This window comes from Salmo trutta, chromosome 13 (genome assembly GCF_901001165.1).
Source record: "Salmo trutta chromosome 13, fSalTru1.1, whole genome shotgun sequence".
Taxonomy (NCBI): domain Eukaryota; kingdom Metazoa; phylum Chordata; class Actinopteri; order Salmoniformes; family Salmonidae; genus Salmo; species Salmo trutta.
The window spans coordinates 13,869,453-14,011,431 of record NC_042969.1 but is presented as its reverse complement, the minus strand read 5'-3'; the positions used below and the strand labels follow the sequence as shown (position 1 = coordinate 14,011,431).

The window sequence follows — 141,979 nt, the reverse complement described above, 5'->3', positions numbered from 1 at the left end:
TATTGACCGTTGCGTCAATGAGGTCTGAGTCTCTTTCTCCCAAGATGAGGTGTCAGAGAAAGGCTAGTAGTAATAACCTTGTCGTTTTACTATTGGAATTTCATCTCAGCTTGTTCCAGGGTAAGGCTTCAGACCTTCTCCTATCCGCTCTTTTTTCCTCTTCGGTTCCGCCACAGCGTCCAGTAAGGTTGCTGGCTAGCCGCTGGATGGCTTTCCACCGGTTCAGAGTGTGAGTGATTCGGCGGCTGTAGTAGCCGTCTCTCGCCCAGATATCCGGATCCCGTAAATCTGGTGGAGGGACTCTGCTCTCGAGTAAGTTATATAGGCTGGGATTCCGGTGACGAAGGGGGGCTCCCAACGCGCCAACACCGACGTTGTAGGAAGAGGGGGGCTAGAGAGAAGGGGGGCCGAGGGGCATTCAATGTTAGCAATGGTGAAATTCTCTCCCTCTGCCCGTCCCCCCTACTGCTCCTACCCTCTCCTTTTGGTGACTCTTTTCTGACGTCAGCTCTTCTCTCTACTCAATGATGACGTTGGCTTGATATCGGGAGCTCCGGCGACGCAAAAAGCCCGATTTGGACAAAACCGAGGAATGGGCGGAGACAAACGTAAAACGTAGACGGAGTCACCGAACCCCGGTGTAAGGGAGGGGAGAGAGGGAGAGAGAGAGGGGGGTGGGCAGTGAAACTGAGAGAATTTGTTTTTATGTCTGGCACCCGAGGAACGATTGATCCTCTCTGAAAATGTATCATTCCTAATATAGTGTAGGCTAGGTTATCAGTAGCCTACATGATGCAAATGCATCTATGTCTCGCCAGACTAGCTCATAATGTTTAATGTTATGATTATGAACGATGCGATGCCTTCTTTAAAACCGTCCACCGTCGACCTCTAGGGTAACGCATGCAGATGCATGCCAAGGTTATACATTAACAATATTCCAGCATCGGTGGAAGTCTGCTTCAGGGAGAAACGCGGGACAGTGGGGCAGTGTTACATCACCAAATTCAGTCTCTTTTTATGAATGGAATCCACCATTCTGACTGAAATTCAGTTGTCAGGCAGCGCAGTGCCTCCGGGGCTAACGCGCAAAGGAAGAGGAGAGACAGCCTAATCGCGCTGTATAGCCTATATGTTACATAAACTGCAACATCCTTCCTTATAAGGTAATTTGAGCGGAATGTAGCTAAGGGTGATGCTGAGCTATGTCTAGTCTATGCATCGAAACCTGGTTGATTCTTCTGGTTGAAAACCTTAGGCGTGGATTGCATCCAAACGGGGAATTATTTGGGAAAGCCTTGTAACCATTTTCACAGGTTACAGTTGCATCTTATAAGCACCCGTGTTTATATTTTGCAAATTGTTTTTTTTTTTCGCTTTGTCGAAAAACATAGATCCAAACAACATGATCATACCCCAACCCTTTCTCTATGGGCTGAACAGATAAGACCAGAGTTTTGTTCTTGCCCAAAATACATCCTCTTCAATCGAACTATCATATAAAACGTTGCCTAAATTCTTTGAAGGCTTGGGGATGGAGGCTTTGCAGCAGTCATTCGTATCTACATCCACTGATGTGTAAAAACCTGTGAGAAGACAGTCGGATCCAGTGAATTGTGGAAGCTCAATTTGAGATGAAATGTGATGTTTTGTGAAATGATTTGAAAGGAACTGTATGTTCCTTCAAACTGAGAAGCCTTGTATGTTGCAACCATTTTGTCATGGTGTTCTTACTGCGTGTTAAAGTTTAGCAAATAGTCAATGTGATATTTGAAGCATACAAACTGTTTTGTAGTATTTTATATATTTTATAGCATACTCAAAGTATATTGGCCTAAACACACACACACACACACAGACACACACAAACATCACACCTGTTGCAAACAGAGCACGAGCGCAGAGATGAATCTCGTCGTTTCTATAAATAGCTCTTACCCGTAACTGACACATGCACTCAGTGGCGCATCCCCGCTTCTATCTCCAATTGTCCCTATTTTTAGACAGATGGGTTTTTTTAAGGCTCAAAATATATGTTGCATGTTCACAAACTTCGATTTCACGGACCTTCCCTTTCCCAGCAAATGCTTTGCTTTAGAGCGGCCGCAATATATTTCAGCACCATGGACAGCTACATAGACGTTTCAGCTCTCGGTAGCGCTGCATCGCTCTCTAGGAGCGTTTATTACGCCTAAACATTAAACAAAACACCTGCATGTTCCTCTATATGTATACCTGGACAATAATTGTCACATAGAGTGATGGCGTTCATCAAATGTTGCTTTCCGCAAATGCAGAAAGGTAAAGTAACAATGGATAACGGTTGAGACAGAGCAGTATAAACAGCTTCCCACAATTGGATTGACATATTTCGCAAATGCATATGAACAGCTTCCCACATGGCATACTGTACATGAACGATCAAATGGATCTGCATTAGCCTACATCATTGGTCTGTCTTCTCTAGTCATACTTTACTGACTGTTGACCTGTGTTATTGTTTTGTGGATACAATTACAGACAGTTTCTGAATGAAGAGAGCTACAACCACTATGTTCAGCACTGGGTAGAGTGAAAAGGGCCTTTTCTCCCATGTAAGTTGTCAGGGAGGTACACTGTAAAAACTGTAGAAATGACAGGAAATGAATGGCAAAAAAAGTTGCCAGTAAAAGTACTGTAAAACAAGTGATTTACTGTAAATTATAATTACAACATGTTGCTGTACTACAATAACTTACTATTTATAAATAACAACAATTTTCTTTATTATTACAGTACCTGTACACCTTTCTAATTACATTTACATTTTAGTCATTTAGCAGACGCTCTTATCCAGAGAGACTTACAGTAGTGAATGCATACATTTCATACATTTTTTTTTCCTTCGTTCTGGTCCCCGTGGGAATCGAACCCACAACCGTGGCGTTGCAAACACCATGCCCTACCAACTGAGCCACACGGGACCGTGCAATGCCATTTGCCGCATTGCAAATCAAAAAAAGAAAAAATATATCTTGTTTCCTACTAAGAGGGGTAGTAGTCCTACTCTGAACAGAGTTTTGTGCAACATGTCTGCCTGGCCTTATCTTAGGAGGCAAATCATTACCTTCACTGTCACGACTGTCGAAAGGAGCAGACCAAAGTGCAGCGTGGTTGTAGTTCCACATTTTATTTAATCCGTGAAACTTAGCAATACATAAATAACTGAGTATGACAAAACAACAAACCGTGACGCAGAGAGAAACAAACACTACTCAAAATATAATAACCCACAAAAACCCAGGAAGAAAAACCCCTACTTAAATATGATCTCCAATTAGAGACAACGAGGTCAACCCAAAAAAACAACATAGAAATAGAAAAACTAGGACTTAAACATAGAAATACAAAACATAGAAAAACACAAAACACCCCCTGACCTACTCTACCATAGAAAATAACCTCTTACTATGGTCAGGACGTGACAGTACCCCCCCCCCCCCCCCCCCCAAAGGTGCAGACTCCGAATGCTCCTAAACAAAAACAAAAGGGAGGGTAGGGTGGGCAACTCCTGTTTATGGCGGCTCAAATGCAGTCCACATAACCTTAACCTCCAGCAGAGGAGGCGGCTCCGGTTCGGGGCGTAACCCCCAATCCACCCGCTGATCCCTCTGCTTTAGTACCACCAGACCGTGGATCATCGTCGGAGGAACCCGGACTGTAGATCATCGCTGAAGACTCTGGGCTGCAGGCCGTCGCAGGAGGTTCCGGACTGGGGAGCGTCGCTGGAGGCTCCGGACTGGGGATGCGCACTGGAGGTCTGATGCGTGGGACTGGCATAGGTGGCGCCAGACTGGTAACACGCACCTCAGGTCGAGTGCGGGGAGGAGGCACAGGACGTACTGGGCTGTGGAAGCGCACTGGAGGGAGAGTGCGAGGAGCAGCCACAGGACGTACTGGGCTGTGGAGGCGCACCGGAGGTCTGATGCGTGGGACCGGTACAGGTGGCCCCGGGCTGATGACACGCACCTCAGGGCGAGTGCGGAGAGGGGGCACAGGGTATACTGGACCGTGGAGGCGCACTGGAGATCTGGAGCTTATGGCTGGCACAACCCGTCCTGGCTGGATAACCACCATAGCCCGACAAGCGCGAGGCATTGTGACAGGTCGCACAGGTTTGTGTTGGCAAACTGGGGGTACCGTGCGTAGACCTGGCGCAGGATAACCTGGGCCAAGAAGACGCACCGGAGACCAGGAACGCTGAGCCGGCATACTCCTTCCTGGCTGAATGCCAACTCTAGCACGGCACCTGTGAGGAGCTTGCACCGAGCGCACCAGGCTGTAGCTGCACACTGGCGACACAGTGCGTATCTCAGCATAACATGGTGCTTGCTCGATCACTCGCCCCCCACAGTAAGCACGGGGAGTTGGCTCAGGTCTCCAACCTGACTCTGCCAATCTCCCCGTGTGCCCCCCCCCCCCACATTTTTTTGGGGGGGAGCTGTCTCTCGCACTTGCCTAGTGGTTTGTACAGCGCCTCATAATAATGCCGCTCCGCTTTAGCTGCCTCAATCGCCTCCCTCGGACGGCGATACTCCCCAGCCTGCCTCCAGGGTCCTTTCCCGTCCAGAATTTCCTCCCAGGTCCATTTCTGTTGCTCCTGGGCACGCTGCTTGGTCCTTTGATGGTGGGTTATTCTGTCACGGCTGTCGAAAGGAGCAGACCAAAGTGCAGCGTGGTTGTAGTTCCACATTTTATTTAATCCGTGAAATTTAGCAATACATAAATAACTGAATATGACAAAACAACAAACTGTGACGCAGAGAGAAACAAACACTACTCAAAATATAATAACCCACAAAAACCCAGGAAGAAAAACCCCTACTTAAATATGATCTCCAATTAGAGACAACGAGGACCAGCTGGCTCCAATTGGAGATCATCCCAAAAAACAACAACATAGAAATAGAAAAACTAGAACTTAAACATAGAAATAGGTTTAAGTTCAGGTTTCAAGACTGGTCATCCAACTGAGACTGCTCTTCTCTGTGTCACAGAGGCTCTCCGCACTGCTAAAGCTAACTCTCTCTCCTCTGCTCTCATCCTTCTAGACCTATCTGCTGCCTTTGATACTGTGAACCATCAGATCCTCCTCTCCACCCTCTCCGAGGTGGGCATCTCCGGCGCGGCTCACTCTTGGATTGCGTCCTACCTGACAGGTCGCTCTTACCAGGTGGCGTGGCGAGAATCCGTCTCCGCACCACGTGCTCTCCCCACTGGTGTCCCCAGGGCTCAGTTCTAGGCCCTCTCCTATTCTCGCTATACACCAAGTCACTTGGCTCTGTCATATCCTCACATGGTCTCTCCTATCATTGCTATGCTGACGACACACAATTAATCTTCTCCTTTCCCCCTTCTGATAACCAGGTGGCGAATCGCATCTCTGCATGTCTGGCAGACATATCAGTGTGAATGACGGATCACAACCTCAAGCTGAACCTCGGGAAGACGGAGCTGCTCTTCCTCCCGGGGAAGGACTGCCCGTTCCATGATCTCGCCATCACGGTTGACAACTCCATTGTGTCCTCCTCCCAGAGTGCTAAGAGCCTTGGCGTGACCCTGGACAACACCCGGTCGTTCTCCGCTAATATCAAGGCGGTGACCCGATCCTGTAGGTTCATGCTCTACAACATTCGCAGAGTACGACCCTGCCTCACACAGGAAGCGGCGCAGGTCCTAATCCAGGCACTTGTCATCTCCCGTCTGGATTACTGCAACTCGCTGTTGGCGGGGCTCCCTGCCTGTGCCATTAAACCCCTACAACTCATCCAGAACGCCGCAGCCCGTCTGGTGTTCAACCTTCCCAAGTTCTCTCACGTCACCCCGCTCCTCCGCACACTCCACTGGCTTCCAGTTGAAGCTCACATCTGCTACAAGACCATGGTGCTTGCCTACGGAGCTGTAAGGGGAACGGCACCTCCGTACCTTCAGGCTCTGATCAGTCCCTACACCCAAAGAAGGGCACTGCGTTCATCCACCTCTGGCCTGCTCGCCTCCCTACCTCTGCGGAAGCACAGTTCCCGCTCAGACCAGTCAAAACTGTTCGCTGCTCTGGCACCCCAATGGTGGAACAAGCTCCCTCACGACGCCAGGACAGCGGAGTCAATCACCACCTTCCGGAGACACCTGAAACCCCACATCTTTAAGGAATACCTGGGATAGGATTAAATAATCCTTCCCTCTTCATTTGTTGGTTTGTAGCGGAAGTATTGAATGATAATCTTTCTTTTTTCTGCCATCGTGGCATCCATTTTTATCCAGGACTGAGACATCTGTCAGTAACTTGAAGTGGTTGTAGAGTTCCTTCTGCGTGAAAAGGTACGACCACTTACCTCTCAGCTCAACTATCTTACTTGCTGGGCTAGCGTTGATGGCACAGCGCTGTAAGTAAAACGTCTCTTACATGAGCTGACGAGAGTTGTCCTCTGTCACCTCCTGCCGGCCCTTCTCTGGAATAAAGCTGCTCCATTTCCTTACGCTTTGCCTCCGATGAGCCTGAGGGTGTTTTTCTCTTTCTTAGCCGTACCAGAGGATTATCACGATTCTTATGCTCAACGCGTGTTTTCATCTGATTTAAGAGGGATCCATAGCCACTCCCAATTGTAGTGCCATCTTTCATTGTATCAGCGAAGCTTTTCGGTTACTGTTGTACCATCCTTTTCGCTATTGTATGGCAAGGTGATCTGGTCGGATTAGGCTCAATAACTCTCATTGCATCTACTGTAATTCTCACCATCTCTCTTGGTTCTCCTGGGGTTGGCCGTGTGCCTCTGGCGATGGCTGATCTCAGGTTCATGGACATTTTGCTCCAAGGGACAGTGAAGTTCTCCGGCCAGATGTGCAGGTCTACAGTACTGGTCGTACTGGCTGTTGACCGGGTTGTGCTGGATGTGGAGGACGACTGTGAAGGGGAAGTACTTGATGGCTCAAATGTTGATGTATCCTTGATGGCACCAGTTGTGTCACTCCTTGATGGCACCAGCTGTGTCACTCCTTGATGGCACTAACTGTGTCACTCCTTGATGGCACTAGCTGTGTCACTCCTTGCCTGTCCTGGAAGTAAAATAAACTCAGCAAAAAAAGAAACGTCCCTTTTTCAGGACCCTGTCTTTCAACGATAATTTGCAAAAATCCCAATAACTTCACAGATCTTCATTGTAAAGGGTTTAAACACTTTCCCATGCTTGGTCAATGAACCAAAAACAATTAATGAACATGCACCTGTGGAACGTTCGTTAAGACACAATCAGCCTACAGACGGTAGGCAATTAAGGTCACAGTTATGAAAACGTAGGACACAAAAGAGGTCTATCCTACTGATTCTGAAAAACACCAAAAGAAAGATGCCCAGGGTCCCTGCTCATCTACGTTAATGTGCCTTAGGTATGCTGCAAGGAGGCATGAGGACTGCAGATGTGGCCAGGGCAATAAATTGCAATGTCCGTACTGTGAGACGTGTAAGACAGCGATACAGGGAGACAGGACGGACAGCTGATCGTCCTCGCATTGGCAGACTACATGTACAAACACCTGTACAGGATTGGTACATCCGAACATCACACCTGCAGGACACGTACAGGATCAATCAATCAATCAAATTTATTATCAAGCCCTTCTTACATCAGCTGTCACAAAGTGCTGTACAGAAACCCAGCTTAAAACCCCAAACAGCAAGCAAGGCAGGTGTAGAAACACGGTGGCTCGGAAAAACTCCCCAGAAAGGCCGAAACCTAGGAAGAAACCTAGAGAGGAACCAGGCTATGAGGGGTGGCCAGTCCTCTTCTGGCTGTGCCGGGTGGAGATTATAACAGAACATGGCCAAGATGTTCAAATGTTCATAGATGACCAGCAGGGTCAGATAATAATAATCACAGTGGTTGTAGAGGGTTTAACAGGTCAGTACCTCAGGAGTAAATGTAAGTTGGCTTTTCATAGCCGATCATTCAGAGTATCTCTACCGTCCCTGCTCTAGAGAGTCTCTAGAGAGTTGAAAACAGCAGGTCTGGGACAAGGTAGCATGTCCGGTGAACAGGTCAGGGTTCCATAGCCGCAGGCAGAACAGTTGAAACTGGAGCGGCAACACGACCAGGTGGACTGGGGACAGCAAGGAGTCATCAGACCAGGTAGTCCTGAGGCATGGTCCTATGACTTAGGTCCTCCGAGAGAAAGAGGGAGAAAGAAAGAGAGAGAATTAGAGAGAGCATACTTAAATTCACACAGGACACCGGATAAGACAGGAGAAATACTCCAGATATAACAGACTGACCCTAGCCCCCAGACACAAACTATTGCAGCATAAATACTGGAGGCTGAGACAGCAGGGGTCAGGCAGGATATAACCCCACCCACTTTGCCAAAGCACAGGCCCCAAACCACTAGAGGGATATCTTCAACCATCAACTTACTATCCTGAGACAAGGCCGAGTATAGCCCACAAAGATCTCCCCCACGGCACGAATCCAGGGGGGGGGGGGGGGGCAACGCGGACAGGAAGACCACGTCAGTGACTCAACCCACTCAAGTGATGCACCCCTCCTAGGGACGGCATGGAAGAGCACCAGTAAGCCAGTGACTCAGCCCCCGTAATAGGGTTTGAGACAGAGAATCCCAGTGGAGAGAGGGGAACTGGCCAGGCAGAGACAGCAAGGGTGGTTTGTTGCTCCAGTGCCTTTCCGTTCCCCTTCACACTCCTGGGCCAGACTACACTCAATCATAGGACCTACTGAAGAGATGAGTCTTCAATAAAGACTTAAAGGTCGAGACCGAGTCGGCGTCTCTCACATTGATAGGCAGACCATTCCATAAAAAAAGGAGCTCTATAGGAGAAAGCCCTGCCTCCAGCTGTTTGCATAGAAATTCTAGGGAAAGTAAGGTGGCCGTTTTTTTTTTAAAATGTATTTTATTTCCCCTTTAGTTAACCAGGTAGGTAAGTTGAGATCAAGTTCTCATTTATAACTGCGACCTGGCCAAGATAAAGCAAAGCAGTGCGACAAAAACAACAACACAGAGTTACACATGGGATAAACAAACATACTGTCAATAACACAATAGAAAAAAATCTATGTACAGTGTGTGCAAATGTAGTAAGATTAGGGAGGTAAGGCAATAAATAGGCCATAGAGGCGAAATAATTACAATTTAGTATTAACACTGGAGTGATAGATGTGCAGATTGTCACGTACTGGCCAGTATAAGGGTTAATTGGTATTGTAGTTTGGTCAGGACGTGGCAGAGGGTATTTGTTTTATGTGGTTCAGGGTGGTGTTTTGGTAAAAGGGTGTTTGATTTAGTATTTCCGGGTTTTTGGTTTATGGTCTATGTTTATGTATTTCTATGTGTAGTCTAGTAAGTGTGTTTCTATGGTTGGTTAATTGGGATTGGGATTCTCAATTGAAGGCAGGTGTTTTCCCTTTTGCCTTTGATTGAGAGTCCCATATATGAGGGTGTGTTTGTGTTTGTCACTTGTGGGAGATTGTTCTGAGTTTAGCCTTGTGCTTTGCCAGACTGTCTGTAGTTTGTTTCGTTTTGTTGTTTTGGAGTGTTCCTTTTGATTTAATAAATGTTCAAAATGAACAACCGCATGCCTGCTGCGTTTTGGTCCTCCTTCACCGACGACAACCGTGACACAGATGATGATCTGCAAGTAGAGATACTGGGGTGGAAAAGAGCAACAACAAAACACAACAATATGGGGATGAAGTAGCTTGGTGTGCTATTTACAGATGGGCTGTGTACAGGTACAGTGATCGGTAAGCTGCTCTGACAGCTAATGCTTAAAGTTAGAGAGGGAGATATAAGTCTCCAGCTTCAGTGATTTTTGCAATTTGTTCCAGTCATTGGCAGCAGAGAACTGGAAGGAAAGGCGGTCAAAGGAGGTGTTGGCTTTGGGGATGACCAGTGAAATATACCTGCTTGAGCGCATGCTACGGGTGGGTGTTGCTATGGTGACTAGTGAGCTGAGATAAGGCGGGGCTTTACCTAGCAAAGACTTATAGATGACTTGGAGCCAGTGGGTTTGGTGACGAATATGTAGCGAGGGCCAGCCAACGAGAACATACAGGTCGCAGTGGTGGGTAGTATATGGGGCTTTGGTGACAAAACGGATGGCACTGTGATAGACTACATCCAATTTTCTGAGTAGAGTATTGGAGGCTATTTTGTAAATGACATCGTCGAAGTCAAGGATCTGTAGGATAGTCAGTTTTATGAGGGTATGTTTGGCAGCATGAGTGAAGGATGCTTTGTTTTGCGAAATAGGAAGCCGATTCTAGATACAATTTTGGATTGGAGATGCTTAATGTGAGTCTGGAAGGAGAGTTTACATTCTAACCAGACACCTAGGTATTTGTAGTTGTCCACATATTCTAAGTCAGAACCGTCCAGAGTAGTGATGCTTGTCGGGGGGGAGGGTGCGGGCAGCAATCGGTTGAAGAGTATGCATTTAGTTTTACTAGCATTTAAAAGCAGTTGGAGGCCACGAAAGGAGTGTTGTATGGCATTGAAGCTTGTTCAGTGTCCAAAGAAGTGTCCAAAGCAGGGCCAGATGTATACAGAATGGTGTCATCTGCGTAGAGGTGGATCAGAGAATCACCAACAGCAAGAGAGACATCTTGTGACCGTAGCGTACGTGTAGGTATGTACGGCAGGACCAAATCGGAAAGATAGGTAGGAGCAAGCCCATGTTATCCTTTGTAGGTTAGCAGTAAAACCTTGAAATCAGCCCTAGCCTTAACAGGAAGCCAGTGTAGAGAGGCTAGCACTGGAGTAATGTGATCAAATTTGTTGGTTCTAGTCAAGATTCTAGCAGCCGTGTTTAGCACTAACTGAAGTTTATTTAGTGCTTTATCCGGGTAGCTGGAAAGTAGAGCATTGCAGTAGTCTAATCTAAAAGGATGGCAACAACAACTGCCCGAGTTACACCAGGAACGCACAATCCCTCCATCAGTGCTCAGACTGTCCGCAATAGGCTGAGAGAGGCTGGACTGAGGGCTTGTAGGACTGTTGTAAGGCAGGTCCTCATCAGACGTCACCGGCAACAACATCGCCTATGGGCATAAACCCACCGTCGCTGGACCAGACAGGACAGGCAAAAAGTGCTCTTCACTGACGAGTCGCGTTTATCGTCGAAGGAATGAGCGTTACGCCGAGGCCTGTACTCTGGAGTGGGATCGATTTGGAGGTGGAGGGTCCGTCATGGTCTGGGGCGGTGTGTCACAGCATGATCGGACTGAGCTTGTTGTCATTGCAGGCAATCTCAATGCTGTGCGTTTCAGGGAAAACATCCTCCTCCCTCATGTGGTACACTTCCTGCAGGCTCATCCTGACATGACCCTCCAGCATGACAATGCCACCAGCCATACTGCTCGTTTTGTGCGTGATTTCCTGCAAGACAGGAATGTGAGTGTTCTGCCATGGCCAGCAAAGAGCCCGGATCTCAATCCCATTGAGCATGTCTGGAACCTGTTGGATCGGAGGGTGAGGGCTATGGCCATTCCCCCTAGAAATGTCCGGGAACTTGCAGGTGGGGTAACATCTCACAGCAAGAACTGGCAAATCTGGTGCAGTCCATGAGGAGGTGATGCACTGCAGTACTAATGCAGCTGGTGGCCACACCAGATACTGACTGTTACTTTTGACCCCCCCTTTGTTCAGGGACACATTATTCCATTTCTGTTACTCACATGTCTGTGGAACTTGTTCAGTTTATGTTCCAGTTGTTGAATCTTGTTATGTTCATACAAATATTTGCACATGTTAAGTTTGCTGAAAATCAAATCAAATCAAATTTATTTATATAGCCCTTCGTATATCAGCTGAAATCTCAAAGTGCTGTACAGAAACCCAGCCTAAAACCCCAAACAGCAAGCAATGCATGTGAAAGAGGCACGGTAGCTAGGAAAAACTCCCTAGAAAGGCCAAAAACCTAGGAAGAAACCTAGAGAGGAACCAGGCTATGAGGGGTGGCCAGTCCTCTTCTGGCTGTGCCGGGTGGATATTATAACAGAACATGGTCAAGATGTTAAAATGTTCATAAATGACCAGCATGGTCAAATAATAATAATCATTGTAGTTGTCGAGGGTGCAACAAGCACGTCCGGTGAACAGGTCAGGGTTCCGTAGCCGCAGGCAGAACAGTTGAAAATAAACGCAGTTGTCAGTGAAAGGATGTTTCTTTTTTTCTGAGTTTAGTTGCTCAACTAATAAAATTCCAAACATTTCCTCTCAACTGTAAATTACTTGTCAATCTTTTATCAAAATGTAATACCTTCAAATCTCCATGCATTTAGCAGCTTCCGCAATTGTATTGGTTGCCAAGGGTCGGAAACTTTCCAGTAAATTTCTGGAAATTTTCCATTGTAAATTAGGCCCTGGAATTTGGAGAATTTTGCATAAATTCATCAAAAAGTTAGCTTATAACAGTGAACCTTTTTTGTGGGATAAAAATAAGGCAATTCTAGGTCTTGTGGTATATTTTGGTTAAACTATCCCCAATTCAATGGAATTGCAACCCTCTGCATGCACAGTGCAGAGGGTTGCATGCACATGTACAGATGATTCTCAAGATCTTGCACACTAATAAAATGCTATTGAGCCCACACTACTACACTGGCTGAGCCAAGGACTACATGCTTTCTGGTAAGTTTTGATTACAATATTGGGTGGGGTGAGGATATTTTATATGACATACAAGATTTTGAGTTAACTAGTAAATAGTAGCCTACAGCAAAGTGTGTTTAAATAATTTCTAACTTGTTAACTGTCACGCCCTGGCCATAGAGAGGGTTTTGTCTTCTTTTTTGTTTAGGCCAGGGTGTGACTAGGGTGTGCCTTCTATGTCCTTTATGTCCTTTTTTTCTTTTTTTTTTCTATGTTTTGTATTTCTTTGTTTTGTCGGGTATGGTTCTCAATCAGGGACAGCTGTATATCGTTGTCTCTGATTGGGAGCCATACTTAGGCAGCCTGTTTTCCTTTGGGTTTTGTGGGTGGTTACTTTCTGTTTAGTTCATGTTCCTGACAGAACTGTTTAGCTGTCATTCGTTTTCTTGTTTTGATTAAAGTGTTCTATTAAAAGTTAATGATGAGCACTCACCACTACTCCTTTCGACGGCCGTTACATTAACAATTTCTGCTAATTAGTTTATGCTACCATTTGGGCTTTAGCTTGCTTGAGCCTACACATACATGTTTCATTTTAAAACATGTATCTTACAAAGGAGTTGTTTAATCTAAATGCTTAACTATTTATCTGTACATGGAATTGTATTTGGGCGTTTTTTACTCATTTTTTTCTAATCTTTACAGGAAAATGCCACGGGAACTATCTGATGTGTGGAGACATTTCACTGCAGCTAATGTAGAAGGAAAAGCTGTGTACATTTGCAAATATTGTTCTAAATCATATGTGAAGAATGCAACAAAGATGTAGAATCATCTGGCCAAGTGCATAAAGTTCCCTCAGCGCTCACAACAAGCAACCTCTGACAAAAGTCCCTCTACTTCTATTCGAGGTAAAAATGATGAATCAAACACCTTATCGATAGCACCAGCTCATGGTCCTCCTGGAATCAGAAGTTTTTTTGACTCAATGGAGGAACGTAGTCAGAGAAATGCTGATGAATGTCTTGAACGAGCTGTGTATGCAACTGGTTCACCTCTGATGCTCACAGGGAATGTGTATTGGAAGAGATTTCTGAATGTTCTTCGCCCAGCATACACCCCACCAACCAGACATGCTTTATCTACTCATTTCCTGGATACAGAGTTCAACAGAGTTCAAGTGAAGGTCAAGCAAATTATAGAGAAAGCAGACTGTATTGCAATCATCTCTGATGGGTGGTCGAATGTTCATGGGCAAGGAATAATTAACTACATTCTCCCCTTCAACCAGTATTCTACCAGAGCACAGACACAAGGGACAACAGACACACCGGTCTCTATATTGCAGATGAGCTGAAGGCAGTCATCAATGACCTTGGACCACAGAAGGTATTTGCACTGGTGACAGACAATGCTGCGAACATGAAGGCTGCTTGGTCTAAAGTGGAGGAGTCCTACCCTCACTTCACACCCATTGGCTGTGCTGCTCATGCATTGAATCTGCTCCTCAAGGACATCATGGCACTGAAAACAATGGATACACTCTACAAGAGAGCCAAGGAAATGGTTAGGTATGTGAAGCAATGTAACAGCAATCTACCTCACTAAGCAAAGTGAGAAGAATAAGAGCACCACATGGAAGCTGGCCAGCAACAGTCTCCTGGAGGGGAAGAAGTCTCTCCAAGAAATGGCCATATCACAGTATGCCGATATGGACAGCCCCATCAAGAGGATCCTCCTGGATTATATATTTTGGGAGAGAGTGGTAAGCAGCCTGAAACTCCTGAAACATATAGCAGTAGCCATTGCACAGATTTAGGGAGACAATGCCATCCTGCCTGATGTTCAGACTCTGCTTGCAAATATAAAAGAAGAAATCCGTACTGCCCTGCCCACTTCACTGTCGCTCCAAGCAGAGGAAACTGCAGTTCTGAAATAGATCAAAAAGCGTGAAGACTTGTATGCTTGAAGCCCATACACGCCGTAGCTTACATGTTGGACCCCAAGTATGCTGGCAAGAGCATCCTGTCTGGTGCAGAGATCAACAAGGCCTATGGTGTCATCACTACAGTGTCTCGCCACCTTGGCCTGGATGAGGACAAGGTTCTTGGCAGTCTGGCGAAGTACACTTCCAAGCAAGGGCTTTGGGATGGAGATGTAATATGGCAGTCGTGCCAACATATCTCATCAGCCACCTGGTGGAAGGGACTTTGTGGATCTGAGGCTCTTTCCCCTGTTGCCTCCATCATCCTCCAAATCCCACCAATATCAGCCGCCTCAGAACGCAACTGGTCCTTGTTTGGGAACACACACACCAAAGCACGCAACAGGCTGACCAATTCAAGGGTTGAAAAATGTGTGGCCATCCAGGCATATTTTTGGCTTTTTGAGCCTGACAATGAGCCATCCTCAACAAGGTTGGAAAGTAACAGTGAAAATGAGTCCTCAGAATCTGATGTTCAAGAGGTGGACATTGAGGAGGTCCAGGAAGAAGACATGGAAGCCTGAGAGGAAGACAACCAAAGCTTTAGTTTCTAGACTATCATTTTACAGATGTATGTTGAAAATGTTTTTGGGAGATGCGAGGTATCATTGTGGATCATTCAATATTCCTTTTATTTTGTTGTTCAGTGAAATCATCCCATGTGAAGAGTCAACTCATTTAATTAAAGTTTAATTCGTAACTAAATTGTTTTTTTTATTTCTATTGGAAGTATTTCATCATTTCAATTATGTCTACTTATGATAAGGTAAAAGGTTTATGTTTCTGTCTCCATATGATATGGTAAATATATCCAATGCAAAAAACATCTACATTTAAATGGTATTAATATCAATGTGCATATATTTCCGTTAATTCCCATATATTCCCGTTAATTCCCATATACTCCTGTTAATTCCCACAGAAATGTTCCACCTCTGAGTATTCCCCAAAATGTGCAATCCTAGTCTGATGTGCTCCTGTAGGTCTTCTTCTTTAAGAAATTGAAGGTCTGACTTTGCCTCTACTTGCTAGCTTGTCCAGGAGGGATGAAAGTGTCTCGCAAATCTGGTAGCACTGACAATACTGCCTCTCTTATCTCCTCTCCCAGCGCTGTCATGGCTCTACAACAAAGGGAAAGAATGATGAAGAATCATCATTGATTTGCCCAATACCTTGTACTCTACTATGGGGTAATAATCAAGAAGGTCTTCATGCTTAATGCAGATCAAGTTTGAGTCCTGGGCTAGTCCTGTTAGGCAGTGAATACCTAAATCAACTAGCTGCACAGCCTGCTGCCTCTCTAAAACAAAATAAACAGAGTAGCAATGAACCAGGATCACCTTCATCTCACTCATTTGCAATCCATCCTCATCTTTCCCACTTACAACATACATTTCCTTTCTGTATTTTGTGCCTTTGACAGTGATATAATTTAAAATAACTGTGTTGTCAGATTTGAAGTGAAATGCAGCGACTGAATGCTCAAATCTTCTTCTTGTAATCACTGGCATAAAAGTCAGTTCCCTTTTCTACCTGAATGAGAGGCAGAAATAAACTGCCAGCACTTAAATAGGCTTGGAACAGTTGGTATCTCTCTGCTAGAGTCCCACATAGATTCTTAAAGTTGTGTCATTTCCGTGCACACTGCTTGAAGTAAGTATGCTTACTTTCGAACCTCAACGTCCAGAGACTAATAAGTGGCCCGAACCTAACGACAAGCTCGGGGTCATGGTGCTTTGGCTTGAGGGGTTTGTCAGGAAAATTCTCAGTTCTGAAATGGATATATTCATCAATAAGGACTTCAAGATATGCCACCTGGTCAGCAGTAATGGCTGATGCACATATATATGTCTTAGTGGTGTACGGCAGTTGATTTTGCTCCTATCTGGTTGATTTTTGATCCGGTCTCCTACTAAGAGGGGGAGCACTCTCAACAGACACCACTTAGCTTCTCCCTGCCAGGTCTTATCTCAGGAGGTATTTCAATTGGCTGATGCATCTGCTCAATTCTAAATATGTAAAATGTATCTCTTGATTGACCAAATGATTAATGAACAGTGCAAGGTCAAAAGAGACAATGCCCTTGAAGAGGTCATGGCCAAGGCAAGGACGCAGTCCAGGCTGGCAAACATGGAAGTACCTAAGCTCATCAATAGAGAATCACATGTGACACCCCATTCACTGTCTTTGTCATTAGCGTCTATGGACAGTACATGTATGTACAGTAGCTTCTATGTACAGTACAGTACATTGTTTATAGGACTGGGCAGTTCTTGTTGAACCAGTTGACAGTGGATTAGAAACAAATCTTGCTCTGTCAATGTCACAATATCGCCAAAAATATGTACTCCGGCTTAGAGCTGGAGTAAGCCCCCAAATCCCCCAATACTGTAAGATCCCAGATTATCTCCAGGTATGGCACCTAAAGCACCTCTCAAAACACATCCATCTGCTAAAACAATACCAACATCCTCTAGCTCCTTAAGATCTCTTCGCAATGGGTTATTAAGAGCTAATTCCTGTCCAGAATGCTTAAAGTCTTGCTTTCTGCACAGAAGGACTAGTTGCATGTGATCAATATTTGACCTGTTCTAAGGCAACATGTCACCTAGAGTAAGATAGAAAGCAAGCACCTTGTCTTTCTTTTTCCCTGATCCCAAATGCATCTTGATATAGTATTAAGGCTAAAAATGATGCTTCTGTTTTAAATAAAGCATTGTCTGCAATATTCTGTCCATCCCAAATATTTTGAAAGATTTCCTTATCAGTGCTTTCTCATACTGTGTCTTCAATGTCTGACTCAAAAAGGGCACTAAGTGTTTTATATATAAGGACATACTGGGCAAAGCACTCTTTCCCAGATTCATTAGTGCCTAAATACAAGGGCTCAACATAATTGAAAGTGTTTTTAAAGATAGTCTTCTGACGCTAATCTGTTTGTAAAGAACTATTACAGGGCTGGAGAAGATCCTCCTTTTGCAGCTCTTCAATTACATTGTTTTATATCATTCTCAGGAATGCCAAGTACACCCAACTTCTCCTTGAACTTTGAAAGAAGATGTGATTGACCAAGGAAATGAATATCTTGAAATTATTCAATAATAGACTGAATGACAGAGACAGGGAACAATAACTTTGCCTGAAGCTTTAAATAAAACAGTGTAAGATTTTTTTTAAAAGAGAGCTTCATCAACACTGCCCAAGGGGCCGCCTGCCTCTAGGTCGTCTTTAAAGTCATTCTCTGTAGACACACCAGGGGTCTCAGTAACATTTTCAGTTTGTCTTTCCAACACTGACTCATACAGTGGCTTGCGAAAGTAGTCTTGGCATTTTTCCTATTTTGTTGCCTTACAACCTGGAATTAAAATAGATTTTGGGGGGGTTGTATCATTTGATTTACACAACATGCCTACCACCTTGAAGATGCAAAATATATTTTTTTGTGAAACAAACAAGAAATAAGACAAAAAAAATGAAAACTTGAGCATGCATAACTATTCACCCCCCCAAAGTCAATACTTTGTAGAGCCACCTTTTGCAGCAATTACAGCTACAAGTCTCTTGGGGTATGTCTCTATAAGCTTGGGACATCTAGCCACTGAGATTTTTGCCCATTCTTCAAGGCAAAACTGCTACAGCTCCTTCAAGTTGGATGGGTTCCGCTGGTGTACTGCAATCTTTAAGTCATACCACAGATTCTCAATTGGATTGAGGTCTGGGCTTTGACTAGGCCATTCCAAGACATTTAAATGTTTCCCCTTAAACCACTCGAGTGTTGCTTTAGCAGTATGCTTAGGGTCATTGTCCTGATGGAAGGTGAACCTCAATCCCAGTCTCAAATCTCTGGAAGACTGAAACAGGTTTCCCTCAAGAATTTCCGTATTTAGCGCCATCCATCATTCCTTCAATTCTGACTGAAACAGGTTTCCCAGTCCCTGCCAATGAAAAACATACCCACAGCATGATGCTGCCACCACCATGCTTCACTGTGGGGATGGTGTTCTCGGGTTGATGAGAGGTGTTGGGTTTGTGCCAGACATAGCGTTTTCCTTGATGGCCAAAAAGCTACATTTTAGTCTCATCTGACCAGAGTACCTTCTTCCATATGTTTTGGGAGTCTCCCACATGCCTTTTGGTGAACACCAAACGTGTTTGCTTATTTTTTTCTTTAAGCAACGTTTTTTTTCTAGACACTCTTCCGTAAGCCCAGCTCTATGGAGAGAACGGCTTAAAGTGGTCCTATGGACAGATAATCCAATCGCCGCTGTGGAGCTTTGCAGCTCCTTCAGGGTTATCTTTGGTCTCTTTGTTGCCTCTCTGATTATTGCCCTCCTTGCCTGGTCCATGAGTTTTGGTGGGTGCCCCTCTCTTGGCAGGTTTGTTGTAGTGCCATACTACTTCTATTTTTTTAATAATGGCTTTAATGGTGCTCTGTGGGATGTTCAAAGTTTCTGATATTTTTTTATAACCCAACCCTGATCTGTACTTCTCCACAACTTTGTCCCTGACCTATTTGGAGAGCTCCATGGTCTTCATGGTGCTGCTTGCTTGGTGGCAACCCTTGCTTAGTGGTGTTGCAGACTCTGGGGCCTTTCAGAACAGGTGTATATATACTGAGATCATGTGACACTTAAATAAAGTCCACCTGTGTGAAATCTAACTAATTATGTGACTTATGAAGGTAATTGGTTGCACCAGGTCTTATTTAGGGGCATCATAGCAAAGGAGATGAATATATATGCACGCACCACTTTTCCATTTATTTATTTTTTTACATTTTTTGAAACAAGTTATTTTTTTAATTTCACTTCACCAATTTGCACCTCAGATTGCAGCCCAAATACATGCTTCACAGAGTTCAAGTAACAGACACATTTCAACATCAAGTTCACAAGAGACTGTTCAGAGGAGACTGTGTGAATCAGGCCTTCATGGTCAAATTGCTGCAAAGAAACCACTACTAAAGGACACCAATAAGAAGAAGAGACTTGCTTGGGCCAAGAAATACGAACAATGGACATTAGACCAGTGGTAATCTGTCCTTTGGTCTGATGAGTCCAAATTTTAGATTTTTGGTTCCAACCGCCTTGTGAGACGCAGAGTAGGTTAACGGATGATCTCTGCATGTGTAGTTCCCACTGTGAAGCATGGAGGAGGAGGAGGTCTGATGATGTGGGGGTGCTTTGCTGGTGAAACTGTCAGTGATTTATTTAGAATTCAATGCACACTTAACCAGCATGGCTACCACAGCATTCAGCAGCGATATGCCATCCCATCTGGTTTGCGCTTAGTAGGACTATCATTTGTTTTTCACACCTCCAGGCTGTGTAATGAGATGGTTTGGGGTGAGTTGGACTGCAGAGTGAAGGAAAAGCAGCCAACAAGTGCTCAGCATATGTTGGAACTCCTTCAAAACTGTTGGAAAAGCATTCCAGGTGAAGCTGGTTTAGAGAATGCCAAGTGTGTGCAAAGCTGTCATCAAGGCAAAGGGTGGCTACTTTGAAGAATAAAAAATATTAAATAAATGTTGATTTGTTTTACACTTTTTTGGTTATTACATGATTCCATGTGTTATTTCACAGTGTTGATGTCATCACTATTATTCTACAATGTAGAAAATAGAAAAAATTAAGAAAAACCCTTGAATGAGTATGTGTCCAACTTTTGATTTGGTACTGTATGAGACACAAATGTAGATTTAACAGCATGTTTTTTCACATCCCATAAAAGGGCAACTCATTTCTCTGCCCTCTTGCAAATTATCCTTTAAATGAGAAATAAATTCAGTCAAATGTAAACATATGAACTGACAAATGTCTATTGGGCAAATCCCCATTTTATCTGCTGGTTGAAATTGAGCACTTTTCACAGACCTTTGATATCCTTTGTGGTCTCTTGTAAGTGAGACTTAAAGGCAGTAAATTGCCTGAATGCACGGGAACATTCGGACAGCCACAATTAAAAGAGCAATTGAGTCCATTTCTATGAAGTTTCATGTGCTGCACTTATGATACCACTGTATTAGATTCACGCATACACGATTTGCGCTGAAACATTTTAACTGTGTAAGGTTGATTCTGGAAAAATAATTTTAAAAACTAAACAAATCAGCTGTCTCAGTTCAAGCTGCAGTAGCCTGTATTTATTTCTATAATCCAAATCCAAATCCAAAAAATAGAATTTATATAAACAATTCAATTCAGAATAGCAAACTAACGTTTGTGTCTGAGAATTGTTCTCCTAAATTCACCTCAAATGACAGCTATAATGAAGCTAACAAACAGACAGATTGATTACACATTCGAACCATCAAGCCATAACGGACATAACGAAAATACATCTAGAATATATTCCATCTTGATTCAAACAATGTTCCAATATTTAGCTAAGGGAGGGAACAGCTAGCTATTATCCCACGTACAAAAATATTTGGGGAAAACAGAACTTGGAATATGCTATTAATAATAACAGTTTTCGACTGAAGGCTCGCAGAGACACTTGACGTTTTCAAACCGATTCATGGCCTCCCAATGCAAAATGTTCTTTCAAAATTCAACAAATTGAATGTAGCCTACTGACCGCAATTGCAGATATTCGCTTCCATCACGAGACTGCCCGGGCATGTGGAAAGAGCGTTGTGCCCAAATTGCCAATTATTTACCATAGACTATGTGATTCTGTAGGCTATTTTACGTCGGGAGCCGTAACCTAGTGAGAAATTGTCTTGTCATTGTATGGCTGATTAATGTAAATATGATTTAACCCACTTGATGGCTGCTTCAGTCTACAGGCCTGTACAATAATTCACACGAAAAGACCGCGCAACACTATAATCCGATGGGCCTAGGACTAACCGTTACTGCTGTTCATCTTCATGCCTGTATTTTGTTTCCATAACATTTACTGTAACATTCACTGTTACAAACAGTAATCGTTCGGCAACCCAAGATGCATTGCCATTAACAACATTATATTGTTAATGGATAAACCATGGAATTATTGTGCGTTTTTACTGTAAAAACTACAGCAATTTGTTACAGTATGCCTATTGCCAGATGTCTGGCATCCAGAGATCTTTGAGGAATCTATGCTCTGGTCTGATGCTTGTTGGTAGGCTACTGTGTGTTTTTACTCCAATATCAGATTTTTGGATCACGATTATTCAAAACACTTCATAGCTATTTCTATCCCATATTTCACAAAAAATAGTATGCATCTTTATTTTTTCGCCTGGCAGTTTCAGAAGAACATCGTGTCCTACACACTGTGTTGACTCAGCAGTGGCCTGGACAAATTGCCATCACTTCCTTTGTTGTGCTTGTCATGATAATGGCAGCCATTATGGGCAGGCATGTGAAATGGTAAGAGGGTCGCAGGGATGAGTAGCCTGTCTAATTGAGAGGACTTCAATGAATCCAATAAGGCTGTCTCATGGCTCAATGACATTATACAACGGGTGGGTCTAATCCTGACTGCTGATTGGTTAAAACCCCATTCCAGCTGGTGTCTATTCCACAAGTTACCACCGGCTAAATCTATGACGTTAAAATGCCTATTTACTCTGTTCCATCAGTCCGCGCAATCCACTGTCTCATTAACCCAGCCAGGCAATTTATAAACTTGATCTCCACTATAAAAAGCATTAGTCAGTACCCACCTGTTTTGAGCTCCACATTTTTAGCAAAAAATTTAAAATACATTTTAAAAATGTTATATATATATATATATATCATTTTTTACATTTATTTTTTATTTTTTGCTAAAAATGCTATATATTTTTGCTATATATATATATACACTGCTCAAAAAAATAAAGGGAACACTTAAACAACACAATGTAACTCCAAGTCAATCACACTTCTGTGAAATCAAACTGTCCACTTAGGAAGCAACACTGATTGACAATAAATTTCACATGCTGTTGTGCAAATGGAATAGACAACAGGTGGAAATTATAGGCAATTAGCAAGACACCCCCAATAAAGGAGTGGTTCTGCAGGTGGGGACCACAGACCACTTCTCAGTTCCTATGCTTCCTGGCTGATGTTTTGGTCACTTTTGAATGCTGGCGGTGCTTTCACTCTACTGGTAGCATGAGTCTACAACCCACACAAGTGGCTCAGGTAGTGCAGCTCATCCAGGATGGCACATCAATGCGAGCTGTGGCAAGAACGGTTTGCTGTGTCTGTCAGCGTAGTGTCCAGAGCATGGAGGTGCTACCAGGAGACAGGCCAGTACATCAGGAGACGTGGAGGAGGCCGTAGGAGGGAAACAACCCAGCAGCAGGACCGCTACCTCTGCCTTTGTGCAAGGAGGAGCAGGAGAAGCACTGCCAGAGCCCTGCAAAATGACCTCCAGCAGGCCACAAATGTGCATGTGTCTGCTCAAACGGTCAGAAACAGACTCCATGAGGGTGGTATGAGGGCCCGACGTCCACAGGTGGGGGTTGTGCTTACAGCCCAACACCGTGCAGGACGTTTGGCATTTGCCAGAGAACACCAAGATTGGCAAATTCGCCACTGGCGCCCTGTGCTCTTCACAGGTGAAAGCAGGTTCACACTGAGCACGTGACAGACGTGACAGAGTCTGGAGACGCCGTGGAGGACGTTCTGCTGCCTGCAACATCCTCCAGCATGACTGGTTTGGCGGTGGGTCAGTCATGGTGTGGGGTGGCATTTCTTTGGGGGGCCGCACAGCCCTCCATGTGCTCGCCAGAGGTAGCCTGACTGCCATTAGGTACCGAGATGAGATCCTCAGACCCCTTGTGAGACCATATGCTGGTGCGGTTGGCCCTGGGTTCCTCCTAATGCAAGACAATGCTAGACCTCATGTGGCTGGAGTGTGTCAGCAGTTCCTGCAAGAGGAAGGCATTGATGCTCTGGATTGGCCCGCCCGTTCACCAGACCTGAATCCAATTGAGCACATCTGGGACATCATCCACCAACGCCACGTTGCACCACAGACTGTCCAAGAGTTGGCGGATGCTTTAGTCCAGGTCTGGGAGGAGATCCCTCAGGAGACCATCCGCCACCTCATCAGGAGCATGCCCAGGCGTTGTAGGGAGGTCATACAGGCATGTGGAGGCCACACACACTACTGAGCCTCATTTTGACTTGTTTTAAGGACATTACATCAAAGTTGGATCAGCCTGTAGTGTGGTTTTCCACTTTAATTTTGAGTGTGACTCCAAATCCAGACCTCCATGGGTTGATAATTGGATTTCCATTGATTATTTTTGTGTGATTTTGTTGTCAGCACATTCAACTATGTAAAGAAAAAAGTATTTAATAAGATTATTTCTTTCATTCAGATCTAGGATGTGTTGTTTAAGTGTTCCCTTTATTTTTTTGAGCAGTATATATATATATATATATATATATATATATATATATATATATATACACTACCGTTCAAAAGTTTGGAGCCCCTTAGAAATGTCCTTGTTTTTGAAAGAAATGCACATTTTTTGGTCCATTAAAATAACATCAAATTGATCGGAAATACAGTGTCGACGTTGTTAATGTTGGAAATGTCTATTGTAGCGGGAAACGGAAGATTTTTTATGGAATATCTCTACATAGGCGTACATAGGCCCATTATCAGCAACCATCACTCCTGTGTTCCAATGGCACGTTGTGTTACCTAATCCAAGTTTATCATTTTTAAAGGCTAATTGATCATTAGAAAACCCTTTTACAATTATGTTAGCACAGCTGAAAATGGTTGTCCTGATTAAAGAAGCAATAAACTGGCCTTCTTTAGACTAGTTGAGTATCTGGAGCATCACCATTTGTGGGTTCAATTACAGGCTCAAAATGGCCAGAAACAAAGACCTTTCTTCTGAAACTCATCAGTCTATTCTTGTTCTGAGAAATGAAGGCTATTCCATGTGAGTAATTGCCAAAAAACTGAAGATCTCGTACAACGCTGGGTATCACTCCCTTCACAGAACAGTGCAAACTGTCTCTAACCAGAATAGAAAGAGGAGTGGGAGGCCCCAGTGCACAACTGAGCAAGAGGACAAGTACATTAGAGTGTCTAGTTTGAGAACCAGATGCCTTCCCAAGTCCTCAACTGGCAGCTTCATTAAATAGTACCCGCAAAACACCAGTCTCAACGTTAACAGTGAAGAGGCGACTCCGGGATGCTGGCCTTCTGGGCGGAGTTGCAAAGAAAAAGCCATATCTCAGACTGGCCAATAAAAAGAAAAGATTAAGATGGGCAAAACAACACAGACACTGGACAGAGATATGGCTTTTTCTTTGCAACTCTGCCTAGAAGGCCATCATCCCAGAGTTGCCTCTTCACTGTTGACGTTGAGACTGGTGTTTTGCTGGTACTATTTAATGAAGCTGCCAGTTGAGGACTTGTGAGGCGTCTGTCAACTTAGCTAGCAGTCATCATCATGAAACAAGTCGACAATCTACTGGCAAATCATTTTTAATCCTTGTCATATGAAGAAAAAAGAATGAAAAGAAATTAGAGATAAAATGTATCAGTGCTCATTGGCCATTGGACATAAAGATTACACAACAAGTTGGAAATCGCAAATTCAATAATGAGTGGTTTGTAAGGAATCAGTGGCTAACTGAAAGCATTGCAAAGCAACCACTAACGTTAGCCTGCTATTCAATGGAGTGGCTGTGTGGTTTTTTTTTTCAGAGTTCCCACCATAAAGCCAGAGAATGCCAGACTTTGATGACAAAATTTGCCCGCAATGGTCAGCCGCGCCACCTTCACAAGGTGAGTCCAAAAATATCTTGTATGCTGCTGCATAAATTATATAATATGCCAGGGAGATATGTATACTGTAGCTAAGAAGTAATACTAAGTGTATGTTGTGTAGTAAGCAATTAGTAGCCCATGTGCCTCACCCTAATAATTTGGTCTATTTTCACCAACATGGTATTGTAAACACATTGTTTGTGGTCGGTGTGTGCTTGTTTGCAAACTTTTTTTGTACAGCTTTGACAGTGCTACTAATAGTAGCACGCTTGGCTAGCACGTGCAAATTCAGCACACACAACATTCAATAATATGATTGTGTTATTTGACATGTCAAATTAGAAGCTTATTTAAAGCGTCAAATAGTGTTATATACGACGTGTATCTTTTTTGACACGCAAAGACCCAATCGGCATTCAGTGTGCCTCACCCTAATCATTTGGTCTATTTTCACCTCTTCATTCCGCCTACGACTTGGTGGTGCACATGTAGGCTATAACCTGTTTTAGAGAATATTGTAAGAGCTTTCATTGTCTGTTTTTATGCCCCCTTTATTTATCCTACGGTTCTGACTTGTTGTACTGGGAGTACACTGTAAAAACGGCCCATGTTCTGAATTCTGTCACTGTACATTTCAGAAGTGCTGAACAAATAGTTATATTGACTACGTCCGTCCTCGCTCGCTTATTAATGTCTTAACCGAAATTACGGATTGCCTCTTATCTGCTTGCCTTCCTCGTATGCCATAGTTTGTACATCTCAATTGTTAGTAGAAACCACATTTGTTTAAGCAAGTCAGCCATATCAGCTTTGTTTTTTTAAATGGCAGTAAATGAGGCTGAATGAACTGTTTCGCTGCCAGACAAGGCGCCGCTGAAAGCCAGGTGTTGCAGTGGTAAGGTGTTGGGATTGCTGTTGGGACTGCTGTTGGGACTCTGCTGTTGGGACAGCTTTATGTAGGCCCTAACAATTTGTGGGCACCGTTTGTCACCGTTACAGTGCAATTCATGTATTGTTTAGTGTTGTGCCTTTGCTGGCATGCATCCCACTTTTTTTTGTTTTGTTGCCCCACCATGATTTACATTCTAAAATCGCCACTGAAACGCATCTAGACATAATCTCACATTTCTTTTAGACTAACTATCACGACTCAGGATAAGACCCAGATGCAGACAGTTCGAATAACAGACGTTTATTTATAAAACAGGGGCAGGCAAACGACTGGTCAAGGGCAGGCAGAGGTCGGTAGTCCAGGGCAGAGTCCGTAAGGTACAGAGTGGCAGGCAGGCTCAGGGTCAAGGCAGGCAGAGGTCAGTAATCCAGGGCAGAGTCCGTAAGGTACAGAGTGGCAGGCAGGCTCAGGGTCAAGGCAGGCAGAGGTCAGTAATCCAGGGCAGAGTCCGTAAAGTACAGAGTGGCAGGCAGGCTCAGGGTCAAGGCAGGCAGAGGTCAGTAATCCAGGGCAGAGTCCGTAAAGTACAGAGTGGCAGGCAGGCTCAGGGTCAAGGCAGGCAGAGGTCAGTAATCCAGGGCAGTGTCAAAAGGTACAGAACGGCAGGCAGACTCAGGGTCAGGGCAGGCAGAATTATCAAAATCGGGATAACTAGAAAACAGGGGCTGAAGAAAACAGGAGTACGAAAAACACGCTGGTAGGCTTGAGGAGACAAGACAAACTGGCAACAGACAAACAGAGAACACAGGTATAAATGCACAGGGGAAGATGGGTGACACGTGGAGGGGGGTGGAGACAAGCACAAAGCCAGATTTGTTGTCTTGCTGTCTGTCTCTCCGACATTTGCAACATTGTTTCAATATTCAAATTCGGATCTCCAGCTGTCCAATAGTAATGAACGTGTCGGGAGTCTGGACAAGACAGACAGGCAGGCAGAGTTTCTCAGCCAGTCGAAATCATGAATCAGCTGGCATCATTTTTATGGATATATACAAATAAATGCCAATTGAAAAAAGGTAAAACGAAACCAAGTGCAGCTAGTTTGCAGTCTTTCCAGCTTCAGTGTGTTAGCTGTGTTGTTGGCTAGCTCCTCTGAACAACAGTGTCCTGACGAGTGAGAACATTTTCTATGTCAGGTGAAATTGCACCTCATTAGCTCATTGTTATGGATGTATCCAAATAAATGTATCTAGAAAACAGTTTAAACAAATGCAAATGCAGCTACTTTGCAGTTATTCTGGCTGCACTTTTTGACGTGACTGTAAGTTAGCCGTAGTTGGCTAGCTAGCAAGCAAGGGATAAGAACGTTGGCAGCCAGTATGGCAATGGAGCATTTAGAATGAACAACTGGGTTGTGTACAGAACAAAAAGACTGAACGACTGGGTCGCATCTCTGGCAACCGAACGGATAGAACAAGCGACCAGCCGGCTTGGGTAGCAACCATAGATTTGTGTCGAGACTATATCTTGTGGAAGGATGAAATAGTATGAATAAATTCATAAAAATAATGTTTTTAATGAAAATATGTCAATCATTATTTGAATATGTTGGTAATCCGAGTGACGCAGCGGTCTAAAGGCACTGCATCTCAGTGCTTAAGGCGTCACTACAGACACCCTGGTTCGATTGCAGGCTGTATCACAACCAGCCATGATTGGGAGTCCCATAGGGCGGCGCACAATTGGCCCGGGTTTGGCCGGTGTAAGCCATCTTTGCAAATAAGAATTTGTTCTTACCTGACTTGCCTAGTTAAATAAAGGTATTAAATAATAAACCCGTTGTATAAAAGTGATAACGCCACTGAAGCCGGTGTTTGGAGGATATATTGGCCCTCGACTTCCTCTCGGGCCTAACAACACCCATGCCAATATATCCTCCAAACACCGGCTTCTCGGTCATTATCACTTAATTACCACACTAAGACATGCATAATGCACACCTACATAACAAACACATAACATGTAGATAAAGAACAAGTTGTAGCCTACGTGCTGGTTACATTAACTCCAGTCATACACTGAAATGTATCATGTCCATAAAGGGCCAAATGGTTCGGCATCACCCATGGCAACAGGTGTCTCAGCAGTTTCTACAGTGTAAGTATAACAGAGAAAATGGGTTGTGCATCAGATGGAAAGCAAACCATATGTAGGCTATTCTACTGTAATCTCTCTGGCCATCTGACTTCAGGGAACAGTTTGTAGCTCACCTGTCTTCTCAGAATTATTGTTTTACCAAGTATTTCTTATCTAACCATGAAACTTGGGAGAAATGTTCTTTCTTGGTAAGAGTTTCTGTTATATAACAATAGTTGTTAGGAAGTCAGTGATTGTTACTGGCACAGATTATTGTTACTGGAATAGATATATATATATATATCTATAGAGATAGATATTTATCATTTTTCCAAATTGAAATGATATGTGCGTTAGGTCTCACCTCCGGGAAAGGAGAGTATTCTGAGGAAAAAGACAAGAGGGATGTAGAAAAAAAATTCTGGGGAAATAAATGTTCGCCTCTCTTAGCAGAAGTGAAGGATACTTGTCCTTTCCTTAAGACTCTCTTTCTTTACACTGGTGTTTATTTTTACACCCAGAGAACCAAGGTCTTTCTTTACACTGGTGTTTATTTTTACACCCAGAGAACCAAGGTCTTTCTTTACACTGGTGTTAATTTTTACACCCAGAGAACCAAGGTCTTTCTTTACACTGGTGTTTATTTTTACACCCAGAGAACTAAGGTCTTTCTTTACACTGGTGTTTATTTTTACACCCAGAGAACCAAGGTCTTTCTTTACACTGGTGTTTATTTTTACACCCAGAGAACCAAGGTCTTTCTTTACACTGGTGTTAATTTTTACACCCAGAGAACCAAGGTCTTTCTTTACACTGGTGTTTATTTTTACACCCAGAGAACCAAGGTCTTTCTTTACACTGGTGTTTATTTTTACACCCAGAGAACCAAGGTCTTTCTTTACACTGGTGTTAATTTTTACACCCAGAGAACCAAGGTCTTTCTTTACACTGGTGTTTATTTTTACACCCAGAGAACCAAGGTCTTTCTTTACACTGGTGTTAATTTTTACACCCAGAGAACCAAGGTCTTTCTTTACACTGGTGTTTATTTTTACACCCAGAGAACCAAGGTCTTTCTTTACACTGGTGTTTATTTTTACACCCAGAGAACCAAGGTCTTTCTTTACACTGGTGTTTATTTTTACACCCAGAGAACCAAGGTCTTTCTTTACACTGGTGTTTATTTTTACACCCAGAGAACCAAGGTCTTTCTTTACACTGGTGTTAATTTTTACACCCAGAGAACCAAGGTCTTTCTTTACACTGGTGTTTATTTTTACACCCAGAGAACCAAGGTCTTTCTTTACACTGGTGTTTATTTTTACACCCAGAGAACCAAGGTCTTTCTTTACACTGGTGTTTATTTTTACACCCAGAGAACCAAGGTCTTTCTTTTCACTGGTGTTTATTTTTACACCCAGAGAACCAAGGTCTTTCTTTACACTGGTGTTTATTTTTACACCCAGAGAACCAAGGTCTTTCTTTACACTGGTGTTTATTTTTACACCCAGAGAACCAAGGTCTTTCTTTTCACTGGTGTTTATTTTTACACCCAGAGAACCAAGGTCTTTCTTTACACTGGTGTTTATTTTTACACCCAGAGAACCAAGGTCTTTGCTCTGCTTCTTGAAAGAAAGGAGCTAATCTGTCGCCTAGCAACACCTCCCACTCCTGCGTCGAAGCGCGAACGAGAGAAGATGGGGCAAGAGGGAAGGAAGGAGGGTTGATGAAAAAGACTGAGGGACGTACAGAGAGGTAGAGGGCTATGAGGGCTATGATGAGGTATGATGGTAGGACGAGGTATGATGAGTTTGAATAGTGACATAGGACAAGCTGAGTCCAGTAGGACAGAAGACAACGAGATGACTGGACAGTCTGAGACATGCATGGCAGCGTAGACTGTGCGTGGTGCAGTTATTGACAATCAGTGTGAACCATAAGCGCTTACAGGAAAGTGCTATAGCTTCCAGTTTGCTTTGTTTGCGCATGCTTTCACATGTATAGCATACAGGTTAGGGGGTTTCACACACCGTCTGGATGTTTGTCTGGTGTGAATGCAGCCAGATTCCACGACAGCCATAACTAGTGGAAGTGAAGCGAACAAACGCCCACTCACTGCTTCCAATCCCCCGTCCTCCCTCAGCCCCCCTCTCTCCCTCCCTCCATTCCTCTGATGATGCTTCCAGAGCCTGTAGTCTTGTACTTTTCTCTTTTTTCCAGTAGTCAGTTTATTTTTAGAACGTGGGTCTCAGAAGAGGGGGAGCAGTCGCCTAGTGCTGGGGGTGTCAAGCTCCCCCTCTCTAACCCCTCCCCTGGTGGTTTTTGGACTATCAGAACCCACAGGGCATCATGAGGACAATAGGTCTGATGGTATAGTGTGAATGAAAAGACAGAGAGATGTTTTCTAATCTTCCACCATCATAAAATTCCTTTTAACTAAGACTTTCTGGATGCATTATATGGTAAAAATGTGTTAAGAATGATTAGTGTCTTCTATGAAGGCCCACAATATAATGGTTAGCATTGACATAAAGGAGTGATCGAATTGAACATTTGCAATCCACGTTATTTTATATGTAATATTTAATGTATGCGTACATAATATGTAAAAGCATCCCACTGTTACATACCACCACAGACATTTCCACCCTCTCTTTTTCTCTTACTCCTTTCTCAGTAAGTTGGTGCTGATGCTGGGTTGCTATGGTGATGTGGTGTAGATGTCTGACATCATCAGAGACCACCTAGTAGCAGTTTTTTATATTCACCCTCTCTCAGTCAGTCTTTCCTGCTCTCTTTCTCTCTCTCTTTTGAATCATAGATTGGATATATAGGAATGGATAGACATGCAATGAGCAGAGATGATTGTGTATTTGCTTATTGACAAGAGGGGAGAAAAAATTGTGGAAGGACAAAGGCGAGACAAAGACATATAATCAACAATGAGAATCAGAGAAAATGGTGTTGGTGTTGGGTTTGATGATATGTTGAATAATTGTTTGAGGGAGAGCGAGAGTCTGTGGGCAGAGAGGCACAGTACAGACAGGGGAAAGCGAGACCAAGGGAGAAAGGGAGGTAATAAGTTACCCTTCATTTTGGCTTTAGAATGAAGCTACAGTACCATCTATACTTTCATTTCTTTGGGTTTTGTTGAGCCTCCCTCGAAGCTCATCTACTCTTCGGTTCATTGGCCTTTGCAATTTGTCATCATTTTGGATAACAATGGTGAATTTTCTTGAGGTGCAGTGATAACCACATGACCATTTGTCCAGTTCATTCACACACTACTAGATCATTCTGTCTTTTTATTTCAACCCCACTCTCTCTCTCTGCTCTCTCTCTCTGCTCTCTCTCTGCTCTCTCTCTCTTTCTTTGCTCTCCCCCTCTCTCTCTCTCCCTCCCCTCTTCCTCCCACTCTCCCTCCCACTCTGTCTCCCTCCCTCTCTCTCTCTCTCTCTCTCTTTCTTTGCTCTCCCCTCTCTCTCTCTCCCTCTCTCTTTTTCTTTGCTCCCCCTCTCTCTCTCTCTCTCTCTCTCTCACTCCCCCTCTCCCTCTTCCTCTCCCTCTCGCTCTCTCTCTCTCTCTCTCTCTCTCTCTCTCTCTCTCACCCTCTCTCTCCGTCTCTCTCTTTCTTTGCTCTCCCCCTCTCCCTCTCCCCCTCCCCCTCTCTCTCTCTCTTTCTTTGCTCTCCCCCTCTCTCTCTCTCTCACTCCCCCTCTCCCTCTTCCTCTCCCTCTCGCTCTCTCTCTCTCTCACCCTCTCTCTCCATCTCTCTCTTTCTTTGCTCTCCCCCTCTCCCTCTCCCTCTCCCCCTCCCCCTCTCTCTCTCTCTCTCTTTCTTTGCTCTCCCCCTCTCTCTCTCCCTCCCCTTCTCCCTCTGCTCTCTCTCTCCCTCTACCTCTCCCTCCCTCTCTCTCTCTATTTCTTTGCCCTCCCCCCTCTCTCTCTCTCTCTCCCTCTCTCTCTCTTTCTTTGCTCCCCCCTCTCTCTCTCACTCCCCCTCTTCCTCTCCCTCTCACCCTCTCTCTCCGTCTCTCTATCTTTCTTTGCTCTCCCCCTCTCCCTCTCCCCCCTCTCTCTCTTTCTTTGCTCTCCCCCTCTCTCTCTCCCTCCCCCTCTCCCTCTCTCCTTCTCTCTCGCTCTCCTGCTCTCTATCTCTCTCTACCAATTACCTCCTCTTCACTCATAGCTAATGATGACTGACCCTTTAACTCACTCTATCCATCAGCACTCTTCTCTCTAACCTGCTTATCATTGCCATTATGTTTCATAGCTGATCATATGTGTTGGAAGTGATGAAACCTGAGAAATAATCACTTTAGAGGTGAATACTAAATTGGCCATTGATCATGATAAGGATGTTGGTGTTGTGTTTTTACAACACTGTCAAAGGGTATCAGAATTGTTTGCAGAATTAAGGGCTTCCAGTTGGCGCGCAGGAAACTTGGATTTGTTTATTCTGGAGAGGTCCGCTTCTCATCCTTATCAATAACTACTGATTTGTGTAGGCAAACGGCAAATAACCAAAAAGTTGTATCCTCCTTTTAGTGGCATGGATTTGGGTCTCCAAATCCACCTACTCCACGGTGAAATGTCCAGAGGACTATTTGGACATCCAAGCTGCAGATTTGTTGAGGTATCAACTGTCCATTTGTACTTTGCCAAAATACACTTCAGCTTCCTTTCAGTTGCACACCTTTCATAACAGTTTTTCCATTTCTGTTATGTCTTCCTGCATAGCAGAATATTCTTTCAGCTCGAGCCCTTTTGCCTCAGTACGCCCACGCGTCCATAGCAACACGTTGCCATATCTTAGTAACCACATTTGCGCACTGAGCAAAGAAATGGAAGGTGGGGTAGATATGGAATGGGTTATTATTCAAAGTACCACGGTGAAGGTTGGAAGTATTTGTGACATTCAATGTCTGACTGTATGAGGGAAAGGGAGACATGTCCTAAAAAAACATTTCTCAAATGTGTGGGAATAAAACTACACATTCACTCACGAGTCCCTACTTACATAACTGTATGGATCTCAAATTCCCTGGTGTATAGAATTTACTTTTTAAAAATAGAGATTCAATATGTAATTCTATGGTATTTTTCTCTATCTAGCTGGTTCCAATCCCCTACAGTGGATAGCTGTGCCGGCTTCTTAATGCATTACCTTCGTTAAGATATTCAACATGTAGTTCAGGATATTACACTGACCTCGTGTAATTAACATATCCAGCAATTAGACCACTAATTTGATTAAGGTGATGAGGAGGTCAGTTAAAAATGAGGGAGATGACTTGTTGTTAGTGTCACTTGTAAGCCTTTTAATCTTTTAATCTGTCCTAGGCGGTATCTCGAGGTCAATTCAATTCTCTACAAACGAATAGTGCAATTACCTCTCACCAACTGGTCTATCTTCGAGCATGTTCCTCTATTTAACCTCACAGATCCATTCATGGCTTCCTAGCTTCATGAGGTTCGGCTACAGATGATGGTCTACTTAAGAAGTTGATGACCATTCATCCGGATAAAAATTCACTAAGCATCTTTTGAGTTGGTAACAGTGACTTACCTGGTTGCTATTTTCCGATAAGTATTCGTGATTGTTGTTATCTATTTGTGTATCATTATCATTTGGGTTTCTCTATATAGGAGCACTCTCTTTATGTACAGGGCCATAGAGACCCCAAAATAGAATCACCATTTCCTGTCCCACCCCCCTACTCCACTCATCCAGATCTGTTTATTTGTGTTGTCATATGTAACGACTATTACTGATGACACTCGCGGATTCCACAGCACTCTCCTGATTTTATTAAGGGACTCATTTCAAAGGTAGGGCGGGAGCGGAGGGCAATGAAACTACCCTACCTAGACTGAGTTCCCTTCCTCCCCTATTGATAAAAATATCCACAAGCATAATGGTTAAAGAGAATAAGAGAGCGAAAGAGCTTTTTTTATCCAATAAAGCTGAAATGCTTTGTTCAATTTGAGCTTTTGAGGGTTTGTTCACAGAAGATGGTATCTTATCAATTATGCATAGTTGCCATTTATGTCTTTACCCTGGTTACAGAGCAGGCTATGTGAGTTCTAGGAGAAGATGTCCTTAGTTTCTCTGTGTCCTATATCCTCCATTGGCTGTATTTCCTGGCCCAGTGATTGCATTACTGCCCCACTGACTCCCACCCCAACACCCGGCCCGGCCCACGGCGGAAGGTTTGCCCAGGAAAATGAGCTCATACCTGGGCGGAGGTGCCAAAGAGAGGCCCACTGTTCCGCTCCCTACTGCCACCCCAAACACTCCTCCCCATGTCTGCATACACACTCACACACTGGCACTCACACACAACGTCACACTTACGCTCATACTCTTACTGCGCATGCACAAACAAAACACCCTCGCACATACACATGCCCTTGTGCATACACACACAAACCCACACACAACATATTTACCATCCTCCCCCATGCCCACTGTGCGGGTACAGTACAGTCTGATCCCATTTCACTCAGGTTATTTCCTTGTCTCAGTGCCAACAGGAAATGCCATGGGAGTTGTACCACTGTTCCTCCCCCGTAACCCACATATTCCTCACACATACACCCCCCCCTCCTTCCTCCTCCATACCCCACAACACCATCATGTTGTTAACTATGATCTGTACCACAAAGCCCTGAGCTAAGACAAGCATACTGTTGCCATCTGGTTGGTGTGTGTTAATGTACAGTGCCTTCAGAAAGTATTTAATGGTCATTTTTTTGGTCAAAAATCTACACAAAATATTCTGTAATGTCAAAGTGGAAGAGAAAATGTAAAAAAAAAAATAACTAATGAAAAATAATACACAAATATATCTTTATTAGATATGTATTCACCCCCTGGGTCAATATACGTTAGAAGCACCTTTGGCAGTGATTACAGCAGTGAGTCTTTTTGGGTAAGTCTCTAAGAGCTTTGCACATCTGGATTGTACAATATTTGCTCATTATTCTTAAAAAAAAATGTCAAGCTCTGTCAAGTTGGTTGTTGATCATTGCTAGACAGCAGTTTTCATGTCTTGCCATAGATTTTCAAACAGATTTAAGTCAAAACTGTAACTAGGTCATTCAGGAACATTCAATGTCATCTTGGTAAGAAACTCCAGTGTATATTTGGCCTTTTAGGGTTATTGTCCTGCTGAAGGGTGAATTTGTCTCCCAGCGTCTGTTGAAAAGCAGACTGAAAAAGGTTTTCCTCTAGGATTTTGCCTGTGCTTAGCTATATTCCATTTATTTTTATCCTGAAAAACTCTCCAGTCCTTGCTGATGACAAACATACACATGACATGATGCAGCCACCACCATGCTTGAAAATATGGACAGTGGTACCCAGTGATGTGTTGGATTTTCCCCAAACATAACACTTTGTATTCAGGACAAAATGTAAATTCCTTTGCCACATTTTTTAACAGTATTACTTTAATGCCTTGTTTCAAACATGATGCATGTTTAGGAAAATTATGTATTCGCTAAAGGCTTCTTTCTTTTGATCGATCCTCAGTTTTCTCTTATTACAACCATTAAACTCTGTAACTGTGCACCATTGGCCTTATGGTGAAATCCCTGAGGGGTTTCTTTCCTCTTAGGCAAATTAGTTAGGAAGGACACCTGTATCTTTCTAGTGACTGGGTGTATTGATACACCATCCAAAGCCTAATTAATAACTTCACCATGCTCAAAAGGATACTCAGTGTCAGATTTTTTATTTTTGCCAATCTGTGCCCTTCTTTGTGAGATATTAGAAAACCTCGCTGGACTTTGTGGTTGAGTCTGTGCTTGAAATTCACTAGTCGACTGAGGGACCTTACAGATAATTGTATGTGTGGGGTACAGAGATGATGTAGTCATTCAAAAATCATGTTAAACACTATTATTGCACACAGAGTGAGTCCATGCAGCTTATTATGTGATTTGTTAAACACGTTTCTACTCCATGCAAATAACAAAGAGGTTGAATATTTTTTGACTCGACGTTTCCTCTTTTAATTTTTCATTAATTTGTAAAAATGTCTAAAAACACAATTCCACTTTGACATTATGGGATATTATGTGTAGATCAGTGACACAAAATCTCAATTGAATCAATTTTATATTCAGGCTGTCACACAACAAAATGTGGAAAAAGTCAAGGGGTGTGAATACTTTCTGAATACACTGTATGTCTTCAGGCGCTGCATGTTAAACACTACCTGTGGTTATAGTTTGTTGTACGTGTTAGTTTGTGTATCCATAGTGCCTCTGCATCTCTCAAATCTATGAGTTCATTGATAGGGAGAGGGAAGGCAGGTTCAGTAGTCAGGAAGGAAAAGAACAGCAGATTCCATCACCTCAGGTTGATGCTATTCCTGTCTCAGACTGGGAGAAATATCTGTGTGTCACAATGCCACCTTGTGGCTGTACTGGCTACAGACTCCACTCTGGGCTGATTGCGTAAGACTGCGCGGCGTATGAGTCATCACCCTTGAGTGAGGATAGATTGAAGGTGTGTGTGTGTGTGCGTGTGCAGTGTTTGTGTGTGGTGTATGTGTGCGTGTGTTGTAAGGAGGAGGCTGTCTGGGCGGAGCTAGCAGCAGCGGATGAGATAGACGATGAAATTAGGGCTTTCCCCTGTTTTTTTGTGGGACTGTAGAAGAATCACTACCCAAGGAATATGGCTTTAGTCATCCAGGGGAGAGGGAGAACACAGTGGCTGTGTTAGACCAGTATGCCACTGGTTGTCTTGTTATGCCTCACATATTAAGGCTAATGAGCCTTAAGTGCTGATTTATCTAGCGATACCTTCTGCCCTCTCTCTTTGTTCAAGTGATTTTTCCATTCTCTCAGTGGTTGTCACACAAGAAGCCCAGGCATCTGTTCTGCAGCTGTGGAAAGACACAGAGCGCCACTGGCACATACTGGACCGGTGGTGGTGGTGGTGGTGGTGGTGGGGGGGGGGGGTGTATTTCCATTCAGAAAGGTCAGCTAGCTATGACCATACCACACTGGGAAATGAGGAAATACTGAATGGAGAAACAGGAGTTGAAGAAGTAGGAGAGAAATGGGACTAATTTAAGAAAGACATGGTTAAACAATATGAACAAAAGGCAATGGTTAACACGTGATTCAAATGTATAGAGTTTTATTTTGTATCAGCTTCCTGGACAAACATTACAACAAAATCATTAATGTGACAAAACTACAAATGAGTGAGTGAGTGAGTGAGTGAGAGCTTCAGCACTAATACTAGCTATGATTTAGGAGAGAGATGGATGCAGGAGCGACAGGGTGGATGAGGAGGTTGGATCTGAGTGGTTATTGAGTCGTGTCCATGGACGATAAGGATTGAAAAGCTGAGGAATGAGAGTAGCATGAAAACACAGGCGTGAGAATGGGTGTGTTCAAAGCAAGAGAATGACAGAGACGGAATGAGAAGGATGAAATAATGTGTTGTTCTTTATCTTCTATTGCAGGGTGTTTCTGAAACATGACAGGGGTTTGTACTAAAGGTTGTACTAAGGATTATTTCCCCTATTCGGCTCAAAGGACCATGACAAATGAGCAGCGTGGAGCAGTCGAAAAATATACTTCAGGAGACTTCAGCTAAGAGGCAGGTGTGTGGGCTGGGGGAAAATTCACTTCGTAGTATTGATGTTTATCAGTCACACGTTATCGATAAAGTATTCATTTTTAGAAATGTCTCTTTACCTCACTCTTATCTCAGCTTTCCCAGAGGGTTGTGATTTGAGTTGTGTGTTTCCTTTGCAGGTCATGAAATAGGAGAAGCTAACAAACGTCTGACATCATGTTACAGTATCTGACTGTTCTGTTTATGACCCCTTTCAATTCTAGATTGTTCTGTGTCTCCTATTTCTCCTCTCTTGTATCTGTACTGTGTTTCTCCCCCTCTCTGTCTCTGACTCTCTGTCCTCCCTCTAGAATGCATAAGGCCCTACGTAGACTGAAAGTCGCAGAGCCGAGCTGGTCTGGTAGCTCAGGAGGGGGTTGACTGACACCATCTCCAGGTCCAGTGTGTACTCCTGGGGCCCCGTCACAGCTCGGGCTAAAACCAGCATGGCGCTGATGTTGTTGATTTGCTGAGAGAGACACAGAGATGATAGTGAGGTTAGTCAGGGTCCGTTGTACTCTCCTTGTCTAAAAGTCAAGCAAACGTGCCTTACTAAGTCCTGTTATGACGCAACGTCTCAAAACTCAACGCAATATAATACGTTTCTAGACCTCCTCTGTCATCATAAATTCACAAGTCTATCGTCATATATTGACAAGGTGGATGGGAGGGTGACCCAGGCTGGTGCTGTACAGTGGCTGTTACACTATGGCTGTGCTCACTCTGATGTAGAAGTCTCCGTCGTGGTCTCCAGAGCGGATACGGAAGGTGTTGTAGGCTCCGGGGTAGACGCTGGTGGCCTGTATCTGGAAGATGTCTGACGGGACGGAGCGCTCCGACGTGATGCTCATGTAACGCTGGACGATAGAGAAGGGTAGGTCTCGACAGGCTGGCTTGGTCACAGGACAAACACAGCGACTAGAGGAAAAATAGCAGGTTTTAATCCTCTGGAGAGATATATGAGTCGTGCCATAGTGGCAGTCATGTTGCATAAATCATCATTTCCTGACATTAGGCCTCATTAACTAGATGACTTGATGTGGTACTTTTGATTCTGTTTCATTTTATATTAAAACATAATATTTGATATTCATCACAAAATATTAAATATAGATTATGTCCTGTGACATTATCATGCTTGTCTGCAACCTGGACCCATGGGTAGATGTAACATAGTAAACTAAAATGCGGGACGCTCAAATTAGTATATGTTACGTTTGGTATGTTATGTATTAATTTGTGGTTGTCCATCATTCATTTCACATGATATGTTACGAATTACAGTAGTTGTGGCTAACGTTAGACTAGGGGTTAGGTTTAGGGGTTAAGGTTAGGGTGTAGCTAACATGCTAAGTAGTTGCAAAGTAGCTAAAAAGTAGTTAAGTAGTTGCAAAGTTGATAATTGGCATAAAATGCTGAAGTTGTCCTTGATGAGATTCGAACACACAACTTTTGGGTTGCTAGACATTCGCGTCCTTTCGTTTTTGCCTTAGGTAACCTTCTATCTTATGTAACCAAACATAGCATAACATATCATACTCAATTGAGTGTCCTATATTTTTGTTTACTATGTTACGTCTAGTCTATGAGACCAGCCTGTATGTCTAGATAAAATATTAAAAAGAGTAGTTGATAACTCAACCACTAGAGGGGTATATTGCAATATGAAGGAGCATGGTGAACTATCCTCAAACCAAGATGGATTACATTCAACTGTATTTGAACAGTGGCCATTTCCCCGAGAGATTTTCTGAAGCAGTTTTCATACAGCCAAAAAATGCTTGGGGAAATGAACTACTGTCCACACCTGTTATCAATGTAAGACTGGTTTCAATCTTCTAACAGCATTCTAATTGTACTGGAACATGTTCAACTGAAAAGATCACAGAATTGGACAGAAATATGGAAAAAGCAATTGGCGCAATCTTCGAAATAATATGAGCTATGCTCCATACAGAAGCTGATGATATGTTGAGATTTGTGCCCAGGACATAGTTTGATAATGGGGAAGATGTGTGTGTATATATATATATATATATATGTGTGTGTGTGTGTGTGTGTGTGTATATGTGTGTGTGTGTGTGTGGGTGTGTGTGTGTGTGTGTGTGTGTCTGTGTGTGCCCATGTTTTAATAAATGTTCACTCACTTGTCAGATACTTGGACGTAAGGACTCTGGCAACGGTTGGTGTCCACACACTGACTGGCACCGTAGATATTCACACAGGTCTGTCCTTCAGTACACTGGTGCTCTCCGGTCTCACACTCATTTATATCTGGGGAGGGGAGGGATCGATTGAGGGCCGGAGAAAGAGAGAATTGAAATGAATCGAATCAATTAGAATACTTTATCGTCCACTAACAACGAGGACAACGAAAGAACACACAGGCACATTTAGCTGACAGTGAAGTGAAGGATGGGAAAAGGTGTTCAGAAAAACATTGAGAATGAGAACAGGTGGAGAGGGTGCTTACCCTGACATAGTCGAGTGCCCAGCAGCTGGTAGCCTTCTGGGCACTGACAGGAGAACTTCCCGGGCTCATTGACACACTGGAACTGACACAGGTAACTAGAGTAGCTGCACTCGTCTATGTCTGCAGAACGATGGCGGGAGAGAGAGGGGAACAACGTTTACGATCATAGCAGAGCTGTTTTAACCAAGAAACAGAAGGGCAGCTTTTAATAAATGCAAGAAAGAAAGAGTAGCTTTTCTTTTCAGTTCAGAGCACTGCTACTTGAATGACATTATAGAGACAGACAGACAGCCCGAGACAGACAGGCAGACGCATCCTCTCACCATTGCAGGCAAAGCCGTCAGGCCCAAGCTCGTAGCCCAAGTCACAGCGACAGAGGAAGGTACCGTAGGTGTTATAACACCGCTGCTGACAGGGGGCGCCCATGTCACACTCATTCACATCTGGAAGGAGGAGGAGAGTGAGAAGTCTATCAGTATATCAGTCAATATATTTTCTAACATCAGTCTGGATAGCCTGGGACTCTCTGTATCTGGGTGTGTGTGTATCTGACCACGCCTTACCAATACAGGAGCGGTTGTTGCCGGCCAGCTGGAAGCCTGGTTCACACTGACAGGAGAAGGAGCCGGGGACGTTGACACAGCGATGCTGACAGTACCTGTATCTGCACTCGTCAATGTCTGACAACCCAGATGGAAGGAGAGCATTCAGAAACAAGGTGGAGATTGAGTTGACCAACCAGGTCGTTATGGTGAAGGAGACTTTGACTCAAGTGGCTTTCCCGGTTAAATAGAGGTCAAATAACATGCTACAATGACTAAGGAGAAGTTGACCTATAACGGTGTATGTGACAAAACATATTAACATATAAATTGTGAATAAATGAAATTACTTTCCTGGTTATATAGAGGTCATATAACAATGGCTAAGCTTAACCACAACAATGAGGTGAGACCGCAAACAGTGAGTTGGTGTGACTCAGGCCAGTGGTTAGGCTGGTTAGTGGGAGTCCTATTGGCTGTCTCTCAGGCCAGTGGTTAGGCTGGTTAGTGGGAGTCCTATTGGCTGTCTCTCAGGCCAGTGGTTAGGCTGGTTAGTGGGAGTCCTATTGGCTGTCTCTCAGGCCAGTGGTTAGGCTGGTTAGTGGGAGTCCTATTGGCTGTCTCTCAGGCCAGTGGTTAGGCTGGTTAGTGGGAGTCCTATTGGCTGTCTCTCAGGCCAGTGGTAAGGCTGGTTAGTGGGAGTCCTATTGGCTGTCTCTCAGGCCAGTGGTTAGGCTGGTTAGTGGGAGTCCTATTGGCTGTCTCTCAGGCCAGTGGTAAGGCTGGTTAGTGGGAGTCCTATTGGCTGTCTCTCAGGCCAGTGGTAAGGCTGGTTAGTGGCAGTCCTATTGGCTGTCTCTCAGGCCAGTGGTTAGGCTGGTGAGTGGGAGTCCTATTGGCTGTCTCTCAGGCCAGTGGTAAGGCTGGTTAGTGGGAGTCCTATTGGTTGTCTCTCAGGCCAGTGGTTAGGCTGGTTAGTGGGAGTCCTATTGGTTGTCTCTCAGGCCAGTGGTTAGGCTGGTTAGTGGGAGTCCTATTGGCTGTCTCTCAGGCCAGTGGTTAGGCTGGTTAATGGGAGTCCTATTGGCTGTCTCTCAGGCCAGTGGTTAGGCTGGTTAGTGGGAGTCCTATTCGCTGTCTCTCAGGCCAGTGGTTAGGCTGGTTAGTGGGAGTCCTATTGGCTGTCTCTCAGGCCAGTGGTTAGGCTGGTTAGTGGGAGTCCTATTAGCTGTCTCTCAGGCCAGTGGTTAGGCTGGTTAGTGGGAGTCCTATTAGCTGTCTCTCAGGCCAGTGGTTAGGCTGGTTAGTGGGAGTCCTATTCGCTGTCTCTCAGGCCAGTGGTTAGGCTGGTTAGTGGGAGTCCTATTCGCTGTCTCTCAGGCCAGTGGTTAGGCTGGTTAGTGGGAGTCCTATTCGCTGTCTCTCAGGCCAGTGGTTAGGCTGGTTAGTGGGAGTCCTATTGGCTGTCTCTCAGGCCAGTGGTTAGGCTGGTTAGTGGGAGTCCTATTAGCTGTCTCTCAGGCCAGTGGTTAGGCTGGTTAGTGGGAGTCCTATTAGCTGTCTCTCAGGCCAGTGGTTAGGCTGGTTAGTGGGAGTCCTATTCGCTGTCTCTCAGGCCAGTGGTTAGGCTGGTTAGTGGGAGTCCTATTCGCTGTCTCTCAGGCCAGTGGTTAGGCTGGTTAGTGGGAGTCCTATTAGCTGTCTCTCAGGCCAGTGATTAGGCTGGTTAGTGGGAGTCCTATTAGCTGTCTCTCAGGCCAGTGATTAGGCTGGTTAGTGGGAGTCCTATTAGCTGTCTTACCGATGCACTCGGTGCCAATCTTACGGTAACCCTCAGGACACTGGCAGATAAAGGCTCCCGGAATGTTGATGCACTGCTGGCTGGGCTGGCAGTCGTGTTCATCTCTCTCACACTCATTCACATCTGTGTGTGAGATATGGTAAAACAACACAATGCATTTAGTCATATTGATGTTAATACATTTGAGGCACCAACAGCTGCCCCATATTGTTCAATCATTATTCCTGTCTCAAGCATTCCCCATCAACAACTCCGGTCACCCCAACCCCAAGAACAACAGGACAAGCAGCTCTCTCAACCAGTGGTGGAAAAAGTACTCAATTGTCATACTTGAGTAAAAGTAAAGATACCTTAACAGAAAATGACTCAAGTAAAAGTGAAAGTCACCCAGTAAAATACTACTTGAGTAAAAGTCTAAAAGTATTTGGTTGTAAATATACTTAAGTATCAAAAGTAAATGGAATTGCTAAAATGTACTTAAGTATCAAAAGTAAAAGTATAAATCTTTTCAAATTCCTTATATTAAGCAAACCAAATAGCACAATTTTCCTTAATTTTTTTATTGATGGATAGCCAGGGGCACACTACAAGACATAATTTACAAACGAAGCGTTTGTGTTTAGTGAGTCCGCCAGGGCAGAGGCAGTAAGGATTCCCAGGGATGTTCTCACTCTGATAAGTGTGTGAATTGGACCATTTTCCTGTCAAAATGTAATGAGTACTTTCGGGTGTCAGGGAAAATTTATGGAGTAAAAAGTACATTATTGCCTTTAGGAATGTAGTGAAGTAAAAGTTGCCAAAAATATAAATAATAAAGTAAAGTACAGATACCCCAAAAAAGTACTTAAGTAGTACTTCAAAGTAGTTTAACTTAAGTACTTTACACCACTGCTCTCAACACTCTCCGTCCTATAAAACTAAGAGCAGCTGTCCTCATGTGAAATCTCCACATTCCAGTACCAGCTATCCCCCCCCCCACGGACAAATACTCACACACACCCACACAAACTCCACAAACCCCCCCAACACACACTTGATACAACCACCTGTCCCACACTAGTCTGCACTCATCCAGACTACATGCTTATTGCCCAATCACAAACAAGGCACGCACACCTTATCCAGTCCCCTGCAGCCACCTGTCCACCCCCCTTCCCTCCCCCCTTCTCTCTCACCCACACAGCTGTCTCCCTGGGGCTCATAGCCCAGAGGACAGGGGTTGAAGGGCTCTCTGGCGGTGCTCTCCAGGTTGGTCCCAGGCTGGCTGGGGGGGTCTGGGGCTGGGATGACCGAGGCAGAACGGGGAAGGCACAGGTAGCCCCCGTAGTGGTTGAAGCACTTCATCTCCCCCTTACAGGCCTCCAGAAGGGTCTCACACTCGTTTATGTCTGTCGGAGAGAGGGAGAAGGAAAAGGACTGAAAGACAGGACTGGTTTCAAGTTGTAATGCTCTCACTCGTTGCTTACAACTGATGGAGGGAAGAGAGGAGATGGGGACATGAGGATAATCGAGAGCCATTACCTTTGCAGTGCTGAGTCTGAGGATCCCATTGATACCCATCTGTGCATTCCTACAGATGGCAGGAGACAGAGAGCGAGAGAGACACATGCACTGAACAATACAAATGACCTTTCATTTGTAGCTGTTAGGTACATTTTAAATAATGGCTATGTCACTCTAACAGGAGGGTACCTAGTCACAGATGGGGAAAGATACAGCGGGACTTCAGAGTACAGCGGAGGTCAACAGGAAAGAGAAGAGCAGATGCAGTACAAAAGGGGTCAAATTATCAGTCTGGTGTATGGTGGGCGGGGAAGACAAGATAGAAGGGGAGGAGGGAGGGAGAGAAAGAGAGTCCTGGAATACCCATCCTTACCGTGTAAGTGTCACTTTCTGTAGGTGGCTGTGAAATAGCACTGCGGAGGAACACAGACACACACAGGATCGCCGCGCACACGCCCTGCATGCTCACGGACTGACTGGCAGATAGGACCAAATCACACACGTAAACACACACACAGACACACCCTGGCACAGCCGGCGGGTCACACAGGTAGCGGGTGCCTCAGGTCAGGACGAGAGAAGCTGCCGGCTTGTTGTGGCGCTCAGAGCAGCTCAGCGGTATCTGCAGAGAGAGACGGCCGAGAGAGAGAGAGAGAGAGAGAGAGAGTTACTTAGGAGACTCATTAACCTGGGTTGAGAAGAGAGAGAGTTAATTAACAACCTAGGTTGGAACAGCTTTCAATTCATCCACTTAATTAGAAAAACATAACACTCTGGCTGGGTTGACATCTAACACAGAGGTCAACACACACACAACTCCCTTATGACTCGGACGTTGGTCATTATTTGCTAATCGAACATGTTCCCCCTGAATCCCCGGCAGTATGACAGAGAGGGAGCCCGTCTCCCCCTACTGGCGAAAGGTCAATATAACGACGCATTCCATCCATCAGCTGAAAATTATAAAGTCAACAGCATGGAAATCCTTTTATGTTAGCTCACCATAAGACAGCCCTCTTGTTTCCCCAGACAGGCCCACTGTAACTGCACACACAAACGCTCACACAACAAACCTACAGTATACCAGAGAGGGCCATTAAACGCAACACCTACATCTCAGGGTATTGTCTATCAATTTCAAGACATTACTTTCCGTTTCCCCAGACGCCGCAAGCTCTGACACAGATTTCTGCTCTGTTCATCCATCTAAATCCCCGTCGCTGTCTAGTACCACAGAATCCATTACTGTCTGTCTCTGGGTCTGGCATCGTTCATCATCATGGCTATTGTGTTATTCTGCATATGGTGTCGGAGAAGCATGCAGACAGGACTACGCTGCTTTTTTTGGGAGAGACCAACCATCCTCCATTTAATGTTCTTGGAGAGTGGAAGCACAACTGTTAAAGTAGACCCTGTACCTAGACAAATAAATCCTCTATTCCAGCTCCCTCAGACAAAAAAAACCCCAAGAGAAAGCAATAAAACATCTCTGAGTAACCGTTGTTCGTGCAAAAACCGTCAGTTAGAATTTGCTCCAGGCAAAAGAATATATGAAGAGGAAAATTATAATCACTGCTTACCTTACACACACACACACGCACGCACGCACACATACATACACACACACTACGGTGAGACTTTTATATGCTGTAATACTCAACCACTTGTCGCGCCCCCATGCACACACACACACACACACACACACACACACACACACACACACACACACACACACACACACACACACACTAACCTCAGAGAGGCCAAGCAAGAAGCCACAGAGCAACGTGTGTACCCACACAAACATGCTAACTGTCTTACATCACACTCCAAATGTAGCCTAACCTTCCTTCTCAAGCACCAAAACAAATGTTCCACTGAGTTCCCAGGACAACTATATACACAGTCAGTGCACCTGTCACAATTTCACAATCTTTCAAACACTCCCAAAAGTGAGGTATTTTAGTGGACCTTGCATCATATCATCTTCAATAGGTCTGCATCGTATGCAGGAGTATACACACACTGTACCCCTGGACACACACTGTACCCCTGGACACACACTGTACCCCTGGACACACACTGTACCCCTGGACACACACTGTACCCCTGGACACACACTGTACCCCTGGACACTTATACAGCCACAATATGAGGACACGTCAAAATCCGCTTTGGCACTGTGGTTCTCTTATAGCGGGGGATAAATCTGACCTAAAACCACCCAAAAACAAACTGTCCGCCAGTTGAGAGTCCAGTAACTCAGTCACCCAGACCTGTGAGCAGCAGGCAGACGCGGTTAGGTGCTGCGCCACCGCCGCTGACCAGTGAGCACCAAGTGGTGGTTGGACCTCTGGAATGCCCGTGGCAAGGATGTGGGCTGCAGTTCCCAGTAGGGATACCCTGCCATCACGGTGTTTCTCAGAGTATCAGCTTTTGGGAAAGCCCCCCCATGGTTCATGTAGGACAGCTGCTGCCAACCCTACAGCCTCTGGTCTCTGAGTGGGAGGATGGTCCATCACTCTGACAGTCCTCCACACGCCAACCACTGGTCTTTCCATTGTTTGTGATTCTGGTTACAGGTGTCGGTGAACAATGTTACACTTGACATTTACCAGTGTAGCATTGTCTACCATGTACAGCAGTACACATTGTTCACAGAAATACAGTAATTATATGGCCCTGTATTTACTTGGATTGAAGAGGAAATTCTGTAACTCTTGGAGGACAGTGGATGTTGATACAGATGCTGTCTTTACTTGGTCCAGGTGCATTTCTTATATTACTGGCATCCTGTAGAGGCTGCTGAGGGGAGGAGGGTTCATAATAACGGCAGGAACGGAGCAAATGGAATGGCATCGAACACATGGAAACCATATTCCATTCCAACCATTCCCACGAGCCCGTCCTCCCCAATTAAGGTGCCACCAACCTTCTGTGCTGGCATCAGTAGTATGTTAACTCCTGCAACAGGGGGCACCCCCCTCCTTGAATCCACACCGTCAGCAGAATGACCAAGCAAAATAACAGCAGGGTCATAAAGAAATGACTTAATGGGGACTAGACAGAACACACAGCGAGACCACACACACAGTTATACACACACAGAGGAACATACACAAACACACATAGACTATACACACGCATCTACACACACACACACACACACACACCGGTGGGAGACCCAACCAGAGACGGTCGGGTCTTGTGATGTGTATATATAGCCGGCTTTGATCCGTTCTGCTCCGTTGAGCTGCTCTCTCTCTCTAGCACGGTGGCGCGGTGGGATCAAGCTGTGCTCTGTTCCCCTCGCTGCACTGAACCTGCCACCTAGCGGGCCAGAACCTCATATGTTATACCAGTAAACTCATGTGGTGTGAGATTTCTCTCATATTGCCGGACAGTAGAACTACAGAAAAACCATAAAACATAACAGTTCCCCAATGGGTACAGGGCTGTAGTCTGATGGAGAGGGAAGCTAGTGGGAGCCAGGCATGGAGAGCTGGCTGGGCCAAAGTGATACAGTGGGTATCATGTGTTTACCCCTCTTGGATGTCTTCACATTCGTCTACACAAAATACTCTGTAATGTCAAAGTGAAAGAAAAAGTCTATACCTGTCAATACAGGTTAGAAACACCTTTGGTTGTGATTACAGCTGTAAATCTTCTTAGGTAAGTCTCGAAGAGCTTTGCACACCTGGATTGTGCAATATTTTTTCTTTCACCTTTATTTAACCAGGTAGGCTAGTTGAGAACAAGTTCTCATTTGCAACTGCGACCTGGCCAAGATAAAGCAAAGCAGTTCGATATATACAACACAGAGTTACACATGAAATAAACAAAACATACAGTCAATAATACAGTAGAGAAAAAAAAAGTATATATACAGTGTGTGCAAATGCGGTAAGATAAGGGAGTTAAGGCAATAAATAGGCCATGGTGGCGAAGTAATTACAATATAGCAATTAAACACTGGAATGGTAGATGTGCAGAAGATGAATGTGCAAGTAGAGATACTGGGGTGCAAAGGAGCAAGATAAATAAATAAATACAGTATGGGGATGAGGTAGGTAGATAGATGGTCTGTTTACAGATTGGCTATGTACAGGTGCAGTGATCTGTGAGCTGCTCTGACAGCTGGTGCTTAAAGCTAGTGAGGGAAATATGAGTCTCCAGCTTCAGTGATTTTTGCATTTCGTTCCAGTCATTGGCAGCAGAGAACTGGAAGGAAATGCGGCCAAAGGAAGAATTGGCTTTGGGGGTGACCAGTGAGATATACCTGCTGGAGCCCGTGCTACGAGTGGGTGCTGCCCATTTGCCCAAAATGTTTCAAAATTTGTCAAGATGTTGGGGATCGTGGCTAGACAGCAATTTTCAAGTCTTGCCATAGATTTTCATGCAGATTTAAGTCAAAACTGTAACTTGGCCACTCAGGAACATTCATTGTCTTCTTGGTAAGCAATTTTAGTGTAGATTTGGCCTTGTGTTTTAGGTTATTGTCCTGCTAAATGGTGAATTCATCTTCCAGTGTCTGGTGGAAAGCAGACTGAACCAGGTTTTCCTCTAGGATTTTGCTTGTATTTAGCTCCATTCAGTTTATTTTTTATCCTGAAAAACTTCCCGGTCCTTAACGATTACAATCATACCCATAACATGATGCAGCCACCACTATGCTTGAAAATATGGAGAGTGGCACTCAGTAATGTGTTGTGCTGGATTTGCCCTAAACATAAGGCTTAGCATTTAGGCCAAAAAGTGTATTCCTTTGCCGTGTTTGTTTGCAGTATTACTTTAGTGCCTTGTTCCATACAGGATTCATGTCTTGGAACATTTTTTATTCTCTATATTTGTATTCTTCTTTTCACTCTGTCATTTAGGTCATTATTGTGGAGTCACTACAGTGCTGTTGATCCATCTTCAGTTTTCTCCCATCACGGCTATTGAACTCTGTAGCTGTTTAAAATCCCCAATGGCCTCATGGTAACATCCCTGAGCAGTTTCCTTCCTGTGCTGCAGCTCAGTTCAGAAGGACGACTGTATCTTTGTTGTGTCTGGGTGGTTTAATACATAATCACAGCATAATTATTAACCACATCATGCTTAAAGAGATATTCAATGTCTGATTTGTTATTGTTACCCATCTACCAATCACTGCCCTTCTTAATGATGCTTTCAAAAAGCTCCCTGGTCTTTGTACTTGAATCTATGCTCAAAATTCAATACTTGACTGAGGGACCTTACAGATGTTGTATTTATGGGGGACAGAGGAAGTGGCAGTCATAATAAAAAAATATGTCAACCCCTATTATTGCACACAGAGTGAGTCCATGTAACTTATGTGATTTGTTGCGCCAAATTTTACTGAATACTTTTTCAACAACTACATTTTAGTTATTCATTTTTTAACATTTGTAGAGTTTTCTTTTCACTTTGACATTATGGAGTATTTTGTGTAGATAAAAAAAAATCACAACTAAATCCATTTCAATCCCACTTTGTCACACAACAAAATGTGGAACAATCCAAGGGATGTGAATACTGATATGCTGTAGTAACTAGACGAGATGATGTGTGCCGAGGGCAGGAGATGATCGACACACGGTGGGTCAGAGGGGGGAGTTTGGTATTTTAATAGTTGACCCTCCTCGCCGTGCCTCTGTGCTCTCTACTGAATCCCTCTAGTCAGACCACCCTTACTACTAATTTTGGCCTATGAACGCAGAATTCTTTCTGTCAAATGTTAGTAATTAAGAGTACATAAACACAGTGATAAAATGGCGCCCTGCTCTGCACAGAAGTGGTCTGTAAGGGAATAAGAAGGCCGTGTCCTGCCCTGTGATGTAATGTGTGTGTGTGTATGGGAGGGAGGGTATGTACAGAGTATTTCATGTTATTGGGTGGCACCTGTCTCTCTAGTTTGTGGTTGTCCCTTGGTGTGGCCATATGGTAACGTAGGCCTGTCTGCTCCTCCTCACACTAAAACAAGTCTTTCCAGCAAACAAATCCTGTATTTAGGGTTTCATCCAAGCTGACCACGTCTGGCAGGCTTTTTCATGAATCAAGATCGCAGGAGATATTAGTAGACTTTGCGATTGTGACATTACATAGTTGTGAAATAATAGTTGGATCTGTACAAGAGTTTTGCAATACATTTCCATTTACAAATACAACTACTCTCTTACACATGGTCTCTGTCCCTTCCTCTCCCTCTCCCTCTCTCTCTCCCTCACGTACACACAGGGCCTTGCCACCTCAGCTCCTGTAAGGATCCAACTGTAGCCGTGGAGGTTGAGTGGAGAGCAATGGTGTAGCTGTGACGTGTCCACCCCCTCCAGGAGCAGAGGGTAAGAGGCACGTTTTTCTTTGTGACGTAATACACTCACGCACTTGGTTAATCTCTCTCAATCACAAAGGCTCTCGTAGACACACCCGCTCCCTCTCTTTCTTTCAAACCCGCACACACACAAAGTCATTGTGAAACATGGTGAACTCACAGGCAAGTCTTCTTCCTTTGTGTGAATTCGTCTTCTTCCTGTTATCTTCAGGTCCCTGGTTTGAGTCCGTGTAGTGCTGTTCTAGTCCCCTGGCGGTGGTGGTCCCTGGTGTGGTGTGAGTGTGGAGAGCTGAAGTGGTCCCTCTATCTGTCCTGTTCCTGCCTCTATGGCCCTGAGAGAGTGAGTGGGCAGATCGACAGCTGGAGCAGCTGAATGCATGCAGGGGAGGGCGAGAAAGAGAGAGAAGGAAAGAGGCAGAGAGGAAAGAGGGACAGCCCATTCCTACCCCCCCTCTGGCCCCCTGCACTGCCATCTTCCACCCTCCCACTGACCCCCCCTCCCTGACCCCCCAGGATGCAAATTCCTGGTCTGCGGCCCAAATTCCCAAATTCCAAATCCGTCCAAATCGCAGGCGGAACAACAACTTACATAGATTCACACACACACTCCCCCTCCCCCCTGTGCGCCCACTCACAGGTCACACAACGCTCCTGGTTTCATTTAAAATCACCCCCCACAGCTCCACAACTCGCTCCCCCAATCTATCTATCCTTACTTCCCCCATCTTTTTCTCTCTTTCTGTACAGCCACTAAGTTTCCCTCGCTCCGGTCCAATCTGACACAGGCAGATATTTATAGCTTGGGAGAGAAGTTGGTGGAATGTGGACAAAAATTAGAGCGAAGGAGAGAGAGGAGAGAGACACAAGCCTTCTTGGAAAGTAGTTAGCTTTTCTAACTACCAGTAAATATTTAAACTGGAAGTCTTACAGACAGACATGTTTATATGTAGAAGCATGAAAACACTGACCCTGAAGTAATCATCATCCATTTCTTCAAGAGGTTTTGTTATAACTACAGTACTACTAATACTTTTGCAACACATTTCCTTTGACAATTACATGAAAGCTGTGTACTCCGGGACAGCTCTACTACTGTATACAAAGAGTGAAATATGTTCTTCCTTTTTACAATATTATTATCTTAGTGTCCATGTTAGTTATAATTTATAGATATTACGTTTTTGCTGAAGTGCAAATCCATAATTGACATGGAAATGAGCAGTACCATTATACCTATCTAATCATGGTTTCCAATCAAATCAAAATCAAATTGTATTAGTCACATGCGCCGAATACAACAGGTGTAGACCTTAGAGTGAAATGCTTACTTACGAACCCCTAACCAACAGTGCAGTTTCAAGAAATACAGATAAAAATAAGAGATATTGATGTGTGTGTGTGGGGGGGTGTGACAGCTGCTCTTACCCAACCCCCAGTGGCCACACATAGACACACAGCTTACTACTGGCTTCTCATATCACAATCCACTCAGGTTTAATTTACTACGCAGATGTATTCCAAAACAGTCCGTCTTCACCCATATTTATCCATGCTAGAATGTATGAGATCCTAGCCACTTTCTTGGCATGTTCAAGCTGTGAAATATCTAAGTGTTATATTGGACCAAACAGGTCTCAACACCTGCAGCTGCAGTCAGTTTTTAAATCGGAGTAATTTGCATCTGACATTCTAACATAAACAAGCACTCACAGCATACGCACAAACACACACCCTCAATATCTGCAATACAATCAGGGCCAAGAGACCGTCGGTATAAAATGAGTTGACTTTATTTATACCTAACAAAAATATAAATGCAACAATTTCAAAGATTTAACTGAGTATTAGTTCATAGAAGGAAATCAGTCAATTGAATTCAATTCATTAGGCCTGAATCTATGGATTTCACATGACTGGGCAGGGGCACAGCCATAAGTGGGCATAGGCCCACCCACTTGGGAGCTAGGTCCACCCACTCGGGAGCCAGGCCCAGCCAATCAGAATGAGTTTAGCCCCACAAAAGGGCTTTATTAAAGACAGAAATAATCCTCAGCACCCCCCCCCCCCCCACCCCTCAGACGATGTAGCAGGTGAAGAAGGATGTTGAGGGCCTGGGCTGGCGTGGTTACACGTGGTCTGCAGTTGTGAGGCCGGTTAGAAGCGGCTTATGGTAGAGAAATGAACATCCAATTCTCTGGGAATAGCTCTGTTGGACATTCCTGCAGTCAGCATGCCAATTGCACGCTCCCTCAAAACTTAACATCTGTGGCATTGTGTTGTGTGACAAAACTGAACCTTTTATTGTCCCCAGCACAAGGTGCACCTGTGTAATGATCATACAGTTTAATCAGCTTCTTGATATGCCACACATGTCAGGTGGTTGAATAATCTGGCAAAGGAGAAAAGCTCACTAACAGGGATGTAAACAAATTTCTGCACAAAATTTGAGACAAACACTTTACATGTTGCGTTTATATTGTTGTTCAGTACACAACACAAATGATATGCAAGATGACATTGCAGAGTAGGGTGTCAGAACAGACCGAGGAGTGAGAGGGAAAAGAGGGAGCAAAGAAAGTAAACAAAACAGCAGAAAGACATGAAGAAAGGAGAAATGTGGGCACTGGGATTGGAGGAAAACATCTGACAGAGGGAGCGGAGGATTTATATGACGACTGCAGAGAGGAGAGAAAAAAAAGACAACACGACTCGGATATAAAGAGAACAGGAAGTTGAGCGAGGCAACATCTCAGTCATGGTACATTTTGAGGATGCAGCTTTTGATCACTCCCATATACCTGTCCCACACTACCTGGTGTCTGAGAGAGAGAGAGAATGAGAGAGAGAGAGAGAGAGAAAGAAAGAAAAAGAGATATATGGAACGTGTAAAACTCAAGACAAATTCTCATTATGAGAGCTGGCCAAGTTTCATAATATGGAGTGATCTTTGCTTATTCAGTTTAATGAGAGGCCTGTTATAATATGGTTGTCCGATAAATATGTGTTTGTTGAGTGTGTCGTGGTCTAGGGTTGTGTAAACTGTTAACCACATTCCAGAGTGGCTGTGCGAGAAACAAGGTAACTATAGTTTAAGACACATGGAGCGAGATGCAGTGACACCCACTGGTGACAACTGGGAAATGAAATACATATATTATGCAAGCACAAACTAAAAACGGTCAGGCCCTTAATGCATGCCAGGCAGCACAATACACTACATGACCAAAAGTTTGTGGACACCTGCTCGTCAAACATCTCATTCCAAAATCACGGGTATTAATATGGAGTTGGTCCCCCCTTTTCTGCCACAACAGCCGCCACTTTTCTGGGAGGGCTTTCCACTAGATGTTGGAACATTGCTGTGGGGTCTTGCTTCCATTCAGCCACAAGAGCATCAGTGAGGTCGGGCACTGATGTTAGGCGATTAGGCCTGGCTCACAGTCAGCGTTCCAATTTATCCCAAAGGTGATCGATGGAGTTAAGGTCATGGGTTCTCTGCAGGCCAGTCAAGTTCTTCCACACCGATCTCGACAACCTATTTCTGTATGGACCACGCTTTGTGCATGGGGGCATTCTCATGCTGAAACAGGAAAAGGCCTGCCCCAAACTGTTGCCACAAAGTTGGAAGCACAAAATCGTCTAGAATGTCATTGTATGCTGAAGTGTTAAGATTTCCCTTCACTGGAACTAAGGGGCCTCACCTGAACCATGAAAAACAGCCCCAGACCATTATTCCTCCTCCACCAAACTTTACACTTGGCAGGCACTATGCATTCGGACAGGTAGCGTTCTCCTGGCATCTGCCAAACCCAGATTCGTCTGTCGGACTGCCAGATGGTGAAGCGTGATTCATCACTCCAGATGTCCACATACTTTTGTATATGCAGTGTATGTATAACAGTAATATGTTACTCACTTGAATGTGTCAAGTATGTGTGCAGAGTTAGTGTAGTGAGTGAGGTAGAGCCTCATGTCTCCTGCTGTCCATTTGTCTGACCGACACGGCTCAATAAACTGTGAGAGAGAGAGAGAGAGAGAGAGAGAGAGAGAGAGAGAGAGAGAGAGAGAGAGAGAGAGAGAGAGAGAGAGGAGAGAGAGAGAGAGAGAGAGAGAGAGAGAGAGAGAGAGAGAGAGAGAGAGAGAGAGAGAGAGAGAGAGAGAGAGAGAGAGAGAGAGAGAGAGAGAGAGAGAGAGAGAGAGAGAGAGAGAGAGAGAGAGAGAGAGAGAGAGAGGGATTACACCAGTCTCATGGGTAGCACAAAAGTCTATAGACCTTATTGGTCTGATAAGCCAGAGCCAGAGTTGAATATTCTGACTAAAAACATTCACTAATATATATTACTAACGATTTACTTATATACCTTTTCCACCAGATCAATAAAGAAGTCTCTGACGTCTTTCGTGTTGGTTAATTTGGCAGCAATGTTGACAAGGCCTCTGGAGAGATTCTATGGATGAAGAGAGAGTAGAGTTTGTTTCAAATAATTATCAAATAATTGGAAAAAGTCTTTGATACTGCAGTTTAGAAATAATTCAACTCAAGTGAACTGTTTGAATTAGACAATTGATGTGCACATTTGACCCCATATAACCATGGTTACCACACTTTCTATGGACTGATTTACAGATTTTTGTAGTAGGTAGGACTGGACATCACCTCCTATGAAACTGAGTGGTCTGTTGAAGCTTTAGCAGTCCTGTTGGGTAACACAAGCATGTGTTGTCACTCACCTTGAAGTTGGCTTCCATCTCATTAAATGCTTTGGTCTTCCCCCGGAGAGCCGTGCACACCAAACTGAGTGGGGCAGAGGGAATGAGAGAAACAAGAGCAAGGGCATGAGGGATACTACTGAATATTGTCATTCATAATATTAGAATGCATACAATATACACCAAAAAATTCAGAGAGAAAAAAAAAAGTGAATTATTGACTGGAAACAATCAATAACATACATATCAGGCAATCAATAACTAATGGACCACACTCATGCCTCTTGTGCTGGTCCAGTAGATCCTTGTCAGTAATTAAAATCTTCAGTTCCTTTAGATCTTGTAAGAACTCCTTCTCAAGATCCACATCCATGTCTTCCACCATGTTATCTGAGAAGACAAACTACTTCAGACATCTGATATTGCCGTATTAGATAACAGTGCTGCGACAGTAAAAAAAAAAAATCATAACTCCAATTAATGCGGGCCTCATAAGGACTCGGGAATGATTGCAGTGCACAACTGCAGATCAATTGATTAGGGACTCACCCAATGCTCCCACGGTCCAGTTGCTGATGAGCTGCCCTGCACAGAAGGCAAAGTCCTGGAATGTAAGATAATGCAGCTTCTTCTTCCCCGTCTCAAAGCGATTGTTGGCAAAGAAAACAATGGCAGCGTAATCCCTGAGAAGAGGAGATGCAGGGGAGTTTTATAAAAAATAAATTAAAAAAGAGGTCAAAGTGTACAAAATAAATGACAAGATTATATCAAATTGAATAGTAAATTCTACTATTACCTGGCCAGCTTGTCAGAGAGAAGGAAGTGCTGACGAATGTTTTCCACCAGGGGTCCCTTCAGTTCCTCCACAACTTTGAATACACGCTTGAAGTTATCAAACTGGGAGAAAAGGGGATCATTCAGAAAAGCTTTAGTGTGCATGTGAAAAACAGTGACATTTGGTCTTAGAACTACAGTGTCTCGAGCTCTGTAGCTCATAGAATCTGTACAGGCAGGACGGTCTCACTAATGTTGAGCTGAGTTAGCATATTCCCTTATTCTGTGAGTGGCGTACAGTACCAGTCAAAAGTTGACACCTACTCATTTAAGGGTTTCTCTTTATCATTAATATGTTCTACATTGTAGAATAATAGTGATTGACATCAAAACTATGAAATAACCCCCCCCCAAAAAAGAAAAGAAGTGTTAAATCTAAATAGATTTTATATTTGAGATTCTTCAAAGTAGCCACCCTTTGCCTTGATGACAGCTTTGCACACTTTTAGCATTCTCTCAACCAGCTTCATGAGGTAGTCACCTGGAATGCATTTCAATTAACAGGTGTGCCTTGTTAAAATTGTGTAATTTTTTCCCTTCTAAATGCATTTGAGCCAATCAGTCGTGTTGTGACAAGGTAGGGTATACAGAAGACAGCCCTATTTGGTTAAAGTCAATATTATGGAAAGAATAGCTCAAATAAGCAAAGAGAAACAACAGTCCATCATTACTTTAAGACATGAAAGTCAGTCAATTCGGAAAATGTCAAGAACTTTGAAAGTTTCTTCAAGTGCAGTCGCAAAAACCATCAAGCCTATGAGAAAACTGGCTCTCATGAGGACCACCATAGGAAAGGAAGACCCAGACTTACCTCTGCTGCAGAGGATAAGTTCATTAGAATTACCAGCCTCAGAAATTGCAGCCCAAATAAATGATTCAGAGTGCAAAGAAACCCCTACTAAAGGACACCAATAAGAAGAAGAGACTTGGGCCTCCCGAGTGGCGCAGTGGTCTAAGGCTAGCTGTGCCACTAGAGATTCTGGGTTCGAGTCCAGGGTCTGTCGCAGCCGGGCCGTGACCGGGAGACCCACGGGGCGGCGCACAATTGGCCCAGCGTCATCCAGGTTAGGGGAGGGTTTGGCCGGCATGGATGTCCTTGTCCCATCGTGCACTAGCGACTCCTGTGGAGGGCCGGGCACAGTGCACGCTGACCCGGTCGCCAGGTGTACGGCATTTCCTCTGACACACTGGTGCGGCTGGCTTCCGGGTTAAGTGGGCATTGTGTCAAGAAGCAGTGTGGCATGGTTGGGTTGTGTTTTGGAGGACGCACGGCTCTCGACCTTCGTCTCTCCTGAGTCCGTACAGAAGTTGCAGCGATGAAACAAGACTGTAACTACAAATTGGACATCACGAAATTGGAGAGAAAAAAAAAGAAGAAGAAGAGACTTGCTTGGGCCAAGAAACACGAGCAATGGACATTAGAACGGTGGAAATCTGTCCTTTGGTCTGATGAGTCCAAATTTGAGATTTTTGGTTCCAACCGCCTTGTGAGACGCAGAGTAGGTTAACGGATGATCTCTGTATGTGTAGTTCCCACTGTGAAGCATGGAGGAGGAGGAGGTCTGATGGTGTGGGGGTGCTTTGCTGGTGAAACTGTCAGTGATTTATTTAGAATTCAAGGCACACTTAACCAGCATGGCTACCACAGCATTCTGCAGCGATATACCATCCCCATCTGGTTTGTGCTTAGTAGGACTATCATTTGTTTTTCAACAGGACCATGACCCAACACACCTCCAGGCTGTGTAAGGGCTATTTGACCAAGGATAGTAATGGAGTGCTGCATCAGATGACCTGGCCTCAACAATCACCAGAATTGAGATGGTTTGGGATGAGTTGGACCGCAGAGTGAAGGAAAAGCAGCCAACAAGTGCTCAGCATATGTGGGAACTCCTTCAAGACTGTTGGAAAAGCATTCCAGTTGAAGTTGGTTGAGATAATGCCAAGAGTGTTCAAAGCTGTCACCAAGGCAAACGGTGGCTACTTTGAAGAATTTCAAAAATATTTTGATTTGTTTAACACTGTTTTTGGTTACTACATGATTCCATATGTGCTATTTCATAGTGTTAGTCTTCCCTGTGGCTCAGTTGGTAGAGCATGGTGCTTGCAACACCAGCATGGTGTGTGCAACGCCAGGGTTGTGGGTTCGATTCCCACGGGGGGCCAGTACAAAAAAAATAAAAATAATGCATGAAATGAAATGTATGCATTCACTACTGTAAGTCGCTCTGGATAAGAGCGTCTGCTAAATGACTAAAATGTCAAAATGTGTTGATGTCTTCACTATTATTCTACAATGTAGAAAATAGTAAATATAAAGAAAAACCCTTGAATGAGTAGGTGTGTCCAAACTTTTGGCTGGTACTCTATGTGGCTAAACAAGAAGTGTATGATATACAGTGTATTTTGTATACATGTATGATGTACAGTGTATTTTGTATACAGCAGTACCGTGTGTCTAAGACAATTTTCCCCTTGGGACATTAAAGTTCATCCTATCCTATGTTACAGGTCAGTGATATAGTCATTGCTAATGGGATGTCTCGCTGAGGTTTCTGCTACCTGCCGCCTGCAGCTCTTCAGTGTGACACCAGTCTTTGCACTGACATCATCCAGGTCCTTCTTGGTCCCCTTTGAGAGTTTCTTCCCAAGAACCTCTCGTACAAACACGCCATCAAACGTATAGTACCTTTACAGAAAGAGAGGGGCGAGATGGAGGAGAGGGGCGAGATGGAGGAGAGGGGCGAGATGGAGGAGAGGGGCGAGATGGAGGAGAGGGAGACAGATTAGGTGACATTTAAGGCAGAGGTAGATAAGACATTAAAAAGTGTTTCAAGAGATGGTAGAGCACCTCTCTATGAGCATGACCTGGCGATGAGGTGGGATCTGGAACAGCAGCTGATTGGCCAGTTTGGCGGGGCTGTGCAGGAGGCGCTCACACATCTGGAAGGTTCTGTACTGGTCCATGGTGTCACTGCGCAAAACCTCAGCACTGGCCTCACACTCCTCCAATACCCCTCCCTCCATACGAACCTTCACTGCATCATTCACTGAGGATGGGGCAGAAAGGAAACAGGATTCAAGGTTTATGTTAGAGATATTGATTAAGTATTTTTTTATGGATGACTGTGTCTAGTATGTGTGTGAGTTGGTGAATGTTGTGGCTAATACCTGTGTAGCCATCCAGCCAGAACTGATAGACTTCCTCATCCATAATGGTGGTGTTACCCACAAACACATCGAGTTCCACTGACATCTAAGTGGAAACAAGACAAAGGTGGTTTTAATAAGCGTCAACGTTTTCATTTCACTTGTCACAATACCTGTGGAATATCATTCACCACTTACAGTGCATTCGGAAAGTAATTAGACCCCTTGACTTTTTCAAAATTTTGTTACGTTACAGCGTTTTCCAATCTACACACAATATCCCATAATGACAAAGGAAAAACAGGTTAATAGAAATGTTAGCAAATTTATTAAATTCAAAACTGAAATATCATGTCACATTTAAGTATTCAGACCCTTTACTCAGTACTTTGTTGAAGCACCTTTGGCAGCGATTACAGCCTCGAGTCTTCTTGGGTATGATAATACAAGCTTGGCACACCTGTATTTGGGGAGTTTCTCCCATTCTTTCTGCGGATCCTCTCAAGCTCTGTCAAGTTGGATGGGGAGTGACGCTGCACAGCTATTTTCAGGTCTCTCCAGAAATGTTCGATCGGGTTCAAGTCCGGGCTCTGGCTGGGCCAATCAAGGACATTCAGAGACTTGTCCCGAAGCCACTCCTGGTTGTCTTGACTGTGTGCTTAAGGTCGTTGTCCTATTGAAAGGTGAACCTTCAATCTTGGTTTCATCAGACCAGAGAATCTTGTTTCTCATGGTCTGAGAGTCCTTTAGGTGCCTTTTGGCAAACTCCAAGCGGGTTGTCATGTGACTTTTACTGAGGAGTGGCTTCCGTCTGGTCACTACCATAAAGGCATGATTGGTTGGAGTGCTGCAGAGATGGGAGAACCTTCTAGAAGGACAACCATCTCCACAGAGGAACTCTGGAGCTCTGTCAGAGTGACCATCAGGTTCTTGGTAACCTCCCTGACCAAGGCCCGTCCCCCCGATTGCTCAGTTTGGCCGGGCGACCAGCTCTAGGAAGATTCTTGGTGGTTCCAAACTTCCTCTATTTAAGAATGATGGAGGCCACTGTGTTCTTGGGGACCTTCAATGCTGCAGAAATGTTTTGGTAGCCTTCCCCAGATCTGTGCCTCGACACAATCCTGTCTCAGAGCTCTTCAACCTCATGACTTGGTTTTTTTCTCTGACACGCACTGTCAACTGTGGGACCTTATATAGACAGGTGTGCCTTTCCAAATGATGTCCAATCAATAAAGATAGCGCCGGAGGAGATGGCCGTTCTATTGGCTCTTAGCCAACCGTGCTATTTTGTTTGTTTTTTCGCATTGTTTGTAACTTATTTTGTACATAATGTTGCTGCTACCATCTCTTATGACCGAAAAGAGCTTCTGGACATAAGAACAGCGATTACTCACCTCGAATTGGACAAATCATTTTTCTTTCATGAGTCGGACGGGAAGCAAATACTCCAAACACCTGAACACGCCCTCATCCTCATCATTCGCTGGAGAAAGAAACTGAGATTTTGTGGAAAGAGATCGGGGTGCCTTGTGAGGATCAGGCGACGAGTGGCTAATCTGCCTTTGCCATCAGTACTGTTAGCTAACGTTCAATCACTGGAAAATAAATGGGACGAACTGAAAGCACGTATATCCGACCAAGGGGACATTAAAAACTGTAATATCTTATGTTTCACCAAATCGTGGCTTAACGACGACATTAATAACATACAGCTGGCGGGTTATACACTCCATCGGCAGGATAGAACAGCAGCCTCTGGTAAGACACGAGGCGGGGCGCCTATGCATATTTGTAAACAACAGCTGGTGCACGATATCTAAGGAAGTCTTGCTCGCCTGAGGTAGAGAATCTCATGATAAGCTGTAGACCACACTATCAACCTAGAGAGTTGTCATCTGTATTTTTTGTAGCTGTCTACAAACCACCACAGACCGCCATAAGCAAACAAGAAAACGCTCATCCAGAGGCGGCACTCCTAGTGGCCGAGGACTTTGATGCAGGGAAACTTAAACCAGTTTTACAAAATTTCTCTCAGCATGTTAAATATGCAACCAGAGGGGGGGGGGGCACCTTTACTCCACACACAGAGACATGTACAAAGCTCACCCTCCATTTGGCAAATCTGACCATAATTCTATCCTCCTGATTCCTGCTTACAAGCAAAAATTAAAGCAGGAAGCACCAGTGACTGGGTCAGTAAAGTGGTCAGATGAAGCAGATGCTAAACTACAGGACTGTTTTGCTAGCACAGACTGGAATATGTTCCGGGATTCTTCCGATGGCATTGATGAGTACACCACATTAGTCACTGGCTTCATCAATAAGTGCATCGATGACGTCGTCCCGACAGTGACTGTACGTACATACCCCAACCAGAAGCAATGGATTACAGGCAGCATTCACACTGAGCTAAAGGGTAGAGCTGCCGCTTTCAAGGAGTGGGACTAACCTGTAAGCTTATAAGATATCTCGCTATGCCCACCGACGAACCATCAAACAAGCAAAGCATCAATACAGGACTAAGATCAAATTGTACTACACCGGCTCCGACGCTCGTCGGATGTGGCAGGGCTTGCAAACTATTACAGACTACAAAGGGAAGCACAGCCGTGAGCTGCCCAGTGACACGACCCTGCCAGATGTGCTAAATCACTTCTATGCTCGCTTGGAGGCAAATAACACCGAAACATTCATGAGACCAGCAGCTGTTCCGGACAACTGTGTGATTACGCTCTCCGCAGCCGATGTGAGTAATACCTTTAAACAGGTCAACATTCACAAGGCCGCAGGGTCAGACGGATTGCCAGGACATGTACTCCGAGCATGCGCTGACCAACTGGCAAGTGTCTTCACTGACATCTTCAACCTGTCCCTGACAGTCTGTAATACCAACATGTTTCAAGCAGCCCACCATAGTGTTCTTGGGCACAGGGACTAAGGTAATCTGCCCAAATGACTACCAACCCGTAGCAGTCACGTCTGTAGCCATGAAATGCTTTGAAAGGCTGGTCATGGCTCACATCGATACCATTATCCCAGAAACCCTACACCCACTCCAATTTGTATACCGCCCCAACAGATCCACAGATGATGCAATCTCTATTGCAGCCACACTGCCCCTTTCACACCTGGACAAAAGGAACACCTATGTGAGAATGCTCTTCATTGACTACAGCTCAGCGTTCAACGCCATAGTGGCCTCAAAGCTCATCACTAAGCTAAGGACCCTGGGACTAAACACCTCCCTCTGCAACTGGATCCTGGACTTCCTGACGGGCCGCCCCCAGGTGGTAAGGGTAGGTAACAACACATCCGTCACACTGATCCTCAACACGGGGGCCCCTCAGAGGTGCTTCCTCAGTCCCCTCCTGTACTCACTGTTCACTCATGACTGCATGGCCTGGCACGACTCCCAACACCATCATTAAGTTTGGCGATGACAACAGTGGTAGGCCTGATCACCGACAACAATGAGACAGCCTATAGGGAGGAGTCAGAGACCTGACAGTGTGGTGCAAGGACAACAACCTCTCCCTCAACGCGATCAAGACAAAGGAGATGATTATAAACTACAGGAAAAGGAGGTCCGAGCACGCCCTCATTCTCATCGACGGGTCTGTAGTGGAGCAGGTTGAGAGCTTCAAGTTCCTTGGCATCCACATCAACAAACATGGTCCAAGCACACCAAGACAGTCGTAAAGAGGGCACGACAAAACCTATTCCCCCTCAGGAGACTGAAAAGATTTGGCATGGGTCTTCAGGTCTTCAAAAGGTTTAACAGCTGCACCATCGAGAGCATCCTGACGGGTTGCATCACTGCCTGGTATGGCAACTGCTCGGCCTCCGACCGCAAGGCACTACAGAGGATAGTGCATACGGCCCAGTACTACACCAGGGCCAAGCTTCCTGCCATCCAGGACCTCTATATCAGGCGGTGTTAGAGGAAGGCCCTAAAACTTGTCAAAGACTCCAGCCACCCTAGTCATAAACTGTTCTCTCTGCTACCGCACGGCAAGCAGTACCGGAGCGCCAAGTCTAGGTCCAAGAGGCTTCTAAACAGCTTCTACCCCCAACCCATAAGACTCCTGAACATCTAATCAAATGGCTACCCAGACTATGCCCCCCACGCTGCTGCTACTCTTATTATCTATGCATAGTCACTTAAATAACTCTACCTACATGTAGATATTACCTCAACACCGGTGCCCCCGCACATTGACTCTGTACCGGTACCTCCTGTATATAGCCCTGCTATTGTTATTTACTGCTGCTAGCCCTGCTATTGTTATTTACTGCTGCTCTTTAATTATTTGTTATTCGTATCTCTTTTTTTAAGGTATTTTCTTAAAACTGCATTGTTGGTTTAGGGCTTGTAAGCATTTCACTGTAAGGTGAATCTGTTGTATTCAGCGCATGTGACAAATATAATTTGATTCAATTGAATTTACCACAGGTGGACTCCAATCAAGTTGAAGAAATATCTCAAGGATGATCAATGGAAACAGGATGCACCTGAGCTCAATTTCGAGTCTCATAGCAAAAGGTCTGAATACTTATGTTTTTCATGTTTAATAATTTTGCAAAAATTCAAAAAAAAAATGTTTTCGCTTTATCTTTATGGGTTAGTGTGTAGATTTATGAAAAAAATGTATATATTTAATCAATTTTAGAATAAGGCTTTAAAGTAACAAAATGTGGGGAAATAATCAAGGGGTCTGAATACTTTCCGAATGCACTGTTCATTGCTACTGTACTACTGAACCAAAATCTGGGTTTACAGGAGACGTTGAATATGGAGATTCTCCTTTGGCCCAATGTCAAAATACGGACCGTTTCGCTGAACAACTATCGTCATTACTGCCATTCCGGCCGGTATGTACTCCCAAAAAATATCTAAATAAAAAAGTTACATGCAACCGAAAAAATGCCTTGTCTGGAAATAATTTAAGTATTGTTTTTGACCCCTCGGCTGATACAGCAGCAGGAAAGGTCATTGATTTGATCACCTACAACAGTATGAACGTCATATCAATCTGTTGTTTCACCTGCGCTACATGGATGCAATATTTAATGTAAGTAGATTAAGTAGACAATATAGGGTACGTTTTTACAGTGATTGTATATTTCTAGATAGGCTTTATTTAGTGTATTTTAATTCCAATAATATTGCAACAGGTGCAGAATAGGTGGATTTAACACAATTGCACTTACTCAAAAACAATAAACTCGTTCCAGACATGGCATTTTTTCAGTTACATGTAACTTTTTATTTAGACCTTTTTGGGAGTACATACAGGCCGGAACGGCATTAATGACAAGTTTCTCAGCGAAACTCCATTCTTTGGTAAGTACTGAACGTATTTTGATATTATTAAGCTTGAAAAGCTAGTGAATGGCAAGTTGAATGGCTGCTTCTTGAATTTAAAGGAACATTGCCATATTCAACGACTCCTTTGTAAGCCTAGATTTTGTCTGGAAACCCGAAATTGATTTGCATTAAATTCGATATCGGGTAGAAATGAGCATTTGAATCAGGAAAGTTTCCTCTCACAACCTTTACAAGCCAGAATGTTGAATAAAATTACATTTTAATGTACTTTGGCATTTGTCCGTACCGGGTCAGGCTTTGCCCTTTGCCTCCAGAACAGCCTGAATTCTTTGGAGCATGGATTCTACAAGGTATGGCATTCAAACGATGCTCAATTGGTATCAAGGGACCTAACGTGTGCCAGGAAAATATTCCCCACACCACCACGGTTGACACCAGGAAGGATGGAGCCATGGACTCACACTGCTTACGCCAAATCCTGACTGCCACCAGCATGATGCAACAGGAACCAGGATTCATCGTGCCCACTATAGCCGCTTCTTCTGTTTTTTTAGCTGATAAGAGTGGAAACCGGTGTGGTCGTCCGCTGCAATAGCCCATCCGTGACAAGGAGCAACGAGTTGTGCATTCCGAGATGTCGTTCTGCACACCACTGTTGTACTGCACCGTTATTTGCCTGTTTGTGGCACGCCTGTTAGCTTGCATGATTCTTGCCATCCTCCTTCGAACCTCTCTCATCAACAACCCGTTTTCGCCCACAGGACTGTTGCACCATTCTCAGTAAACCATAGACACTGTCATGCAAACAGCCCAGGAGGCCGGTCTGCCTGCTTATATAGGGCTCCCGAGTGGCGCAGCGGTCTAAGGCACTTCATCTCAGTGCTAGAGGTGTCCCTACAGATCCTGGGCTGTATCACAACTGGCCGTGATTGGGGGTCCCATAGGGCAGCGCACAATTGGCCCTGACTTGCCTAGTTAAATAAAAGGTTCAAAATATATATATATATATATATATATATATATATATATATATATATATATATAGTGCCAGCCATGGCCAGGTGACTCACTGTCTGTGGGAGCTATTTTCGTGAAGGGGGTGATGTACCCAATAAACTTGCCAATGAGTGTATATCCATGGGGAAAGTATAATTACATAAACTATTCAAATTCCTGGTAGTGCCTTCAGATTTCTATCACCTGAAGCATGTGCACAAGATACAAATGCATGCAGGTGACTCGTGCATACTTGCTGAGCTCTGTTTACATGGTTCTGCACATGCTTCAGGTGATAGAAATCTGAATGCAATAAATGACCAGCGCTTTGAATGGTTTATGTAATTATACTTTGTGAATATATTGTCTAACATTCCTACACGTTAAAAAGACCAACCGTATGGACAACCGGTAAAGTACTTTAAAATATAATTTTATTCAACATTCTGGTTTGTAGAGGTTGTGAGGGGAAACTTTCCTGATTCAAATGCTAATTTCTCCCCGACGTAGAATTCAATGCATTTCAACGTCAGGTTTCCTGCACTGTACTACCAAGTCAATGTTTTACAAACGTTAGCTACTTGTATACAGTTAATGTAATTACATTATCTGACTAAACAAAATGATACTTACCTTTTTTAATTAAGGTTCCAATTTTCTATAGTGTTATAATATAGCTAAGCGTTTTAACTAGGTTGAGCAATAATCCCGGCTGTCCAGAACTGGTATACTACCGTTAGCTAACGTTGCTAGCTAGATAATTCATTATTATCTAAAAACATACCAGATAATAAGCTCCTATAAACTATATATTTACGCTGGAGACATTGTCATCCGTTGCTAATGCTGTAACGAAGCCTTTTTTTCCGAAAAATAAACGGCAGAAAAGACCTGTGAACAACACTTTATTGTGCCTTTACAGGAAGTATCTTTATATAGCCAGATAAGTATGTCTGGTATAGCCCATAGAGAATAATAGAAGCATCTAGTGGCCCAAAAGGCCTTTATCGCATGGGTAGCGCCATTGAGGGCTTCCACCATTTTAATGTAGTCAGCTGGGCGGGTCTTCCGACTTCATTGGCTGGGTCATGAGGAGGGATCAGCCAATCGTGAAGAAGAAAATGAACTACTTCAAAATGGAGATTGCCTCAATGGCGCTGCTCATGCAGTCACAAATGCTATAACGGCACACATACTAAGATGAGTCCTCTATCTATCTCTATGATTATAGCCAAAGATGGTTGGCTGTTTACCGTAACATGTTTTTATCAGTTCCGGTCAATTTAAAGGGGTGGGTCTACCATAGACACCAATGAGCTCGCTAGCTTGTAGTCCTAAAAAACGGAAATTAGTTACCTCTGGTTCATTCAGCCATTCCAGTAGGGAAAATTTATGGGGAAAGAATAGGGTTTTGGGATAATTGACGAAAATAAGGTCTGAGGTTAACACACGCTAAGGATATCTTATAGCCTACGTTTTATTATATTAGATAATATCAGTCAGTGAACATGACCTTTATACAATATGAAGTATTTATGTGCGTTTTTTTTTACATAAATGCTTCAAAATTCACAAAAAGTGACGTTAGCTGATGAAGATTATCTCATAGAACAAAACGTATAAAATCTCCTAAACCTGTGTTTACCACACACTTTATTTTCGGCGTTTATCCAAAACCCCTCAAAAAACGCCATTAATTTCCTAATAGGTTTTGTCCAACGAACTATGGCAGAGTTAGTGCCTACAAAAAGACGCCATTGCTATGTCTCTCTAAAGCAGCTGGGCCTGTTCTACTTAGTTCACTGGCTTTCATTGAATCAGAAAAAAACAGTGAGTGGGCTGTCTCGCTTCCTCTTTCGTATCTGATATAGCGGCCATATTTAAACCTTTTCTGCAGCACACTTTGAACTACTTATTTTCAACAACAAAAAATGTGGAATACTACAATCTATGAAACATATGATGTAACCTACATGAGAACATGTTGCACAAGTTTATATTGTAAAATTATATTTTGATATACAAAACATACGCAATTACATTATGTAAAACAGAATATCAGAACGGTTATTTTACCATAATAAACACAAATAAAATGTTAAAAAGTAGAGAGCTACTATGAGGAATTATGATGTGTGTGTGTTTTTGCGCATGCTTTCCCTGCAGAGATTTATCTGAATAAATCCCACCAAATCCCTCTCCTTGCCCCTCCCATCCTCCTTTTGCTGTATCTGTCTGTGCCCTTCAAAATTACAAAAGAGAAAAAGTACACAGTCAACTGTCTTTTTGTTTTACACCTCACTGCAAACCAACCAACACTCTCCCAGTTCCAGCCCTTCTGTTAGCTAACCTCACCCTGATTCCATCCCCTGCTTCCCCCAGTCCCGGTATAACACCCTATATTGTTATGGCCTCACTGAAACAATAGAGCTGGAATGAAGGGTGGAAGGATGTGGCCAAATACCTCATGCTTAAACCTTTTGTCACACTTTCCATCTGTGTATTTGAAATTGTGTAGACTACACTGATACTCTGATTCACTTATTGTTCTGTGTCAAAGTGTGACTCTGATGCTTGTGTGTTATATTCTGTTGTGCGTGCATGCGTGTTTGTGGGCCTACGGTTGGAGGGGGTGGAGAGTGGGGTCATGTGGTGAGGTCTTTAACAAAGATAGATTTTTTAGATATATGGAATACAAACATACAATGGTATGTGATATGATTGCTATATATTCCGAATAAATTCTTGTAGTTCAGGGCTGTCCGTAGATTTTAACACAAATGTGATACAGCCTAAACAAAATTAATAGTATAAACACATGCATTCAAATGTTGTGTGATGTCATTTCTGTCGATTCCAAGAAATGACATCACACAAAATAAAATGAAATAAAAGTAGTGTAAGCTATTATTTTACCGTAAAGGAAGACCAAACGGAAAGAGAGGGGAGGGATTCAGAAGAGGGGCATTCCTACGGCCGCCTCCTTCACAACCACCATCCGACAACCATACTTGAATGCTCAAGAATGTAATCGCTTTTTTAATCATTTTGTAGGATAATATCAAGAAACAGTGTTTTTAAAACATCAGTGAATATTTTGACCTTCACTGTTAAACGGAGCATCTCTTCCACAAACGTGGTCTGTATCGATTTCGTCCTACATTTTTATTGTGTTTGTTCATTTCGTTTTTAAAAGACTACATGGATGATTACTACTAATTTCTATTGCTTTTTGTGTGAAGGGAGAGGATAGAAGAAAATCCCATTCTTTTTAAATGGGCGTCATTTTCTGAAATTCACTGAGTGGAGAGAAAAACCGAGTCTGAGAGGAGACATCCGCTTTATAATGACAGTGGAAGAAGGCCGACATTGTTATTCTCCACACACCAATGCAATAGGATGAGCAGGAATCTGGATGCATTTTTTTGTTGTTGAAACTTCAGATCCTTGTTTGTTTTCTTCGGTGAATTTCAAATTACTGCCTCTCTTGGGGTTATAATCAAAAGGAATGTTATGCCATGAAGAAATTCTCCAAACAGAGGGAATACAACATTTACTCGGACAGAACGAAAGCAGATGCTCTTCAGCACGTCACTTCTGATAATAAGACATGAAGATCTGAGTAAAATAACGTTATCGTAGTTTATCCAAGGTTTTCCGATATAGGATGACGAGCCAGCTGCACAATAAAAACGAAATAACGGATTGCAAAATCACGAAAACCCCTCACCCTGCTGAAGGTAACCAAGGAAAAGCAAAGGGAAAACTGGACATTAATGCAAACTCTTTTTACAAAGCCTATAATCACAGATTATCATCTGAGATATGAGAGTGATGGATTGACATTTTATATTGAAAATATTGAAATTCTTTGCTTTGTTTTATTATATCAAGAGCGAACTTGTTCAGGGAATTTTATAGCTCATAGACAAACGTTGATGTGAAGCATGCACTGTTCCACATTATCCATAGGTAAAACCAAGAATTACTGTTGGCCTATATTTTGCTTCCATGGTTGGATAGAGACAGTTGATAGTCATACAATTCAGGGCTGCCTGTAAAAAGCTTACTGTAAAAAGCTTACTGTAAAAAGCTTACTGTAGCCTTCATGCACATTGCAGAGCATCCCAGGAATTGTAGGCTAAAGTTAATTTGCTGAAGTTATTTGTACCCTCAACTGCCTGTAATCAGGAAAAGCTATTTCTCAGGTTATTGAATTACAGATCAATCCAAACAATATGGGGAGTGACAGTGAGCTCTACAACAGAGACTTGTCAAAGATGTCTGACGAGGATTTACTCTCCTGCTCTAAAGAAGAGCTGGTGAGTCGACTGCGTAAAGAGGAGTCAGAGAAGATCTCTGCTCTTATCCAGCGTGGACGGCTGATAAAAGAAGTCAACAAACAATTACAGGGCCACCTGCTTGAGATCAGGGAGCTGAAAACCGTCAACCAGCGTCTCCAGGAAGAAAACACAGAATTGCGCGACTTGTGCTGTTTCCTTGATGATGACCGACTAAAGGTGAAGAAGCTGGCCCGGGAATGGCAGCTGTTCGGTCACCACGCAGCCAAAGTGATGCGTGAGGATCTGGGCGGCTACTTGAAAAAACTGGTCGACCTAGAGCGCATGCAGGATGGATTGGTGAAGGAGAATCTGGACCTCAAAGAACTTTGTCTGGTCCTGGAAGAGGAATGTGTCAGCAGGAATGACTCCAGTCCTGGTGGTTCCACTGAGCTCAACTTGCCGTGTATGGTGTCCCGAGACCTGGGAGATGGAAGTTCAAGCACTGGGAGTGTCGGTAGTCCGGACCAGCTCCACCTGGTGTGCTCACCTGATGACTGAAGATGGGACAGAGCCGGATACTTTCACTGAGTAGTGAAAGAGCATGATAAAGAGAAATATGGGTTGAGGAAATATGTTTAGTTGTTTACAGCATTCATTGGTAGAACACAAACTTGATTGGGATACTTTTTAGAAGATGGCCTATAACACACAGTAATACAGCAGCATCTCCAGAATAGCAGTCAATTCTGTTCCTTCTGCACGTGCTGCTGTCCTAAAGAAGAGTTGAAAAAGGATCCTCAAGAAAAAAGAAAAATACTTTTTCCTGGAAAGAGGGATGACAGGCCCACAAACATTTGAGACTAAAGGTCAAGCTTTATCGAATGATCATTTCGCAATTTTATTCTTTTTTTAAACAATCTTTTGGGAGGTTTTCCTCTTTTCTGTGATTGAGACTATATATGGTTAACAGTAGCAGGTGTTGTTGGAAGGAAGTTAGGTTAGGATGTTATCTCATGCACTGGACTGTACTGATAGTGGACTACTTCGTACTGCATTGCACTGGACAAAGCTATTATATGGGTCCTTGTAGACACATATCTCGATCCAGATTTGAGCCATACTAGTCTACTGTACATGACATCCAAAAGCACTGAAATATTTGAAGGATGAGTGATGATTTTTGTGAAAGACCTTTAAATAACATTTAAATAATGTAGATTATGCATTCAGTCCCTCAGGTCAGGATTGGAGTGCTGTGTGTATGAAATCACAAACTAACAATGAAATAGTATATTATGAACACTGTCTTGGCTGCCCATGAGTTTTACACTGAAAGACATAGCTAGTGTGCCACAGTAATTTAGGCTGTACAATGCACTAAAACTTGTGATGGCACCGCTGGTTTGTGTCTTGCACCTGCACCTATGATGGCGTTACTTAGACCTTCCTCAGAACTGAACGGCCCAGGCTGTTCTCAACCAGCCACTTTTGTGTCAAACTGGAAGCTCGAGACAGGATTTGACATGATGATGAATTTATAGATGCTGGGAACTAGACAAGACACTTTTACTTTGTTCTTTACTACATTATTATTGTTATGATTATTATCATTATTATTACTACTGCTTCACATTTTCTGTCTAAATTGCCAATAGTCAGGATCCTAATATAATGTTTTGTGGTAATTCTGTAGATATACTCTCTCATTGTCTTCATTAACTCGACATATCAGTATTACTTCATTAACAAATACATATTTCTGTTTTAAGCATATAGACCATGTTCATGGATTGGATAAGATTTGCTTTGTTGTTGGCTGTGATTGGTGGGCTGCTCGTAGTGCATTGAAGAGCTTTAAATACACTGGCTGAGACACTCAATCATGTTGTGACCTTTCTTTTTGTGTGTGACTTTGCAGAAAGACATTCAATTTACATGGTGCAACATGAGTGATTGATTGATCTCTCGACATGTTTGTTATGACCTGTTTGTCCCAGACTGCAGGTGACTGATGTTCCTGTCCATGTCATACAGCCTGGCGTTGTGGATATTTCTCAGTTTTATTTTTGGACCTCTGTTTGCGCAGTGGACGGTAATGCTTTAACCCACTTAGTGATACACAGAGAGCTCATTTTACAGAGAGGAGCACACATAGGCTCTCTGTCTCTCCTAAATCTCCTTTTTATTAATATTGCTATCATATGCGCTCTGGGCCTCCTGTGAGTGAGTGAGTCACTTCATTTGCGAGAAGTACAGTAACATCAGAACTCTGTGTTCAGGAATCAGGGTCGTGGCCAATAGATCTCCATTTACCAGACTCTCATTCTGATCTACGTTTTGTCCTCTGCCAGGCCAAAAAAATCTAAAACATGACGTCCCATTCAATCAAAAACCCAGATGTTCCACTGTGACCTCATTTTCTTCATGCTTATCTTTCTTATTCAGCGCATCTGAAACATTTAATGTGTTATTTGTATCTGTTTGTATTGAAGTCAGTTATACAATTCTTTCCAGAGAGGAAGCAGAGAGGTAATGGCCAGCTTTCCCCTCCCTTTCCTCCCCAGCATCCATTACCCCCTTACGTAATGTTGCTATGCAGCAACATTAAGCAGGAAACGGGACGTATTCAAAATGGACTAACTAACTAATGGGTTTAACACTAAGGATGCATTTAGTCTTCTTTTTACCCCTTTCATACGGATATTTTAAAGCCTAGAATTTGATTGAACTTTTTGACATACTGATGCAGATATCACATGAACATAATCAAACATACTTATCACCAGAAACACATAATGTTGTCTTTAAAAAAAATGTCTTTATTGTACCGTTTTCTATGAACACATTAAAGTGAAGGCACTGCCCACTGATCAGTCAAAAGAGACACATTATAAAAAAATATACTACACTCAATAAATACATGTCTATATTTACTCTCATGTTCCTGCCTTAGTTGTCTTTCAAATTTTCCCCAAATAATGCAGTTTTTCATAAATTAAATAAATTATATTGTACTAAACTTACAATATGAGAAGTAGATGTATGCATCTTTTATATAAAAGGTAGCTAGCTCACATGAAAGTTTACCTGGCATGCACATATATTTACCCTCAAACAAACCCACCGTGTTTATTACTATGCACTACCATGATGTGGTTCCTACATTACAAACTGAGTGGTTTGAGCCCTGAATGCTGATTGGCTGAAAACCATGGTATATCAGACCATATACCACAGGTATAACAAACATTTATTTTTACTGCTCTAATTAAATTGGTAACCAGTTTATAATAGCAATAAGGCACCTCAGGTATTTGTGGTACATTGCCAATATACCACAGCCCTTAGTGTAACAATTCAACCCTTTAAATATGAGTCATTCGCGTCACCATAATGCTTTTTGTGAGAATCAGTATGTTAGCTTTTGTGTGCATTTAGTGTGTAGGGGCTATTTGGAAAGTGTAGGCACAGAGGAAATTAAGTAGACCAGCTGCATTTAGCATATAATTACTGTCGTTATTAAAGTCACCTATGTCATAATTGTCATCATCTTCATAACCGTCAGTGTTGTCACTCAGTCTTTCCTACCAAGGAAGCCAGTTAAATCACAGTGTGATGATGGTAGGGGAGTTTAGGGAGTGATCTGATTGGTCCCCACTGCTGCTGCTACGGCGATGGGCAATACTACAGGGCTGGGGGTTTCGAGACTGCTGAGCCACACCATGTTGAGAGGAAGATGACAGAGTCGGTAGAGCCTGGGATGAAATAGTGGAACTGGAGTCTAGAGAGCCAGAGGGATAACTGAAGACCAGACTAGCCGTGAAAGGAGTAAGAGATGGAGTAGAAATAAGAATTGGGGTGTGAAGGGACTCAGATTCCATGGGGACAGCAGAGGCAGAGGAGGTCACAGGACGGACCGGGATAGTAATTTTGGGTTTGTGCTTCTCTATCCTTGATTGGCTCTTTGCTGAGCTCCCTGGTGGGTCAGGAAGCTCAGGCTCAATTTTGATACCTCCCAATGAGGGAAGCTCTGAGCTCTGGTCAGAATCCGAGTCAGAGTCGTGGATCTTGCAAATGGGGCGGTGGGCCTCTAGAACCAACTCTAGCTTTTCTTTCTCCTTCTGTAGTTCAGCAATCTCTTTCTGCAGACAGGACTTTTTACCTTCCAACTCGTCTGTCTCCTAAGAGAGGGGAAATTAAATATAAAAGGTTAGGGTTGTATTGTCAATCTATTTTTCAATTGGTCGAGAAATCCAGTAGTTGATGATTTACAAACTTTAAAGATATATACGTTCAATGCCCTCCTGAAATATAATTAAACTTACGATTTGCAGCGTGTCTGTCAGCTCCCGTCGACGGTTACGACACTTGGCAGCTGCCTGTTTGTTCCGCTCCCTCCTTATTCTGCGTCTCTCCAACTCCTCTGGGGACAACTAAAGCGAGAGAAAGACATTTGACGAGGCAGAGTTATGACTGAAAACATTTTGAATACGTTTTACAACTCAATTGTATAAAGGGGACTGGACTGAATAGCTGTAAAATGTGTTGAGTGGTGAAATACTACCACCTTGTGTATGAACTGAGTCACTATATTCAAACTTTCAAGATGGCCCTTAATTTCGTAACATCAGAGCCTTTTGACATTTTGTTACACCCTTTCTCCAATTTCATTTAACATTGTCAGTTCTGTCTCTGTTCATCCAATTTCTCCCGCCTTGTATTGTGATGAGTCACTCAGACCCCAATTGTGACTCAGGTATGAGTCATATGACTTGCCCCAGTGAATCACATGATAGCCCATTTCCTGTCTCATCAGATTTCACCTCACTCAACCACACATTCTGAAAGTGTAACAAAGCCAACAGATATGAAAACAATCTACTCTCATGGAAAACAAAACCTACTAGTAGTTTAACTACTTGATGTCTTGCCATCTTACATTTTGTGAACCTGCTCGTGTCAGATATATTTTGGCTCAAACAGGTTGATAAAAGCTCTCATCCTTTCTAGAACTTAGCCAATGTCACACTAACACCAAACGAGTGGCGTATCTCAAACAATGATGAAACAGGTCCTTGTACATAGCTGTTCCAAAGTACATAGTTGTCAACCAAAACAAATGCTTGTTCGACCTCTGCATCATCTGGAATTTCCACATCTTCGCAGAAATCTATCCCATTCAAAAGATAGCACCCAGGAATATTTGTTTCTGTAATTTTGTTTTCAACCTATCAGACAAGACGGGTGTGTGGTGAAGTCTCACTGCCATGTCAGACGTATAAAACAGTCACACACACACTACAGGATATTACACAAGACTGACGCACTGACTCAACCGTCTGTCTCCACACCTCTGAAGTCTCCAGTTGCCCTATTCCCTGGCCCTCTCAGTCCCACCGGAGCACTCTAATTCTAAGCCTTGCAGTAGTATCTTTATAAGACAACAACTACATGGAAAAGGGACTACTAAAAACTGTTCCTCTTCAAAGACAACCACTTCTTTGAAATCTAAATGTAGGTCTATGTTGTGTTACGTGACCTTACATTTCATGTGCATTTTGGTCAGATATCCAGCCACATTCTGGCACAATGCCTATCTACATTTTGATTGATGCTGAAAGTCAATTACATAGTATTACACCCTGCTGGCTAAAGACCACACATATTCTTACATGTTCATCGTTCCTGCGTCTGGTTGTGCTCCCGGATCTTGCCACTGCCCTTATGACCCCTGGTCTGTAGAGGTGTGGTTGGGAAGGTGAAGGGTTGAAGGACCTCATCCCTGCTGCAGGTGAGTAAAGAGGACGTGGAGGCCGCGAGGGGCCAGGTGGACCAATGAAGGAGGGCTGGACCAACCACTGGAGGTCTTGGTTGGAAGTGATGGCATTGAGACTGGGGACAAACTGGCTGCCACCTGCCACAGTGAACTTCTTAAGGGAAAGCGAGAGAGAGACAGAGAGAGAAAGAGAGGAGGAGGAGGTTAGAGTAAGGACATGATGGGTAAACTAACAAACAAAGTGATTTACATCAAAGTCATTCTTTTGAACCAGATATTTGTCATGGGCAATGGACATGGGCAATAGTTAAATAAAGGTTAAATAAAATAAATAAAACATGCTATCCATGCATTTGACATGGACATAGGTGTGCATCCGGATATAAAGGCAACAATCTTGACAAAGACAGTGAGCATTGAAAATATAATTTTAAATCCATAATGTGTATCAATTCATCAGACAATGGTAATCAAACTGCACCATGGCTATAATACAATTATGAGCCAACTGCATTTATATGTCAATATTATGCCATTAATTCCCTATTATTACTACATTCTGCAATTAATATGATTAAGCAATATCATAATTATTGAGGGGGGGACTTTACACAAATTAATATTTATTACTTTTACTCATGTTTATCAACATAGACCAATATGTGTGCCTACCTGATCTTGTTGAGAAGTTGAGGTGCTGGTGCCCTGGGATACAGCACTCGATCCGGTGTTGGTGGACCCAGAGTCGCTGCCTCCTCGGCCCAAGTTCCCAAAGTTTCGGTACATCTTTGATTGTAAACTGTTATCCCGATTCACGATGAGTACAAAGTAATCCTGAGGCGTTTTATGAAGAGCAAGCGATTAAATGCTCAGGGAAAGTGTCAGGTTCACTATTCAAACGTGGGGCAAACCCTCCTTATTGCGGGATGTTGGTAGGATCCAAAAAGAAAGGGGAATAAGAAAACTGCGAATTAAAATCTTGTTCTTGTGTATGACTAAATTCTCCCAAATTCTTTTGAATTACTTCTTACGTATTGATCATTCCAGTTGGACTGAACGGTATTGAGTGCTCGTGGAATTATAAACGCCCAAACCGATTCTATAGTTACTTTACGCCCCTCCCAATTTACTGGAAGTGGTGGTGTCTTGGTTTTTGACTTGTAACTGACCACGTGCGGATGACGTATGTAACCATATATGGTGAGTTTCCTCCAGCGAATGTTCCCGGGATTCCTCCATTGACAGGAGCGGAAAGCATGCTCTCTTTGAATTCTACAAGTTTATGCCCCATGCTCGCACTCATATTCATTTTTACCATACAACTTTTTAAAGAATCTATCCAATCGTGTTTTATGAAAGTGAATCATATCACAGAAACATAGCCTTCTGTCTATAAGAATGCAGTATTGTTATTCATTGTGGTGTTAGTTGTATCCTATTATTTATTTAATAATAATATAATAATTGTAAGAAATGTGGCTATTTGATAAGCTAAGTACGCTATTTAAATGATTAGACTGTGTGTTAACAATTAGTGAAATAACAAAATGTTTTGAGGTTTGGCGCTTAGTTTGGGTACAGTTTCTTCTCCAGACCACATCAATCAAGGGAACTCTGACTGTAGGAGGTGAGTCAGCAGAATGACACTATGTTGATGAATTATTTCACCGTTTCAACTTTGCCAGTAGCCGGCGGTTTCTATGTAGTCTACCATCAAAAGCTTCAATAAAAATGCTAAAATCCTAAATGTACCGCCGTTTCTACAGTAGTGGCTGAGATGCCGCTAAACAGCTGCAGTCCCTGCTCTCCCTTATGGATCGATTGGGCTTGAGTTCCCGACATGGTTGACTCATCTGTTGTGAATAAACGAATAGGCTACTGTAGAATCCAATTGCACCTTATACCAGGTTGTCTGTTAGGATATAGAGTCAAATTTGATTTCATTGTGTTCATAATAAGGCTAAAACTATTAGTAACATTAATTAGGATAAATTGATACGCACTGAAGATACAGTGAATCACGACTGTTGTATCAGCATCTTTATCATTTGAAGCATTTTGCTCGTAGTGTTGTTTTAACCACCACCATCCACTAGTGGGTCGGGGGGCAATGCCCCTGTGACAACAATTTTGGACTCCCTTGTGGCCCCCCTAAATGTGGAGTATGAAATAATTTTTACATAACTAATGCCTGCAATGCAGTGAAGAAAACGATATGACAACAATAACATCAAATGTAACTGGCCCCTCTAACAGTACAACTGGCCCCAGCTTGCCCCCCGTTGAAATGGTCTAGAACCGCCACTGCCACCATCATAATGAGATTACAGCCATGAGTGAAGTTGAAAGATGTTCCCTTCAGCATGGCATTTGTGATTTATGCGTCACAGTGACCGAATTACTACTGCCACCTACTTCTTTAAAAGTGTACTTTGCCTGTATTATTTCTCTATTTCAATGGGGATACATGTGCTCCTCTCTCTCTGTGGTGTAACCATAAGGATGTGACATCTTATCACGTGGTTGAGTGTTGAAGGAGAGTATAGGGGGAGGTGAAGATGACTTCATGCCTCTGGAATGCCGTGATGACACACCCTTTCTGTCTCTCTATGACATGCCGCAACATGCTGGCAGGCCAGGCTGTATCTTTTTTTTCCACACCAATTGGCTCAGAGAGGCATCATTAATGCATCACAGGCGTAGACTACATGTACATGCAGGTACAGTACGCATAGTACAACCATGCACACCCACCACTTACACACCCATTCTCGTAATCCTTATATTTATTATATGCCATATTATCTAGGTGAAAGCTATGCTCCCTTATTAATGTCACCTGTTAAATCCACTTCAATCCGGGTAAAGAAGGATTTTTAAGCCTTGAGACAATTAAGACATGGATTGTGTATGTGCGCCATTCAGAGGGTGAACAGGCAAGACCAAATATTTAAGTGCCTTTGAATGGGGTATGGTAGTAGGTGCCAGGCACAGCGATTTGTTTCAGGAACTGCAATGTTGCTGGGTTTTTCATGCTCAACACTCAACAGTGTGCCATTCAGAGGGTGAACAGGCAAGACAAAATATTTAAGTGCCTTTGAATGGGGTATGGTAGTAGGGGCCAGGCACAGCGATTTGTTTCAGGAACTGCAATGTTGCTGGGTTTTTCATGCTCAACAGTTTCCAGTGTGTATCAAGAATGGTCCACCACCCAAAGGACATCCAGCCAACTTGACACAACTGTGGGAAGCATTGGAGTCAACAATGCAATAACATTTTGCAGATGTTATTGCAGGTGCAGCGAAATTATTGTTTGTAGCTCCAACAGTGCAGTAATACCTAACAATATAAAACCATACACACAAACTCAAAAAATAAAAATAAAGGAATTAAGAAATATCAGAAAGAGCAATGTCAGAGTTCGGAATATAAATATATAACAGGAGGCTGCTGAGAGGAGGACGGCTCATAATATTGTCTGGAACTGAGCGAATGGAATGGCATTAAACACATGGAAACCATGTGTTTGATATATTTGATACCAGTGTTGGTGTTGGTATGGTGAGACTATTTCAGGTCCTCAGTGATGTCAGTCTTCGTGAATCATGAAATGTTCATTACATATTCATCAGTTCCTTCAACCTAGGCTGAAGGTGTATTCATTACGCTGAATCTGTTGATAAACGTTTTGTTTGTTGCAAAATCTGCTGCTAAAACGTTTTGCAACAGAAACCGTTTATTCCAAACAGAAATCTTTATCTCTTTTGTCACTTTTTACATTTACAAGTTTACAATAAGTCACCATGAGTCACTGTTTCAGAAGACATCATGGGCTATCTTCTATAAAACTATAGCTAGCCATAACTCGATGCCAATCCATCTCTTTATCCAAAGAACAGCAAGGATTTCCGTTTGAAGTAAACGGTTTCTGATGTTTTTCAACAGATTTTGCAACCGACGAAACGTTTTGCAACAGAATCGACGTAATGAATACACCCCATGCCTAGGTTGTACTTCAGAGTTTCCTACTGTACTGTCTTTGGTTTAATGATTAGCGAAGACTGATATCCCGGAAAACCAATCAGTGCACAGGCTGACCCTTTATTTTGGACCAATAGAAGTATTTTGCTTATCCACGCTGCCACGCAGGCACAGAAAACGACCATTAATAGCTAAGGTAAAGTAAAAGAGGCGGGTTCTAGGAAGCACCATAGGACACGTAGGTAGATGTACCGTTTGGCTTTTTAAATAGTGAATATTGTATTCCATGAGTAGGTCATAGAGTTATGGATATGTTTTTTTTTTTTTATAAACACTCTTGTACATTGAAATATGTTATTCTGCTTTAATTAACTGTCAATTGTGTTCACACAGAAATGGTGGCAAAACCTAACCAGCTTTTCAGTTAGCATTCAGTAGCTAGCCCCAGACTAGCAGCCAAGAGTAACGTTAACGACGAAAAAACTGCTTATTAACGTTAGCTAGCTACGTACTACTAGCCAACATTGAAACATAACTAGCTAACTAACTTCTGGGTGCGAATATCCAGCAACGTATAAAATTGCGTTGCGGCACGTTATCAAACCCAAACATTGTGTTTCTATTTTTAAACAGGTGTTTACAATGGACCTTCCACATCATGGCTACCGAGCAAGTGGTAAGTAACTAGCTACATGTTATCTATCTGCTACAGCTAACTGATAATGTAGCTTGCTAGAGTTAGGTAACGCTTCGAACACACCGACTGTGTTTTGGTACATTAATTGCCAATGGAACGCTGCGTTTGCTTTGCAGTGCGTTCTGTGTGGTGCATACGTTAGATTTATCGAACGTATGCGTCAAACTATATGCGTAGACTGCTTGACAGAAATGGTAGTAGAAGGTGAATGTTGAACTTTTTGTTGCATACATATCCAGATGATGCTGCATACTATATTGCGCAATAACTCTTCGAACACCAAAAGAGTAGTCGAAAGTATGTGTCAAGCTTTATACTTTGATGGCTTGACATAAATTGTAGCAGAAAGGGAATGTTGAACTTTTGTTGCACACAAAACCAGATGTTGTTTAGTATTTTGTACAATGACACTATCGGTGTGATCAAGGCATTGAGCTTTTGTTGGACACATCCAGATTAGGGCTCCCGAGTGGCGCAGTGATCTAAGACACTGCATCTCATTGCTAGAGGCGTCACTACAGACCCAGGTTCGATCCGGGGCTGTATATCACAACCAGCCGTACTCTGGAGTCCCATAGGGCAGCGTGCAATTGACCCAGAGTTGTCCGGTGAGAGGAGGGTTTGGCCATTGTAGGCCATCATTGTAAAATAAGAATTTGTTCTTAACTGACTAAGTTGAGGTTAAATAAATATAATGCTGCATTATTATATTGTAATGAAGCTATCAATGTGATCAAAGCCTGAGGCTATCATTGCATCCCGCATGGCATGAATATTGTTTGTAGTTACAGGTTTGATACTCATATTGTCACCCACAATTGCCTTAACTGTTATGTATTGTCATACTTCACCCTAGCCCATTCACAGACTAACTGAACCAGAATCTGTGCGTTACATGCTGACTAGACTGGGCACGCGCATGTTGATTTTGTCCATCCACAACAGATGTGACCAGGACACACAGGTTGAAATATCAAAAAGAACTCTGAACCAACTATATTAATTTGGGGACAGGTTGAAATGCATAAAACATTCATGGCAATTTAGCTAGCTAGCTTGCTGTTGCTAGCTAATTTGTCTTTGGATATAAACATTGGGTTGTTATTTTACCTGAAATGCACAAGGTCCTCTACTCTGACAATTAGTCCACAGATAAAAAGGTAAACCTAGTTAGTTTCTAGTAATCTCTCCTCCTTCAGTCTTCTTCTTTTGGACTTTATATGGCGGATGGCAAACAACTTTAAGATGCATTACCACCACCGACTGGAGTGTGGACCTCAGTTCATCTTTCAATCACCCACGTCGGTATATGACCCTAAAATCTAATGAGATGGGAGAGGTGGGACTTGCAGCCCCTGGCTACGCAGACGCTCGCAAGCAGTTTGGATGAAATGATTGAATAACGTGTATGTGTACATTTATTTTGCAATCCTCGCGCACGTAATGCAAGCGGTGTGGTCAGCATGTTAGACCTCTAATGCACAGAAAGCTCAGACTCAAACTCCCTTTCACCAATTCTGCAAGCATTGTAATGTCAAAATACTTTAGTTGATAACCAAATGTCGAGTTTTGCTAAGTAACTATCTTCATTTACTTCTGCTACGGTTGGTATATATTTCCAAAAAAGTTCTAAATTATAATGTACATTATAACGCTTGCAGAGCTGGTGAATGGGAGTTTGAATCTGAACTTTCTAGTTGTTCAAGAGGTCTCTAATGCACAAATACTGTTTTTTGTTAAGAGCCCCGATGCTTTCTCCAAACACTGAAGCACATTGCTTGCGTTACATTTTTGGAAACATAAGGAACATATATTTCATGTCAGCGCGAAATAAAAAAGGTTAAATTACTACATACTTTTTTAATGGGGTTAGGGGTTCCCACATGGCCATATTCCCATACAGCGCTAGTTTACGGAAAACACAGGAGACCGTTAACTCCTTGTGCTAAATAGTTAACTGCGTTTCCGAACAGTTTTGTGAAGATCCCTGTGGCTCAGTTGGTAGAGCATGGTGTTTGCAAAGCCAGCATGGTGTGTGCAACGCCAGGGTTGTGGGTTCGATTCCCACGGGGGGCCAGTACAAAAAAAAAAATGTATGAAATGTATGCATTCACTATTGTAAGTCGCTCTGGATAAGATCGTCTGCTAAATGACTAAAATGTAAATATAAAGATGGATGCCACAAAGTGTTGTCCCTAAAAAATTGTTGGCTGCAACTGTTTAAGTGTACAGTAAGTGTATAATTTGTGAAATTATTTTAATGCTTTATGTTTCGTGAACTGTACCTCAATTGAGCATCGATTCATGTTTAGATGGAGTATTTGGCTGTTTTGGCCAAATCTTACACACTACCCTAGTCTCCCACACTTCCGTTTCTTACATACTACCCTATCCTCATTCCCATTTGTCCTTCTGTAGCAAAGCCAAGAGCCCGTGCAGCTCCCCCCGCCGGGGACCCTCTCCTCTTTGACGATACCAGTTCGGCAGCGCCACCAATTAACAGTCAGGGTTTCTACACCCCTGGCTACAACATGGGAGGGGCTCCAGCTGGAGGGCCAGGGGGTGCTGGGGTCAACAACCTGTTTGCTGACCCAATGGCCAGTGCAGCCATGATATATGGCTCTTCCCTGGCCAACCAGGGAAAAGATATTGTCAACAAGGAGGTGAGAGAATCACACTACAGACTGGCCTCATTTTCATTAGGGTGATGGCCACGTTCCAGCAAATGTAGAGTTAAATAGACTAGAGTTGCTGCTGGTGTGTTGCATTCACCTGTGGATCCTTTACGATCCACAGGTGAGGTTTTATTAATGGACTTCAGCCAGATAGGATGGTTAGGGTAAAGCTGTGCATGAGGTAGCCACATGAGCTATAGAGCCGGTCTGCGTCTATTACTTGACTCAGTTTGTGCCTGAGGGAGCCTACTGTTCACCTCTTCCATAGTTACTTCCTTAGAAGCCTGGATGAGACTTAGCCCATTTCCTAGACTACAGTGGAACCCTTGTCTAGCTTGGCTCCTGAGTGGCGCAGCGGTCTAAAGCACTGCATCTCAGTGCTAGAGGTGTAACTACAGACCCTGGTTCGATTCCAGGCTGTATCACAACCGGCCGTGATTGGGAGTCCCATAGGGCGGCACACAATTGGCCCAACGTCATCCGGGTTAGGGTTTGGCCGGGGTAGTTCTGTCATTGTAAATAAGAATGTGTTCTTAATTGACTTGCCTAGTTGAATAATAAATAAATAGCTGTGTAACATTTACCCACTTAACGAGTTATTTGCCGACCCGTGCTTGTTTGGTGACACTTTTCCAATGTCTGAGCCTTTATCCGTAATTGGTAGACGATTCTGATTAGGAAATCGTTGTTTGCATCGCTGAGCAGTGCCCAATAAATAATTAAATTCCAATTGTTGGATGCTACCACCCCCTCCAAATCGCTTTGTGCGGACAACTGTCTGTTTCTCACCTGTTTGCACTAGCTAATCAGCCTCGCAGGCAAGACACAGACAAATTAGAATGTCGCGTGTATGGGCAAACATTAACATCCATGTTTTGATTTGGAAGTGGCTGGTGCATCTACCAATTGGATTTAAATCTTTCAACGCAAACAGCGATTTTCCCAATCAGAACCGTCTGCTGATTAAGGCTCCGATGTCGGAAAAGTATAGGCACTGGTCGGTAAATAATGAGACTGTGCTAACCATCTTTGATTCCACTTATCATGACAGTTAGAGAAATTCACCTGTGCAATCTCTCTTCAGATCAGCAGGTACGTGTCTGTGAACAAGCTGAAGTATTTCTTTGCCGTCGACAGCAAATATGTAATGAAGAAACTTCTGCTCCTCATGTTCCCATACACACACCAGGTAATCAAGTCATTTTATTACACCAAACGCACCATGTCACGTTCTTGCACATGATGTTCTAGAGTATGATCCTCAACAGCACTGTAGCACACACTGGTGTGTCAAGGTCATGGAGACAGTCTTGGCATTCCTCCTTCGTCTCATGTTCTTGTACATATCAGATAGTCGGCCTCCAAACAAGATAATCACTCTTTAATCACCCTGCTAGCACTGTGTTGATGTGGTCACACAGAAAATGAGAATTTTCTCTAATGTTGCAGGCGTAAAAAGGACCAATGAAGCACAAATTCAATCTTTATATTAACAAGCATGATACGTTTGCACAAATTACCCTACTCAGATTAGGAGAAATTGTTAGACATTCTGTGCCCTGATAAATGTTAGGTTCAGTAAGAACTATATGTCTGTGCTTCTCTCTGTTGTGGTGTAAATATATTTCACATTTTGTCGTAATGTCAATAGGACTGGGAAGTTCGTTACCACAGAGACACTCCTCTCACACCCAGGCATGACGTGAATGCACCTGACCTTTACATACCTTGTAAGTACATTTTATTGATAGGGTATATCAGTAAGATGTTTAATATGGAAGTGACAATCTTTTGATTGAATACAGACAATGAATTGATTTGATTACTGTATTGTTTTTCAGCAATGGCTTTCATCACCTACATTTTGCTCGCTGGGATGGCCCTTGGCATTCAGAACAGGTTACATCAACTACTATTTCTTTACAACTGTACAAACATGTCCAAGCAAATACACTGCTCAAAAAAATAAAGGGAACACTTAAACAACACAATGTAACTCCAAGTCAATCACACTTCTGTGAAATCAAACTGTTCACTTAGGAAGCAACACTGATTGACAATACATTTCACATGCTGTTGTGCAAATGGAATAGACAACAGGTGGAAATTATAGGCAATTAGCAAGACACCCCCAATAAAGGAGTGGTTCTGCAGGTGGTGACCACAGACCCCTTCTCAGTTCCTATGCTTCCTGGCTGATGTTTTGGTCACTTTTGAATGCTGGCGGTGCTTTCACTCTAGTGGTAGCATGAGACGGAGTCTACAACCCACACAAGTGGCTCAGGTAGTGCAGCTCATCCAGGATGGCACATCAATGCGAGCTGTGGCAAGAAGGTTTGCTGAGTCTGTCAGCGTAGTGTCCAGAACATGGAGGCGCTACCAGGAGACAGGCCAGTACATCAGGAGATGTGGAGGAGGCCGTAGGAGGGCGACAACCCAGCAGCAGGACCGCTACCGCCGCCTTTGTGCAAGGAGGAGCAGCAGGAGGAGCACTGCCAGAGCCCTGCAAAATGGCCTCCAGCAGGCCACAAATGTGCATGTGTCTGCTCAAACGGTCAGAAACAGACTCCATGAGGGTGGTATGAGGGCCCGACGTCCACAGGTGGGGGTTGTGCTTACAGCCCAACACCGTGCAGAATGTTTGGCATTTGCCAGAGAACACCAAGATTGGCAAATTCGCCACTGGCGCCCTGTGCTCTTCACAGATGAAAGCAGGTTCAGACTGATCACGTGACAGACGTGACAGAGTCTGGAGACGCCGTGGAGAACGTTCTGCTGCCTGCAACATCCTCCAGCATGACCGGTTTGGCGGTGAGTCAGTCATGGTGTGGGGTGGCATTTCTTTGTGGGGCCGCACAGCCCTCCATGTGCTCGCCAGAGGTAGCCTGACTGCCATTAGGTACCGAGATGAGATCCTCAGACCCCTTGTGAGACCATATGCTGGTGCGGTTGGCCCTGGGTTCCTCCTAATGCAAGACAATGCTAGACCTCATGTGGCTGGAGCGTGTCAGCAGTTCCTGCAAGAGGAAGGCATTGATGCCATGGACTGGCCCGCCCGTTCCCCAGACCTGAATCCAATTGAGCACATCTGGGACATCATGTCTCGCTCCATCCACCAACTACACATTGCACCACAGACTGTCCAGGAGTTGGTGGATGCTTTAGTCCAGGTCTGAGAGGAGATCCCTCAGGAGACCATCCGCCACCTCATCAGGAGCATGCCCAGGCATTGTAGGGAGGTCATACAGGCCCGTGGAGGCCACACACACTACTGAGCCTCATTTTGACTTGTTTTAAGGACATTACATCAAAGTTGGATCAGCCTGTAGTGTGGTTTTCCACTTTAATTTTGCCACTTTAATTTTGACTCCAAATCCAGACCTCCATGGGTTGATAAATTGGATTTCCATTGATTATTTTTGTGTGATTTTGTTGTCAGCACATTCAACTATGTAAAGAAAAAAGTATTTAATAAGATTATTTCTTTCATTCAGATCTAGGATGTGTTGTTTAAGTGTTCCCTTTATTTTTTTGAGCAGTATATATGATTTCTGGAGTGTTAGATACAATGTATTAATTTAAGTGACACTATTTGTCTCGGTTTGTTTATGAATCAACCAACTAATGTTCTCCCCCCTCATTATTTTCTCTTTTTCACTGGCAGGTTCAGTCCAGAGGTCCTTGGTCTGTGTGCCAGCACTGCTTTGGTGTGGGTCGTTATAGAGGTCTTGGTCATGTTGTTGAGTCTCTACCTTCTCACTGTTCACTCTGACCTATCCACGTTTGACCTCATTGCCTACAGTGGATACAAATATGTGGGGTAAGGGCTCCATTAGATTTATAGCTAGGTTTCCATCCAATTGGTGATGGATTTTTATGTGAATATTCCAAAATCTGCATTAAGAAAATATGCGAATTTTCCCACCAGTGGTGTGTTTACACCAAACGAACTTATTGCGGATTAAAATCAGTGCGCGATGACGTAGTGCACACACAATGTACTTTTTTGCTCAAGTTTTCATGTACCGAATAAAAATGTAAAGTTCAATGTGTTCCCGTCACATTTTCAACTCTACTGATGGCTTTGTCACACATGGTTCCATTAAATAGCAAACGTTGCCTACTCTGGTCTTACGTGCTCTGTAGCCAACAGCTGGCAGATACAGCGTGGGTAGGTTAGTCTATATTATGAGATTATTATGGATAAGAGCAAGATATTTTTTATGGGGGGGGGGTAAAACAGCAGTCAAGCATTGATCGTGTCAACAGAATAAGACCCTCAATATTTTATTGTAAATGAGCATCAAGATCACTGTACACTTTCACCACCCTGTGAAGTTCTTCATAAGTGGTTTCATCTAGCCTAAAACTGCATGGTTTCCTGAGTCATAGTGAGAGGACCACCCACCATATCATCGTATGAATCCAAGTTTGTGACGGTTATATCAATATTTGCGCATAAAGGTGTTTCCACCGCCATTTCTCACATAATGAATTTTACAGACGCAAAAAGATCCCACCATGTCGAATGAACATTCTCTCTGCATTTAGAACGTTTCACAGCTGTCAATGATTTTTATTTTTTATATATACGGTATGACTTCACTCGGATTGAAACGTGGTTTATGTTATCTACACTCTATAAGAGAGACTTTTTTTTATCCTCAAGTTGTTACATTTTGCAGACATTACTGTGATACCCCTGCGTTTAAGGATGCTTCTTTGTTTTAGGATGATTTTCACAGTGCTGGGTGGTCTGCTGTTTGGCAGTGATGGTTACTTCGTGGCTCTCGCCTGGTCATCGTGTGCTCTTATGTTTTTCATTGTAAGTACTTTAGAACTCTGTGGAAATGTGTGTTAAGAATTATTCTGATTTTTTTTTTTTGTACCTAGTTATGCTTTATAGTAGGCAAGTTGACATGGTTTAATTGGTTTTTGTGTCTTTAAACTTCATGTCCAAGAGTAAACAGCATTTTGATCATACCACCAGGTCCGTTCTCTCAAAATGAAGATTCTGTCATCTCTCTCCCATGACTCCATGGGGGCTGGGGCAAGTGCCAAACCAAGACTCCGCCTGTACATCACCGTGGCCACCGCCGCCTTTCAGCCAATCATTATCTACTGGCTGACCTCACATCTGGTCAGGTGACCTGGTATGGGTCTGATGCGGAGGTCCTTTGGTATCGAACTTTAAAAAAAAAAAAAAACTTTAAAAAAACACTGATGCTTTCTACAAATTTGGTTCTTCTGAGTGTCACTGTTACCTGCCTTTCAGCTCATCTGCCAGAGAAAAGGGGATAATAGATATCGAGCTGTATATTGTGTTCAGCTTGTGGGTTAGTTTTAAATGAACATTTATTTTTGACTTCTGTACAGTGTGAGGCTTTTGTATGCAAGATGCATCGCTTGTCAAAATGGAAGGCTTTTATGTTTTCTCACCATGAGTGTTTTACTAACTGAGTCCTTTTTGGCCCTCTTATTTGTAGAGAAAGAAGTGTTTTGTATTCATGAAATTGGAATATGATTATGAGAAACATTTCACACCACACTCCAGTTTTCCTCTAATGTTTCCTGTGTATGTTGTCCATTTGGGCTTACCAGAAATGTTGCAGTATGGTTAAATGTAAATGATTGAGCTACTCTGAGGATGTGCTACCAGTGCACTCTTATCTTCCCCATTTATCGTTCCCTGTTAAACCCTCCTTTATGTATCTAAACTTTATAGAGCATGAAAAACAATCAGTGTTATGTTTTTTGTAGAAAAATAAACATATTTAGCTTTGAATTTTAACCATGCCTCTGTCTTTTTAACCAAATGTAAAGTTTCAATGGGGAAAATATCTGTTGCTCAGTTTGATCATCGTTGACCTTGAATTTGGGAATGCTGTGATAGTTATATCTGGAAAGCGGTTTGTCCTCTCCTTGTGTTGGGAAAATAAATACTGAACTGTATCTTTAAGGCGGGAACGAGCAAGTGACGCGCAACCTGCAAAGCGTCCTTTTGGTTTCCAAGGGAACACTGGAACGGATAGAAGACAGACGGGCAGGAATTCGACTTCGATTCTACGTATGGATATCAGACAATATTTTTAACTTTTGAATAATAGATTTTGCATAACTCGAGACTTACCGATATACCCTGAACTAATACGTTGCTTTATTGGTAAGCAATGCATTGTTTTTTTTATACTCTGTTTTAAGTATTTATGTCAGCACCTGAGGGGGAGTTTAACAAAAGACTGCTTGACTGATTGTGCTAAATGTAACTTTATATTCTACCGCCATTTTCCGAAGTATGAGCACATTGAGCAGCATTGTTGAGCACCATGTGGCTTCATGAGCAGTCTGCTTTATTTACCCTTTAGAAATAAAAGTCGTTTTCTATTCAGGAAGATTTTATGTATCCACCTGTACAATGCCTTTTTGCTGGTGTAGCTGTTTTAATCTGCTAGTATAGCTAGCGAAATCATTCATCCAAAACCAGAAGAAAAAGGGGGAGGACTTTGTTCAGACTTTTCTTAATCTTTAACTTGATGTATGTTTTTATATTCTTACCAACTGAATGATCCTGGTGCAGGGCAGAGAGTAGACTGACTCTCAACATCTAGCCACTAATTAATTCAGTAAGACCACCTGATCTGGTCTACCAACGCTGTTATAAATTGGGTTTACTTACGTTTTTCAAATTGTGGAAATACATTGCTGTTAGCTTGAGCTACATTTTTCGCTATGCCTTTGAAATGTTTGACTGCTCTGCTTTGCTCAACAGATCATCTATTGAATGAGTGTATAAGAAGTCTTCTGCTGGGAGAGAGATGGAGAGTGACACTCACACACTGCCACCCCTCCCTACATCTCTTCTTTGTCCCACCACTCTCTACCAGTCCCCACCTTTCTCCTCTCTTCTGCGGACTTCTTCCACTGTCCATGTTTCACTCCCTCTATCTCCTCTGTCTATCTCACCATGCCCTACTTGGCTTTCCCCCACAGCCCCAGCTTCCATTCACCTCAAGACTGAATCTCTCTCCCCTCTTTTAGACTCCCTGTCCCCCCCTCAGTTCCTTGACGGACAAAACTTACACTGCCTCAACTCTCCAACCACATCTGACCAAGATGACTTGACCTGCCTCAACTGGTTACATCAAAGAGGCAATTTGCTTCCCCTGCAGCCCTTACCCAAAACAACACCACTGCCCCAGCTGGAGCCCCAGGATCCCATACCTACCCAACACCACCTTCCCTCCCCATCCAAGCCCCCTTACTCCTTCAGCAGTCTAATATTCATGGCGATAGACTACTCGCCAGACAAGAGGCTCCCAGTGAAGGGTATCTATGAATGGATATTGAACAGCTTCCCCTACTACAGAGCAGCACCTGGGGGGTGGAGAAACTCTGTTCGACACAACCTGTCTCTGAGTAAGAGCTTCCGTCGGATTCACAGGGACAAGAACCAGGTGAGATGTGTTCTCGTCTTCAATGTGCCCGTTGCATGAAGTCTCACTTTTTGTTTGAAATAATGGTGTTTTGTGATATTGAAGATTGCATATGTGTTTTTTCAGTCGGTGGGGAAGGGCTCACTGTGGTGCGTGTGTCCAGAATATCGACCCGCTCTTCTGGAGGTGCTTAGGAAGACCCAGTATTACCACAGCACTAACAGCAACTTACTAAACAAACCTGCATTGTGAGTATGAACAAACAGTTTACTACAGTGCCAAATCTCACAAATCCTTCTGTGACTGCCAACATATTTTTGCCCAAATTCTTGTTGTTTAACGCAAGTGAGTTAATGATTTGTCTTACAATAGCAGGCTTATCACAGCCCAGTCAAACCCTTACCAGTAGTCCAACTAACTGTATTTGTCTTCCCTCTGTCCTGTGCAGGTTGGAGGGAGCGGATTATGGAGTATCTATGGTGTGTGACACTGTGGCGATCTCAGGTTAGCCCTCTATCACTAAGCATGTCAGCCTCCTAGATCTTGATACCCACACTGAAGTTTGTGGGCAAACTATAAAGCCCCAGACAGTATTGTAGTGCCTCTCACAAATGTATTTTTGAAGATGTCGGTTCCCTCGTAATGTTTAGTCATAGATCAGTTGTTCCTCAATTAAACTATCTTTTACACCTTAATTCACCTGCTGAATTCTTTTTCTACCTCTTTACTCCGCATGTTGCATGGTTGGTGGGTTTGTGTGCTGTTGTCTTGGCAACAACCTTCTATTACCTTGGCAACCTATAGCCACAGCAACACCATGGCTCTGCCATTTGTCACTCTCTCTTTTAATGCAGTAACTCCCAACATTCCACTCAGAGAGGGATTGTTTACATGGTATGCAGTGTAATGCATGGCTTTTCTATCTCTTTTTTAAAGCTTTTACATCAATTGCTCTACTCTACTGTATAGGACACTATTATAAAATGTTTGCACATTGCACATCAACAATGTATGCGGATACCTATAATGGATGTTGACATGCCACATTTTTCAATGTACAGTACAAAAACTAATTTTGGTCTCTTGTCACACAGATTCCCTTTCACAAACCCTTCTCCTCTCCTCCCCCTCTCCCCCAGCCTTGACCTCAGACAACCCACCTCTCTCCTCAAATCCACCTTGCCATCTGACCCCTGACCATGAGGAGCTTGTCAATATGGAGGCAGTGGAATATGAGGAAGAGGTTGGTGAGGAGATGGAGAAAGACCCCCTGTCAGACAGTGGCTACATAGAGTTCCATTACTACCAGTATCATCAGTACCAGTATCTGGTCCTGCCCGGGGACACTGAACTGGATCTGGAGACTGTAGAGATCCTGCAGCTGGATGCTGAGGCCCAAGAGGCTGCTGGGTCACTTCTGGACCTGGCAGGGGGTGGACATTAGACTGATCTACAGATAATGACATGCAGTAGGGTCTAAACAAATTGACCAATAGACTGGCCTACACTGTGATGCAAGGAGATTATGTGCAACCTGAGTGATAGAAATTGACAATTCGCTGCTGTGTGTTGACACTGCCTGAGATTTGATCTGCTGTCATGAAGTGATATAGCTACTATGATTGCAAATCCAAGCCACCCTACCTGATGCACTGAAACACATTAAGCCACTCACCACATTAATTGACATAAACCAAACCTTGGCATATGCTTTTGGTACAAATGAGGGAGGAAAAAGATTGATGCTGTACCGATGATACGAAGAATCGAGACCTCTGTATTTTGATGGAATACTTCCGATGAATGATGACATGAGAAACCTACTGCCAGTTAATCCACTCTCAGATTCAGGGGACAAAGAAAGTTATGTTTAATCCTCCTGAATCTTTGTCTGTTCATGATTAACATATTTTTTTTAATGTTTTAGATTTTATAATGTCTTTACTAGGGGCACCATTTATTAAACACGTGTTCTTGCGGAGAATATATTTTATAGGCTGTCTGATTTGTTTAGAAAGAAACCTTAGACTTCTCATTCCATCTATTTTTCACTTCTCAACTTAACAATAAAGCACAAAACTCTTTTAAAATATAGGACTGGTAATATTTTTATGTGTCCCAAGCCATTTATCATGTACACCTTTTTCAAATATTCAGATAATGACAGGATTCAATGGGCAGACACGCCATCTAGTGGGGGGAATTGACTGGCTAAAACAAGCCCCCAAAAATTAAATTAAAATTTAATTATCATTTGTATTTGGTTCCCATCAAGGGATTATGTCAAAAGCCAAAAAACAAAATGTACTTGATAAAATCAATAATCCAGGTCATCTGTAGATTTGAGGTGTATTAAGTATTTTAATCAGATCCCCATTAGCTCCAAAGACTGACTATACTACAATAACAATTCACATTGTAGACAAATGTTTTGCCCTATGTAATAATTTAAAAAAAATCTATTTACACTACCGGTCAAAAGTTTTAGAACACCTACTGATTCCAGGGTTTTTCTTTATCTTTACTATTTTCTACATTGTAGACTAATAGTGAAGACAACAAAACTATGAAATAGCACATATGGAATCATGCAGTAACCAAAAAGTGTTAAACAAATCAAAATCTATTTTATATTTCAGATTCTTCAATCAGCTACCCTTTACCTTGATGATAGCTTTGCACACTTGGCATTCTCTCAACCAGCTTCACCTGGAATGTTTTTCCAACAGTCTAGAAGGAGTTCCCATATATGCTGAGAACTTGTGGGCTGCTTTTCCTTCACTCTGCGGTCCAACTCATTCCAAACCATCTCAATTTGTTTGAGGTCGGGGGATTGTGGAGGCCAGGTCATCTGATGCAGCACTCCATCACTCTCCTTGGTAAAATAACCCTTACACAGCCTGGAGGTGTGTTTGGTCATTTCCCTAATGAAAAACAAATGATAGTCCCTATTCTGCCCTTGAATTGCGTTACCATGCAAAACTAGACAGATAGCTAACAACTAAGTCTTCAATAAAACTCCCAAGGCCTGACTTTTCTTGAATGAATATATTGAAAACGTTTATGTTTCACAACATAAACGTTTTCAATATATTCATTCAAGAAAAGTCAGGCCTTGGGAGTTTTATTGAAGACTTAGTTCTCTGTGGCTCAGTTGGTAGAGCAACTGTGGCTCAGTTGGTAGAGCATGGTGTTTGCAACGCCAGCATGGTGTGCAACGCCAGGGTTGTGGGTTCGATTCCCACGGGGGGCCAGTACACACAAAAAAAAAGAAAGATTGCATGAAATTAAATGTATGCATTCACTACTGTAAGTCGCTCTGGATAAGAGCGTCTGCTAAATGACTAAAATGTAAATGAAACTGCAAAATACAGAAAAGAATATACTTTAGTATTCAATTCACACCGACATACTGTAGCTGTTCATTATACATTTCAAGTTGAAGTTGCATAAATACAAAGCACGTGCTAAGGTACCATGCATCTGGCATGATCCCAAACCATATAGCTAATTGTAACTCATATGGTAATTGGCTAACTCCTTTAATTACTCTAATAATGTACAACCATCTCTGTAGAATAACAAAGCATATTACACTAGAAACAGTAACAAAACTTCAGTATTGTATGTTTTACAATTCGTTTACATGACGCACGAGCAAAGTAATACAGCTGACGGCATACATGAAAGACATTGCAATTTATGTGAGTAAATGCAACCAATCAACATTGATATGTAAGCAACTCTATCAATAACAAGATTATCATCACTAGCTAAATGCTTGAATCGAACTTACAAACAAATATTTTCCGAGGCTGAAGCGTGACAAGAAATAACTACACTGAAAGACCTGCACCATAGAGTTGTTTTTAGCTGCTTCTATGGGTGCAGAACGAATTCTCTACTTCCTGTTTGCGTACAGTCTTTCTAAGTACCAGAAAGCTCCACTAGGAGCGAATAACACCATGGAACACAATGAAAATCCATCTTAATCATTGTAATAAAATTATCTGTTACCTTCTAACAGCATGGCAGCACAGTCCCACTAAACGCAAACCAGATGGGATTGCTGCAGAATGCTGTGGTAGCCATGCTGGTTAAGTGTGCCTTGAATCGTAAATAAATCACAGACAGTATCACCAGCAAAGCACCCCCACACCATAACACCTCCTCCTCCATGCTTTACAGTGGGAAATACACATGCGGAGATCATCTTTTCACCCACACCGCGTTTCACAAAGACACGGAGGTTGGAACCAAAAATCTCCAATTTGGACTCCAGACTAAAGGACAAATTTCCACCGGTCAAATGTCCATTGCTCGAGTTCCTTGGCCCAAGCAAGTCTTCTTCTTATTGGTGTCCTTCAGTAGAGGTTTCTTTGCAGCAATTTGACCATGAAGGCCTGATTCACACAGTCTCCTCTGAACAGTTGATATTGAGATGTGTCTGTTACTTAAACTCTGTGAAGCATTTATGTGGGCTGTAATTTCTGAGGCTGGTAACTCTAATGAACTTATCCTCTGCAGCAGAGGTAACTCTGGGTCTTCCTTTCCTGTGGTGGTCCTCATGAGAGCTAGTTTATCATAGCGCTTGATGTTTTTTTTGACTGCACTTGAAGAAACTTTCAAAGTTCTTGACATTTTCCGTATTGACTGACCTTCATGTCTTAAAGTGATGATGGACTGTCGTTTCTCTTTGCTTATTTGAGCTTTTCTTGCCATAATATGGACTTAGTCTTTTACCAAACAGGGCTATCTTCTGTATACCACATCTACCTTGTCACAACAAAAATAAATCCCACAAAATAACTTTTCATTTACATTTAAGTCATTTAGCAGACGCTCTTATCCAGAGCGACTTACAAATTGGTGCATTCACCTTAAGATATCCAGTGGAACAACCACTTTACAATAGTGCATCTAAATCTTTCGGGGGGGGAGGGGGGGGGTGCAGAAGGATTACTTTATCCTATCCCAGGTATTCCTTAAAGAGGTGGGGTTTCAGGTGTCTCCGGAAGGTGGTGATTGACTCCGCTGTCCTGGCGTCGTGAGGGAGCTTGTTCCACCATTGGGGTGCCAGAGCAGCGAACAGTTTTGACTGGGCTGAGCGGGAGCTGTGCTTCCTCAGAGGTAGGGAGGCGAGCAGGCCAGAGGTGGATGAACGCAGTGCCCTTGTTTGGGTGTAGGGCCTGATCAGAGCCTGAAGGTACGGAGGTGCCGTTCCCCTCACAGCTCCGTAGGCAAGCAGCATGGACTTGTAGCGGATGCGAGCTTCAACTGGAAGCCAGTGGAGAGAGCGGAGGAGCGGGGTGACGTGAGAGAACTTGGGAAGGTTGAACACCAGACGGGCTGCGGCGTTCTGGATGAGTTGTAGGGGTTTAACGGCACAGGCAGGGAGCCCAGCCAACAGCGAGTTGCAGTAATCCAGACGGGAGATGACAAGTGCCTGGACTAGGACCTGCGCCGCTTCCTGTGTGAGGCAGGGTCGTACTCTGCGAATGTTGTAGAGCATGAACCTACAGGATCGGGTCACCGCCTTGATGTTAGTGGAGAACGACAGGGTGTTGTCCAGGGTCACGCCAAGGTTCTTAGCACTCTGGGAGGAGGACACAAGGGAGTTGTCAACCGTGATGGCGAGATCATGGAACGGGCAGTCCTTCCCTGGGAGGAGGAGCAGCTCCGTCTTGCCGAGGTTCAGCTTGAGGTGGTGAGCCGTCATCCACACTGATATGTCTGCCAGACATGCAGAGATGCGATTCGCCACCTGGTTATCAGAAGGGGGAAAGGAGAAGATTAATTGTGTGTCGTCTGCGTAGCAATGATAGGAGAGACCATGTGAGGATATGACCGAGCCAAGTGACTTGGTGTATAGTGAGAATAGGAGAGGGCCTAGAACAGAGCCCTGGTGGACACCAGTGGTGAGAGCACGTGGTGCGGAGACAGATTCTCGCCACGCCACCTGGTAGGAGCGACCTGTCAGGTAGGACGCAATCCAAGCGTGGGCCGCGCCGGAGATGCCCAGCTCGGAGAGGGTGGAGAGGAGGATCTGATGGTTCACGGTATCAAAGGCAGCAGATAGGTCTAGAAGGATGAGAGCAGAGGAGATAGAGTTAGCTTTAGCAGTGCGGAGAGCCTCCGTGACACAGAGAAGAGCAGTCTCAGTTGAATGCCCAGTCTTGAAACCTGACTGATTAGGATCAAGAAGGTCATTCTGAGAGAGATTACAGGAGAGCTGGCCAAGGACGGCACGTTCAAGAGTTTTGGAGAGAAAAGAAAGAAGGGATACTGGTCTGTAGTTGTTGATATCGGAGGGATCGAATGTAGGTTTTTTCAGAAGGGGTGCAACTCTCGCTCTCTTGAAGACGGAAGGGACGTAGCCAGCGGTCAAGGATGAGTTGATGAGCGAGGTGAGGTAGGGGAGAAGGTCTCCGGAAATGGTCTGGAGAAGAGAGGAGGGGATAGGGTCAAGTGGGCAGGTTGTTGGGCGGCCGGCCGTCACGAGACGCGAGATTTCATCTGGAGAGAGAGGGGAGAAAGAGGTCAAAGCACAGGGTAGGGCAGTGTGAGCAGGACCAGCGGTGTCGTTTGGCTTAGCAAACGAGGATCGGATGTCATCAGCCTTCTTTTCAAAATGGTTGACGAAGTCATCCGCAGAGAGAGAGGAGGGGGGGAGGGGGAGGAGGATTCAGGAGAGAGGAGAAGGTAGCAAAGAGCTTCCTAGGGTTAGAGGCAGATGCTTGGAATTTAGAGTGGTAGAAAGTGGCTTTAGCAGCAGAGACAGAAGAGGAAAATGTAGAGAGGAGGGCGTGAAAGGATGCCAGGTCCGCAGGGAGGCGAGTTTTCCTCCATTTCCGCTCGGCTGCCCGGAGCCCTGTTCTTTTAACAAGGCACACCTGTTAATTGAAATGCATTCCAGGTGACTACCTCATGAAGCTGGTTGAGAGAATGCCACGAGTGTGCAAAGCTGTCATCAAGGCAAAGGGTGGCTATTTGAAGTCTCAAATATAAAATATATTTTGATTTGTTTAGCACTTTTTTGGTTACTACATGATTCCATATGTGTTATTTCATAGGTTTGATGTCTTAACTATTATTCTACAATGTAGAAAATAGAAAAGAAATTAAGAAAAACCCTGGAATGAATAGGTGTTCTAAAACTTTTGACCCGTAGTAAGTTTAGAGAGCAAGTGTACAAAATTAAATTATAATGTGCTAACCCCATTCATGTCCGTTATGGACATAAATGGGTTTAGCACATTCTGTAGATTCCGCATTAGTAGCCCTCCATTAAAATCTACATTAGCCATCAGCACAAGGGTAAGCATGACCGCCTGGAGGATCTTTGTAAATGTAGTTCTAATACTTCAAGACGTAATGGCATTGACAAAACTACAAGCCCTACAGGTCAATTCGACTACGGACACGGAAGTGAATGAATTCGTAGTTTGAAAAAGTTTTCAGGACAGCAGTATTGTTCATTTTCTGACTCATTGCTTGTGCCTGTGAATTCCTCATTCGGGATACCAAAGGTAAAACAGTGCTTTATCTAATAATTTACGACTATTTGGTGAACAGTAAACCGTCGTTTAAAATTGTTATAAAATAATGTTTCTGTAAGCTTTGCTAGCTAACAAGCTTACTGTAGCGTTAGCTAGTTAAGTTCCGCGTGCGGTACACTAAATTACTTTATACTAACAGCTATCTGAAATATTGTAGTGTGCCTTGTGTACTAGATAGAAAAAATGATTGCTATTATAATTATAACTAATGCCCCAACTTGCTATGGTATGATGGGGCTACACGGTTGTCTGTAAAAATAGTGAATTCTGTTGCTGGGCCATTTTAGTTCTAGGTAACGTTAACTAGTTACACAGTTGAAAACCTGTTTTCAGTCATGCATTCCTCGTGTTACTTAGTCTGTGACTCTGCCTGTCTGACTGTCATGGTAGAGAAAATCATGGCATGTCACTTAATTTGCTTTTTGGCACCACATCTTCAGAGCACCCGTCATTGCTGTTGGCTATGCTGTCTGTAACACTTAAACGGTGTTTTGAGGACAGTAATTTTATTCTGATTTGAAAATCTCTAGTAAGGTGTGAGATTGATATAGTCTCTAGCTAGAGTAGGTTGAATGCTAGTTGATATTGGCCTGGTTGACTTTTCCCCCTTTCAATATTTTTAAAATGTTATTTCATCTTTATTTAACCAGGTAGGCTAGTTGAGAGAAAGTTCTCATTTACAACTGCGACCTGGCCAAGATAAAGCAAATCAGTTAAACACATACAACACCACAGAGTTACACATGGAATAAACAAACATACAGTCAATACTACAGTAGGAAAAAAAGTATATATACAGTGTGTGCAAATGAGGTAAGATAAGGGAGGTAAGGCAATAAATACGCCATGGTGGCGAAGTAATTACAATATAGCAATTCAACACTGGAATGGTAGATGTGCAGAAGATGAATGTGCAAGTAGAGATATTGGGGTGCAAAGTAGCAAGATAAATAAATACAGTATGGGGATGAGGTAGTTGGATGGGCTATTTACAGATTGGCTATGTACAGGTGCAATGATCTGTGAGCTGCTCTGACAGCTGACAGGTGCTGCTATGGTGACCAGTGAGCTGAGGTAAGGCGGGGATTTACCTAGCAAAGACGATGACCTGGAGCCAGTGGGTTTGACGACGAGTATGAAGCGAGGGCCAGCCAACGAGAGCTTACAGGTCGCAGTGGTGGGTAGTATATGGTGCTTTGATGACAAAACAGATGCCACTGTGATAGACTGCATCCAATTTGTTGAGTAGAGTGTTGGAGGCTATTTTGTAAATGACATCGCCGAAGTCAAGGATCGGTAGGATAGTCAGTTTTACGAGGGTATGTTTGGCAGCATGAGTGAAGGATGCTTTGTTGTGAAATAGGAAGCCGATTCTAGATGTAATTTTGGATTGGAGATGCTTAATGTGAGTCTGGAAGGAGAGTTTGCATTCTAACCAGACACCCAGGTATTTGTAGTTGTCCACGTATTCTAAGGCAGAACCGTCCAGAGTAGTGATGCTGGACGGGCTGGCAGGTGCGGGCAGCGATCGGTTGAAGAGCATGCATTTATTTTTACTTTCATTTAAGAGCAGTTGGAGGCCACGGAAGGAGAGTTGTATGGCATTGAAGCTCGTCTGGAGTTTAGTTAACAGTGTCCAAAGAAGGGCCAGAAGTATACAGAATGGTGTTGTCTGCGTAGAGGTGGATCAGAGAATCACCAGCAGCAAGAGCGACATCATTGTCATATACAGAGAAGAGAGTCGGCCCGAGAATTGAACCCTGTGGCACCCTCATAGAGACTGCCAGAGGTCCGGACAACAGGCCCTCTGATTTGATACACTGAACTCTGTCTGAGAAGTAGTTGGTGAACCAGGTAATTTGAGAAACCAAGGCTGTTGAGTCTGCCAATAAGAATGTGGTGATAGACAGAGTCGAAATCCTTGGCCAGGTTGATGAATACGGCTGCACAGTAATGTCTCTTATCGATGGCAGTTATGATATCGTTTAGGACCTTGAGCGTGGCTGAGGTGCACCCATGATCAGCTCTGAAACCAGATTGCATAGCGGAGAAGGTACGGTGGGATTCGAAATGGTCGGTAATCTGTTTGTGAACTTGGCTTTCGAAGACCTTAGAAAGGTAGGATAGATATAGGTCTGTAGCAGTTTGGGTCTAGAGTGTCTCCCCCTTTGAAGAGGGGGATGACCGCAGCAGCTTTCCAATCTTTGCGAATCTCAGACTATACGAAAGAGAGGTTGAACAGGATAGTAATAGGGGTTGCAACAATTCTGGCAGATAATTTTAGAAAGAGAGGGTTCAGATTGTCTAGCCCGGCTGATTTGTAGGGGTCCAGATTTTGCAGCTCTTTCAGAACATCAGCTGTCTGGATTTGGGTGAAGGAGAAATGGGGGAGGCTTGGGCAAGTTGCTGTGGGGGGGTGCAGGGCTGTTGACCAGGGTAGGGGTAGCCAGGCGGAAAGCATGGCCAGCTGTAGAAAAATGCTTATTGAAATTCTCAGTTATAGTGGATTTATCGACAGTGTTTCCTAGCCTCAGTGCAGTGGGCAGCTGGGAGGAGGTGCTCTTATTCTCCATGGACTTCAGTGTTCCCGAACATTTTAGAGTTTGTGCTACAGGGTGCAAATTTCTGCTTGAAAAAGCTAGCCTTAGCTCTCCTAGCTGCCTGTGTATATTGGTTCCTAACTTCCCTGAAAAGTTGCATATCACGGGGGCTATTCGATGCTAATGCAGAATGACACAGGATGTTTGTGTGCTGGTCAAGGGCAGTCGGGTCTGGAGAGAACCAAGGGCTATATCTGTTCCTTGTTCTACATTTTTTGAAAGGGGCATGCTTATTTAAGATGGTGAGGAAGGCACTTTTAAAGAATAACCAGGCATCCTCTACTGATGGGATGAGGTCAATATCCTTCCAGGATACCCGGGCCAGGTCGATTTGAAAGGCCTGCTCGCTGAAGTGTTTTAGGGAGCGTTTGACAGTGATGAGGGGTGGTCGTTTGACTGCAGACCCATTACGGATGCAGGCAATGAGGCAGTGATCGCTGAGATCTTGGTTGAAAACAGCAGAGGTGTATTTTGAGGGCAAGTTGGTTAGGATGATATCTATGAGGGTGCCAGTATTTACGGATTTGGGGTTGTAGCTGGTGGGTTCATTGATAATTTGTGTGAGATTGAGGTCATCAAGCTTAGGTTGTAGGATGGCCAGGGTGTTAAGCATGTCCCAGTTTAGGTCACTTAGCAGCACAAGCTCTGAAGATAGATGGGGGGGCAATCAATTCACATATGGTGTCCAGGGCACAGCTGGGGGCAGAGGGTGGTCTTTAGCAAGCGGCAACGATGAGAGACTTGTTTCTGGAAAGGTGGATTTTTAAAAGTAGAAGCTATAATTGTTTGGGTACCGATCTGGATAGTAAGCCTGCAGAGTTCTGTCAATCTCTGCAGTAGATTGCAACTCCGCCCCCTTTGGCAGTTCTATCTTATCGGAAAATGTTATAGTTAGGGATGGAAATTTCAGGGTTTTTGATGGTCTTCCTAAGCCAGGATTCAGACACGGCTAGGACATCCGGGTTGGCAGAGTGTGCTAAAGCAGTGAATAAAACAAACTTAGGGAGGAGGCTTCTAATGTTAACCTGCATGAAACCAAGGATTTTACGGTTACAGAATTCAATAAATGAGAGCAGCTGGGGAGTAGGAGTGGAGCTAGGCACTGCAGGGCCTGGATTAACCTCTACATCACCAGAGGAGGAGTAGAATAAGGGTACAGCTAAAGGCTGTAAGAACTGGTTGTCTAGTACGTTCTGAACAGAGAGAAAAAGGAGCAGGTTTCTGGGCGCGATAGAATAGATTCAAGGCATAATGTACAGAACAGACAAAGGTATGGTAGGATGTGAATACAGTGGAGGTAAACCTAGGCATTGAGTAATGATGATATAGATATTGTCTCTAGAAACATCATTTACATCAGGTGATGTCACCGCGTGTGTCGGGGGTGGAACTAAAGGGTTGGCTAAGGCATATTGAGCTGCGCTAGAGGCTATACAGTGAAATATTAGGGAGAGGCGTGCGTAGCTGAGTGATCTTAGGGGTCCAGTGAGTAGTGAGGCTGGCTGGAGACACGGCGATTCAGACAGCTAGCGGGCCGGGGCTAGCAAGCTAGCAGAAGGGCCTTAGAGGGACGTTGCGACGGAGGAAGTCTGTTATAGCCTCCTCGTGTGGCGCCTCCTCGTCAGTTGTGATGGATTAGTAGGGTTCCGTGTGGTAAAGGGGTCCAGTCCAATTGACAAAATAGGTATAGTGGCCCAAGAAATTCAGCTAACAGTCCGATATGCTCTAGACAGCTAGCGGGCCACAGCTAGCAAGCTAGCAGATGGGCATTCAGGGGACGTCGTGACGGAGGGGCCAGTTGAATAACCCCTTGGGCAGATTACGCCGGTAGTCCAGTCGTGAAGGATCGGCGGGGCTTCGTACCGGCAGTAAAAGGGGTCCAGGTATAGGTATTGTAGCCCAGGAGTGGCTGATGGGCCTCTTCAGCTAGCCGGGAGATGGGCCTACCATGGGCTAGCTCCAGGCTAGTTGGTGCTTGCTTCAGGACAGAGACGTTAGCCAGGAGTAGACACTCGGATTGCAGCTAGCTAGCTGCGATGATCCAGGTGAAAAGGTTCAGAGCTTGCGGTGGGAATCCGGGGATATGGAGAGAAAACGTGTTCGGTATGCTCTGGTTTGAATCGCGTTGTGCACACTGGCAAGAGTTTTCCGAGCTTAAGGTTAGCTGATGACCGCTAGCAGTGGTTAGCTGACTACTAGCTAGTAGTTGGGGGTTCTGATTCAGAAGTAAAGAAAATACTGTAGAAAAAAGCAGATCTACACCACATTGGGTGAGGCAGGTTGCAGGAGAGTATTTTGAAGTTGATGTTTAAAAAAAGATATGCGAAGAAAAAATATATATACATGGGACACGACAAAGACGTCTGACTGCCACGCCATTTTGGTTATGCAATAATGGTTCCCATCTTGCCGTGGGCATGGGCGGCGACTAGCAATGCAACAAAGATCTTCGTTGAGAGGGTTAAAGGAATCTGCATGGATGTGGAGCATGCACTAGCCGGCAGCTGGGTTGATGCATCACACATTCTTAAACACAGTCCTGCACAGAGCCCAACATTGTCTAATGATGAAAGCTTATCTGTGTATAAACTATGAATCATTTCTCACTGGACACTGGGTTCTCCTCAGAAAAAACTACATTTTTCAACATTACTGTGCTTTTCATAGGCCTCAGTTTGAGCTTGAATTGTTTATACAGGGAGTATGTAATGGGTAGCCTGACGACACACTCAATTCTTCAGATGCTCTGTCGTTCGCTACATACTTTAGTCTGAGACTGCCATCATTGAAGTCGTTTATGGTGAGGGGTGTTGTAGGAAAGTCATCAGCGATTGGATCGTCTCTAACCAATCAGAGTATCAAAGCCAATGACAAACCCATCGGTTTCTGGACCAATCAGACAGCCCCGAATGTGTTTGCATTCTGTGAAGTGTCGGTGATGTACTCGGATCAAGAATTGGCAGATTCGAATATGCTGAGCCGAGGGGCATCGGTCTATGGTCCATGACGGGAACGGCAAAAGCGATGAGGGAGGAGCAGTAATCTCCACCGCTCGGTCATGTTGTCAACAAGGCAGCATGGTCCAGAAACATACATCTCTTTTCCATAAAATATGTTTGAATTTTCAATCACTTTTGCATGTGAAAACACAGAATCCTACTTCTTACTCCACGTGCTTAATTACGTCACTTTCGTTTTGAGCCGACTTCACTGTGGGCTTTGAACAGGGCACCTGGCTCACGCCCGGGAGGCAGCCCGGTTCCAAAACGAATGCAATTAACTTCAACCTGGTGCAAAACACACCTACCTGGGCGCCCGCACCAGTTTAATCGAATTCCCTCACTCATTGCTGGGAAGAAACGAATGTCTGTGGGCGTAGCGTTTAGTCGGAGCAAGGAGTCTGGATAGCCAGGCAATGTAATGGGAAGGAAGTCGCCAAAGTTGTAACACTGATTAGTTATACAGTATTATCAGTTTTGATAATAGCTTGATGTGAGGCAGGCCTAAATCTAACCTACTCTAACATGAAACATTTCACGCCTCAGATTTGCACCATCATTAATGTCAAAATCTTGTGTTGCTCTTCACCCACAGGGAACGATGGGGAGTGAGCCAGGCCCAGTCCAGATTGTGACAGTTTGCAAGGAGGATCACTCCTTTGCCTTGGACACAGAGGCTCTGGGACGGGTTCTGCTGGCACCGGAGGTCCGGGACAAACATGTGGTGGTGCTCTCAGTGGCTGGGGCCTTCCGGAAAGGCAAGAGCTTCATTCTGGACTTCATGCTCCGCTACATGTACAGGAAGGTCAGTGTTTCTGAAATTACAACATACACACCCATGGTCCTAAGCTTCGTTCAAAGTTCAATATTTCATTAGTTTTATATCACATACAGGTAACTGTATGTTATACCTGTGAGGTGTGTGTTATACCTGTGCTCCTTGTACCCTGCAGGCCTGTTAGACTGTCTGTTTCTGTCTGAGGGACTCTATATTCCTGCAGACATACAGTTAATGCCAAAATAAAGGAAACACTAGAGTAAATGAGGGATACAAAGAATATTGAAAGCAGGTGCTTCGACACAGGTGTGGTTCCTGAGTTAATTAAGCAATTAACATCCCATCATGCATCGGGTCATGTCTAAAAATGCTGGGCAGGCCATTATTTTGGCTACGTACCCATAGGCTGACAATTCCCCCATCCACAGGGCACGAGTGTTCACTGAATGGTTTGATGAGCATGAAAACGATGTAAACCATATGCCCTAGGCCGTCTCGGTCACCAGATCTCAACCCAATTGAACACTTATGGGAGATTCTGGAGCGGCGCCTGAGACCGGGCTTTCCACCACCACCAACAAAACACCAAATGATGGAATTTCTTGTGGAAGATTAGTGTCGCATCCCTCCAATAGAGTCCCAGACACTTGTAGAATCTATGCCAAGCTGCATTGAAGCAGTTCTGTGTCATTGTGGCCCAACGCCCTATTAAGACACTTTATGGTGGTGTTTCCTTTATTTACAGTTACCTGTATCTCTCCCTTGACCTGAATTGTTTCATGATGTCAGACTTATTCCCAGGGCTGCTGCCAAGTCAGACCAGTCAGTATTGTGTAGTAACATCTGTGTTCCTCCAGAAGCATGGTGAGGAGTGGCTGGGCCAGGACGATGAGCCCCTGACTGGGTTCAAATGGAGGGGGGGCTCAGAGCCAGAGACCACCGGCATCCAGCTGTGGAGTGAAGTCTTCCTGGTGGAAAAGAGCGATGGAACAGAGGTACTGACTCCAACAGTCAAAACAATGTGCTTAGGAATGATTGTGCTAGAAAGTTGTTTCGGCACTGGAACTGAAAAGTGTGCTAAGTGTAGTGTTTATGTTGTTATGTATTTGATTGATTGATTGGTTGGATTGATTTCTGCCCTCTATAAGGTGGCAGTATTACTGATGGACACCCAGGGTGCATTTGATAACCAGTCAACTGTGAAGGATTGTGCCACAATCTTTGCCCTCAGCACCATGACCAGCTCAATACAGGTGATCTGCTGTGCGCTCATGTTATTTGTTATAATTGATGTCATAATTGATGTCAATGTTTATAATATGGTTGTGATTGTTTGTGTGTCTTTTCCAGATCTACAACCTCTCTCAGAACATTCAGGAAGATGATCTGCAGCAGTTGCAGGTCAGTCTTCCTCAGCAGCAGCATGTGTGCCTGGCTAAAGCGACAGACTCTGGCTGACTCCAGTCTGTGGAGGCGCTTTGATGTTGTTGGCATGATGCGTTGATTATGAAGGACTACTTTTACAGTGGTTGGTTCTTTGTCTCGCTCGCTGAAACCCACACACTGAGCGCTAAAACGACCTTTAACATTGGACAACAGGGAATACAGACCAACAGTGTGTGCCTTGTGTTATCAAATTATATTTGTCACATACACATGTTTAGCAGATGCTTTGCAGGTGTAGCGAAATGATTGTATTTAGGAGCTCGAAGCAGAGCTGCCCTATCTGTCGCCGCCATCTTGCTGCGTGGTCTGTTCCACAACCTGAGAGCATGGCTCCCCCAGGACACGGAAATTATGGAATTTTAAACACAAGCCTTCAAAGTCAGGGAATTTCAGAACATACCTGAAGACAGGGCTCTATATTAACATTTATCATAGACTGTTTGGTTGTTTAGCAAAGAGACCGACATGTGCACAACTGAGGCAAAACAGACTGGTTGGCTTAGGTGGTTGACAACATGCAAACTTTCTTTTCTCTCCAATGTTTGAAAACAATACATTTGCACAATGAGCACTTGTCTCAAATAAATCATTACAGTTGTTGGTTAGCTAGCTAGTGAATTTTAGCCATATTAGCATTGGCATGAAATCATTCAAAACACCCCATTACAAGACATGGTATTAAGAAAGAGATGAAACTAACTAAAACAAGTCACTTACGATTCCCAACATGGCAGTTTCTTGTCATTGTTGGTAGCTATCTGGCCATCCAGAATCACAACTACTCATGGACTTGAAGCGTGTGCATAGCTTTTGTGACGTCAGCTAACCCATCAATAGGTAGCACTGGTGCTTCCAACTTAAACAAAGTTAGGAGCACAACATACAATCTAGGAGCACCAGAATTTTTTTGTTGTTGATATATTGAGATATAGCAAGAGATCAGTCATTTATTCTTGGCTATGATCATTGATCTTATAAAGAAGCTATTTTTTTTTACCTTTATATGCCCCCAAATCTTTAGATGTACTGGTAAAGTAACCCGGTTGTTAGCTAGCTAGCTAATGCGGTAACATGACTAAACCAGATGTAAACAAATGCCTGTGAGTGGTTTTGGAACAGGGTCTAAAAACAAACTTTTTGGTCCACCAGCCACGTTAGCAGGTAAATGTTCACAACAATGCTTAAAACACATCAGGATAACACTTCTGGTGTTTGGAGGGTATAGTTCCCCTTTAATTTCAGTTGTGCACCCCAAGAGACTGGTGTTTGGCTGGCAGTGTTTCTGTACTGCATCTGTAATAGCAGAGTTTGTGAACCAAAAGACCACCCAAGTGATACAAATCATCACGATATCGTATCATTTTGCCTGATAAGCCTACTTTGCAGTTAACATTTCATTTGTGAAGTTTTATGGGAAAGCATTTAGAAACGACTGTTTCGACTGTTTTTTGACTTCACTGTAGTAAAATAATATATTACAACAATTGTTAAATGGGTGATTTAGATTTTTTTCATGGTCGTACTGGTGCTCCCAAAATAAAATGTCAGGTCGCACAGCAATATACCGACCAAAATGGTCGCACTTTAGGGCCCTTCATGAAGGCCACATTATTTACAGTAACTGCAATTGCTATTAGAAACAGAATCTCAAGTTAATTTAGCCATTTTTATTTATGTGTGTGTATATATTTATTTATTTATTTATTGTGCATAATTAATTACACCCTGTGTGTTCTGTCTTCGTCCAGCTGTTCACAGAGTATGGTCGCCTCGCCATGGATGAAATCTATCTGAAGCCCTTTCAGGTATGTGAACCAAAAGTCTTATAAATATCAAGAAAATGTTGGTTGATCATTTAGGATCTAGACCAATTATCTTGAAGTGCATTTTGACCTTACTCGCAGGCACTTTTTATGGTATGTTTTCTAACTTAAAGTGCCTTGTCTTTACCATACAGTGGTGTCTTTCTATTCTCCCTTTTTCCCCACAGTCTCTGATGTTCCTAATCAGGGATTGGAGCTTTCCCTATGAGTATAAATATGGGCTAAACGGGGGCAGAGAGTTCCTGGATAAACGTCTACAGGTACTAGTCCCTTTTCAGGGTACAAATTGAAGTGCTTTTTGTTGCTTTGCACTGTTGCTTTGCACTGTGTAAGATACAGGTTCAATTATGCATTGGTGATAGTAACCAGTGTGTGTGATGTTGTGCAGGTGAAGGAGACCCAGCATGAGGAACTACAGACAGTGAGGGAACACATTCATTCCTGCTTCACCTCCATCAACTGTTTCCTGCTACCACATCCTGGGTTGAAGGTGGCCACCAGCCCTGCTTTCAAAGGCCAGCTTAGTGGTATGGCTGCCCCCTTGTCCATCTTGTTAATCCATCTAATGATAACCAATTAACTTGATCTGATTCAACCCTGTGTCTCAGATGTGGCTCCCGAGTTTAAAAAGGAGCTACGCAACCTCATCGCAACACTGCTGCACCCTAACAGCCTGGCTGAGAAAGAGATCAACGGCAACAAGGTCACCTGCAGGGGCCTGCTGGAGTTCTTCAAGGTGAGACTGCGTTTAGCCCTCTGAGGTTCCTGACTGCCAGGTTTGTATCATTATGTCATGTTTGACAGTGTAATGTTTATGATTACAGGCATACATCAAGATCTACCAGGGTGAAGACTTGCCACACCCGAAGTCTATGCTGCAGGTACACACCCATTAACCACTTAGGTTTTCCACTTTGAGAGTAAAGTAATTTTCCATTTCCATTGTATTGCTGAACAGAGGAATATAATGCTAATATTGAGGATGTTCATAAGTCTTGAGGTGTTCTTTAATGTCACTAGTCCACTGCCACTAAATGTACAGTATGTCTCTCTCACAAGGCCACAGCAGAGGCCAACAACTTGGCAGCCGTGGCAGCGGCCAAAGACCAGTATTACAAGAACATGGAGAAGGTGGGTTTGTGATGTTGACAAAGAAAGTGAAAGTATTTTTTATCTGATAGAACAATTCCTTTTAACACTCATAAGATCTCACCTTGCATTCTGTTTTCCTCTCTCCCGCTATTGTCCTGAAGGTCTGTGGGGGAGATGTTCCCTATGTGGCTCCTGCCTCTCTGGAGGAGAAGCACCACTTCTTCCTCCAGGAGTCCCTCCATGTCTTCTCCTCCACCAAGAAGATGGGAGGGCAGGAGTTCTGCGACCGCTACCGAGACCAGCTTGAGGCCGAGCTGGTAGAACTGTGGCAGTCTTTCAGTAAGCACAATGAGGTAAGAGTCACACCAGATATATTTGTCAGTAAAAACATTGTATTTTCCATTTTAAATTCACTGATGATAAATTCAAGGTAGAATTATTTAGATCAACATTATAATTAATATGATTTTCTTTTCTTTGTCTTTGAAAGTCAAAGAATGTCTTCAGTGCATTCCGGACGCCCGCAGTGCTTTTTGTCCTTGTGTGCTTCCTGTACGTGCTGTCAGGGCTGTTGCTTTTCATCGGCCTGGCTACAATTGCTTTGATATGTGACTGTGTCTTGGGCCTGGCCATGGTCGCCATGCTCACCTGGAGCTTCATACGCTTTTCGGGAAAATACCGGGGGCTGGGGGGAGCCATCGACCAGACAGCAGGCATCATACTGCAGCAGGTGAGCACATCTTCTGAATTGTGTGTGTGGGCCGATCACATTTGGTGTACAGAGTTTGCAGTTGGACTGTAAAAAAACTAAGCATAGTTATTGTTTGTAAACATTTGTAAGAATCAACATTTTCCACCTTAGAAGTAGTTCAAGTACCCCTGTTTTACAGTTTTCATTTAATGCAATTTAATCATGTCCTTTTTCTTTTAGGCCACTGTGGTATTGAACAAGTCGAGGCCAGCTGTGGCTGAGATGAGAAAATCCAGCTAGATGGCCTTGACCCTATTAATCTTAATGCAATACAACATGCGCACAACACAAGCACACATCCCAGCACTAAAGCCTTACCATGCTACCCAATGGAACCAACATACAAGGTGCTGTTACAACACCAACAGATTATTATAATGTCAGTGGGAGGTCAACATGATGCACATTCACCAGCATCTTTTCAATCGCACAATTTTACACTACATACAAAGGTTATATCAGCGTCTATCTACATAAAGATGAGACCGTAGTCTTACAGAGTATCTGGGGCAAGGTGCATTCTCAGACCCATGGGGTTGTTTATTCCCCTGGACCTGTTTTTAAAATTGACTGACACTGCCATTCTCACACACTTCCCCTCATTTATAAAGACAACCCAGTGATGTTTACGTAGAAACACTAGACCCAAGTATTGTATTATTGGACATGCCATGGATTTGAATGCATCATAATCTATGTATCCTTTGTGACCAATGCTTAGTACTAGGAGGCTGGCCAGGGCGCTTTTAAGTCATGTTAGACTTAAGCAGTGTATCCTCCTGATGCAATTTACCTATGCTATGCTGTGCTGTAATGGGGTATACCAGTTATACATGTAGCCAGATCTTTTTTTACTTAATGTTTATACTGCTCTGTGGCCTTGTGCACATTTCTTCCCATTCCCAGTTTTGCATTATGCACCTTATTTGCTTCCCCTTATCCATGTCAGGGATTCCTTGTACTGCTTTCTCTTCTTTCTTGATACCACGATTGGTGACTCTAAAACACAAGCCCACTTTAAAACACAAGCCCACTTGGCTGTGCAAGTGCTAATGCATTCCACTGTTACCCTTTAATTTTTAGACTGCTTCACTGCTTGTAACTTGACCAAAATGTCATACGGTACATTACTTCTGAACTTGGAAGGTTGGTTAAGAGATGTTAGTTGCACTTGAGAAATAAATGCTCCAAAGATGTTATATGTAAGATTTTTCAAAGGAACTTGTGATCATTTTGAATTTATGGGAACCGTTTTCTTAACTGTTTTGTGTGTAAGCAGGTGATGGGTATTGTGAGGCGCTTCAGTGACCTGTCAGCCAAAAAACTACTTATAAGCATAGAGGTACAATAAAAGGCAAGAGACCTCTTCCTCAGAATCCAGATAAATCAACATAGTTCTAGAAGTTCCATTGTCTCTGACATTTCTTTTGCACATTCCATATCTATGTTCCATTCCATTGTTGAGGAGGCTACAATTGGAGGGATTTTTTTCCCGCAATTACTATTGCACTCTCCCTCCTCTCGGTACAATTATATTTGAACTCATTCCACAAATAAAAATATTTTACAGTAGATGCATGAAATTCATGTTCTCATTATTTCTTCCTTTTTAAAAAATCTTTTGCTATGGTATTTTGTTGGACCTTGGTAACTGAAATGTTTTATTTAAGAAAAAGTAATGCTTAAGCCAAATAAAATGCATAAGACCTGTGTAAGCTTGGTTGAGTTCTTGATTAGTTAATCACAATATACAGATTTCACTTTGTCATGCCAAAAATGTTTTTTTTTTTTATTATTGATTAAGGTCTTCCTTTTATGGAGAGGGTGTCAATATTGAATGGATAAAGGGAAGGACAGCATTAACTATAGTATAAAGATTGCAATCTATTGCTTTCTAAAAAATACAGTTAATCATGCTAGTCTTCACATAACTGGAATAAGAAAAATAAGTTTGGTGGTCAGTCTTGAAATGGTAATGATGATGAATCAATCACCCATTACTGTTAGTTGGCATTAAGCAGGGTTATTTAAATTATTCATAATTTCGGACAGGTTTTAGTGTTGTAAACTGCTTAGTTGACTCGTCATCCTTTCATATTCCAGCGTCAGAACCTTTGTTCCTCCTACTTTCCCCTCCTTGATGTCACTCTCCTTTCTGTACTGCACAATGCTGCTCCCACCAACAGTGCGTAGAGTGCGTAGTGAAATTTGCTATAGCGAAAATCATGTCCTTGTTTCCTTATATGGTGATCGGCGTCGCGGGCCGCCTTGTTGAACCGAGGCGCGTGCACTGCTGTCGCCACCATTCGCTTCCATATTTGGAAGTGAGTTCAACAAACCTACAGGGGGTGTGGTGAGGCGAGACCGAATACTTTGCAATTATGGATTCTACACTATGAAATATTATTTTTCTCATGTCTGAATAGCATAGTTGTCCGTAGTACTATATTATTCACACATAATCTCTGTGTTGCAGGGAGCATGTTTTCCCAAAGCTTTATTTCTGTTGATGTCAGTGCCTCAACTCAGGCATAAAAGTAACCACATTTTATGTTTTATTTTGACAAACATGAAACGTTATACAGAAGGGTTTAGAACTTCTATTCCCACCATGCTCTACGTTAAATCTCATGACCACTTTTTCCTGGAGATGCTCGCGCTCCCCACCCCATCATCAAGCACGCGCAGTTTAGCGCGTCCACGTGGTGTATCAAGTGTTTGCGAGACGTTACAGACACTGCATCACAGCTCATTCAATTTCTATCCAGACGCCGACCAATTCAGAGACAGCTATGGTACGTTTCCATTTAACAACTAGCTAGCTCTGTGGCATATAATTGAAAATATATTGTCATTGGAGTGTGTCTCGTCTTAAAGCAATGTATTTTAGCTCATGAACAGCGAGTTAATTTTGAGATGAACTCGACAGCATCAAATTGTCCCAGTCGGGTCAGCTGTGAGTGACTTCCATCCTGCTGTGTTCAGGAACGTTTGTTAGCTGGATGTTGAATCTTGGATGGTATTAAATTGTTTTTGAATCATTCAGGTGACTGGCCTTCCCTCGAAAGCTTGTTTTATCCAGGTGTATGCTCGTCTCCTCTTGCCGTTGTAATCGCCTATTGTAGAAGGAAAACGACCCCAAACAACTGGCGCCATTTCCTTCCTCCCAATGCTTCACTAAGTAAGGCCTAATGCCCAGTCTAGCACTTCGAGTCGCAAGTAGCAGCCTATTCCATCCGCATATTTATATGCTATCAAGTTAGCTAACTAGTTAGTACTGGCCGGTGCTACTCCTCCCCGTGAATTTACCAGCTGGCTAAGTAACTGTATCTGGCTTTGTATTCGCCGGTGCTAACAGCTAAGTTAGCATGGCTAACGGTGTGCATTTTCTGTGCATGCGCATACCGTAGCTACGTTAGCCATTTAGGAAGCTAGTTAATTTGATTTACAAATCCTTTGTCTTGGTCCGTCCGAGCCCCTTGATTTTTAACTATCGTGCGCAGGTGCCATGCCTCTTGACTAACGTTAGCTTGAATTATAGCATTTAGCGTTAGCTTAATTTGCAACGTGAAAATAAACGCGTTAGCGGGCTGGTATTTTCAAGACATCGTTTTGCCTCTATATAGTGCACATGTTTCGACCACTGCATTCATGGCCCCACCCTGGTTTTTGGTGCAAAGAGCATTTTTGCACCAGTAGCCAACTAGCTATTACGTTTGCATCCAGAGTAGCTTAATTTAGTGATGGTATAACAAAATCAGACCAAGGCTATTTTTCACAACGGTGACACCCCTATCACTAGCTAAAGGTTTGCATGTGGGCCTTTTGTCGTTGGCAAGTGTTGCGCACGACGTTCTTCCTGGTTTCTACGCATCAAGTCTTGACAAGTGCGTCAGAAACGCACGAGATGCTTGCGAACGACCAAATATAACTACTGTAGCCTACTACTCAAAACAATTCGTCGTAAATGTTCGTGTACCACAGCTAGGTTGGCTTAACCCTGAATACATTTGCCGAATTATCAATATCGTGCTTGGACGAAAATGCATATTCTAGTTTCTATTGTCATTGCTTTCCACATTAGATTCACTTGAATGAAAGGTTATACAAAATTCAAATTGTTAATTTTTTGGGGGGGGGGGGGGGGGCAGGGCAGATCTCAATTTACTCGACTGATTAGAGCTATCCTATTTTCCCACTTGCTATTCATTTGTGAGGCCTTTATCATGTACCATTCATGAGCATATGAATAATGTATTACAACATGACATCAATGTGTTGGTTGGATTGTATATAATGAAAGAATGGTCACAGTTGAACACGATGGTCATCTGATTCCTGCTGGGTAGTGAGATGGCTGGGTGCAAGGGCTTGGCTGAGGGAAGTGCTGGTTCAGTCATGAAAAGGCCCAGCCACAGTAGTCTTCAGTGCCCTATGGGTGCAGTTGGACCGATTTGGACAGCTGCAGGAAAAACAAACCAAAATGATTTGTTCATTACAGCTACTTGGTGAAGGATTTTGTTTTCAATTCATTTTAAGTGAATTGGAATAAAACGTATTGAGATTTTTCATCTAATATTTACCCTAGTGTTTACCCAAAAGGATCAGACTATTCTGTTTCCATTAACGACTCACTGGGCCATGGCTCCTGCGGACATGCTCTGATTTGGGGCCCAATGCCGGGCCACTGGTACTTTTCAGCTTGCATTTGCATAACAATGGCTTACTATGAATTTAACACCTCGCAAAGCAACCGTCTTAATGATGCAGAGGTTGTTGATTCTGTTCGCCACATGTCTTTAGTGTCACACCTGATGTGAACACAATTACACTAGCGCTTCATTAACATAAAACACTGGAGACAGACTGGTGTGGGTTAGGTCTTAGGTGGAAGTGCAGCATAAGTGAAGATTAATCTCCAGAGCTTCCTTTGGGTTTGCAGTCAGGAACCTGACATGGCTGTGTCTTTTATCCTGTGCCGTTACTTGAACCCTTTGGTGAGATTTCTGGGTGTTTTATGGTAGGAAGAAAGGGATCTCTGTTGCTCAGAAGGTTTTCTGCATGGAGGGACTAAAAGGGTATAATCTTCACTGGCTCATGGTATTGGTCTTTTCATACAGGCATCCCCAGTCAGTGCTCCAGTCTGTGTCGTGACTTGCTGCAGTGTGAAGAAACATGCATTGTCTGAAGAGCTCTCAGAATGGTAACGGGAGTGCTCATTGTTTTTGGAAGATGGCAGGATTTAATGAAGATGCATGGCGATTGGCTGCTGTTTGCAAACACTGGCCTCTTTGCCCTCTGTATGAGGCCCCTGCCCTTCCTAGAGTAAATGATTGCCCTGGAAATTGAAGTCTGCCCTGGCAACGCTTTTTTTAATTCTTTGGCAGTCATTTCCCTCCTGTTCGGACGTCACTAATCCAAACGTGTCCAAACTCTCCGGGCTCATCACTAGATGATTACATCCTGAGCCCAATGTTGTTTCTCTCACACAGGCCCTGGCCATCCACACACCCAGAGAAAACATGCCCACACCCTTAACACAAATTCCTTCAAACTGGGTCACTACACAGTGGCAGGGCTCTGGATGATATGAAGCAACTCTCAGGCCAGGAGTGCCATTTTTAATGAAAGCTTACTCTGCTGTATGGATCTGGCTTTACTTGAGGAAAGGAATGCCTAGTCTACCTGATTTAGCAGAAGGTGGGGTGACAGGATTGGCCACAACCTGCCAGACGGGGAGGGATGTTACAGCAATCCTTTTGACAGTTGGTCACATCCTCTGCCTGGTTCCTGCATGGGTTGACGTGATTCCTGTTGGGTAAAATGTTCTAATGGGAATCAGAAGACCGGCAAGGTTTATAGGGCTGTTGTGACTTAGGGATGTGGCCTGTTATTTCCCACACAGGATCCATTGTCTGAGACCGACCCATACATTCTAAGTCTTGATACCTTTCCCAAGCTTCACTCCCATGGCTACTTTACAGCAGTTTCTTACATGGCATGGTTATCTTGCGTGCTGTAAACTTTTAGTTTTATAGGAAGGGGGAAAAACCCTCCCTTTTGAGATGCTTCAAAGCCACACCTGTTACTTGCCCTTATCAGGCAGTGGCGAACTACCAATACACATCTATTACTCATCAGGGATGTTGGTGTGGGGAAAGGTTCAAAAAGCCCTCAGCTTTTTCTAAATGCCACTCCTGAGTCACGCTGTACATCATGTTATGGCCAATGCCATGGATGGTGACTCGCATAGTCCCCATTATCTTGACTGATCATGTGGGTAGAGGTCATAGAAACAGGATAGCCGTCTTGCTTATGGTGTCCCCCACCCATTGGACTAATGGGCATTCGTTCATCACTGCAAGTCATTGTGCTGCTACCTCCTTCTCGATTGCCTTTATCAGCTTTCCTTGAAGGGTCAATTTCTGCAGCGTGGTAAGTCTCAGGCCCCCTTCCAATTTCTTCTGTATCTGTGTTTTCTGTCCTGTCACTCTTCTTTGCTGGCCATTAGGACTGGATAACCTCCATTGCTGCATAAACAAGACACCTCCTGTTTAGAAATGGAGCTGGAGTTTTAGTTTTGTAATCAGTCGGTATTGATTGAATTGAATGGTTCATGAAGCCTGGGTAGCTGCAGACCATTCAGGTTTTTGTTCCTCATCCCTCGGATGCATATATGCATCGTAATCTCTGTCCGTCTGCGCAGGCTTCCGGGGTGACAGTGACAGATGACGTTATCACAGTCTTCAACGAGATGAAAGTGCGCAAGTTGCAGGCAAACGAGGATGAGAAGAAGAAGAGGAAGAAGGCGGTGCTGTTCTGCCTTAGTGAGGACAAGAAGCACATCATCCTGGAGGAGGGTCAGGAGATCCTGACAGGAGATGTGGGCGTCACCGTCCAGGACCCCTACCTGCATTTTGTCAAGATGCTGCCCCCAGATGACTGCCGTTACGCCCTCTATGACGCCACCTATGAGACCAAGGAGACCAAGAAAGAGGACCTGGTCTTCATCTTCTGGTAAGGGGAGCTTGGCTAGACTGAGGGGGAGGACATCATTGTACATTTTCTAGTATGGTGTCACTTGTTGAATGTTAAAATCACTTGGCTTCTACACTCGGGATATAAGTTAAACCATTTCCCCCTCCCTGACAGGGCCCCAGATGGTGCTCCCCTGAAGAGCAAGATGATCTACGCCAGCTCAAAAGATGCCATCAAGAAGAAGTTCACAGGTGAGTCACAGACAGTTGCAGATGGAAGAGTCCTATTGGGCTCTGGGCTCTTCAAATTAAATGCATCTCCCGGGCAATTTGACAATCAAAAGAAATTACACCAACATCTCGCAATTCTACGGATCATGTCATCTCATTATATGGCGACGATATTTTACTTTATCTGGACAATGTATCTCAATCCTTCTCAAAAGCTTTGAAGATCATAGACAAATTTGGCGTCATCTCAAGATACAGTACAAAGTTAATCTAACCAAATAAACCCTACTGCCTCGACCCCAATGGAGGTCTCCATTACTTATGGAATCCCAATTGTTTCCCATTTTCAATATTTGGGAATATTTCCTTTGTCAGACTTTAACAGAAAGCTCAAACAATTCAATCCAACCTCCGATGGCGCAATATCCCTGTTGCTTTAACAATCCAAATATCTATTGTTAGAATTAATATTGCCATGGCTGAATTTCTATAGTTCAATGTGTCCCGTGTCTCCCCCTTTTGGCTATTTGAATAAAATCCATAGAGTACTGTTAACATTACCAGGCAACTCCATTTTTCTATGTTTATGACTTTGGTCAGCTATGGTGGGTGCAAGTCCATATTAGGAAGGTGTTCCTAATTGTTTGTATACTCAATGTGTGTGTTGACTGTATGATCTGAACCCTTTACGGGGGGATTTCTTTACTTATAAAATGTTTGTCATAAAATGCTGTGTCCAATGTGATGCTAAATTTCCCCTCTGATTTTGTTTCAGGTATCAAACACGAGTGGCAAGTGAACGGTTTGGAAGACATCAAGGACCGACGCACCCTTGCAGACAAGCTCGGAGGCTCATCGGTAGTCACCCTGGAAGGAAGCCCTATATAAATCTAGCCCCGGGCTTCAACTGAAGCCAGACACATCTGAGGGGTTTGGCTGTTCATTCCAATATGGTTGGGAGGAGGGGCGAAGCAGGACCGGGATCATTTGTGGGACTGTTAAGGGGGGGGGGGGCAGGCAGGCAGTTTTCAAATTCCACAACTGCAGGCTTTCATTCCAGTTCACACAACACAATGAAAATGAACAAAATACACACAAAAAGGAAAAAAGCAATAAAAAATACAAAAATACAAAATTGAAGGATGATTATGAAGACTAAATACACAATGTAAATGTTTGAGGACAGGGTTTTGTTCTCTCTGGATTCCATTAGAATGACGATTGCAGAGTAAGGGACCGGCAACAACTCCACAGTTCCAACTATTGAATCCTCCAAGATATTCTTAATTATACTACTACCTTTTTTGCCTAACTTCTAGTTAAGTTTTCTAAGTGTGTGTAGCTGAGACTAGGTGTAGTACAAAACCATTTATTCTTGATTTGCACAAGATTCATCAACCTATTCCAGGGGAACACATTTGCTTTTTATTTATTTTTTTTACATGCAAATTCCAAAAAATGTTGCAGTGATTAGTTATTTCCAGTTCTGAGTAAAAACATGGCATTGATGTAATAATTTAACACATTCCTTAAACAACAGTATCTGGTAGGGTTAGAAGTCTGAATTGGGTAGTGTGAAGGTAAGATGGGGGTGATTTATTTCAACAGCCTGTGTTTAGAACTTGGACTGGTATTGAATCGGTGGATGTTTTGTATGGTCTCCTTGTCTCTAATAAAAAGGCACTAAACAAGTAACCTCTAACTGCATTGTTTTGTCTAGTGATTAAGTAGTGGCAAGCTAATACTGTTGATAATTTAGCCTGTTCAAATGAATGTGGCTGTTTTTGCTTGATTCCTATTGAGTCACAGCGGCCTGGGTAATAAATCTGGAGTACTGTTCTACTGAAAACGAGTGGTTGGTGCTGCAACCTGCTTACATGGGGCTGCTGTTATCTGTAAATTTTAATTTTTTTGTATTCTGTGCCATAACTTTCCACTTGATTGAATTTTGCTGTTAGAAATTATATTGAAACATAAGCCAATTAATTGTAGACTAAGCGATATGACAGATACAGAAAGTAAATGCTGCATAGTGAGTCAATTTCCGCACAATGGGAAATTGAAGCGTGAGGCTCACCTTCTCCGCTTGGAAGCGGCTACCACGGTGTGAAGTGAACTCGTGCTGTGTGAGAGCGAGTTCTTGCGTCTGCTCATTTCAATATCTGCGGTGCTGCTCATGGCAACATTTTGTCGAGGCTACTGTAAAGTGATAAGACAAATATGAAGATTTTAGTTTTTATATAAGGAGACCAGTCAATTGAAATGAATTGGGCACTATTCTAGGGATTTCGCTTGACCGGGAATAGATGTATCTGTTGGTCACATACCTTAAAGGTAGGGGTGTGGATCAGAAAAACCAGTCACTATCTGGGGTGACCACCATTTGCCTCATGCAGCACAACATATTTCTGCATAATGTTGATCAGGTTGGTGATTGTGCCCTGTGGAATGTTGTCCCACTCCAATGGCTATGTGAAGTTGCTGGATATTGGCGGGAACTGGAACATGCTGTCAAACACCTTGCTCCTGAGCATCCCAAACATGCTCAATGGATGTCTGGTAAGTATGCAGGCCACGGAAGAACCGGGACATTTTCAGCTTCCAGGAATTTTTAACAGATCCATGGGGCCTAGCATTAAAATGCTGAAACATGAGGTGATGGCGGCGGATGAATGGCATGACAATGGGCCTCAGGAGCTTGTCACGGATTAAAATTGCTAGTGATAAAATGCAATTGTGTTGTCCATAGCTTATGCCTGCTCATACCATAACCCCACCACCACCATGGGCCCTCTGAACGTTGACATCCGCAAACCGCTCGCCCACACAACACCATACATGCTGTCTGTCATCTGCCCGGTACAGTTGAAACCGGGATTCATTCCTGAAGAGCACACTTCTCCATCATGCTGGTGAGCGTTTGCCTGCTGAAGTCGATTATGACACCGAACTGCAGTCAGGTCAAGACCCAGGTGAGGATGAAGAGCACGCAAATCAGACGGTTTCTGATAGTTTGTTCATAAATTCTTCGGTTGTGTAAACCCACAGTTTCATCAGCTATCCAGGTGGCTGGTCTCAGACGATCCCTCAGCTGAAGAGGCCGGATGTGGAGGTCCTGGGCTGGCGTGGTTAGCCGTGGTCTGCGGTTGTGAGGCTGGTTGGACGTACTGCCAAATTCTCTAAAACAACGTTGGAGGCGGCTTATAGTAGAGAAATGAACATTTAATTTTCTGGCAACTTTGGTAGACCTTCCTGCAGTCAGCATGCTAATTGCATGCTCCCTCAAATCTTGAGACATCTGTGGCATTGTGTTGTGTGACAACTGCACATTTTAGTGGCCTTTTATTGTCCCGAGCACAAGGTGGACCTGAATAATGTTAATGCTGTTTAATCAGCTTCTTGATATGCCACACCTGTCAGGTGGATGGATAATCTTGGCAAAGGAGAAATGCTAACAGGGATGTAAAATTTGTGCACAAAATGTTTTTTTGCATATGGAACATTTCTGCGATCTTTTATTTCAGCTCATGAAACGTGGGATCAACACTTTACATCTTGGGTTTATATTTTTGTTCAGTGTATATATACTGCTCAAAAAAATAAAGGGAACACTTAAACAACACATCCTAGATCTGAATGAAAGAAATCTTATTAAATACTTTTTTCTTTACATAGTTGAATGTGCTGACAACATCACACAAAAAGAATCAATGGAAATTCAATTTATCAACCCATGGAGGTCTGGATTTGGAGTCACACTCAAAATTAAAGTGGAAAACCACACTACAGGCTGATCCAACTTTGATGTAATGTCCTTAAAACAAGTCAAAATGAGGCTCAGTAGTGTGTGTGGCCTCCACGTGCCTGTATGACCTCCCTACAACGCCTGGGCATGCTCCTGATGAGGTGGCGGATGGTCTCCTGAGGGATCTCCTCCCAGACCTGGACTAAAGCATCCGCCAACTCCTGGACAGTCTGTGGTGCAACGTGGCGTTGGTGGATGGAGCGAGACATGATGTCCCAGATGTGCTCAATTGGATTCAGGTCTGGGGAAGCATCAATGCCTTCCTCTTGCAGGAACTGCTGACACACTCCAGCCACATGAGGTCTAGCATTGTCTTGCATTAGGAGGAACCCATGGCCAACCGCACCAGCATATGGTCTCACAAGGGGTCTGAGGATCTCATCTCGGTACCTAATGGCAGTCAGGCTACCTCTGGCGAGCACATGGAGGGCTGTGCGGCCCCCCAAAGAAATGCCACCCCACACCATGACTGACCCACCGCCAAACCGGTCATGCTGGAGGATGTTGCAGGCAGCAGAACGTCCTCCACGGCGTCTCCAGACTCTGTCACGTCTGTCACGTGCTCAGTGTGAACCTGCTTTCATCTGTGAAGAGCACAGGGCCAGTGGCGAATTTGCCAATCTTGGTGTTCTCTGGCAAATGCCAAACGTCCTGCACGGTGTTGGGCTGTAAGCACAACCCCCACCTGTGGACGTCGGGCCCTCATACCACCCTCATGGAGTCTGTTTCTGACCGTTTGAGCAGACACATGCACATTTGTGGCCTGCTGGAGGTCATTTTACAGGGCTCTGGCAGTGCTCCTCCTGCTCCTCCTTGCACAAAGGCGAAGGTAGTGGTCCTGCTGCTGGGTTGTTGCCCTCCTACGGCCTCCTCCACGTCTCCTGATGTACTGGCCTGTCTCCTGGTAGCGCCTCCATGCTCTGGACACTACGCTGACAGACACAGCAAACCTTCTTGCCACAGCTCGCATTGATGTGCCATCCTGGATGAGCTGCACTACCTGAGCCACTTGTGTGGGTTGTAGACTCCGTCTCATGCTACCACTAGAGTGAAAGCACCGCCAGCATTCAAAAGTGACCAAAACATCAGCCAGGAAGCATAGGAACTGAGAAGTGGTCTGTGGTCCCCACCTGCAGAAGCACTCCTTTATTGGGGGTGTCTTGCTAATTGCCTATAATTTCCACCTGTTGTCTATTCCATTTGCACAACAGCATGTGAAATGTATTGTCAATCAGTGTTGCTTCCTAAGTGGACAGTTTGATTTCACAGAAGTGTGATTGACTTGGAGTTACATTGTGTTGTTTAAGTGTTCCCTTTATTTTTTTGAGCAGTGTATGAAGAGACACTGGCATCATGCATCCTAAATATATTTGTATACTAACCACAAGAGGGCACTCTAACTCCACTTCTGAAAAGTGGATTCCATTTTACAGAAGCAAGCCATTCTTTGTATACCTGCTGGTTTCCATAACACAAGAACTCGGACAAGCAATCATGATAGAAATCTCAGTTTATTAAAATAGATATAGGCATTTTCAAAAAATAAAGTTATTACCAACATTCTGATTTCCCTGCCCCCCTAATATGCTCAAAAGCAAGTTGAATATGCTGCCAGCATTCTGAGTAAGAAACCCCCTCATAGGTTTTTAGAATGTATTTTATTGTTCACCATCTATACCTTTGAGGCTTTTTGACATGTTTGGTGTATTGAGGCTCAATATGTTTTCAGTGTGGCTAGGTATGCCTCTGGATCATTGGGGACAAGTATGCCTTTTAACGAGTGTCTTTCTAACACAATGACAAGTTCCTGTACTCTCCAAAACCGTTCACATCCTTCAAGACAAACAAATAAACTGTCCCGTCACCACGTTTTAGTAAATTCAACTCCACACCAACACATTTGATCCTAAGTGTTGAAAAGCATGCGGTCGTGGTATTATAGAGTACAATGGGAGAGTGATATATATAAAGAAAATCAGTCCAGTACTTCCCTCCATTGGCTAAAGCTGGTCAGTACATTGTAGAAAATGAACGGCTGCTACCACAGTTATAAAACAGGAGAGACGGAGGAAAGGATCAGTGTTATTCTTTTCCCTCTAATAAAAGTGGTTCTGTTTAATACAGTGGAAATATCGACTCAGTGTTGTGAAGCTGACCAGAAGGAAAAGGGCATTAAAAGCTGCTATGATGATAGCAGACGTGTTAGAAAGGAGGCATAGACCCCGACAAAAGGAGCTAGTTAAGTCTTAGACAGAAAAACATTTACATTCACTGAGGGAACTGAGTTTGATCCAAAGGGACATTCCTGCACTTTCCAGAGTAAGGGACAGTCACAGTGGTTGACGCCTTTCCAAGGAAAACATGTTATGGCGCATGAAGGTTTAGCAGTCCTGTTTTCTTAGATAGTATTGAAGATTTTAAATATTTATTAGGATTAAATCCAGTTTCACTCTTGCCTGTTATAGAATGAGTTGAGGAGTAATTTCCTCTCCACATCTCCATTAAGGGATTTTGTGCTTACTTTAATCACTTTTCAGTCATGAGCTTCATAGCCTCCATCTTCTCTTAGTTCATCCCCCCTCCCCTTCTCTCTCTCAGTCCTGGCTACAGTCCATTCGGTTCCCATGCACCCAGTAACAGATCTGGGCAAACTTCAGCGGGGTGAATCTCACAGCCACGTTGTAGTCTCGGTTCTCCCCGTCAATCTCCAGCCACTGGTGTCCAGAGAAGATGCCGATGACTTTCCTCTCCCAGCGTTCCAGAGCCGTGTCCCACACACGGCCGTACACCCCCGAGCCGCTGGCCCCCGGCCGGGCATCACAATGCTGGTAGATCAGGTCGTTAGACTCATCCTCCACAGGACAAAAGCGGTAGACCAGCTCCCCAGGCCTGTCACTGTCAAACCCAGAGAAGTGGATGCGTTTCCCTGCCAGGTCGTCTGAGGAAGGAGCTACAGACAGACGCATGAAGGGCCGGCGGTGGGGCCAGCGCAGTTCCAAGAGGGCGTAGTCAAAGTCCATGCTGACCTCCTGGGGGCCCTGGATCCAGCCTTTGGGGACACGAGTGCTTTTGACCCGGACCCAGCGCACCAGGGGTATCTTGGTGGGGGTCTGACTGGGCTTGGTGCCGTTGATGTACGGAGGAGTCAGGAAGCCCACCCTCAGCTTACGGGCTCCCTTAACGTAATCCTTCCCATCATGCACGCAGTGGGCAGCGGTCAGAACGTGGCGTTGAGACACCAGGACCCCGGTGCAGCCGGTGGAGATCCTCACGGCTGTGGAGAACGGGTAGTCCAACAGGAAGTGGTCACCGCGGATGTTGAAGCGCCCATCAGCCCCGTAAATCTGTCGTTTCTGACGCCTGGGCCTACTGGTAACTCTCCATCCTCTCATTGGTGGTGGTTGAATGGCAGGACTGATGGTGCCCTCATAATCATCTTCGTCCTCCACATCCATAGTGGTGAGGGTACGAGAACCATCCGCATAGAGCGTCTCGAAGGCCAGCTGCTCAGTCAGGTGGTCTCGCCTTCGCTCTTGCTCTCCCTTGTGGTAGCAGCTGGCGTTACAGTGAGTGGTGAAGTCCAATTGCGCCTGAGCACTGAAGCGAGAGCGGGAGAGGGGCAGGGGTACATGGGGCACCAGTGAGGGGAGGTGGACGGGATCTTGGTGAGGGAGGGCTCGGGATGACAGAGAGAGGGGGAGGAGGAGCGAGAGGAGCAGCACTGAGGTGGAGGGATGAGCCAGGCCAGAGTTTGGATGTGGAGACATGGTCGTTGATCAAAACACTGAAATGAAAAACAGATACATTTTACGTACATTCCACCACAATACACAAAATACAATAAATAAGGAAATCACTTATCCTTGAGGAATGGAATGGTATAGATTACCGAGGGACGTCATGTACTTTGCGGAAAACCTGCTTGATTAATGACGCTTAAAAACAGGTAATCACTAATTAAACAAAACGGTGTGGTGATTAGAACACTGGCTTGTCTCCCTGATTTTAGTGAATCATTCACAAACACTCACATTCCGAAATCCCCCATAAAATCAATCCACTCTGTCTGACAGGTGGATTCCAAATCCCCTCGCTCAGAGCCTATACACGTGGGATCAGTTAATGCAAGTTCATGTTGCAATGCAGGTCTACATTTTCATTTATTTTAAGAGGTAACAACGCAGCTCCTGTTCCTGCCTATACTGTGGGCTATTCATAAAATGTGATTTTAAACCGTGTTACAAGGGGCTGACAAGCATTAAAATGTCAGTTCTGCTGGAGGTTTGATATATTAGCCTCAGGAGAGAAACATCTGATTATGTACACAAGATAAGTATAGATTGAAAGTAGGTGTTGGGGCACACATTGGATATCAGTCATGGTTGAAAATATGACTGCATATGTTTATTTTTTCTCCCCAATTTTCATGGTATCCAATTGGTAGTTACAGTCTTGTCTCATCGCTGCAACTCCCGTACGGACTCGGGAGAGGCGAAGGCCAAGAGCCGTGTGTCCTCCAAAACACAACCCAGCCACACTGCTTCTTGACACAATGCCCACTTAACCCAGAAGCCAGCTGCACCAATGTGTCAGAGGAAACATTGTACACCTGGCATCCGTGTCAGCATGCATTGCACCCGGCCCACCACAGGAGTCACTAGTGTGCGATGGGACAAGGACATCCCTGCCGGCCAAACCCTCCCCTAACCCAGACAACGCTGGGCCAATTGAGCTGCCGCCCCATGGTTCTCCCGGTCGCGGCCGGCTGCAACAAAGCCTGAACTCGAACCCAGAATCTCTAGCGGCACAGCTAGCACTGCGATGCAGTGCCTTAGACCACTGCACCACTCAGGAGGCACACTGGATATGGTTACACAGCCTATTTGTCTGCCAATTAACTTGTATCATTACGTTTTGAATCTTGGCCACTGTGCTGTGTATGTGTGGGAGGATAGAAGGACTGAAGGGGACTTTATTACAGCTTGTTCAGCAGAAAGAAAAGTGTCTCAAATCATATTTATGATAAGGCTCTGGGGCCTAGAAGAGAGCAGGTGTCTAAAAGTGAAACAAGACAAGTTGAGGCATAGACGTACGGACAGGATTTGCCACACAAAGAGAGATTCCCGCCACACAACTGTATTCTATATCACAGTGTAGCCAGAGAAGATACAGTTACTCAAAGGTGCTCCTGTCTAACCTACACTGCTATGCAGTCAAAAACAACTACACCCGTCTCTAACAGCAGTCATAACACCCTGCCTCCTGATCCCTTCCACATGAAACATCTACATTTAGCCATCTTTAATTGGGTTCAATTCAATTTGCACTGCCATTATTACAAACACATTGTCAGAGTACTTAACATGTGTCCACATCTAAATCTATTTTTAAGAAGGCCTGGGGTAGCAGGGCTCTTAAAGTCTGTATAGACTGGGCCATTTATAATTTCCATGGTCTGAGACAGACTAGCTTTAATTGGGGAAAGGGGATAGTGTGTTGAGACGAACCACACATCTAACCACACTAACCTGTAATAAGGAAGCATTCGATGAAGGACACAAAATAATAAATAACATAGTTGAAGAAATATCATGGTGAGTCCATTTTCCAAAAGTTGTGGAGGGGTGAGTTTGGTTTGGGTAACCATCCATTTTAAGTCCCAAAGTACACAACAGTAAATTGATCCCCACATTAGAAAGATCCTCCAGCTCTAACACATTGCAGACCCAAATAGTGCCTAACAGCCTTTTGGAATCCTCTCTTAAACAAGACACTGGACCTCAACTAATTCTGTAAACACTTTGCATCAGAGTAATGTCAAATGCACTTCAATTGGAGTTAATTTAATTTGGAAAGGCAATATAAATTGAAAAATCGTTCCCATTTCCACGTGGATCCCATTTCTGACAACTGATAGATGCTGAGAGTTTTTTAACAAGCACCAATACACCTACTGTATCTAAGCTACAAAGGCACACAAACATTCCAGTAATGGACCTCTGTACACCTGAAACCTGTCGGCATTCTACAGCTCACCTTTGACCCTTAAGTGAAGGCTCTGAAATTCTGAGAACAGCCTGCTTCCCAGGGCCCGAGATTTGTCCTGAAAACCCCCTTACTGGGTCTTTTGTCTTTCACCAAAATCATGAGTGATGGTAGTATTGTCCCATGTCCACTCCTTGGGTTTTTGTCAGACCCCAAAGAGAACAGATGATGTGTACAGAGGAATAGTGCTGGGAGGCAGTATACTCAACTTACTGAAAAATCCAATGGGGCTGGGGGAAAAGGTAGGCTTTGGCTAAAGTTAATGTTTAGCAATGCAACATTCACTTACAGTAAGTAGTAGGCCTATCCAGTGGAGTTACTTTGTAACAGATTTCCCAGGCAAAAAAAAGTTATCTTACAATGTGGCCTCTTGGTAACAAACCTGGTATAATTATATTCAAAATAATGATTAACAAATTATTAGGCTACTTACAATGAGTAAGACAATACATGCGCAATGTACCTTTTTGTTAAACAGTTAAACAGAGTCTGTGTTTAAATCCTATTCCCGTTTTCGCCCCCTTCAAAACTACCGGGCATCTCGATTGTCCAGATTTCTCCCATCTCTTCAGTGTGACAGGTATCCCTCTCTCTTCACAGTCCCGCAGAGAGCTAGTCGCCACTTTAATAACGTCTCCAAATCAATTCGGTCCAAGCAAAGTTTATCTATGAGAGTCAACTACAAGCTTGTGTTCCTACTCAATGTGACTATCCGTCCCTGGGAGTCGCTTAAACGGCTGTTCAGTTCAAAGGCGCTTACAAATAACTGAAAATGTTACTGAAAAGACATTTAGAGGCGCTCTCCCTCACGGTCCTAGCGCCCCTGTTGTATACAAAAGCCGTAGCATGTCTCAGCTGGATAAGAATCTGCTTTTAGGGTGGTGAGAGTGAAGATGGGGACTAGAGGAGCACATATCTGAAACATGTTGAAGCCCTCAGCTCAAGATCAGTGTGTCCTTCAGCTGCAAAAAAGTCCCAAGTGACACAGTAACTTTTTTCTCCTCTCAGGAGTAGACCTTGGCACAGGGGTTGGGAGTGAATCAAATGTGAAAAGCCTAAAGCTATATCAAATGCCACCTGCCAATTAGAGCCGATGCTGAAAAACACAAATTGCTACAGGCTCTTAGAATAATTAGTCTCTACAGGTACGTGCACAACCTTTGCCATTCCAGTCTCCAAAGTGCCCTTTTGGTTGGCGGTATAACACCCCCCCCCCCAAATTGTTGTATCGGCTACATTTCTTTGCAATTGTTGTTAAAAACCTATGGCCACAAGTCGTCAAGTTCGCCACCCCCCACTCCACCCGGTCCGTTGGTTGCGCCTATTAAGCTGCTTGTACCCAAACATGCTTTGCTTGAGAGATGCTGTCACCGGTCGAGTGTGTGTAGCTAGCAACCTAGTTTAAATATAAACTACTGCCACAATAGCATAATAACATTCGTTTAATACTTGATAACAGTTGATTTAGCCTACATCATCATAATCATCAATATTTGGTCTGGTTGGCTGATACGCGCAGCAGAGAGGCAGAAAGAGAGCTAGGTAAATAAATCACAATCAGTCAAATAAATCAAGCTAGCTAACTAGCATATTTAAATCAATCATCAACATCAATGATCAGCTGATAGTCCACCCTCTTTTCCCGATGTCTTTTGGAGGGACTTGGTTGCTTACAATTTGTGATGATGAGTGAGTGAGTGTGTTGTTGTGTTGTGTGGTGAAGACGCGCTAGGCAAGTCTCTCTCCACATATGCGCACTGACCCCAGCCACTTCGTGCGCACTCATGGTTCCATTGTGTTAATCGTTTGTAAATGTTCATCAATTCCCGCTATATAGCCGATCACATATATACACTACATGACCAAAAGTATGTGGACACCTGCTCCTTGAACATCTCATTCCAAAAGTCATGGGCATTAATATGGAGTTGGTCCCCCCTTTGCTGGTAAAACAGCCTCCACTCTTCTGGGAAGGCTTTCCACTAGATGTTGGAACATTGCTTCCATTCAGCCAGAAGAGCATTAGTGAGGTTGGGTACTGATGTTGGGTGATTAGGCCTGGCTTGCAGTCTGCATTCCAATTCATCCCATTCACTGTCTTCTTGGTAAGCAACTCCAGTGTAGATTTGGCCTTGTGTTTTAGGTTATTGTCCTGCTGAAAGGTGGATTCATCTCCCAGTGTCTGGTGGAAAGCAGACTGAGCAAGGTTTTCCTCTAGGAGTTTGCCTGTGCTTACTGCCATTCCATTTTTTTTATCCTGAAAAATTCCCTAGTCCTTATTGATTACAAACATACCCATAACATGATGCAGCCACCACTATGCTTGAAAATATGGAGAGTGGTACTCAGTAATTGTAAGAGTAAATCATTGTAAATAAGATTTCTTTCTTAACTGACTTGCCTAGTTAAATAAAGTTTAAATAAAAAAATGAAATGTGTTGTATTGGATTTGCCCCAAACATAACACTTTATATTCGGGACAAAAAGTGAATTGCTTTGACACATTTTTTTGCAGTATTACTTTAGTGCCTTGTTGGAAACAAGATGCATGGTTTGGAATATTTTTATTCTGTACAGGCTTCCTTCTTTTCACTCTGTCATTTAGGTTAGTATTGTGGAGTAAGTACAATGTTGTTGAGCCATCCTCAGTTTTCTCCTATCACAGCCATTAAACGGCCATTTTGTAACTGTTTTAAAGTCACCATTGACCTCATGGTGAAATCCCTGAGCGGTTTCCTTCCTCTCCAGCAACTGAGTTAGGGTGGACGCCTGTATCAAATCAAATCAAATGTATTTGTCACATACACATGGTTAGCAGGTGTTAATGTAAGTGTAGCGAAATGTTTGTGATTCTCGTTCCGACCATGCAGTAATATCTAACAAGTAATATAACCTAACAATTTCACAACAACTACTTTATACACACAAGTGTAAAGGAATGAATACGAATATGTACATAAAAATATATAAATGAGTGATGGCCAAACGACATAGACAAGATGCAGTAGATGGTATAGAGTACAGTATATACATATGATATGAGCAATGTAGAGTATGTAAACATATAAAGCGGCATTGTTAAAGTGGCTAATGATACATTACATCAAGATGGCAAGATGCAGTAGATGGTATAGAGTACAGTATATACATATGAGATGAGTAATGTAGGTTATAAAAACATTATATAAAGTGGCATTGTTTAAAGTGGCTAGTGATACATTACATCAAGATGGCAAGATGCAGTAGATGGTATAGAGTACAGTATATACATATGAGATGAGTAATGTAGGGTATGAGAACATTATATAATATAAAGTGGCTGGTGATAAATTGATTACATACATTTTTCCATTATGAAAGTGGCTGGAGTTGTCAGTATGTTGGCAGCAGCCACTCAATGTTAGTGATGGCTGTTAAGCGGCGCAGGTCCTAATCCAGGCACTTGTCATCTCCCGTCTGGATTACTGCAACTCGCTGTTGGCTGGGCTCCCTGCCTGTGCCATCAAACCCCTACAACTCATCCAGAACGCCGCAGCCCGTCTGGTGTTCAACCTTCCCAAGTTCTCTCACGTCACCCCGCTCCTCCGCTCTCTCCACTGGCTTCCAGTTGAAGCTCGCATCCGCTACAAGACCATGGTGCTTGCCTACGGAGCTGTGAGGGGAACGGCACCTCCGTACCTTCAGGCTCTGATCAGGCCCTACACCCAAACAAGGGCACTGCGTTCATCCACCTCTGGCCTGCTCGCCTCCCTACCTCTGAGGAAGCACAGTTCCCGCTCAGCCCAGTCAAAACTGTTCGCTGCTCTGGCACCCCAATGGTGGAACAAGCTCCCTCACGATGCCAGGACAGCGGAGTCAATCACCACCTTCCGGAGACACCTGAAACCCCACCTCTTTAAGGAATACCTGGGATAGGATAAAGTAATCCTTCTAACCCCCCCCTTTAAAAGATTTAGATGCACTATTGTAAAGTGGTTGTTCTACTGGATATTATAGGTGAATGCACCAATTTGTAAGTCGCTCTGGATAAGAGCGTCTGCTAAATGACTTAAATGTAAATGTTAAACAGTCTGATGGCCTTGAGATAGAAGCTGTTTTTCAGTCTCTCAGTCCCTGCTTTGATGTACCTGTACTGACCTCGCCTTCTGGATGATAGCGGGGTGAACAGGCAGTGGCTCGGGTGGTTGTTGTCCTTGATGATCTTTTTGGCCTTCCTGTGACATCGGGTGCTGTAGGTGTCCTGGAGGGTAGGTAGTTTGCACCCGGTGATGCGTTGTGCAGACCTCACTACCCTCTGGAGAGCCTTCCGGTTATGGGCGGGGCAGCTGCCGTACCAGGCGGTGATACAGCCCGACAGGATGCTCTCGATTGTGCATCTGTAAAAGTTTGTGAGTGTTTTTGGTGACAAGCTGAATTTCTTCAGCCTCCTGTGGTTGAAGAGGCGCTGCTGCGCCTTCTTCACCACGCTGTCTGTGTGGATGGACATTTCAGTTTGTCTGTGATGTGTACTCCGAGGAACTTAAAACTCTCCACCCTCTCCACTACTGTCCCGTCGATGTGGATAGGGGGCTGCTCCCTCTGCTGTTTCCTGAAGTCCAGGATCATCTCTTTTGTTTTGTTGACATTGAGTGTGAGGTTATTTTCCTGACACCACACTCCGAGGGCCCTCACCTCCTCCCTGTAGGCCGTCTCGTCGTTGTTGGTAATCAAGCCTACCACTGTAGTGTCGTCTACAAACTTGATGATTGAGTTGGAGGTGTGCATGGCCATGCAGTCATGGGTGAACAGGGAGTACAGGAGAGGGCTTCGAACGCACCCTTGTGGGGACCCAGTGTTGAGGATCAGCGGGGTGGAGATGTTGTTACCTACCCTCACCACCTGGGGGCGGCCCATCAGGAAGTCCAGGACAAAGTTGCACAGGGCGGGGTCGAGACCCAGGGTCTCGAGCTTAATGACGAGTTTGGAGGGTACTATGGTGTTAAATGCTGAGATGTAGTCGATGAACAGCATTCTTACATAGGTATTTCTCTTGTCCAGATGGGTTAGGGCAGTGTGCAGTGTGATGGCGATTGCGTCATCTGTGGACCTATTGGGTCGTTAAGCAAACTGAAGTGGGTCTAGGGTGTCAGGTAGGGTGGAGGTGATATCAAATCAAAATCAAATAAAATTTATTTATATAGCCCTTCGTATATCAGCTGAAATCTCAAAGTGCTGTACAGAAACCCAGCCTAAAACCCCAAACAGCAAGCAATGCATGTGAAAGAAGCACGGTGGCTAGGAAAAACTCCCTAGGAAAAACTCCCTAGAAAGGCCAAAAACCTAGGAAGAAACCTAGAGAGGAACCAGGCTTTGAGGGGTGGCCAGTCATCTTCTGGCTGTGCCGGGTGGATATTATAACAGAACATGGTCAAGATGTTAAAATGTTCATAAATGACCAGCATGGTCAAATAATAATAATCATTGTAGTTGTCCGGTGAACAGGTCAGGGTTCCGTAGCCGCAGGCAGAACAGTTGAAACTGGAGCAGCAGCATGGCCAGGTGGACTGGGGACAGCAAGGAGTCATCATGCCAGGTAGTCCCGAGGCATGGTCCTAGGGCTCAGGTCCTCCGAGAGAAAGAAAGAAAGAGAGAAAGAGAGAATTAGAGAGAGCATATTTAAATTCACACAGGACACCGGATAAGACCTAGCCCCCCGGCACATAAACTACTGCAGCATAAATACTGGAGGCTGAGACAGGAGGGATCAGAAGACACTGTGGCCCCATCCGATGATACCCCCGGACAGGGCCAAACAGGCAGGATATAACCACACCCACTTTGCCAAAGCACAGCCCCCACACCACTAGAGGGATGTCTACAACCACCAACTTACCGTCCGAAGACAAGGCCGAGTATAGCCCACAAAAATCTCCGCCATGGCACAACCCAAGGGGGGGGCGCCAACCCAGACAGGAAGACCACGTCAGTGACTCAACCCACTCAAGTGACGCACCCCTCCCATGGACGGCATGGAAGAACACCAGTAAGTCAGTGACTCAGCCCCTGTAATAGGGTTAGAGGCAGAGAATCCCAGTGGAAAGAGGGGAACCGGCAAGGCAGAGACAGCAAGGGCGGTTCGTTGCTCCAGTCTTTCCGTTCACCTTCACACTCCTGGGCCAGACTATACTTAATCATAGGACCTACTGAAGAGATAAGTCTTCAGTAAAGACTTAAAGGTTGAGACTGAGTCTGCGTCTCTCACATGGGTAGGCAGACCATTCCATAAAAATGGAGCTCTATAGGAGAAAGCCCTACCTCCAGCCGTTTGCTTAGAAATTCTAGGGACAATTAGGAGGCCTGCGTCTTGTGACCATAGCGTACGTGTAGGTATGTACGGCAGGACCAAATCGGAAAGATAGGTAGGAGCAAGCCCATGTAATGCTTTGTAGGTTAGCAGTAAAACCTTGAAATCAGCCCTTGCCTTAACAGGAAGCCAGTGTAGGGAGGCTAGCACTGGAGTAATATGATCACATTTTTTGGTTCTAGTCAGGATTCTAGCAGCCGTATTTAGCACTAACTGAAGTTTGTTTAGTGCTTTATCCGGGTAGCCGGAAAGTAGAGCATTGCAGTAGTCCAGCCTAGAAGTAACAAAAGCATGGATTAATTTTTCTGCGTCATTTTTGGACAGAAAGTTTCTGATTTTTGCAATGTTACGTAGATGGAAAAAAGCTGTCCTTGAAACAGTCTTGATATGTTCTTCAAAAGAGAGATCAGGGTCCAGAGTAACACCGAGGTCCTTCACAGTTTTATTTGAGACGACTGTACAACCATCCAGATTAATTGTCAGATTGAACAGAAGATCTCTTTGTTTCTTGGGACCTAGAACAAGCATCTCTGTTTTGTCCGAGTTTAAAAGTAGAAAGTGTGCAGCCATCCACTTCCTTATGTCTGAAACACAGGCTTCTAGCGAGGGCAATTTTGGGGCTTCACCATGTTTCATTGAAATGTACAGCTGGGTGTCGTCCGCATAGCAGTGAAATTTAACATTATGTTTTCGAATGACATCCCCAAGAGGTAAAATATATAGTGAAAACAATAGTGGTCCTAAAACGGAACCTTGAGGAACACCGAAATTTACAATTGATTTGTCAGAGGACAAACCATTCACAGAGACAAACTGATATCTTTCCGACAGATAAGATCTAAACCAGGCCAGAACTTGTCCATATGGTTCTTGACTAGTCTCTCAAAGCACTTCATGATGACGGACGTGAGTGCTACAGAGCGGTAGTCATTTAGCTCAGTTACCTTAGCTTTCTTGGGAACAGGAACAATGGTGGCCCTCTTGAAGCATGTGGGGACAGCAGACTGGGATAAGGATTGATTGAATATCTTTGTAGTGACTGGGTGTATTGATACACCATCCAAAGTGTATTTAATAACTTCATCATGCTCAAAGGGATATTTCATGTCTGCTTATTTAGTCTTGCCAATAAAAAGAGGTTGAATACTTATTGACTCAAGACATTTCAGTTTTTAATTTTTAATTAATTTGTAAACATTTCAAAAACATATATTTCCACTTTGACATTATGGGGTATTGTGTGTAGACAGTTTGAAGTCTATAACTTTGTAAATATAATATAATTGTGCATTTATCACCATCATCCCCATCACTTTGTAAATATAATATAATTGTGCATTTATCACCATCATCCCCATCACTTTGTAAATCAATTCAACCACCATGTATACCTCTACCTTCCTGCCGCCTGCTGAATCTTTGTCTTTGTGACAGCTACCAGGTCCCTATTTTACATGTTGCATAAATAAATAGGCCTATGCTCAAAAATGTTATATTGTTCGCTACAGAGGCGTTTGGTGTGTTCTGAATTTCAAGATATGAATTGATGAAAGTAATGTTTATTTTTTGAAGCTGTGGGGTGCCCTTTTTTCATTTTGAGCACACAGAAAAAGGTCTGTGCACGGCTCTGAGTCGCTGACAGTTGCCAAAAAAGCAACAGACATGGACTTACTAAGCAGGCGATAATGTAGGCTACTACAGTATTTAAAATCAAATCATGGTTTATTTATATATCACATTTCAGACATGGATGCAACACAATGCGCTACACAAGAAAAACAAATAAATTAAACAAAACAATAAAAACATAACATTTTACTACACACCAAACATCGGAGGATAAAAACCAAAAGAAGAATAAAAACTGAAAGACTAAAAAGCACCCTAAGGAAAAGCACAGCTAAAAAGGGGTATTTGAAGATCCCTTTTAAATATGTCCACAGTTTTGTCTCCCCTCAGTTTCTCTAGCAGGGTGTTCTAAAACCTGCCTCTCCATGCCTCTTGGTCCTAGGCTTTGGGATAGTTAAAAGGCCAGTGCCAGAGGACCTGAGGGACCTATTGGGTACATAACTTAAAAGCATGTCTGACATGTATTGGGGTGAACAATCGTAGATTGATTTAAAAGCAAATATATGGGGGGCTTCCCGAGTGGCGCAGCAGTCTAAGGCACTGCATCACTACAGATCCTGGTTCGATACCGGGCTGTGTCGCATGAGGCAACACACAATTGGCCCAGCATCTTCCAGGTTAGTGGAGGGTTTGGCCGGCAGTGATGTCCTTGTCCCATCTCGCTCTTGCGATTCCTGTGGCGGGCCGGGCGCATGCACGCTGACACGGTCGCCAGGTGTACGGTGTTTCCTCTGACACGTTGGTGTGGCTGGCTTCCGGGTTAAGCGTGCAGTGAGGCATTGCAGGGTTGTGTTTCGGAGGACACACGGCTCTCAACCTTCGCCTCTCCTGAGTCCTTATGAGAGTTCCAGCGATGGGACAAGACTGTAACTACCAATTAGGGTGGAAAAAATGAAAAAAGAAATACAAAAAGAAACAACTAATAATAAAAAACAGATGTATGTTAAAATGTATTTTTAAACTCACAGGCAGCCAGTGCAGAGACCTTCAAACCAGTGTAATGAGTGCTCCCCATTTGCTTATCATGCAAGCAGTTTCCAGTGGTCCATGTGGATTATCCCTGACTCAGAACAAAACACAGTACTTAAGGTATGGGTGGCAATGGCTGCCATCAAACTTCTCCATCTGTGACATTTTCCATCATATACTGTAGGATTTGCTGAAACACCTGAACGAAGACACATTTATCATTATTACTGGATCGAGTGAATATAGCCCACAGGCAGGCAGAGGAATTCCTGAGATGTTGGGGCATGTTGTGGTAGTGATGGTGGTGTTCATTGTTCATCCATTCCCTGCCCACATCCCATTCAGATTTACCCGCTGACCTTGATCTTTTGGGGGGTATCATCAGGCCCTATGTGAACGTGTGGGAGAGGGAACAGTTCACTGGCGCTGAAACAGAGGTCTCACTCACAGGCACGGCACTTTCTGGAATGCTGTGGAATCTACCAGCAAGGACACACGTCAAGCTCTCTCAACACAATGTGTCTGCTGTTGTCCTCAAGTGGGTGTGCACGCATCCTAACTGCGAATCTCACACATACCTAGCAAAGGTTTACACTTTGACCTCTTATCCCCCACCTTAAACTATTTTGGTATGGTTCAGCACTAGGGCCCTGTGTCTTGGTTAATCATGTAACATGACCTGGATTTTAACCTTTATTTCAAGATTTTTCATCATTACTGTCTTTTCTTTTCTTTTCATGTCAGATGGTCCTCAGACAATTTCTTTCATTTTTGGTCTAATTCTCATTTCTGGAAAAGGCTTAAAATAAAGGTTTAAATCCAGGTCAATCACAGGGCCCAACCCCATCACAGCTTGCCTAATGCCTCCAGGAGCTGGAATATGAGATAGATTAATGAGTTTTTCACATTAACAAGCGACCGGGAGTCTGTGTTGGTAATACAGTGGATTCGGAAAGTATTCAGACCCCTTTGACTTTTTCCACATTTTGTTACATTACAGCCTTAATCTAAAATTGATTTAATTGTTTTCCCCCCTCATCAATCTACAAACAATACCCCATAATGGTAAAGCAAAAACAGGATTTTAGAAATGTTTGCACATTTATATAAAAAATATATTTTTATCACATTACATAAGTAAACTCTTTACTCAGTACCTTGTTGAAGCACTTTTGGCAGCGATTCCAGACTCAAGTCTTCTTGGGTATGATGCTACAAGCTTGGCACACCTGTATTTGGAGAGTTGCTCCCATTCTTCTCTGCAGATCATCTCAAACTCCGTCAGGTTGGATGGGGAGCTTTGCTGCACAGCTATTTTCAGGTCTCTCCAGAGATGTTTGATTGAGTTCAAGTCCGGGCTCTGGCTGGGCCACTCAAGCATATTCAGAGACTTGTTACAAAGCCACTCCTGCATTTACAAAAAAATCTCTAAAAACCTGTTTTCGCTTTGTCATTGTGGGGTATTGTGTGTAGATTGATGAGGAAAAACAAACAATTGAATCCATTTTAGAATAAGGCTGTAACGTAACAAAATGTGGAAAAAGTTAAGGGATCTGAATACTTTCTGAATGCACTGTATATGTCTTTTCTGATGCACCCATCTTCTCCTCTATAACTCCAGGGATATGTTGAGATAACGGGACATTGAGGTCAAAGTTATGGTCAATTACAGGAATTTGCCTGGCAATAGAAGCCACATTAAACTGGAGGGGTCTTATATCTTGTTGGTAGGAACAGCCCAGAAGGTGTAAATGTGTCAAGCTGCAGCCAAGCCGTCTCCACTGATGGTATCACTCTGACTTTGGGCAAACATGAACTGTGTCACAGCAGGAGAGTTAGCAAGGGAGAGAAGGATTTCCTCTGCGTGTGTTTGGCATCAAAACTACTAAGATTCCTAATCTCCTTTTTCTAGTTCCTTGTCTAGATTACCCTCTCACACACTCATGCCGCTCTGGCATTGTCTCTACAATCATACATGTGATACAATATTGAACATCAACAGACCAATTTGAAGCATTCATCATATTTCAATGCGATTTGGGATTTTAGGAGGCCCTAATGAGATGCTGTAAAAACAAAAAAAATCTACAGGAGTCCGGTCTCCGAACTGTCTCCTGCCAGGAGTACAGTGGAACGGTTGTTCCTGGCCCGACCTGGGATTCACGCTTCACCCAGGAAAGAGAGACTCACAGGAAGGAGGGCGCTTTGTTAAAACGTTTCGGTCCAGTAAAATGTTGAAAACGTCTCCTTTTATAGAGCACCGTCTCCACACTCTGGTCCTGAGGGTTAGTGGCCCCTCTCTCTTCCCCTCTCTCCCCGAACCATAGTAACTATTTCCGAGATGATTCAGTTGAACCAACAAAGCACCCCCCTTTCCCCCCACGGGACATGGCTGTCTTCATCGTTTGTGTATGACCACTCTTCAGGGAGACTGTTATTAGTTTGTCAACCCAAGCCGGGAGAAAGGGGAATGTGAGTTAGAAACACAGAGTATGAAAGTGTAACTATTATGTTATAGCTGACAAGCGGTTACATTTGTGTTTGCCTAACGTCACTGTTTCAAGTTTGTTTAGGGTTTGCTAATATATCTTATTACTTATGACAGTCAGAGTTTGAGGCAAAGCGGATTCAGCCGGGAGGAAACAGTAAAGATTCCAGATGAGTCAGTTCACGCTGGGTATGTGTGAATAGGCATACCTCAAATTTCCATTGAAATGGTCTGCCATGCTAGACGCAAGTCAAAGCCTGCATGTCCATACTGTACAAACACCCTGCTCATACCCTATAAGCTTTACCTTACGGGCAAACAGAGGTGAGTTCTATAGGATTTTATGGAGATTACAGTAGCATAAGAGCCTTTTATGGTAAAGGCGAAGCTCTCATTCAAAAAGCATTGTAATCTACACCTTATGTCTCTCACAGGTAGGTTATAACCTCTGGCATGGTCAGTGTGCAGTTGGACACACACACTCTCTTTGCCCATTTAGTTCCACCGTGGTGGGCCCGGGGATCAGACCTTGTGTAATCACTTAGCTGACATGCAGGCCGGCCCCACGACAGTTCTCCAAGCAAACAGTGATTATTAACAAGATCACAGGGGTTGTCTCTGTACTCTTTAATCCGATAATTCTTCAGATTCAAGCCAGTGATCTGGGCCTCACAACAGTAGAATGATCCTTTCATAACAACGGCCGCAGGTCTTGACCCCCTTACCGCCTGAGCCCGCTGTCACTAACAATTCTCAATGTACTCCTTGGAATTCATAGCCTCCAGAGTGTAACTCTTTTAGAGTGCTGAGCTATGAACACAAACAACGTCCCCTTTCTGCACTCACTCTCTAGCACTCCAGTATTTTATGGTTCTCTTTAATCGTTCAGTTATATTTATAACTCCCCCTTCCTCCTTTTCTCGTCAAAGTCCTCGCCATGTGTCTGTTAGGCTACATAGTTGTTCTCTCCTTTCGTTTCCCTCTCCCTTGTAAAAATCTGCCTCGTTCTGCGTTTCATCCATAATCATGAAGACCACAGTGGCATTTTTTTCTAAATGCCTTTTATGTGGATTCTCATTAGTTATTATGTACAGTAGGACTATGTTTTTCACAAACAATTAACCTCTCATGTGACGCTATAATGTATGCCCTCAAATCCCTCTCTCCTTTTCTACCCACTCTTTTTCTGTCTCTCTCCCTGGCTCCCTTTCTCTGTGTTGGGGTGGCAGGTAGCCTAGTGGTTAGAGAATTGGGCCAGTAATTGAAAGGTTGCTAGATCAAATCCCCGAGCAGACAAGGTAAAAATCTGTTGTTCTGCCCCTGAACAAGGCAGTTAACCAACTGTTCCTAAGCTGTCATTGTAAATAAGTATTTGTTCTTAACTGACTTGCTTAGTTAAAAAAATAAACAATTATCTGTGTCTCACTGTACCTTTCCTCCTGCTGGTCCCTGGTCCTCCTGCAGGACCTACAGGGTACATCTTCAGCCCTGCTTCCCCCTCTGCATGAGGTCATTTGGCAGCGAGCAGGAAGTAATGTGAAAACACAATTAGCAAAACAGAAATAAGGAATGCAAGCTAGAATCACTTTGAGAGTGATGAGGAGATGAGTCCTTAACCAGTTTAGGCCTTGTGAAGGGTGTGGGAAACTGTCCTGTCACTCCACACTAACCTCTAGCCCTAACAACCCTCATCTCCATGTTTGGGCTGGAGCCATGGAAACTAGAGGGTGATCTAGGGGTCTAGTCCAGTGAGGTCAACCCAAGTATATGGATCAACCTGATCAGATCAAACCATAAGTAGCAGGAAGTCTGAATTGACAGAATCAATCTTGTTTTCCATATAAAGCCAGATGGAAGATTATTATAAATTTGCCTCACGGGGTCACTACATGAGATCCTGAATTTGTATTAAGAAGAAAGTGCACAGATAATTTGTTTATGGATCTCTCATCTTCCTAGAACCCTCTATGAAGGGTTCTACCGAGAACCCTTTTATCTTTGAAGGGTTCCTCCTATAACCATCTATGAATGGTTCCACCAGCCTTATTAGCATTTAAAATTCAACTCTTTATGACGTATATAATAAAGCCTTTCTTTGAGGGCCTAATTATACCCTTACACAGTGGTATTAGAAAACTCGTGCTTTACAGGCCAGATCAGGCTTGCAAATCACATTATGCTGGCTTGGAAAGGGATGTGTAATTCCAATTGGAATCCAGGCAGAGTGAGGACATCCACCAACTGGAACTTGACTAATGAGACTACCTAAATCATCTAAACTGGAACAACCATCTCAGTAACGGGTGAAATAAGTCCAACTACTAACAGATTGGATTAATTTTGAAAAATGTATGTTATCTTTGTGTAGAATAAGATTATTCAACCAGTCAATGTACATGCAAGAAAAAACATATTGAAACAAACAATTCTGAAAATCAACCTGCAATAGAGCATACTGGAAAATATGATAATGATGGGTGTGGTTTTGAGTGTTTTACTCTACACAGAGTTAAAATGACAATCACACGGAGCTCTGGTTATTAACACTAACACTGGGATTATTTTACACCACTGAGTGTTAAGTTAATTTAGCTTCTGATTCAACACTAGAAATGTTACACTGAAGAAAAAACCATTGCCAATTTGCTGTGTACCACACAATACACTACTGGTTCACTCATATTCCCTTTAATTATCCTATTCTCTGCTCAATAAAATCATAGAAAATACTAATTTGAAAGACAGAAATCATGGCAAAGATGTCAACAATGTTAGTACTGTATATGTAAAATGATTACGGGAATAGCAGATAAATGCACAAATATTCCCATATAGGTACATATTCTCACATATCTTTTTAGAGTTATCAGATTACTTAATCTCCTGATGTTAAAGTTTAAACCCTGAGGTAAACACTAATACTCAGGTACTATTTAAAAGAAGAAAAAGATTTACAATAAAAAAGCTTATTCATATTCAGAAGGCTTCTATGTAGAACCCTTCTCGTCTTTCAAAGAACCCTTCTTCCCACACAAAGAATCATCAAAGAACCCTTCTTCCCACACAAAGAATCATCAAAGAACCCTTCTTCCCACACAAAGAATCATCAAAGAACCCTTCTTCCCACACAAAGAATCATCAAAGAATCCTTCTTCCCACACAAAGAATCATCAAAGAACCCTTCTTCCCACACAAAGAATCATCAAAGAACCCTTCCTTGTAAAAATGATTCTTAGGATGTTAAAGGTTCTAAGTAGAACCCTTTGCCTCGTTACAACTTCGTCTTCCAAAAAGGGTTCTTCAGATGAAAACGGTTCTTGGTAGAACCCTATACCGCCATAGACTAGGCAGCCGATAGTGGGTGCTAGATCTGCACTATCATCTAGGATTGATATGCCCAGCTGGTAATACACTCGTGTGCCCCGTGGACCGGAAGGCACATAAAGCATCCTCCATTCAGGCTGCAAAGGCATCATTTCCTCCTTAACTAGCTTTAATGGCGGGCTGTCTGAAAAAAAACTGAAAAAATGTGTACTGTCTTAGTAAAACAAAATGTTTCACCACCATTTTCGGATTTTCAGACAACTTAGGATGTTGCACACCGCGTTCAGCCAAACATGTGCAACATCATACTGTAAGTTGTCAGAAAAATCAGAAAATGGTGGTGGAACATTGTGTTATATTAAGACAGTACACATATTTTTTTCCGAAGGCCCGACATTAAAGGGAAGGGGGATACCAAGTCAGTTGCACAACTGAATGCATTAAACTGAAATGTGTCTTCAGCATTTAAGCCTTCCCTGTAGCTCAGTTGGTAGAGCATGGTGTTTGCAACACCAGGGTTGTGGGTTCGATTCCCACGGGGGGCCAGCACAGAAAAAAAAAAAAAAAAAAAAATGTATGGAAAAAAAAAA

At 43.6% G+C, this 141,979-nt stretch overlaps 10 protein-coding genes across 15 annotated transcripts in view; 5 read left to right on the top strand and 5 right to left on the bottom strand.

Moving 5' to 3' along the window:
• LOC115205250 (neuronal PAS domain-containing protein 4A) overlaps positions 1-276 on the bottom strand; it is a 6,207-nt gene extending 5,931 nt beyond the window's left edge. Inside the window, exon 1 of the mRNA XM_029771024.1 lies at positions 1-276. This exon is cut by the window's left edge and continues 234 nt beyond it. The gene's annotated coding sequence lies outside the window, so the exon portion shown is untranslated.
• A 37,234-nt stretch (positions 277-37,510) lies between these two features.
• LOC115205249 (EGF-containing fibulin-like extracellular matrix protein 2) lies at positions 37,511-51,086 on the bottom strand. The gene is made up of 11 exons (XM_029771023.1): positions 50,827-51,086; positions 44,706-44,954; positions 44,351-44,399; positions 44,005-44,217; positions 42,830-42,952; positions 41,050-41,166; positions 40,810-40,929; positions 40,487-40,606; positions 40,161-40,287; positions 38,736-38,931; positions 37,511-38,482 (listed from the first exon to the last, which is right to left on the bottom strand). The coding sequence occupies exons 2-11, from the start codon at positions 44,793-44,795 to the stop codon at positions 38,321-38,323; spliced, it is 1,317 nt and encodes a 438-aa protein (XP_029626883.1). The 5' UTR covers positions 44,796-44,954; positions 50,827-51,086; the 3' UTR covers positions 37,511-38,320.
• Positions 51,087-53,109: 2,023 nt separating this feature from the next.
• On the bottom strand, positions 53,110-66,629 carry LOC115205248 (acidic fibroblast growth factor intracellular-binding protein B). Its single transcript, XM_029771022.1, has 11 exons — positions 66,319-66,629; positions 59,382-59,466; positions 59,062-59,260; positions 58,773-58,899; positions 56,173-56,273; positions 55,926-56,059; positions 55,658-55,766; positions 55,398-55,461; positions 55,028-55,114; positions 54,583-54,680; positions 53,110-53,485 (listed from the first exon to the last, which is right to left on the bottom strand). Exons 2-11 carry the CDS (start codon positions 59,464-59,466, stop codon positions 53,416-53,418), a joined length of 1,074 nt encoding a protein of 357 aa, XP_029626882.1. The 5' UTR covers positions 66,319-66,629; the 3' UTR covers positions 53,110-53,415.
• Positions 66,630-68,623: 1,994 nt separating this feature from the next.
• Positions 68,624-71,848, top strand: LOC115205247 (coiled-coil domain-containing protein 85B-like). The gene is made up of 2 exons (XM_029771021.1): positions 68,624-68,824; positions 68,928-71,848. Exon 2 carries the CDS (start codon positions 69,924-69,926, stop codon positions 70,524-70,526), a length of 603 nt encoding a protein of 200 aa, XP_029626881.1. The 5' UTR covers positions 68,624-68,824; positions 68,928-69,923; the 3' UTR covers positions 70,527-71,848.
• Positions 71,849-72,766: 918 nt separating this feature from the next.
• LOC115205246 (fos-related antigen 1) lies at positions 72,767-76,869 on the bottom strand. Of its 2 annotated transcripts, none has more exons than XM_029771019.1 (4): positions 76,417-76,869; positions 75,641-75,898; positions 74,294-74,401; positions 72,767-74,149 (listed from the first exon to the last, which is right to left on the bottom strand). In XM_029771019.1, exons 1-4 carry the CDS (start codon positions 76,528-76,530, stop codon positions 73,574-73,576), a joined length of 1,056 nt encoding a protein of 351 aa, XP_029626879.1. In that variant the 5' UTR covers positions 76,531-76,869; the 3' UTR covers positions 72,767-73,573. The 2 variants fall into 2 exon arrangements, with proteins under 2 accessions (XP_029626879.1, XP_029626880.1); XM_029771020.1 differs by having other exon boundaries at positions 75,641-75,895.
• A 3,047-nt stretch (positions 76,870-79,916) lies between these two features.
• On the top strand, positions 79,917-88,888 carry LOC115205244 (protein YIF1A). Of its 2 annotated transcripts, none has more exons than XM_029771015.1 (9): positions 79,917-79,963; positions 80,359-80,401; positions 82,841-83,085; positions 84,182-84,286; positions 84,749-84,827; positions 84,939-84,996; positions 86,762-86,917; positions 87,829-87,922; positions 88,088-88,888. In XM_029771015.1, exons 2-9 carry the CDS (start codon positions 80,368-80,370, stop codon positions 88,244-88,246), a joined length of 930 nt encoding a protein of 309 aa, XP_029626875.1. In that variant the 5' UTR covers positions 79,917-79,963; positions 80,359-80,367; the 3' UTR covers positions 88,247-88,888. The 2 variants fall into 2 exon arrangements, with proteins under 2 accessions (XP_029626875.1, XP_029626876.1); XM_029771016.1 differs by having other exon boundaries at positions 79,929-79,967.
• A 264-nt stretch (positions 88,889-89,152) lies between these two features.
• On the top strand, positions 89,153-92,622 carry LOC115205245 (forkhead box protein N2). The gene is made up of 5 exons (XM_029771018.1): positions 89,153-89,164; positions 90,136-90,551; positions 90,657-90,778; positions 90,979-91,034; positions 91,625-92,622. Exons 2-5 carry the CDS (start codon positions 90,381-90,383, stop codon positions 91,972-91,974), a joined length of 699 nt encoding a protein of 232 aa, XP_029626878.1. The 5' UTR covers positions 89,153-89,164; positions 90,136-90,380; the 3' UTR covers positions 91,975-92,622.
• Positions 92,623-97,957: 5,335 nt separating this feature from the next.
• Positions 97,958-111,293, top strand: LOC115205242 (atlastin-3-like). 2 transcript variants are annotated; one of them, XM_029771014.1, is made up of 14 exons: positions 97,958-98,059; positions 104,284-104,493; positions 105,327-105,461; positions 105,615-105,719; positions 105,817-105,867; positions 107,661-107,717; positions 107,903-107,995; positions 108,124-108,262; positions 108,344-108,471; positions 108,560-108,616; positions 108,795-108,866; positions 108,989-109,180; positions 109,318-109,557; positions 109,759-111,293. In XM_029771014.1, exons 2-14 carry the CDS (start codon positions 104,290-104,292, stop codon positions 109,816-109,818), a joined length of 1,533 nt encoding a protein of 510 aa, XP_029626874.1. In that variant the 5' UTR covers positions 97,958-98,059; positions 104,284-104,289; the 3' UTR covers positions 109,819-111,293. The 2 variants fall into 2 exon arrangements, with proteins under 2 accessions (XP_029626874.1, XP_029626873.1); XM_029771013.1 differs by having other exon boundaries at positions 105,324-105,461.
• Positions 111,294-112,244: 951 nt separating this feature from the next.
• LOC115205241 (cofilin-2) lies at positions 112,245-118,488 on the top strand. Its single transcript, XM_029771012.1, has 4 exons — positions 112,245-112,373; positions 116,285-116,595; positions 116,731-116,807; positions 117,562-118,488. Exons 1-4 carry the CDS (start codon positions 112,371-112,373, stop codon positions 117,672-117,674), a joined length of 504 nt encoding a protein of 167 aa, XP_029626872.1. The 5' UTR covers positions 112,245-112,370; the 3' UTR covers positions 117,675-118,488.
• A 3,595-nt stretch (positions 118,489-122,083) lies between these two features.
• LOC115205240 (serine protease 23) lies at positions 122,084-127,580 on the bottom strand. Of its 3 annotated transcripts, none has more exons than XM_029771010.1 (2): positions 127,070-127,580; positions 122,084-124,375 (listed from the first exon to the last, which is right to left on the bottom strand). In XM_029771010.1, exon 2 carries the CDS (start codon positions 124,356-124,358, stop codon positions 123,186-123,188), a length of 1,173 nt encoding a protein of 390 aa, XP_029626870.1. In that variant the 5' UTR covers positions 124,359-124,375; positions 127,070-127,580; the 3' UTR covers positions 122,084-123,185. The 3 variants fall into 3 exon arrangements, with proteins under 3 accessions (XP_029626870.1, XP_029626869.1, XP_029626871.1); XM_029771009.1 differs by having other exon boundaries at positions 127,100-127,577; XM_029771011.1 differs by lacking the exon at positions 127,070-127,580 and adding an exon at positions 126,628-127,014.
• Positions 127,581-141,979: the final 14,399 nt, after the last annotated feature.

Excerpts from the sequence above, each read along its gene's own strand:
- LOC115205244 (XM_029771015.1), top strand. The coding sequence starts at position 80,368 with ATGGACCTTCCACATCATGGCTACCGAGCAAGTG. Across the intron at positions 84,287-84,748 it reads TGTTCCCATACACACACCAG|GACTGGGAAGTTCGTTACCA; the intron begins GTAATCAAGTCA and ends TAATGTCAATAG. Across the intron at positions 84,828-84,938 it reads ACCTGACCTTTACATACCTT|CAATGGCTTTCATCACCTAC; the intron begins GTAAGTACATTT and ends ATTGTTTTTCAG.
- LOC115205245 (XM_029771018.1), top strand. The coding sequence starts at position 90,381 with ATGGCGATAGACTACTCGCCAGACAAGAGGCTCCCAGTGAAGGGTATC. Across the intron at positions 90,552-90,656 it reads TTCACAGGGACAAGAACCAG|TCGGTGGGGAAGGGCTCACT; the intron begins GTGAGATGTGTT and ends GTGTTTTTTCAG. Across the intron at positions 91,035-91,624 it reads TGACACTGTGGCGATCTCAG|ATTCCCTTTCACAAACCCTT; the intron begins GTTAGCCCTCTA and ends CTTGTCACACAG.
- LOC115205247 (XM_029771021.1), top strand. The coding sequence starts at position 69,924 with ATGGGGAGTGACAGTGAGCTCTACAACAGAGACTTGTCAAAGATGTCT.
- LOC115205249 (XM_029771023.1), bottom strand. The coding sequence starts at position 44,795 with ATGCAGGGCGTGTGCGCGGCGATCCTGTGTGTGTCTGTGTTCCTCCGC. Across the intron at positions 42,953-44,004 it reads CCAGGGAGACAGCTGTGTGG|ATGTGAATGAGTGTGAGAGA; the intron begins GTGAGAGAGAAG and ends TCTCACACACAG. Across the intron at positions 40,288-40,486 it reads GGGCACTCGACTATGTCAGG|ATATAAATGAGTGTGAGACC; the intron begins GTAAGCACCCTC and ends TCCCCTCCCCAG.
- LOC115205240 (XM_029771010.1), bottom strand. The coding sequence starts at position 124,358 with ATGTCTCCACATCCAAACTCTGGCCTGGCTCATCCCTCCACCTCAGTG.
- LOC115205242 (XM_029771013.1), top strand. The coding sequence starts at position 104,290 with ATGGGGAGTGAGCCAGGCCCAGTCCAGATTGTGACAGTTTGCAAGGAG. Across the intron at positions 105,720-105,816 it reads CCATGACCAGCTCAATACAG|ATCTACAACCTCTCTCAGAA; the intron begins GTGATCTGCTGT and ends TGTCTTTTCCAG. Across the intron at positions 108,617-108,794 it reads ACCCGAAGTCTATGCTGCAG|GCCACAGCAGAGGCCAACAA; the intron begins GTACACACCCAT and ends CTCTCTCACAAG.
- LOC115205241 (XM_029771012.1), top strand. Across the intron at positions 116,596-116,730 it reads GACCTGGTCTTCATCTTCTG|GGCCCCAGATGGTGCTCCCC; the intron begins GTAAGGGGAGCT and ends CCTCCCTGACAG. Across the intron at positions 116,808-117,561 it reads CATCAAGAAGAAGTTCACAG|GTATCAAACACGAGTGGCAA; the intron begins GTGAGTCACAGA and ends ATTTTGTTTCAG.
- LOC115205248 (XM_029771022.1), bottom strand. The coding sequence starts at position 59,466 with ATGTCAGTGGAACTCGATGTGTTTGTGGGTAACACCACCATTATGGAT. Across the intron at positions 55,767-55,925 it reads CTGGACCGTGGGAGCATTGG|ATAACATGGTGGAAGACATG; the intron begins GTGAGTCCCTAA and ends TTGTCTTCTCAG. Across the intron at positions 53,486-54,582 it reads CACATACTTGACACATTCAA|ACACCAGGTAGTGTGGGACA; the intron begins GTGAGTAACATA and ends TCTCTCTCTCAG.
- LOC115205246 (XM_029771019.1), bottom strand. The coding sequence starts at position 76,530 with ATGTACCGAAACTTTGGGAACTTGGGCCGAGGAGGCAGCGACTCTGGG. Across the intron at positions 74,402-75,640 it reads GACGCAGGAACGATGAACAT|TTGTCCCCAGAGGAGTTGGA; the intron begins GTAAGAATATGT and ends CTCTCGCTTTAG. Across the intron at positions 74,150-74,293 it reads TGACAGACACGCTGCAAATC|GAGACAGACGAGTTGGAAGG; the intron begins GTAAGTTTAATT and ends CCCCTCTCTTAG.